Below are 144,179 nucleotides of genomic sequence, written 5' to 3'. Positions count from 1 at the left end.
TTACAAGTTCCTTATTATTCTCAAAAGCCGTGGTTTGAAATTCATAAGTTAGTAACAAGTCACCCAGTTTTATGATCACAAAGTGCTTTATGGCACAATCGGATCGACATACGACCTGTATTCATGCGGCTCCCGTCGCTTGTTATTGAGCAGAATCGTAAATAGATGTCCCAATTTACTGAAACGTGGCCCAATAATAGAGCTGCAGCAGAAGTTGTTCCCCGTCTGTATAACTCGATTAGAGATGCGATTTATTTATAGATTTGCCGATATTGATAGTTTAAGGAAGATTAAATTGTAGTACTCAAACTTTATGGTTTGTTTCAATTAGTTCTCTAAATTGGTCGTAAATGTAATTGTTTATGAATTATGTTCTTTTAAAATAATATTGTCAAAATATTATTAACGCACGTTTGCTTCGTCCATTTAATGCCGATTTATTTGTTTCATTTCATTTTTAATGATAGTCATTTGTGAAAAGTTGCGAAATAATTTGGTCGCAGCTGGCAGAGGCTCGCTTTTCCCGATTGTTTTTGTGCGAGTTATTTCCAAGCTACGAATGAGCTGTTACAGCGAAATGTCATAAATTGTTTTAATAGCTTAAACTCTAATGGCCAACTACATGTTTTGCACATGTATCAGTGAATACAGAACTTTTGACATAAATAATTTAGTGTTTGCCAAAATCTATTTTGTTTTCAAAACTTGGATTAATCTTTTAAGTTTGAAGCCTGGCGTATTCAAATATAATGTACTTATTAGACTTAAACCTACCACCGTATTATGTGAAATTTAGCAATGAAAAGAACATTAATATACTCATTTTATCAGCAACTAAACTGCCAACAGAATTTTTAAATTTCGAATAAGTCCGCCATTTTAAAATAAAGCGATCAACTAAAATGCAAAAGGAAATTGTTATGCTGACAGAGGTTCCAGAATTGAATACTAAAGAAAACTCCAACAAAAGCCGCCGGAGCCACACGATAGAAACAATCAGAAAAGAAACACGCCACGATCGTGAAAAACACGCTGAAGCGAAGTATTTGCGGCACCTTTTGTCTCATTGCGGCCGGGCGTCGCTTCTCTCATTAATCTTTCATTCGGGTGTCTCCGCGGTGCTGTATCAAGAAAGAAAATAATATCGCAGCGCTTAAAATGCTCCTATCGGCATGCGGAACGGAATGCGCGGGATGAATTTATGTTTGTAAAGACGCCACAGAAGTGTAAGTGAGATTTGTACTGAATTCTTAGACGAAAGTTTTAGTTGTTTTGTCTTTACCTATACCAATTCTCATTGATCTTAGAAATTTTACTTTATTATTACAATAATAAGGTACACTTATTCCCGTATAAAGTATTTTTTATTAATTTTCAAAACTGTTCATTTGCATTTATATTTACGTTTTAATATATATATTTTTAGCCTTCGCACGTTATGCCAGTTTTCGTATGCAGAAACCAATATGACAATGCCGACGAGTGCCGTATCCGCATTGCATATGCAATAGACAAAGCGCCATAAAAGTTTAATACTTTGTCTAAAGAATATTGTTGGCAACTAGATTCATGCATTACAAATCGTATAATATTATAAGTTTTGCAAACTCTTTTAAATTTTAGCAAATTCTACGTAATTTTTGAGTATATGAATATTACAACTTTAAAATCAATCTTAATAATATTATTAATTCGAAAAATTGTGAAAGCGTTTGAATATTTCAATTTTCGTAAGAAACAAACAGAAACAGCTGAATGGATTTAGATAAAATTTGGGCTACCTAGCCTAGGATTAACTCAGAGGTTGCTTGTTATGCCGGTCATTCATTACCATAGAAAAAACAAATATCTGATTTTTTAAATAGCGTTGGTATCATATGAGTGGAGCTATTTAACCCTGAAGTGTATTAGAGACTTTTGAAGCAGGAAATAACCTTCATGCAGGCGAAGCCGCAAGCTACACCTAATACGAAATAAATATGCCAGATGAAGATTCAGACACAATTTTAGCATACGACGATTTTTATACAAATTGCGTTATGTCCGTTCGAATGTTTAATTTTTGTGTTAAGCTGAAACGAAAGTAATAATACTATTATTATATAAGCTGAAACGAAAGTGAAAGCTCTGAATTGTAGATTAGCTACAACCAAATAACCTTTAACTTGTCCTGGATAGAAGCTAAACACCGCTTACCGCATCACTAATAATTTAACTTTGTTAATGATGCGCTCAATCAAGCTGTTACAACTGTCGATCATCTGCTTAATTCAACAGGAAATTAGCAGTTATTTCACCGCTATCGAGAAATAATTATTAGCGAAATAATTACTATTTAATTAATGGTTGATTACCTGATGAACGTTACTGTAAAATTATCTGTGATATCATCAGATTCGAGAAATAGTAATTAAATTAGTGAAATAATATCTGTTTGATATTTCATTAATTTAATTTTTTGATGAATGAACTAGGCGATGCTAACAGCTTCGCCGTCGTGAAAATTCTTTTCTGCTACAAAAACCTCAATACAATACAATAATAAACCTCAAACCTGAATCACTCTAATGATCCAAAGCGTCATAAGTATGGAGCCGATATTATCTTTTTAAAATTATATCAAAAGGATTCAAATATTTTCCAATTGAGCAAATTATCGCGATAAAAGTATTCTATATGTTGTACCAAAACATGGTCTATTCATGAGCAAATTTCATCCAAATCTGCTCAGCGGTTTACTTCCAAAAAACATCCAAACATTTTCACAAGTATTCGCATTTATAATATTGTAGTAAAAAAATAAGATTACATTAAAGTCAGAATGCTTTTTTCACCTAATATTCTATCTTATAATGTGTAACTTGTAATATTGTTATCAGAGTTAATGAAGCTTCTTCTGGAGTAATCGAATAAAAAGACAGCTGCATTAATTACAAAAGTATTATTGAGTATCACCAAGGTTTTAGCCGAAGTTTTTCAAAAGTTATTAAACTAAACGAAACCCGAGTATGCACATCAAACACATTTTAGCTCCCCCTAAATCTTGAGAATACATAACGAAGTTGAAAAAGAATAAAAAGGCTCTCACTTTAAGTGGCTGCACTTTTGTTAGAATCCCTTTGAGATGGTACCTGTAAAGTGTTTGTCATAACGTTAACGACAAAGTTGTTCGCAAAAATGAACAAGAAAAATCTGATTCTTTTTTGTTTAAATAAAGGAAGGTGGGTCGCGGGGATAAAATAAACGACGCGTCATTTGGGCGCCACGTTGGATGTCACATTTTAACCAAGGGTGTTTGATCGTGCATGGAATTGCTGTAGTTTAGACTTATATAGTACATATCAGTAGCGATGGGTGAAATTTTTCGAGAAGGAACCCAACACAACATAATATAGGTACCAATATGCATAAACGCGGTCTGCAAATCGTTTTAATGATAATAAGATTTCACATTAGAGACGAAAGGTAAGCCGGCAGGAATCATATGAACCCTTCGTCACAGGTACATATAACTTTTTTCACAGAGTTATATTTATAACAACTACATTAGTCATGAACACTATGTCAACAAAAACTATGTTTGTCAAATATTTCTATAAGTAGAAGCGGATAAATGTTTGTGTTGTAAAACGAAATTTTGCATTTCTTTATAAATCGTCTTTGAAACGACTTTTCAAAGACGAATTATAATACGGGCATCAAACGATAGCTATTAAACTTATAATTGGCTCAATTCGATTCCCATATCTCAAATCACTTTAAAAAGCAGCGATAAGTAAAACTAATCTATTAAAATACCTTAGTTGCTTTGTTCAGGTGATGCTATATGAGCAAGCTTATACACTCTGAAAACAAAAGCCCCAGCAAAGTCAGAATTTTGCTGTACGAACATAATTCTCTATAAGGCATATTATACAGCATCGGCGTATAATAAGATTGGATCTGGAAGCACAAATAAACATTCGAAATAATTTTTATTTATTTGTACATATATTATAACACCATAACAGTTGAAACTAATGCGCTATTATACAGATTTAATTTTAACAATTTATTTTAATACATTTATGAGCCATTTCATAATAGCATCTACAATCACAAACTTGGTTTATAATTGCACGAGGTTCCATGGCTCCATGAAATTAAAACATTCTTCAATGAAACGCACAAGAATCGGACTACGCTGTATTCTAGAAACAGAATTTACGCGAAACTTGCTTTACCCAAAAAAATATATATGGCGTTCCTACGTTATTCACAATAATTTATAAGATAAGCATATCTCTTGTATCTACAGACGATATGAAATGTAGTGAATATAAAAAAATGTTGATATACCACAGTAAAAGCGCCTCAGACAAGACGGATGGTGTTCATCCATCAGAGGCGATATATCCGTCCGCGGTACATGCCCCTAAAATATTCTGCCATTAATTTCACTACACATAAATGCAAAATATTAAAATTGCATTCTATACCTTTTACTGAAATATAAATACACTATTTTTTTATACAGAACACAATAGCTGTAGAATCACATGCATAAAGAATTCAAATAAACAGACAATGGGGCAACCCATTTTTTATCAGTCCTATACTTTAATTTATTCCGAAACTAAATACAACTAAAAAGAAAAATAATATGAAGTACCTAACATATTTTGTAATTTTCCCCTTTTTACATACTTTTGTCTCTTTATAACGCTTTGTTCATATGACTTTATAAAAACAACTCAACCTCATGCCCTCATTTCCAATGAGAAACTGTTTAATGAAATACGTTCCGTACAACATACGTGGAAGTGAAATACAGGAGAGTAAACAAAGGTATTCAATAAAAAAATTACGACGCTCTAGAGAGCGGTGTTAACCCGATCGATGTTTGAACCACTATTGAGAAAGTTTTAAATTAGTTGGCCACTTATACGCTAAGGATGCCCCTCAATCTAGAATTGTTTGTACTACTGTATACTCTATTTCCACGATGTCCAGATTTACAGTTTTGAGAATGCAGTTTACATTTTATACAATATTTATCAAAGGCCTTGGTGGACTTTAGTTTTAGAGAATACTGTGCAAACAACTGGTAAAAATATAGATTAAAATTTATGTTCAATAAATTCGATATCATCGTTTCATAACTGGCAACCCTAAAAAATTGGTATGCACCATGCAGCAAATAAAAATTGCTAAAATTATTTCAGTTTAACGCTATTTTGCAGAGCCGTTCATTAATTCATTTACTAACGTTTGTAAGGGTACTTAAAATGAAATAAAATAATATTATCTAGCAAGATCTTAAATACCTATTTAAGAATTTATATTTATATTATTTATGTAATTAATATGTTAATAAGCATGGAAACAAGTAAAAAAATAATGCTATTAGTGAATAATAGATAACATGTACATTAAATAGACTGCCTCGGTGGCGTAGTTGTATTGCACGTCCGGTACAATAGCGCTCTGAGGTCCTGGGTTCGAATCCCGGGTCGGGCAAAGTGATATTTGGGTTTTTCTGCTCAGTATCAGCCCGGAGTCTGGAATTTGTGCCCGATATGGCGATAGGCTCGCCCCTATCACATCATGGGACGGAACATACTTGGCGAAAAGTGGGTGCCCTAGTTGCGCTTCTCTGCATACCCCCTTCGGGGGATAAAATGCGTGATGTTATGTATGTATGTACATTAAAAACGTTTAAAAGAATATATTACGTACCTTTATACTGATCATAGCGGCAACAAACTTTGTTTTATTGTTCCGATCAAATTCTATAATTACTGAATGAATGAATGAAGTCCTTTAAACAACAACAAAAAATCTTCTCTATATCATGCACTGTAGTCTATACCTCAAACTGAGTTTGGTAAGTGCAACGCCAGATTTTATTTGCCCGTTCTTCTTTGTTAAGAACTACTTTCCAAAAATAGTGGTAACGTTAATATTGACAAAATCTAAATAATGTATAACATTATACAGGTTTAAATAAATTATTTCATATCATATTTACGTGCTTTTATTACTTATACCACTCTATGTTTCGTCATCATAAGCATCAGGCTTGGGAAATGCAAAGCTGAACGTATGCCTTCTCTAAAACTTTCCAGGTCGACCAAATTTCTCTTTATTTATATCCGTACTTAGTGATATCGACAAATAGAATTTCTTCTATTACTGGAATATAAGTCACTAGACAGTAAAAGGCGAACAGCTGATTAAATACTCAAGAAACCTTAGAAATGGACCCATCTAAGTTTCATCCGCAGACCTAAGCAAACAAACTGCGCTCGAAAGTCTTTGCTGATTCTCTCTCGGGTTATCACTTAGGATTGATTTTACAAATGTATTAATTGCGCAATTATTATCTGCTACTGCAAATCGTAACTTTAAAACAGGCCAGCATAATTGTGTCGACCCGCGAGAGTAATGCTCTCGTCATTCGACACTATCTGGATCCCACTTAATTTATTGTCAGGTATTGAGGGGTCACTTTGCCGTGACAATATAAAAATCTGTTGACAAAAGATGGGCTATTTCTGCTTAAAAATAGATTATCTGAAATAGTTGAGTTCGATAAAATTCGCCCGATGTACAATGATTGATGATGTCCTTTGAGGTAGTGACGATCGACGAACTAAGTCTGGCAGAAATTGTGGGTGGAATGGATATGTACGATTACAGCTCGGTAGGGAATGAAAAGTCCATTAGTGTCTCAAGACATAAGTGATGGACAAGTCTTGTAACTTTGTATATTTTTTATTCAAGCATACCGAAGTATTTGCACTGAAGTAACTCGACCTGATAGGAAGTGCAATGAAAGTATCGAAAGGCAACAAATGGCTGTCTCATACCATTCGACACAATCATGCCTGCCTAGTGAGCAGCTTCTTTGCCCTTCCGCGAAAGAACCCAGGATTATAGGAAAGAGGAAAACGCGCGACGGCTAACTATTCCAAAGCGCAATGGTCCGGTCGAGAAAGATTGGTGATCCTGTTGGTTCGGGCTGTGATGGTTTTACTCATCAATCTGTGGCTTTCCCTTCCAGTATGCGTGGCTCTGAACTTAGTATATTCGTTAAAAATCCAAACAGCTTTTTTCATAGTCTTTATAACAAAACAATCAATATATAATTGAGATGTTAGAAAATTATTCTAGAAACCATTTTGTTTTACCGTTTATTTCAGCTAAAATACCTTTTGCAATGGAACTTACTGCTTTTATGTTATTGCTAAGTTTAATGTGGAGCGTACTAAAGTAATCCGGGCTTATCGCCAGACACATGCTCAGATTTACACCTTTGAACTTTATCTTCTAGTAAATGTGTAGATCTGCCAAAACTTCTAACTTCGTGTATTAGGAAAGCGAAGAATGTTTTTAAAAGTATTTTTCTAAGAACCAACATGTATTGCGTTAAACGAAATATTGTTTAAAATGGATATGAATATTTATTTTAAAAACATATAATACTTTTAGAATTACTAAACTTAGGTACTACTCCTAGCAATACTTAGTGGTGCAACGTTCACGATTCCTCTGGCATTTAGAGATCATGAGTCAGGTCCAGCACTTTACTGGCCTTTCTATATTAATTAATTATACGATAATATTCTGCATTTAGAACCTAAATCCGTTGCATCCAGAAATACAATACAAGTAAGTATTCCTTTAAAAAAATCAATAATAATGTCGCATCATAAATTCCAAGAACGTTGTTGTCACCACCATTTGCAAAAAAAAAGATATCCGAAAATTAAAAAGTTAGTAGAGCTACGACCGCACATTGAATGCGGTAGTGGTTTGGCAGCGTTCACCGCGACTATCTTTTCGAATGGCACTCGCCCATTCAAAAGACAGTTCAGCAGAAATTATCGACACTGAGCGTGATTGAACAGCACTATCGATCTTGCTTGCAGCATTGCCATTTTTTTTTCTATTGGTCGAAAACTTGGTACATAGTTGACTGTTTTACAGACAGATTACAAACAGTTGGAAAGATTACTATTGGAGGTTATCTGTGCTTGTATAAACTAATATAGATAAGTATACTTTATCTGTGAAGTTTAGTTTAGTTACTTATCGGAAGATCTAATACGATTACTGTCATTAGTGCGTTTCGATTTTGCCAATTGAAAGCATAAGAAGAACTCGATAACACTTTTTTTAAAACATAAAATTACGAGTACTCAATGCAAAAATAAAACGTTTCAACGGCTGCACCCACTAGAGTTACGGTATATTGTAATAGCAGTAAAAGTTACCGTAACTTTTACTGTAGAATTGAGATAACAAACTCCAGTTAAATGTTAGTGACTTATTAAGAGTGTTCTGATTAGTAAGCAATTATGATTAGTAGCAGCCCTAAACGACGCGAGGTCCACGGCGAAAGAAAGAAAAACTACGCGAGGCCACGGGCGGAGCAAAAAAAGTTTCCTAGTTTTAGCAGGTTCGTCAGTAAGATTGAAAAAAGGTCTTTACGGGTACCGCGTGAGGGCCTTGTTAGCGCGAGGCCCCGAGCGGATGCCCCGTGCGCCTCCCTATATAACCGCCTCTGATTATAATATTGTCACACTTCAGATAATTATTATGTTTTGTGGTTTCCTATTGCAAGCGCTTTATAAAATTTATCAAAATAAATCCTTCGGTTAATCTCTTGATACTAAACAAAATATCATTCCTACAAAGAAATTCTTAGAGCAATATACTTTTTGAAATACCTCGTGAGTACTTGAAAACACGATATGAAAGGTTGAGTGGCTGGCAAAGTTTCGTCCCAACGGCACAAAAACGACCTTTGTGCCTCTATAAAGGCGTTAAAAAAATAGTTACCGCAAACGGCTGCACAGCTCACAAGAAAAATCCAAGACGCGAAGTGGTATAAAGATATAAAATTTTAAAGCTTTCGTTTAATTTTTACCTTTAATAACTACAGCTTCGGTTTTTAGTCATCTTTGAGGTCATGGCAATCGTATTACCTCATATTTTAGCTGATTTTATTTAGGTGTATGGCTTTAATTCGATAGAAACCTTTAAGGCTCACAAATATTAAAAAGCATTATTACTGTAAAATAACTCTTATTTCCAGGCAAAAATGTACTGCCATCCCATTTCTTTTAACAAACTTCAGCATGCCATGCGATATTTTTTGGCAATATTATATGTCTGGCGACAGGAAAGACTTCGCACAGCCGCTTCAAAATTATTATCTCTAAATAAGAATTCATAACGTTATGGCTTCTGACGCAATTTTTTTGTTACATTATTATAATTTATTAAACTTCACATAAAGAATTACTTCGTGTAAAAAAAGATTCACATTGAATTGAGAACCTTCTCCTTTTTTAAGTCTGTTAAAAAATCACCATTGACTAACACACAAAAGAACTCAAATTATTTAACTTTCAAATGTAACTATTGGTTATTTGAAATGAACAATTCTAAAGAAATACAAGTGAACATTGTGAGGTATTGGAGAACAAATTATTAACCTACTGTCGCATGAAGTACACTGTTTGTTCGGACAATCCCGGCCATCAAACTTTAAGCACTATCGAGCTTTCACAGAACTTGCTTTCAATGCAATTGTGTAGACTGGTAAAAACTTGCGTAATAATGCAAGTTCCACACAATCGGCTTTAATCGCGGCCTTTGAAATTTATCTGTCACTGGTCACAATTCTGGCAATTGTCGAATTATTTGTTTGCAAATTGAGTTACTTTGTCAACGATACGTGAATGAAATATTTGGCAACTACGAGTGTTGTATTACCGCTATTTTTCGAATGAAATATCCAGATATTGTACTTGTACACGAATATTGATTTAAAGACTATAGTTATACGGCTTATATTTAATTAAGAAGAAAATACATTAAATATTACAAGCAGTTGAATAGAGTTTATTCAGATACGTTACGTAACCTCTTTTATCGGAGTGTTAGAGACTGCAGATTTACAAAATCCGATTTTACTCAAACTGCGACCGGTTTAGATATAACGTTGAATCTTTGAATCACAACAGTTCCATTAACAGTAACTGATGGTACGATCTAAGAAACGTTGACAGTTTTATTGCTATATTTTTGAATTACGTTTTGTGTAAACGAGGATTTATTTGATACTTTACGTCTTTGAAGCAAATTAACGAGTTATTTTGTCGTTTATTTCTTTTTAATTTATATGAAAAAGCACTGGCCTTTATGCTGTTGTTTGGAAAAATAAACTATTGAATATACGGAATTACTGCGGCTTCAAGCTTTCTTCAATGCATCCTTTAATTTGGATTTTTTTATGAGGCTCTAGTCGCAATAACTCTATTGATACGATGTAAGGTCGAGTCTTCATTACCTTAATTAATTAGTGACTGATCTTACTGAAATTCTTTCGCAATTTCATGGACGATCGCTATAATTATACCGGCTTAATTTATAAAACCAAATATTAATACGAAGCGCCATGTGGAAAATATTTGAATTTTTATCAAGTTATTTTGTAGATGTTGCTGACGTACAGATTTAGTTTGTTTTGTCACGCGTAGGACTTTTTGTACACGGGCAGTATTTGAAATTGGTCCCTTAACTGTATACAATTGAAATGCATAGTATAAATTGTGTAGCCGAAGATAGTTTTCGATAAATGAAAATGAAAATGCTTATAAATTTTTTTTATTCATTTTTTTTTACATCAGACTTATTATAATTTTCCATATCACATTATTATATTTGTTAGTAATTCCGTAAAACTATGTTAGTAACAATATTTATATAGTTTGTGTTTTTGTTTTATCAAGTGAAAGGCTATCATTTACGTTCCTATCCATAGCGGAAACGTGTGAAAAATTATATACTAAAGTTAAAAAAAACATTATAAATCACACATGTTTTTCATAGACGATTTAATGTGATTTATGTGTTCTTACCCTAAGTTACATTTTATCAGTGCAGCCAGTTCAGTAACCCTCATAGTTCAGTGATCGTATATCCAGAAGGGAATTGTAAGGTAGTTAACTAAATCTTTACTTAACACCCCTTATTATTTAGTCTTAGAAGTATATCTCTACTGCTACAACGAAATAGTAAGACGAGTTTACAAGTGTCCATAAGGATTTATTTTTTTTAAATAAATGGTAAATGAAAACAAATTTTTTGCGTGACTTTCGTGAAAAATACTGGCCGGTTTTAAATAAAAGTAGACAATGTGTAGAAGCAGTTAACACTTTGTGTAACTTCATTATCATAGTTTCAACTTAATTACCCCGAATTGTACAATACATACAAACAATTCTATTCAAAACTTCAACATCGTTAAAACTTTAAGTGACCGAAATAAAACAGAACTAACCTCAGCACCCTTGAAATCTAGTTACAGCAGGTGTACAGTAGAGGCCGAGATTAGGAGTAACTTTTTTGACAATAACCAGTAAAGTACTTATTGGTGTATAAAGTTAATACACGTGGAAATAACAGCCCCATGCTATATACTGTCATACTGGTGGACAGGGGCTATCTCTTCTACTGGAAGGGTGTAAATTTAGTGTATTTTTGTAGACTTCACAAACTTTAACGATTCTTAGGCATGAAGGTAGTCTTATAATGATTAGTATTTTGGTGTTTTCGTTCAAGAATAAAACATCAAATAATTTGCCAAGACTATACAAGTAACATGGAAACGTCGAACCTACGACCGTTCGTCGAAATAAGGTTTTAGATTCCTTCCAAATTCAACTGTATGCTTAAAAACCCTCACGTGAAACAAAACCTATCCATTAGGCTACAGGCACAGAATATATGGGTGTAAATGTTTGTCTAGCAGTGTACTGTGTGTTCTGCCTCATATATATTTAACGCCGTGTTGTTTATGGGCGTCTGTGGTAGAGGTGGATCGTACTTCTGAACGTCCAATAAGGTCTGTACTTTAGTAGTATACTAGGCTGCCAGACTGATATATGGTTGGGGTAGTCAGTCGACTAGCTTCACGTCGGGTTAGTGATAATTTTCGTACAATTGTGTGTGCTGCGAGCCTGATAGTGCCAACAGTGTGCCATAATAAATCACTGCACTGCTATGGAGGTGTTAAATCTCTTTATACCTAGTAATGATACAAGCTATTACGTTTTAACTGGAAGAATTTGGAGCTGTTGGATAATAAAGTGTGAACTTAGTCCTAAAACATAAAACTAATGTCGCAAATGTATAATATAAGAAATATAATATCAGCGCTGTATTGTATATTGTCCCACTACTAGGCACAGGTTTTCTCTACTACTGAGAGGGATTACGCCTTAGTCCACCACGCTAGCCTAGTGCGGATTGATAGACATCACATCCAAATTGCTATCGAGAACTTCTCAGGTATGTAGGTTGCCCCTCCCGTTATTTTCTTTCATCATTAAAGCAAGCATAATTCACAAAGAATATACACATAATTTTTAGAAAAGTCAGAGGTGTGTGTCCTTGGGATTTGAACCTGTAAATATGCGTCTCGGCAATTCGTTCTACACCCTACTAGGTTATCACCGCTTTCCGATGTACATCAATCAGTAAATCCTAACTATGTACCAAAATTAAAGATCATTTCAAAAAAAAAATTACCGCTTGACAATACCTGTGTGGCGGCTTAATTATGCAAAAAGTTATTTTATTACTTAATTAAACTCGTCTCTTAACTCTTCGTAATTTTTCCAACATAGTAGAAAGAAATTTGTGTAGAATTATATTTAAAACAGGCGTCATTCATCACAAGTCTCATATCAGGGCAAATAACAAAGTTGTTTTTTATCAGCAACAGCTGCGATCCTCAGACAGGGTTAACGACACGCGCGTTATGAATAGCACCATATGGTGGTCTAGAATTTTCTTAAACAACATGGCGCTAAGTTATTGCTGTTTCATAAAATATTTCCTTGAATAAAGTGTGGATTTAAGAGGAAAAATATAAGACCTAAAGTATGTAAAACACTTTGTCTAGCCTTGAAAATTATCATTCCTTAATAAATTCTCTCGTAATATTAGATCTGCCTCATGCTGTCAGGAAGTCGACATTCATATTTCCATAATTTAATATTAATAAGATGAAGATAATAATCCTCTTATAAGTCAAAACAGATTTCTGCTCGAAGTGAATATTCATTTTAAAACGTATTAAAACATGAAGGGGAATTAAGTAAAGAAATAAAGTATTGAAAGTGGAAAACGGCTAAGTTCTTGGGACTTGTGTATGTTAAGTCAAAGTTGTTGGAGTATTAAGTAGCTTTTATTTGAGAATGTAAGGATATTTATGAACGTCATAATCGACAATATTATGAATAAGATTTAATATGTTTAAATAAATAAGTGTACGGTGAATCAGTTCAGTTATTTTAACTCACGTATTTATAATTTCGATATACAGGGTTAATTTTACATTGCGTTAATAAATTAAACCACATACTCGTATTTACCTTTGCTAATATTGTGCGAAAAATCATTTATTAATAACAAAAGTATATTCGCTAAAAATGTTTTAAGTTTTCCTATTTTTAACCGACTTCAAAAAAAGGAGGAGGTTATAAATTCGACGTGTTTTTTTGTGTGTTTATTACCTCTCTCTCTCTGTCACCTATTTTTTAAACATCGCTTCAGTAGTTTGGTTTAACACCACAGCGCGATAGTTGTACTATGATCGAAATATATCAGTTGTATTTTTGCGTTAGGTTTGCTTGAATCTACGTCTTACATACATATATATAGCATCATACCTTTTCCCCTTTTCAGGGGTAGACAAAGTTGTAAAATTTCAGTGCGATAGTCGTACTGGGAGCGAAACACATTAGTTGTGTTTTTGCGTTGGGTTTAGTTGACTCTACTTCTTACATACATACATATATATAATCACATTGTTTTCGTATATTCGTTAATGTATTTGTCTTCCTTAACTAGCAATTTCAATTAGGCATCCAATATATACCTGTTATGTGAAATATTTTTTTGGTTTTGAGTGGTTTTTGAAGGCGGTTTAATTTTTTGATAAATTTGTAATTAAGTGCGAATATGGAGTATGTTTGTTTTTTAGGCTGACCGTGTATAAAAATATTGGTAGGTACAATTATATAACTTTATAACTTAGTATTTAATTAATTATTTTCTTTATCTCTCAAAAGGAGAAACTTTATTACACTTTTTGCTGCGATTACTTCATCAGGCGTACATTTGGTCGTCTCGTAGTTGCATTACGGTTCGACTGCAATCCTGAGGTCTCGGGTTCGATACCCGGGTTGTGCAAAGTGATATTGTTTTTTCGTCAGTATTAACTCGGAGTCTAAAATTCGTGCCCGATATGGTGATAGAATCGCCCTCTATCACATCATGGAACGGAATGCACTCAGCGGAAACTGGATACACATTTTGCGCCTCAGCCTACCCCCTCGGGAACTGTAACTGTTTGAATATGTGTGTACGTATACCATGGAAGAATATGCCAATAAATATGTTACTAACGAACTTAAAACCTAACACACAGCATAGCTTTAACAATGTAATCTAAAAGCAACATTTTTGCACACAATTCTCTTATATTGCATTGTGCCTCTACTAAGAAAGAGTTTTGTAAATTATGTCAATTAAAACAATGCAAACGAGAAATCTCATCAGCGAGGCTAGTCATAAAACAATATTAATCTGATTAACAACTGAGTTTAAATTGCACGCTGCTTAAAACTTAGACTGAACTAAGCAACTTGAACACTTTATATTGTCCAAGTAATAACAATATCCGTACAATACAGTATTGTAGTGTAACTGAGTTAATCCAAACTGTCTTATTTATAGCAATAGATTGCAAAGTTTGCTGAACGGTTAGTTGGCTGGAAAACTACAATTGTAACCGATTTGCACCTTATTTGAATCTGCATTCAGTGTATAGTTGTTTAAACAGTGCGATATTTTGTCCCTGTATAATATCAGAGTAGGTAAGTTAATGAAGCTGAGAAAAAAATGTATATTATTATAATATATATACTTTCAGAGTAGGTATTAATGAAGCGGAAATAAAGAAAAAACATTTAAATTATACTTTTAACAACGTAGGTACAAAACCTTGTTCTTTACAAATCAATTATTTAAATTAATAAAATCATTCTAAACAAATTGTAATTAGTTAATGAACATAATTATGATACGGCAATTAAATAAATAATTAATTAATAACAAATACAAGAAATGGTGGTTGAATAAGTTGTTACGTGTTCTAATATATCATATTAGTGGAAAAACACGAGTAGAACTATAGATGTCAATCTTATAAAACTCTATAATAAATAGCCTAAAACTATTCGAATTAAATGAAAATATTAATTCAATTGATATATTCGAATTAAAAGGAGGATAAAACAAGGCACTCCCAAGATCTAAAATACAATCATTCAAAAGAAACTGTACAACATCACGTATATCATTCGTAAATAAGTAGTCATAAATATGACAAAAAAATAAAAACGTTGGTCCGTTGAAAGAATTTGCGTAAAACAGATGACATTGGTGAAGATATTTAATAAAGTGATATCAAGGAAACGAGATTGCATATTTCCCTCAGAACATTCGCTCGGGAATGTTGTTTTGGTGTTGTGTTCCAATTTGTTAAAATCTTTTTGGCACTCCCATGGAGTCGGAGACGAAATTCGAGAGCGTTAATTCGGTGAATGGCTGTACCACAAATTTGAAAGTAACCCAAAGAGCTCTTTCGATATGAGTCAAGGACTAAAATTGTATACATTTTGGTTATAGCATGCATACGCCGACTCGACCGTAAGACTACCACTCCAGAAAATGGACGTAAAATGACTGTTTGCTATTCTTTTTTGTATCACATAAGATGTATAAAGGCAAAGAACCGCGCGCGGGTGAAAATTTGCTATAGCGTTTTGTATAAAGAGTCAGATTTCCAGACGATAACGGGCGACGGCCCGAAATAATTTAGCATGAATGAATGATTTCCTCTACCAAGACTAAACACGCTTAAGACCGTGCAAATGCAAACATTTTGCTTACGAAACATGGCAGAATAGTATCCATACTACTAAAGGTAACTATCTCAAACTTTGACATTATTTATTTGACACTTAATCTTACTTCAAAAGCATTTTCATTATGTTTTCCAGATAATACTTATTCACTGTTGACAATAGGCCTCCCTAAAAGTTTCTCAGACCAAATTTAATTATTTGTCCACAAATAGATTTTTAAATTATCTTGCTATGGCTGCGAGAGGTGTATTGCAAATTAAATCCGTGGGTACAATGCGAACATACAAAACAGACCGAACATCAAGTCTTCATGTGAAATTTGCACGACAAATGCCTCGCAAGGGGTTTCCGATGCAAATCATAGCATTGTTTATACTGCCCCGTTCAGTGCACGCGCATAATTAATGCAATTAGAAGCGTACACCCCTATATACGCCGGATAATAGACTTAAGGCCCATCTTAATTTATTAGTATAATATCGCTGAGTATTACAGGAAATTGGAATTGTTGTTGCTTGTTATTTAAAATTAACAACATTGTTAATTATGTTATTGTGTTCGTATTTTTTTATATCTGGTATTCGAAATGTAATATAGCATTTTTAATATAAATAATAATAATATGAAAACTTTACATTGAAACTAATATCGAACGAAACTCTTATAAACATAAAAGGATTGTAAATTATTTTTATTTGCCAGAAATGTGCTTATTTGTTAAATAGGTTCTTACTATGACGCTAAAAATGTTATATCATGAGAAAAAAGTTGAACAAAAAAGAATATTTTCATATGCCATAACTATAAATAAGCACATTATCTAAGATCCTAGAATGCCAGGACAAGAAAATTGGTATAAAGGTAAAATGGGCCTGAGCAAATTGCCCGGCAAAAGTGGTTGGGGACGATAATATAACAAAAAATATTTAGAACATTGTGGGCATAACACGCGTTGCTTCTAAATTAGATTTTATATATTCTCCTTTTATAAGGAAACTTGTTATACTTAAGGCGATACCTCAAGGTCCATTTTCATACATTTTGTTTCACCTTTAATCTGGGTAACTAAACAAGTATTGGCAAGTAAAGAATTTAAATTCACGTCTAGTTAGTGATTAGCAATCATGGATATTTCGGTCTTTAAAATTTCGTCATATTAAATTTTAAAGGCTGAAATATCCATGCATATTAATTATTTTTACGTTTTTCTTTCAACTGCGAGAACTAATCACTAACTAGACGTGAATTTAAATTCTTTACTTGCCAATACTTGTTTAGTTACCCAGATTAAAGGTGAAACAAAATGTATGAAAATGGACCTTGAGGTATCGCCTTAATACAAATTGTTCAGCTGGTCGTGACGTCATAAAATGACCTAAAGCACCAACATACTCAATTTTACAAATGCTCATGAAACGTATTACGCAATTTTAACTTTGGTTGTAAATCGAGTACGACTCGATTCCTGTACGATATTACAGTATAGGAATCGACTTTCATACAGACTATCAGTTTATATATTTATAACAGGCGGAAACAGTTTCAATACTGTTTCAAGATGAACGGTTATTTATTTTTCAATAAAATTGCTTTCAGATTCTCTTACACTGACTTCGGAGAGATTGAAAAATGGTTTTATTATATAATTTAATAGCTTATCTGAAGTTATCGATAATGCTGGTACATTAGTGTATACAAGCAGTATGTCAAACCCATGCCTATAATTGAGTATTTTCTCCTCCTAAGCGAGCAGTAGCTAATCCCTCCAACGGAATATAAGTAACTTAACAATTAATAAATATCTACAAATCTATAACCTTCTTGGTCATTCAGTATTAAAAAATTAACTAAATAATAAGTAAAAATTTCCTCGGCTCATAATATCCGGAGCAAGTATTAACGATCGTTGTTAAGAGCTCTTGCCAGTCGGCTGCAATATTTTAAGCTCCCACTTATGTCATTTTTCCAAATGTATGTCGGCATTTCATTGCAAATATTTTTTCAGAGAGCCTGTTTGGTTAATTTAATCCGTCACTCGAGATTATCCGTTTATTTACATTTTAATTTATGTAAATTAAATCTGTATTTCAATAATAAAAGTTTGTATCATTTTTAATGATGAAAAGCTATTTAGAACATAGGAAAGGTTATCAAATACTACCTGATTACGGCTTTTAGAATGGTAAACGTTGTATGTTTAAATTATGTTAACCTTATAACGTAACGTTATAAATGTTTAAGCAGAAAATAACTATACCATAAATATTTCGCTAGAAGAATATACAATGCTTTTAGCTCTACAAAATGTATTTCTTGGCCCAATTTTTATAACATTAAAGTTTAACAATCAATCTTCGCTCTTGTGAAACTGATGTTTTTCAACGATAATCATTCTTTTAACTTCTTTAATTTTAGAAAGAAGCTATTGTGCGGTGGGCGGAAGTAGAATACTTTTGATTTGTAGCACCATTAGAGTAAGTTTAGTAATTTTACTTTACATAAAGAGTCCGATGTGACGTTAATCACCATACATAAGAGATTTGTTTATTTCACAAGTTTCAATTTTAAAATAAATTTTATTTGACAGGAATCTTATTCAGGTAATGTATATAGTATTTATTTTATTATCATATATTTGGAATTATTATAGAGTATATACAGCATAGATTTGAGTGTGGTTTTTGTATTTAATCACCGTATACGTAGTGAAATAGGTCCATAGACGGTTATAATTTACTTGTAAAAAATTACATTTTTACAATTAGGAAGTCTTATGTTTATGAAAATGAGAAAACCCTCTTTAATTCGTAGGAATAAGACAGATTCTGAAGCCAGTACTGGATGATTTTAATTCACTGCGCGGCAGGTCCTAAAATAGAAATCCTTTGATCAAGATTAGGCATTGCCTATGAGCAGAAAGGTTTGCTACCGAAATGATACATGATACTGTTACCAAAAATATGATTCGAGAAGTTCAGTATAGTGAGGCCCATGTTAGCTACAAATAGGTATAAAAAGAAACCGTAATACGACATATCATAATATAAAAACGATACGAAAGCTACATTTATGATCCTCACAATTACAGTAAAAAATCTCTAAAACAACAACCATAACCGCAAAAATACGACTATATTTGTAAACACGGCAAAAAAGGGCTTAAAAACAATGTGCCGAGTTGAAAGTGTACGCTATTATATTTTATAACCGCCCGTGGGAGCAATAAAGGAGAATTAACGCACGGCATGGCACACTGGCCAAACATTTAGTCCACACGCGTTCCTGGATTAAGCTGGCCCAACTCTATGGATTTAGTGGAAATAGCTTGTGATTACGAGGATACCACATACAGTATTAGGGACGTAGGAATTGGTGCAATATTATTTGTCGACGTTGGGTTAGATTATACTACAGAATATATGCAAGTGGTCAAAGTTTAATTTTAACTAAATTGTATCAAATTAATTTCGTCGTTCACAACAATTCTTAAAATCAAATGTTATGTATTATTTTATTTATTTTACAAATCTTTTGTAGTACATTAGTTATCATAAAAAACATATTATTTTAAATTACAAAAATGTAACATGTAAGCTGACTTCGTACTTTGCTCTCTGTACACGAAGTACAGCAGTCAGATTTAATTAATGAAAATCTAAGTAAATATTTTGAGTAGTCTCCTTGTAGCAGACATGAAGAGGTACTCATGTGCTTACGTTCAGTTGGAAATGAACTAAATAAGAGAAAAATATTTTGTAGAATACTGGAAATGTAGAAGAATTTCTTTTGATTTAATAATACTGATGACATAAGAGTAAATTTTATAAGAGGTAATAGGTACATAATAATATTAAGCAGGATACATATGGGCTCTATCTAAACTAAATTCATATCATGGTAGCATAGTTATTTAAAATAATGATTTCTTATGTTTACTCGAATGTTGGATATTAAAATAAAACTATTTTACGGATTTTATCGCAGATTCCGTCACGCGGCGGACCGCCCAAAGGCTGCAAAGTCGTTGAAACGTCGGGAGAAAATAATAATATAATAACCGCGATAAAATCCGTAAAACAGTTTAATTTAAAAAAAATCAACTATTATTTCGGAACCAAAAATATAACAAACTATTCATGTAAAACTTAGCGAGACCGTTCTTTAACTTGATGTTGTATTTGATTATATACACGTTTCTCAATATATGATCTTTTTGTATGCTCTATTTTTATCTATATTTGTATAGCAATGAATAAAGAGTTATCGCCTCTTCCCTCAAGATTTTTATCTAATACTAAAGTTATTCTGCTCAAAGTCTGTAAAGTGGTTGAGCGGCACTCCATTGTAACCGTTATCTTGACTCTACTCATTTGGAACCCAGCCATGGGTCCTGCGGGACCGATTCCTTAGCCTCTTACGTCACGGACTGAAAAATCTTTGATAGTATTGATTCTTGTTGGAATTTGCTGTTGCCTTTGCTTTTTCACATGTTTATAATCAAATCTAACAGCTCATGTGATAGGGTCCTTTCTTTTAATTTTATCCGTGCTTTATAACTAGCTTATTTAATTGTAAACGCCCCTATCCTTGGAGTTAAAAAGCCTCCTTAGTTAATTATTTTATCTCCCATTTTGTTATGGAGAGAAGTGGAAAATTATTATTTCCAACTCCTCCCTATCTTTCTATTTGATTCATTTCGTTGCGGGATAATGACAAATTCGTTTTCTCTGAGACTCGCTCGACAAGCTTCACCGCTCGGTGTCATAAAATGCGTGCCACTACTGATCCTGGCTTACAGGAGTTGTAGTGGTGGGTGTGAGGGCGAGAAAGCCTCATGTTTATTATAGAAAACGGATTTTTATTATTGACTAGCTTCCGCCCGCAGCTTCGCCCGCGTGGATTTCGGACTTCAAAAATGGAGGAGGTGCTCAATTTGTCGGGATGTTTTTTTAATGTATGGTGGTATGCAGGTGGTCTGATTGTTCGGTCAGGGTCTGATGATGGGATCCTGGTGAAATCGAAGGAACTTTTAACCATTAAGGTTGCACACGCGACGGAAGCTTAAAAAATGGAGTAACTTCTCCCGTTTTCCCAACATTTCCCTTCACTGCTCTGCTCCTATTAATTGTAGCGTGATGGAAAGTATACTATAATCAGCTCAGGAGTATGAAAAATAATTGTACCAAGTTTCGTTAAAATCTGTCGAGTAGTTTTTGTTTCTATAACGGTTATACAGACCGACAGACAGACAGACAGGCAGACAAAAATTTTACTAATTGCATTTTTGGCATCAGTATCGATCCCTATTCACCCCCTGATAGTTATTTTGGAAATATATTTCATGTACAGAATTGACCTCTCTACAGATTTATTATAAGTATAGATAAACTAAAAAATCGTGTGAAACAAACAAATTTACCAAATCTTAATCCGCAAATATCCCCCGCACATACGTAAGCCTTTTAATTAAGCCATTACATTAGTTCCGATATAACAAACGGCATACCATTAAACGTTTTAACTCGCTTTAAAGTAACGTTTGAGCAGCTCCTAGGATTGTGAATAAATAATTAAGCCATTATGCTTTCTGCTGGCTTTTGTCTCGGCCTGGCTGAATTCTCTTCCATTTGTTATTTCGGACGGAAATCTGGTTGGATCGTGTATTTCTAAGCGATAGAAGCTATCCATTTGCATTTTGTATTTTCAGGCTCGTTTTGTTTCCATTGTGTAGTTTATAAAGGGCTCTTTGATTGTTATCGTCTATTGTTCATTTATATTTTAAGCACACATATCTCGTTTCGCGCAGGCGGTAGAACGAAATTAACCTCTCTCCTTAATTTAACCTTAAGGGGCTATAAGAGCCGACGAACGCTTAGTTCGGTGGTCATTATGTTAGAGCATGTTGTATACGTCAATATCAAATAACTGGGTAGCTATGCGAATTCCGTCAGACATACCTATCTATAATATTACATACATCAAACTGTGACTGTACTGTGCCTCGGTGGCGGAGTTGTACTGCGTACGCGGTGTGATAGCGCTTTAAGATTTTGGGTTCGCGTCCCGGATTGGGCAAAGTGATATTTGGGTTTTCGTTTGCTCGGTATCAGCCCGGAGTCTGGAATTTATGTCCTATATGGCGATAGCCTCGCCCCCTGTCACATCATGGGACGGAACACACTTGGCGAAATTGGTTGCTCTGGTTGCACCTCTGCATACCTCTTCGGGAATAAATGCGTGATGTTATGTGGGTGTAATCAAACTTTCCAATATAATATTTATGTAATATTCTTTGTAGTTCCTATGGTATACTTTTGTTTTTCTATACTAAGCCTTGTAAATATTAATTTAGTGAACAGCTAATATATTGTAAGTACTTTATTTAAGACAGTTATTACCTAATGGTGTTTCGAAATAAATAATTAAATACAATACATTTATTTTACCATCTTATTCAAGCTTGCTCGTGCTGCTCTTGCAAAAGTGCTACTTATCTGAAGTGGGCACCTAAATATACTCAACAAAGCTAGATGACAAGCTCTTAGTACTAGTATCTGAATGGCGGGAATGGCGACCACGGACCACCATCCACACGGTATAAAACTAACAATATTGTTTCTAATAAAATATCTATATTTCTCCATGGATATTAAATACAGCGTGAAACCAACCGTGGAAATTGCGACGAATAAAGGTTTCTCGTTCATTATCACCATTGAATTTCAAAAAAGGACTACTTTGCTAAGTTTGGTCGATAACAATTGTGAGTCCAAATTTAGATATGGCGTTAATGTTCAAGGCGCTAAAGAAATGCTATTTTATTATCTTTCGTAACATGAAATACTGCAGAATTTCAAAAAAGGAACGCTTTGCTACTTTTGATTACAAATGAAAAGTCTAAACTCAGATATGGCGTCAATGTTTAAGACGCTAAAGAAGTGCTCTTTTATTATCTATCGTAACACGTAATACTTAGGAAGGCAAATCTTGAAGTTGGTCAGAAAGGAGTATGCTTCGGCGGCACGGCAAGAAATGCTAACAAGCAATGCAAATGCGCGTAATACTCAATGATAAATTTATATATATACTTGAAATAATAAGGTACTTAGTTTAATATTATAATTGAGCCTTTTTTTAATATTATAAATATAAAATAAATTGTTTCAAATTTGAATACAAATTTCTACGAAGAAGTATTAGAAGAACATGTAGTTTATAAGTAGTATAATTAGTTTCCGTACAATTTTTGTTTATATACCTAATTCACTTAAGTATAATCAAATCTAACCCTTATTATTATTGTGTCTTGTAGAGCCGTTTACGCAAATTGATTTCAAATAGGACATAAGTTTAACGAAGGCAATCTAGTCTTAATGTAATTTAGTGCTTAAGTATTGTTAATGATTGTGTTCTGTATTATGCCTTGTTAAATAAAAAAAAACGTGGAATGAAAAAAAAAACAAGCTTGTGTTCCCTATTTTCCCTGTAATATAAATGCCAACTATAATGTATATATCCTTTGCCATTGACATTTTCGACAAAGTTATTTAACAATAAAGAATCGCTTGTATTGGCCCATCATCAATCTTGCCTTCTTTGCCGAAATAAACCGATAAAACGTCAGAAAGATCCAGTTTGCAAAGAAATACCGATACAACACGATAAATTGGATGTTTCTCAGTCCGTAACGTGTAACAAATATGTGAAATATTACTGCTTTGTGTTTTTATAAAACAAACAAGTCAATACTAGTAGCTGTAGAGTTGGGATGTTTATTTGTTTGTTTCAACACGCTAATCGCAGTAACTAGTATACATTTTTTTCAAAATTTCCACTAATAGGAAGCTATATTACTCCTGAGCGCTATGGACTAGTTATCCCGAGAAAATATAAAACAGGATTTTTACTCCGGAACTTTTTCACGCGGACGTAACCGTGTGTAAAACTAGTGTTAATTCTAGATTTGCCAATGATCCTATGTTTGATTCACAGATCGAGGAGACAAAGTTTAGGGATTAAATAAGGTTTCCATGTATCACTAACAAACGGCCTAAACTCCTGACGCTGTATACATAATGATCGCCCTTTCAAAGGCCTGACAAAAGAATCAATGCAATTTCTCGATCGCTAATGCCCCCTGGCAAAACAATGTTAACCTAGCAAGCTTACATGGAGTGGACGACCCAAAATCGAATTCGGCGTTGCCATTAGAGGAAGAATTCTGTTATCCAATAGAATTGAATAAGATAAAAATCTTATCAACATAACCAACTGCTGCGCTCGAGAATGAACGGATATTTACGTATTTAGAACTAAATACTCGATTGCACGAGTTGATATAGGTAAATAAATAAAACAAAATGAAATACACACACTCACATCTTTTATTCTCGACGGGGTAAGCAGAGAGGCAACTAATACTTTCACTTTTCGCTATGTGTATTCCAGCCTACTATTTGATAGAGGCAGGCCTGTCATTTTAATTTTAAATGCTTAGAACAAAATTGATACAACAACTTTAAATAAATCGGTATTAGTACACGAATCTTTAATCACTGGGTGAAAGAAACGTAAACAAGCCATTGAAGTCGCAAAAGAGTTATTTGATTGCCAATGTTAAAGATGAGCCAGTACTCAACCAGTTAAGGAGTAAAAATAGGCGTTATAATAAAATAATTTACTCACATACGACGAAAAAATAAAAATCTCAACTGACAACTAAGAACATAAAAAACATTACATTGACGAATCGAAATTCAAAAATTTAAAACTAAACTATATTTTACCAAAAAGGATTTGCGTCGCCAACACTCCCCACCCCAATGCTGGTACAGCATTCCACATCTAGAGGAATACGAGCGACGCGCGCCGCAGAACGCCGCCAAAATCCCGTCTTGGTTTTGACCTCTACTACCCGTACTCGACCATCCTTTCCTGGAAATAACTTGGTAATAAGACCCTTTGGCCAAACGTTACGCGGTAAATCTTGGTCTACAACCAAAACGAGATCGCCAACTTGCAGGGGTTTCTGCTCTCCACACCATTTTCCTCTTGGTATGAGATCAGGAAGGATCTCCCTTACCCATCTACGCCAGTACATGTCAGCTAACCTTTGAGCTTTACGCCATTGTTGGCGCAGACAGAAATCCGTGTCATTAAAACTTCCTAATATAGGCAGATTTGATGACGTTCCAAGAAGGAAATGGTTTGGCGTGAGTGACTCTACGTCACCTGCCTCGACGCTAACATGCATCAAGGGACGGCTGTTCACAATATTTTCCACCTCTGTCATGAAGGTGTTTAAAACTTCTTCCCTTGGAGCACGTTCTTTTAATATAATTCTCAGTGAAGTTTTGATGGTTCTTATTAATCTTTCCCATGCCCCACCCCAATGGGGACTCGCCGGAGGAATAAAGGTCCAATCAAATCCATTATTAACACCCTCATTTTTTAAAACTCCTGTATCTATTTCTTGAATAGATTTCTGCAGCTCCTTATCGGCACCTCGCATATTTATTCCGTTATCCGAATATATGTGTCGCGGCCAACCGCGCCTCGACGCCATACGTCGCAAGGCCAAAATTAAGGAGTCCGCAGTGAGCGATCCCACTAATTCGATATGTACGGCTCGAACCGTAAAACATGTAAATATCACTCCGTATCTTTTCATTCGTCGCCTTCCCTCTGTAACTTCCAGAGGACCGAATAAGTCTAACCCACAAAAGGTAAATGGACGATTGTGATGGACTACTCGGGCGAAAGGTAAATCTCCCATCCTGGGTACTTGTGGTCTAGCTTTGCGAATCCTGCACAACATACATTGAGACACAACGATTTTTACTGTAGGTCTAAGTTTTAAAAGCCAATATCTTTGTTTCAGCTCATTCACCACGGATTCTTGGTTTCCATGAGCGGCCATTACGTGGAAATGCCGAACAATTAATTTTGCCACAGGGTGTCGTCCGTCTAATATTACAGGATTTTTCGTTTCTAGGTCCACGCCGAGAGCAGAGTTGATCCGCCCATTAACCCTCATTACGCCGTGATTATCCAAAAAGGGTGACAAGGTGAGTAATTTACTATTTTTAGGTACAGGTTTACCTCGTGTCAAAGCGGTTATCTTAATAGGGAATGATTTTGCTTGAGCACTCTTCAACAGTAAGCATTCTGCTCGATCCATCATCTTGCAGTCTAACTGTCCAGGAAGTCTTTTGCATTTATCGACAAATCTTAGCAGTGCAGCTGCAGACCTCTTCAAACGTAGCCAGGAAGAAAACCGTAGAGGATCAGGTACAGGTAAGTGATATAACGTTACTGATGATTCCGATTCCATATGTGTAACCGCTACGTGTTCCAGATTATCATCAACCAATTCATAATTGAGTAGATCCTGAGGCCACTGAGACATGTCATTGTATAAAAAAGCTGGTCCCGTAAACCACTCGCTTTCAAAGACAGAACAATCAAAAGATTCTCGGGTGCCTAAGTCAGCAACGTTTAACTTCGTAGGAACATATTTCCATTCATGTATACGGGTCAAGTTATCTATCTCACCTAGGCGATTAGCTTCAAATGTTTTATACTTCCGTGTATTGTTTCGAATCCAATGGATAACTGTGGTTGAATCACACCAAAAATATCTAACGGTTGGAGTTAATCTATGCTCCCTTATTATATTATTCGCCAATCTAGCTGCCAGGCGAGCTGCTTCAAGTTCAGCTTTCGGGATGGTTATAGGCCTAACAGGTAAGACTCTACACTTACTTGCTATAAATGAGACATAAATTTTTTCATTAATGTTCCAGCGCCAAAATGCAACCGCACACATTGCTTTACTCGATGCGTCGCTAAACACATGCAATTGTAGGTTGTCATAGCCGATATTCATTGACATAACATCTGCGGACTCTGTCAGGGGAGTTTCCCTCACCGGTCGTAGCGAGCGGAGGTGTCGGCGGCATAGTGAGTCCGATGAGTACTGGCGAATCGCAAGGTGTTAGGTTCGTGGCCGGCTGGCTATCTCGCCTTATTGTTAATGGCGCCTGATAGTACCTCGGTATGCGTAAGTCACGAATAGACTTAAGTAAATTAATCCATTTGCACCATTTACCGTAAATATCATCTGATATATATTCGTCCCATCCAATATTAAGACGCCACGTATCCTGTAGCATAATTTTTCCTTGTATAGTAAATGGCGATAGGAAACCTAAAACATCAAAAATAGACATTACTACTCTTAACATTAACCGTTTCGTAGGGCGCTCCTTACCATGAATAATGCTTTCGGGTATCCGTTTCAAAGACACATCAAAACCCCATACGTCATCTTTGGGATACCATATCAGGCCCAAAATACGCTCTCCTTCGAACTGCTGATGAATTTTAAACTTTATGGCTGCAGTGCCTAAGGATGCTTCAGGTATAGAGTTCAACACAGCTTCGCTATTACTAGTCCAGTTTCGAATCTCAAAACCACCTGATAAGTGGATATTAGTTATATTTTTACCATTTTTATTGCTGACTCGTCATCAGGTAAACTATCTATATAGTCATCCATATAGTGTGAATTCGTTATTGCTTTAACAGCGGCCGGTAAGGTTGACACATAGCGCTGTGCATTTTGTTCTTTATAAACTGAGCTATAAAGGGGAACAATTAGCTCCAAAAATTAGTGATGTCATTACATACGTCTTAATATTTTCTTTAGGACTATTTCGCCAAATAAATCTAAATGCGTCTTGGTCTTCGTCATGAATTTTTATGCGTAAGAACATATCTTTGATGTCACCTGTTACTGCTACTTTATTCTCTCTAAAACGTAACATTATACCAAATAGAGATGACAACAAATCGGGGCCCGTGAGTAAGTAATCATTAAGACACGAACCTTTCACCTTCGCCGCAGCATCAAATACCAGACGTAGTTTCTTTTTATTCGGATTGTCCACTCCGAAGTGAGGTAAATACCATGTCCGGGGAGTGGACGCGGAGTCCTCAAGTACTCTAGCAAATCCATTTTCCAGTAGATGTTGAATACGTTCTCTGTACCTGTAAGCAAAACCTAAATCCTTCTCCATTTTATTTTCAATACCTCGGAACCTTCTTACAGCGGCAGTGTAAGAGTCTGGCATCTTACACTCCTTATCCTTCCACGGTAGAGAAACATACCAACGACCGTCCTTGAGAAGGGCAGTACGTTCCAGCTCAGCGATAGCGCGTACGTCATCAGCATTTTGACGCGGCATAGTGGCTGAAATTCCTAGTGAATCTAAGGCAAAGGAACATCTGACTTCCTCATGAAGATGCTGCAAACCGACCTCGTATGACATAGAATCCTCTGCATTCTCAAATACAGTGAGAGCAGTGGCGATTGTCGATTTGCGCTCGTTCTGCGGCACACGTAGACTACCGTGGATGCACCAGCCTAGAGGGGTAAGTGTAGCGGACGGCTCATTTAATTTACCCAACCTTACTTCTAAGGGCAATAGCAAATGGTAATTATCCTGTCCAATTAACATTTCAGGTTTTAAATCAACGGTACATAAATCATTCTTTATATCGCTTAAGTGGCTATAATTATAACATTTAACAAAATCGAATTTTTGCAAAGGCAAGTTTAACTCCTTGATACTACGAGCTCTTATGTTATACACCTTATTGTCTATACCACTAAGGTCCATATTAACAATTGTTGTTTCACAAACCAGTTCGTTATCAGTCCAAGCACCACGCACATGCATTGTTTCCCGGCGCCCGTGTAGTCCTGCACGTTCTGCGAGGCTAGCGCTTATGAACGATACAGTTGCCCCGTCATCTAACAACGCACTCGAATTCACTACACCGAGGGGACCGTGTATACGAACAGGAACCACTTTTAGCAAAACTTTACGATCACTCGCACTAATATAGGTTACATTTTCCGTAGCTGGTGACGGTGACGACTGTGATGCAGGAGAAGTACCTCGCAGCTCAGGCTCGTGACGTGCATCCGTAGCTATTGATATAGATGGTCGATGCGTACGTTGATCGTTTTCTCGATTAACCACGTTCACGGTGTAGTGTAAAAAGGCCATGATGGGGTTGACCGCAATTATTTTTGTCACAGGAAGGCGCTGGGCATGTATTGCGCTCATGGCGAGATAATAGACATTTGTAACAAATTCCGTGACGTTTGACAAATTGCCATCTGACATTACGTAGCGCTTTCTTGAACTCTTTGCATTCGGTTAGTATGTGAACAGACTTTTACAAAATCGGCATTGGGATTCGTTTTCTTGAATTGCGAATGTATGTGATATAGCTCGGGTTGTATTTTCCCTTTGGTATTTTTGGAAGGGACATGCCGAATGTTGGTGATGATGCTCGCGGTTGTTGATAATTTTACGGCCTCTTCTTGTAAAAATTCAGACATTATTATTAGCCGCGGTTTAGTTCCTTCTAATATGAATTTATAGCTATAATCTGACCATTTCGAAATAAGTATTGGAGGCAGCTTGGATAAAATAATAGATACAATATTTACCCCAAATAGGTATTCTTCACGTCCAACAGCTTGAACTGCCTCTACAAAATTCTGAATTTTCACTGCAAATGTCACACAGTCTTTTTGATAGTCCTGGTGCAGCGGCGGGAGTTTTTTAAGGTCGTTTATAATACGGGATATTATGCAGTCAGGGTTCCCATACAGCAGCTCCAATGTCGACATAACCTTCGCAGGTGACGTGGCGCTGATAAACAAAGCACTAACTGATTCCTTCGCCGACCCTTTAAGGCACTTACGTAGCCTCCATAAATTCTCCTTGTCCGTAAAATTACACACCTCAGTGGACTCCTCATACGCCTGCTTAAACTGGAGCCATTCCATTGGATCGCCAGCAAATTCCGGTAAATCTTTTGGTGTTGACATGCGGCTCAGTAAACTGGCATTGGTTTTATTGGCAGTGGCACTTGTGAGGTTTTTTAATTGCCATAGCAAGCATGTCTACAGCATTGCTTGAGCTGTACGTGGGTGGTACAGGGCCTTTTGACGTGGTCGTATGTGTTTTGTTCTTCGTAGCTACAAGTATTGGCGATACCTGGTGCAGTTGACCCGCTGTTTTACCATGATCGGGGGTGAACTGGTCCTTCGGTGGTACCTCGAATGTAGTTTGAAGATTTTTCTATCCAATCTTGTACTTGAAGTTGAGACCTATTAACTTCTTCTTCAATTTGTGGACTGTAATCAATGTAGGTCTCCTCTTCAAGTTCCGCCAGCTTTAACTCTGTTTCCCGATCGATGAGGGCCATTTCGATGCGTGCCTTCCGTTGTTCCGCTTCCAATTGCAATTTCTTTTTATGATGTTTATAGAAGACTTGGATGATACCTGACTTCTGCGTGAAGACATTGCTTTTGCGAGCGGATCTGGAACGTGTCGAGTTGGCTCAGAAGTTGCATCAAGTTCGGGAATACTTGGTTGTACTATTGGCTGCGCACCATTTTCCTTTGAGAGTCCCTCCGTTGTTGCCTGATCCATGTTTGTGGAGACCCTTTTTCAGAGTCAACATTTTTCGGCAATTTCTCTTGTGGGCCACGGCGCGTTTTCCTGGTCATTTTTTGCGGTGTGCGGAACATAATATTCTGCAGATCCGGCTCGAAGGACCACTTGTTAAAGATGAGCCAGTACTCAACCAGTTAAGGAGTAAAAATAGGCGTTATAATAAAATAATTTACTCACATACGACGAAAAAATAAAAATCTCAACTGACAACTAAGAACATAAAAAACATTACATTGACGAATCGAAATTCAAAAATTTAAAACTAAACTATATTTTACCAAAAAGGATTTGCGTCGCCAACAGCCAAATATAAAAGTCCAGTATTAGAGCGAAAACCTCGTCAGCAAGTTAAATGGCTTTTACACAGTCCGCGGTACGGCCAGCGCCTCAACTTGTACTATTCAGGACGTTTTGGGCAATCTTCTCGGATGTGGTTAAACTTGCACCGCCTACAGACTTGCCGTAAATTAGTTCCGAGTTTATTTTTGTTTTTGTCTGAATTTGCTGCATTTGTAGAAAGCAGATGCAAACTGGAAACTGTTTGGTATTTGGAAAAGTAAATTATCAGGTTATATTCTCGTACACGACAGTAATAAGTATTTCCGGTTGTTTAGTTATTTCTACTATATAACCGGAAATACGTGTAGATTAATGATAGATACTGTCGACAATATGACTAGCCATTTCACGAGTACAATCAATGCAATATCTAGCGTACATTACTTTGTTGTCGTAACAATTGCCAATAACAATTTTAAATATTAACTAAATGCATTACATATCAAACAGTTTTATCCATCATTATTACTTTATCTATCTATATATTATATGATTTATATTCTTTATTCTTAATTAACTTTCAGTGTTTTCTCTGACTCGAGCTTTTTTGTTTGGGTTTATTGACCACCCGCCCTATTACCTTCAGGGAAGAGGTGATTTAGTCTCCTTGTTGTTCCCCGTGTACGAAAAACGTGTCCCCTAACACTTATTAATATTATAACTTATTCGTACAAATATTATAAATGCAAAAGTTTGTGAGAATGTTTGTATGTTTCCTAGAAGAAAACTGATTAACGAATAAACGGATTACGATGAAATTTAGCACACGGATAGACCATACCCTGGATTAATACATAAGCTACTTTTTATCCTGGTAATTTGCTTTTATGGGTAATAATATAATTTATTAATCTGATTTATAAAATAGATGGCGCTGGCATCATTTAATGTTTTAGGGACTTTTGTGGCAGGAAATTATTGTCACGCGGGCGAAACCACGAGCAACACCTAGTATTCTTAATATTTTGATACATAATATTTTACGTTCACAAGAAATCATCCGAAAACTTTACGTATGTATAAATTCCAGAACTTCTCGGCATTAGAGCCGAGAGGCATCCCTCGGGGATTGATACTTGGCGAAATAGGAAGAGTCCGATATAAGGGTAAAAACTACGAGCGAAAGTTTCAAAGAAATTGGCTCAACCTTCTTCACATTGTTGTAGGGCGAAATCGATGTGCGGATTTCTTTTTTCTTGAGCAAAAAAATATAAAAATATACTTGGATACTGGGCAATTTAAATCACAGGAAGACATACCATCCGTAGTGTGTATATCCATATATAATTTGATAGCTATAAAATTTATTTATTTATTTCATTTTATATAAATATATTATGTACACCAAACATATAATAATCTAAATATTTACCGACGGTAATAACGGACCTACCTTAGGTTGCCGCCACTGTAGAGGAACACCACCTGTTCTTCTACAGTGGCGGTGGTATGACGTGTGTTCCTCTATGGAAAGGGATGATTTCTTGTCAGGCAGATATTGCACCTGACCGAAGATTCTGCCATCACAAGTCAGAATCGTCTATCGCCATCTAGCGTGATTGTTATACGTAATCACTACAATTATGTCAATACCACATCGATCTTCTCGCAGTTCCTTTGATGTTGACGAGATGGCGGTGTATACACTAATTGTACCTCCACAAATATATTATATTGTATCACTCTTTATTTATATTTCAAAAACATTAAATAATTGACTGAACGTTTAATATATCATATCATTAAAGATGGTAGTCAGTTGTAGACAAATTTCATGCTAGAATCGACCGCCTCGACTAAACAACTGGCACAGCTGTCTCAAGAGCAAAAGGTGGAATAACTTACTGTTGCCATTGGTATGACAATCACTAAGGATCAAACTATGTACCTACTAATTATTTATTTCCTATAAGGCCGCCAGAGCAACCTTAAATTCTGTAAGTCTATAATATTAAGTCAGTCCATAATTCAGGGGCCGGTGGCCAAAATACCTTTTTAAAATCGTTAACGCTTATAGACAATAGAAAATATATGGGAGTGACATACCTATGGATAAGTCTATAGCTAGGACATGTTATTTTCATACAAACGATTGTAGAAAGGCATCCTGGGTATGCGCAGTAAATATCAATCGTTACACTTGGTGATCAGACTTACGTGACGTCAAGAAATGAAGTACAATTAAGTATTATTTTTACGACAGTCATTAACTCAAGACAGCAGTAAGGCTAAGCGTCAGTGCGCTCTAACAGAATGGGTTAATGTGGAAGCAATTAGCCTAACAGCAAATCTAGCATACTGCATACATGGAATAAGCACTCGCTCTAATGGCGCTTTGAGACAATACACAAAAGCATGGCATATTTTATAAAACATATATATTATATTATGATATATTTTTTATTTCGCGTTACCCTTGCATACCAAATATTTTATCTTAAATATGTAGGTATACTATATATATTTTTTACTTCGATAAAAGTAGTAGCACTAACCTGTAAAGATGTAAGATGATAGAGAGCTTTGTTTGTAGAATATTGAAGGAATAAATAATACAAAATACTACACATAAGTACCTACAATGAAAATAATTAGAGATATAAAACATTTAAGAAAAAAATAACTCGAATCTGTATAAGCAAAATGAATTCATAAATTATTTAAACAGATGGATATTCTACTCTCGTGAAATTCAAAATTTTCTCTAAGGTCATGACGGAATTAAATTATGTACGCTGTACAAAAATCTTTACATTAAAAATTGAACTACAAGAATAAAGCTTTAGAGTGCAAAATGATGTACAGAGATCAATTTAACGTTTCTTAAGTGAAAAAAGTACACAAGAAGCTGTTGCTTTAATTTGAAATAACACTATTAGATTTACAAAAAGATGTGTTTTTCGAGAACTTGTTTTCTGATGTCATATGCAATAAAGATATTTTTTTACAGAACACTTTTTTTTATTTTCACATGGCAAAGGGAATAAATACATTACAATTTTTAAAACAATGTAGGGAATATTATCGTATATTAGTCTTGATCAAAGATATTAAGTTGGCTAGAAGTCATTCTGATCCTTAATGAGTTTTATGACCAACAAAATAATAGAATTCAAGTAAGATAGCATAAAAATGTTTTAAGATCTAAAAACAATATTAAATGCGTACCTTATTCGGAAGAAAATTATTAAATATTTAATGAAATAACTTTTTGGAGACGATCACAGTTATGGTACTGTCGCGGTGGTCTATCGTTATAATCTTAATACTTTTTTTGCGAACTTTTAGCTCTTTTTTACCGGTATTACTATGTACTTAGATTATATATTTCCTCTTCATAAATTAGGTACTATTAGTATCTCAATATCATTGTAAGTTGATTTAAAGTATAGTTAATATTCAGAGCACGCGGACTACTGTTATCTCAATAAAATTATGACGGAATATTTTCTAGTCTGAATAAAAATAAATTATATCTTTCAAAATAAATGTAAATAAAATATAATTACTCATTTCCATGAAAGCATTTGTTACAATGTATATTGTACAGCAATTTGTATCCCTATATTAATACACATATATTAACTAACATTAAGTTATTCTATACATTTAAAGCAATATGTAACATTACAGTAAAGTGTACAAAACCGCAAGTTTGAGCATGAGTTCCCTTGGGCAATTAGGGGAATATTAAATTAATACATTTACAGCATTAAAATATTTAACAAAGTGTGACTCCTGTGAAATAGAACTAATAATGCTAAATATGATACAGATATGTAAAAAAGTTAGACGAGAAAAAGCACTAAATACTTTCGTATAGCGTCTAATGTATTAGGACGCAGAATATAAAATAACGTATCAGCACGGTACTTATTTTTTATTATTTTTTACCTACTTTTTCCTGTGGCTCCGCCCGCGTGCAAGAGTTTTTCGAAATAAATATTTACCCAAGATAAAAAGTAGCCTATAGTAATGAGTTATGTAGTTTCCTAGAGTTAAAATTTCAAAATCGGTTTCGCAGTTCTTGAAATAAATCATTCAATTGTCAAACACACTCTTCAGTTTTGTATATAACAATAGATAGATATGTCACACATAACACTTCTAAAGTCGCCACAAAAGGAATCTGCAATAATAATTGTTATATATGTCATCGGTCGGTCGGTCGTCGAGATAAAAATGGGTTTCCATTCAATTTACATCTGTAAGGGAAAAGTAACTAATGTTCTCAGCATAAATAATATAATTCCGGGGATGTCTAATTAATGAATTCAACATCGGTGAACCAGACTCGGCCCCGTCGGCGTCGCTTACAAATTGACGTATTATTATAATGAAACTGTTGCTTTAACATTAGCCGACGAGGAATAATTAAGTATGTTCATTATCGGATATTTTAGATTGGTCTTATCTTCAGTTTAGTGGATTAGGCCGAGGTTACATAAGTATCACGGTTCGTGTACCACGTACGTAACGTAACACATACCCAAAAATATTGTAAATGGGCAACTACACGGTGTCTTATATTCTTCCTTGTCTTTATATGCCGGAAAAAAATACAAAAACATTATTGAAATTGCAAAATTGTTTATAATAATATATAATAATAATATCACCCCTGTATTATATACTTGCCCACTGCTGAGCACGGGCCTCTTCTACTACTGAGAGGGATTAGGCCTTAGTCCACCACGCTGGCCTAGTGCGGGTTGGTAGACTTCACACACCTTCGAAATTCGTATAGAGAACTTCTCAGATGTGCAGGTTTCCTCACGATATTTTCCTTCACAGTTAAAGCGAACGATAAATTTACAAAGAATACACATATGACTTTTAGAAAAGACAGAGGTGTGTGGGCACACACCTCTGACTTTTCTAAAAATCTTGGGATTTGAATCTGCGGACATTCGTCTTGGCAGTCCGTTCCTCACCCAACCAGGCTATCGCCGCTTGTACATTGTTTACTACATCGAAAATTCTAAAACACACAATCCGATTGATTCTGGAAAAAGAAGTGCCGCGATGTTAACATTTCGAAAAAACAAAAGATTGCGTTATTTCTGGCGAGGGAGTAACTTCCGATGTAATGTATCGTCGATGTGTTCAACTATCAGACGGTTTTCATGGATATCGCACGTTCGGGACGTAAAAAGGTAACGATGATTGATGGCTATAGAATAAAACTATCAACATAGAAAAATACGCGAAACTTATAGTGAAGGGAAATGTAGTTAACCAGTTTATTTTTCTAGTATTTAGTACGTATTAAAACACATACCCTTTGTCCCCGAATGGGTAGGCAGGGGCGCAAATATATCCACTTTTCGTCGTGTGTATTCTGTCTCGTGATATGACAGGGAGCGGCGAGCCTATCCTCATATAGGGCATTAATTCCTGATTGTGTAAAGAAAACAATGCCTTTTGTGTTACCCGAGATTTGAACCCGATACTTCTGAACGGAAATAAGTAGTACTGTCAACGATATATGGCTACGCCATTAAGAATCAGGGTACAGGTAATTTCTTAACCTAGAGCAGAGTCTGTCTCGCGGATCACAAAACAAATTAAAATAACAAGAAACTTTTTTTTTTCAAAAGTATAAATATTTAACGGAAAATTTTGTTTACGACTGGCATAAACAGTTAAGTGTTAGATATAATTATTTAAATGACTAAATATTGTAATAATTAAAATATAAATATTATTAAAAAAAACTTTTATTCAAGAAAGAGTCTTTCGTATTAAAATCAAATGTTGTTAATACTATCTTTTTGTATATATCATGTATGGATATCACAATATAGTATTATGTAGGCTAAAACGCTTCTGGTTCATTGCGTTCTATTGAGGATTTTTAATCAACGTCAAATCCGAATAATCTGTCCCCACGTCCCCTCTACGCATTTTAATTGAAATGCCATTGTGATATGCAGATGAGGTGTTGGGCTTAAAGAGGTCGAGATCAGCATGACCTCCTTACAAGGCATATACTTTCCTTTGTAACGTAATAAATAATATTTACAAATCCACCATGATAAGTCGGATTCTCGAACAATAAGACTTAGGTACTCCAATATCATCAAGAAAGTCGTTCTTCATGTTTGGTTTTGTATATTATTTTATATGTAAAATAAAATAATACGAAAAAGAAATTCTTCCGTGTAATCAACATCAAAATTCGCTGGAAAATAAAGTAGTTATTTATATTTGAAATATTGATTTGAGCGAAAGAGGACGCTGTTTCTCCTACACGCAGCTTTATGGCCGGTCATACACTGTGACGACACAATTTGCTATCACTGTTATTCGACAGCTACTACTCCTTTCACGAAATTTGAAACTGTATAACTTATAATTACGTGGATTTTAAAAAATATTTTTCCGTTACATTTTTGATAAATATATTTATAATAAATATTCAACTACCCTATTAAAATTAAACTTTGAATTTCTGTGATTTTATAATTTATGAAACAATAATAGTTATAATAGCAATTGATAAACGTCTCCCAATACGTTTTTAACATTACCTAACTTTAAAAGGCATACAAAATCTGCTTATTATAGGAAAATTCTGTCTTGCGGCATACCTCTTAACTACTATGTACATACTTCAAACTCCTAACCGCACAACCCAGATAAACAAAGTTTTGCTAAGCCATAAACAATCTTTAAACCTCATTAATATTTCAACTTTGGCTAGCCAATAGAACGGGTGTAGGTTAGTTAAAGTCAAGAATGTAGAGTTATTTGCACAAGTTTGCAAAGGGCGGGCAAGCCGCTGCGGTAAGTCGCTACAATTGTTTCCTTAGTCCCGCAGAGCTGCTAAATTGCCTTCATGTTTAACTGAAATGTATACTTATCTTGGCTTTTGTCTATAACAACCGCTGCTTGGTTAGTAACACGACTGTCCTGTGTAGTCGTGAATGACGATTGTGAGTTTTAGTTATCTGATGAACATTAAAAACTGTCTTTATTTTATTTATTTTTTATAGATGATAAAACTATCGTTTGTGCTTGTTATTTTGAAATTATTAAGGAACGATGTCCAGGTAGATACCGTCAGAGAAAAAATCTAGCTCGCATGGATACAGAGAGATTCGAATAAATAAACATAGCATAAATATTCACGCCGCGCCAGTGGTCTGGATAATTCATACATCCGCAAAAACTCCGGCATAATTACGTACCGGTGCTCTCTCACTTATCGCTTCCTCAACCTCAGGAAATTCCACGATCTACACTTCCTACAGGTAATTATTACCTCCGGGTTTATTGTACCCACACAATACACAGAATACAGAAGCCCACAATACCAGTATAAGAAATATAATGCGGTTATTCTCTTTTCACGCCGTAAAACAAATTAATAGCACTATTGTTTTATTTAGAGCGGCGATAACCTAGTTGGGTGTGGAACGGACTGCCGAGACGAATGTTCACAGGTTCAAATCCCAAGAGCATACAACTCTGATTGTTCTAAAATGATGTGTGTATTCTTAATGAAATATTACTCGTTTTAACGATGAAAGAAAATATCGTGAGGAAATCTACACACCTGAGAAGTTCCTTATAGGAATTTTGAGGGTGTGTTAAGTCTACCAATCCGTACTAGGCCAGCGCGATGAACTAAGGCCTAATCCATCTCAGTAGCAGAGGAGGCCTGTGCCCAACAGTAGGACAGTATATAATACAGGGCTGATATTATTATTTATTATATGAATGTTTTATTTAGCTTGTCTTATATTGTCAAACGGATTAAACATAATCAATACCCGTTCCCAGAACTGGGACAAATACATAAAGAAAAATAACATTTTAATTTGTATGTTCGCGGAAAAGCGAATCATCGAAAACCTAGAGTAGTTCGAAAGCAGCACTTACCAAAATTGAACTAGTTCACAACCATTCCACGTAGTGTACACACATCTTGTTATATCTATAAATTAATTTATTTGAATGCAAAGTTTCATCACGCTAACGTGTAGATTACGTAATAGGTAAGTTGAAATGGCATTTCAGTGGCATAGATGACACACGGGAGAAGTACTGGGCGTCACCTATAGTCTCATCAACAAGGTAAATAGATTACATTTTCATTCACTGTTTTTTTATTATTCTTTTAAATGACGAGACGAGCTTGTCGTTCGCCTGATGGTAAGCGATAAGACCGCCCATATACAGTAGAAACACTATCAAATAACTGAAATTGCTAAGGATTGTTTGGTATTCCACTGCGCTCGCCATCCTAAGTAATGAGATGTTAATAATTATTATTTTGTCCAATAGTTATAATGTTTACAATGTCCTACAAACCGGAATACAACAGTGACTACACACTGCTGCTCGGCAGCAGAAAAAGACGTTGCGGTGGTTCCTACCCAGGCGGACTCTCACGTATGAGACCTACCACAAGTTAGGCAACGGTACTGGCAGTAATTTCAGACAACGCAACACTTCAAAGTGCTTGTAGCTAAAGTAAAACTTTTGTTACAGTTAATATAAACAAAGGTTTAATAAACGTATGAGCCATTTGGCAATTTATATTTGGACCGTGTTGTGCAAAATGAACCAAGTTACAAATTAGCAGGTATTGATTTCAAACTATAGAAAAAGACATTACAACTAACCCGATGTAAATGAACCTGAGTAAACTCTTCACTCGATTTCTCAATATTACATAGTTAACACGACGGCAACGTAAAACTACACTTTATAACTCCTTAGTTATATATTCCTAGGGTTGGCAACCGTACTATTAATATATAATATTTTACAATTTTTTTGGGGTCTGCGTATACTATTGAAAAATATAAAATTCCATATTTTTAACATTTAAGTATAGCTATCGAACAAATCCTCTATTTTAAAATATCTTTACATTAACGTTTGAGTGATGGGACAGCGTGTATCCGAATTTTTATAGAAATAAATCAGTAACAATATATATATATTTTTTGGTCCTTTTTCCGTAAAATGCTATAATTTTAAGAAGTGTGCTATATTTTTATAGAAAATACTATATTTCCTCAAAGAAGTGTTGGCAACGCGGCGGCACGAGACGGCGCGGCACGCGACCGTGGTTGTAACAATCGACTTCACATGTCTTCATTAATTCTCCATTATCTTTTTATAGTAATTAAAACAAAAGATTTCTTATAATAAAAAGTGGGTAAGTTTATAGTGCAATGACTTCGAAATCAATGGAATGGAATACGCTTTCTGAACACAACTAAGACCATCATTTGATAGTCAGTCTCTCAGTCCGTATAAAAAAAATCAAGTTTAATATACTTCATGATAAGTATTACAATAATCATCACTTAGTTGCTGCGTCCACACGTTTTAAACAGTGCCATCTGCCGAAATAGTCTCAAACTATTTGAAGTCTTAAACTCAACATAAAGTATTTAATCACACAGTATCCTTATAAAATTATTTTTTATAACATTTTATGGATGTCGCTGTTTAAATATATCTTTTGGTATGATTAATTAAATGAGTATGTATTCTCAGAGTAAATAATGACTCATAGTAGTTTTTTACTTCCTTTATGACACAAAATAAGATTCCTTATCGGTCAGTTAGTGAAGATGCGGTCTCACATAATGACGCAAATTGGGCTTATTAGTTTAGCGGTCATTTTAGTCACGAATTGTTTAGCAGGTAAGAGGTTTATATTCTACTAGTATTGAACATTGTTATCTAGAATATTGAAATAAACTTCAATAATCAAGACAACATTGCACTTTTTGGAAAAAATAAATATCTGGTAATAAGAAAATTTATTGGTATTTATCTGCCCCCGATTAAGTAGTTTTCTTTTTTGTTTGCGTAACCTTTAAAATACACGGATATGACGATGAGATGTATAGTGCGGTCGTTAATTAAATAACTTTTTATGGTATATTAATTATTTTTTATCGCATACACCGGTAACGAGCCAGTGCTCAATCTACCTCCGTCATTATAGATAAATTTATAACGATACTAGCTTTTGCTCGCGGTTTCGCCCGCGTGAAGTTTTCCGCAATATAATTCCCGCTATATATTTTCCCGCGATAAAAATTTACCTATCACCTTCCCAGGGACTTAAACTATTTCCATACCAAATTTAATAAAAATCCGTTCAGTAGATTTGGAGTAAATCGATCACGTGCAGATTTTGGGAACTTGGTTTTATAATATTATGTACTGTAGATTTATGACTTATAAAAATTTGCACAAAAGTATCATGGATCTACTGAAGAAATATAGAACAGGGAAGCCCCCAGACTATTTAGGCATTTAAATGTCACCCACCGTAGAAAACTTAACAGCAAGCTGTCTCTACGTCGGTTTTCTACTAGACTATGATAGACCCCCGGCAGAGTCCGCCCAGTCTTTCTATAGACGAGTTTTTATATCTACTGTTCATTAGCGTCTATAAAGGTTTTATTAACCATTACATAAATCGACCCTGCCTAATTATGATAAAAACAAATATTATGTCTACTGTAGACCATTGTCACAACTAAGTGAAACGTTCTTTTACAGATTTAGATTGTGGACAAAATGAAGTGGCAAAATCATGCGCAGATGGTTGTCATCTGAATGTCTGTCCTAAATCCAGAAATTTTAACGCAAGCTGCTCGGCATTAGGACTCTGCAGTTCCAGCTTATGTGACTGCAGATTTAACTACAAGCGAGCAGAGAACGGAACATGTATTCCTACAAAAGACTGCCGTGGGTTTTATTTAAATAACTAAATTTGATTACTTGAACTAAAAAATATTTTAAATGCCCATGAGAGAAGTGGTTTTCTGATGGTAAACACACCTGACTCAATGGAGTTGTGGATGCTTTGCCAACAATTCATGAATTAATTGATTGTCTGGAAATTTTATTGATTATACGAAATATGGCTGTAAATCTCAAGTAAGCTACTTTTCGTTAGAATATTATGTATAATAAATTCAAGCTCGTTCGTGCCATGCTACACTTAATTAAACTGCATGCAACGCTTTACAACCGATCGTCAGATAAAAAGTTAAAAAGTAACTGCTTATAAAAAGAAGATAGTTTCATATTGTGGTATTTATACGACTTATGAGCAAGGAACGTATAGCATATATTATAAAAGCATGGTTGTCTAATATCTGGTAGATATTGCCCACAAGACCACCATTTGTACTTTTATTTTATTGAAATTGTTTTATAAAAGACTTATAAAATTGTTTTACTTATAAAGAGTGAATAAACAAATATAATTATTTTATGAATAAGCACTGGGCGTATCGACTAGTACCAATATAATATTTAATGTATTAATTTATTGCACCCTTTAAGTTATTTCATTGAAAAAATAATCTCGTATTTTCAGCTAAATTCGACTGCGATGGTGAAAATGAAGAGTATGTGGCGTGTCCACCTTTCTGTCCAAGAGACGACTGTTCACAAGCGACGTCGGATGGGAGATGTCCTAACCGTGGCTACATGCTGTTTGTCGTCGAATGCCAGCCAGCATGCCGATGCATAAAAGGCTACTGGCGAAACAATGGAGTATGCGTGCCTTATCAAGAATGTCCTCAGGTTCATAAAGAATAATATGCACCACGAGATAATGTTGCAATGCCATAAAGTGTATTTTTTTGTTCAATATCGCCTGACTAATTTCTTATGGATAGGATCTTTCCTACCTATGGACCATCGTATTACCATATATGCAATTTTCACATGGTCCGTGCGCCCTAAACTCAGTTCTGGTTGGGTAATTCCGGTGCCCCCTGCAGAGTCTACGCTCTGTGACCAGACGCCGTTGCCGCTGACCTTTTTACGCTGGTATATTTGAATTCAACCAATATATTATCATAACCTATTATAATATGTTTCTAGACATTGTGGTATTTCATTGCAACATAAAATTTCGACATATGGGACATTACCCCAAATTACCCACAATGAACTTTATTGTTTAAATATAATGTTGTTTTATAATATGTGAAATTAGACTTAGCTGCAATGGATTCAGCTTTTCAGTGTCCTTTATGGACGTATACAGTCTTACTTATAAAAAGTTTGCAAAGCTATGCTTAATTCAAATACAAATTTACTCGATCAGTTGTAAGGCAAAACCCGCTATCTTGCCTTTTAATAAGGTTTAAACTAGGAACCGGTGATGTTTTTGACAGCTATTTAAGCAATTCCTAACTACCGCTTAACGCTAAAACATGTTTATAAGTAAGACTGATTATATACTATGCCATATGGCTATGAAAAAAGTTATTGTCAACAAATAATATCTCTCCGCTTTTTAATTATTTCTACTGGATTCAGTCTAATGCAGGTTGACTACTAAGCTGTTTAGCTCGCAAAGCTGAGAAAATTTCACACGGTATATAGCTTAGCTACAAGGGCCTCACCTAGCAAATAAAGAAAAAAACAAACCTCAGCTATGCGAACTAAGCTTAATTTTGAAGTGTAAAACCCGATTTGAAGGGTAATAACAAAGGCATAATTAATAAAAAGAAATATAAAATTTTAAATACATATGAGTAAATATTTTTTTCGTATTAAACGGTACAAGTGCGGCTATAGCCTGTTACGAATCCGTAAATGAATTAATAAAATTTAATTTAATGAAATCACCTTCAGCTGACTAAATATGAACCTTCTTCTTCTGTTGACTTCATTCGCACGAGAATTTTTCGGAATTAAATATGAAAAAAGTATCTAGTCTATTTTTTAGTTAGGACTAAGTCTATATCTAAGTCCTAAATGCCGAAATATATCCAACGATGAATATGTTTTATATATAACATAATTATCAACAACACATAGCTGTAAAATTATTACGACTAGAAATAAATAGATGTATATTTGTTTGTTGTTTAATATATTTTGTTAAAAACACTGTTTGACTAACTTTTATTTGTGCTATATTAACGATGCAAAACGAAGTAGGAAACGAGAAGTCATGCTTATAAACAAACGACTAGTTTAGTTTCTCGTTAGAATATTTAGCTATTCTTGTTGAATACTTAAAAAAATATTAAAAGATAAGACGAACAGAGTTTCATCGATTTTCACCCATACGTAGTGTACGTGTAAAGCTAATCGTAGTTATTGGACTGCATTTATCATATTAGGTTTATTAGTCATCAGGTCAATACTAGAATATAGCACATATTTTAGGAAAATGTGCTTCAAGGAGAGTCCGCGGAAAAAAACTATACAAATTAACAATAAAATATTAATGGAGTCACGGTTCTAAAGTATTCACCTGTTTAAATAGAATATTATATGAAGACTAATAGTCTATGTAAAAACAACTGTTTTGTGTTTGACTAAGCCATTAACACACAAACTACACGATAGTATGGCACGTTTTATATTTGTTTTTATCGCGTTAAGTGCTATTTTGCTGAAAGGGTACTGCCTAGGTGAGACTTTTCTTTGTCAATTATAATTATAAACAGCAGGATATCGTCTCAAACTCCATCAGTTTCTTTGAATAATCCTATCACAATTTATCCACGTCCACAGCAAAAAAAGAACAAAATTAAAAGAGAAATTTAATTAATAATAAAAAAATATAATAGGTATTTCAAATGATGACTAATTAAACTATGACGAGAAATGATCGATACTAGACCAAGCAGGTGGCGGGTTGCTACGTCGGTTCCATGTGTCTTCCGATTGACGTCAATGGTGGTCACGTTCTGCGTCAGTACAGCACGTGTAGCTTCTTGTGTTTCTGGGACGACGCAAGCGAAGCGCTTTTCACATACTAGCTATGCGTAACACCTCCCCCTAAGAACAGCTACTATTGAAGACTGTCGACTGACCCCTGACTGAGCTGGGGGTTGAAAAAGTCAACCCTTCTGTCGGCTGGATACGCGTAAACTCGATAAATGATCGAGTTGTCCTCGTTGAGATGTTTCCATCGAATCCTTTAAATGTTTCATTTGGTTCTTGCGATAAAGTGCTCCTAACCATACATGCTCTTGTCCATGCACTGAATATAACCACTTACACTAGGATTGTAGTGTGGAACAGTTTAAGGGTTTCCATCGTTGTTCAGTTTTGCTGATGACTACAGGGATATTCTTGATGATGCGGTACGTAAATTTATTGATTTCAATTTTTTCTCTGGCATGGCAATCTGAATGGCGGATTTATATTTCGGCAAATCCCTTATAGTTGCTAAACTCAAGTGGCAGTCGGCAGGGAACATAGCTCGCAGATCTGATGGCCGTTGGGGCGGATAAGTTCTGGATTGGCGACCACGAACCGGGAGATGAACTGTAGGCAGGCCCCCCACGAGATAAACAGACGATCTGGTGAGGGTCGCCGGAGTCCGACGAGAGCGGCCCAGAACTGGTCCCTGTGGCGCTCAATGAGGGAGACCTATGTCCAGCAGTGGACGATTCCCTGCTGAAATTAATGAAAAAAAAAATCCCTTGTGTTCAGCAGCAGTCCTCTTAGGCGATTATTGTCATTCGAGATAGTGAATAGTGATCCTTGAAGTGTCTTGTCTTAAGAGTCATGTTCGCAGTTAAGGTACTGTCATGGGTGTGGGGAGAGAGATCGCATAGTGCTTCTAGCCCGGTACCTCATATGCGGAGTTACCTAAAGAATCAGTGATGGAATTATAAGCTAATTCTTTAATGGGCAAATTCGTAGCCTGCGATCCTCTTTGCAAGTAAGCTCGTGCATTTTTTTTTTTGGGAACTACCGCGGTTGTCTTCGGGTGTACTTGCTAACGGTGTCCAAGCGATTCCCCGGCTTGGCAATCACGGCAGTCTCAATGATGATTTGGTTGGCCCTCTCTCGTCTCTCTCTTTTCGTGCATAATTAAAAAAAGCATTTCAGACGAACCTATAAATGTATATAAACGCTCGTGCGAAATATATTTCTAATATAGGGTTCTCATTGGCAAAATGGGCAGTGGCAGTTGTAGAATTGTCTTTGTTGCTGTAATGGTTCCTGAATCAATTAAATTGAGGGACTTTTCAGATGGATTGACTGATATGGATAAAAGTTCTTCATTATTCAATTAAATTAGCGAAATGGCATCGGCGTTGATATTATATTTCTCATGTTTATATGTGACTGTAAAGTCTTATTCACTGAGTTTTAAACGCCAAGGAGTAAGTCGCGAATTAGGCTTTCTTAAATTCATAACCCACTGCAAGGAATTTTCATCGGTAGTGACTTTAAACTTTCTGCTAAATAGGTAAGGTCTAATATATTTATTGCTCACACTATTGCTAAGAGCTCCTTCTACATAGAAAATTATTGAAATTCACTGCAATTCAATGTTCTAGAGGCACAGGCAATGGATTTATCCGAGCCTAGGCCCTGGGAACAACATCGCTTCTATTGCAATGTTAGATGCTTCGGCAGTAAGGGGAATTCTTTCATGAAATCTAGGTATTGTAAAATAAGGTCATTAATTAACAGCGATTTATAGTGTCCAAAAAAATATATGTATTTATCATCGAGTTAAATTATTCAACCCTTCTTTAAATATTGAGTTAATGATTTACTCTCACGTGCAAAATAAGGATTAACTTTTTGTTATAACCAAGTAATCCGAGAAAACGTTTGATTTCCGTAGTTGTTTTAAGTAGTGTTCTATAGATTTAATTTAATTAGGATTAGGTTTTACACCCTCAATAAATATTATGTTCGAGAAATTAAAAGGCCAATTTAAGAAATTTGGATTTGTTCAGATAAACTGTGTAAGCCTGGAATTTGTGCCCTAATATAACACGCCCTCATGCCATCATGGGACGGAACGCACAGGCGAAAATAGATTCCATAGTTATACGTCCGCGGTCCCCCTTCAGGGATATAGCAGAGATCGTTTAAAACAGCTATACTCTAAGTGTGTTCCGCGGAACCCTAGGGTTCCGTGATACCTCTGTCGGGGTTCCGCAAGAATTTAGAAAAAAAAAAATAAAACACCTCTCTCAATAATAATTAGTAACTGTGACATTGTACTTTTATTATGCTGATTAATAAAAAATACACTTATAAAAACAATTGTTTTATTGTAGGGTTCCATCAAGTATTTTGCTTCCCAAAAGGGTTCCGTCATTTAAAAAGTTTGAGAACCACTGGTTTAAAACATTCACACGTATCAATGTGTGAATGTTTTAAACGATGGAAATCACTTATCAGGCGACCCAATTATTTTGCTATACTGAGCAAACAAAATATTGTTGTTATCTGCCCACAGTAAGGTCGCGTGAAACGAATCAAAAATAACTTTAATACGAAGTTGTTCTAAATAAGAAAGGTAGGCAGCGGGTCGGCTATGCCCCTGGTATTGCATAAGTCCATGGGCAGTGGTTCCGCTTACCAACAGGCGGACCAGTTGTTCTTTGGCCTACTTAGACAATAAAAAGTACTTATGAATTATAATTACTTTTAATAGCAGCCGACTGCGATGATTCGGATGAGGAATCGGAGAGCACCACTCAGTCTCCACAAAAATGTGGAGATAATGAGGTACTAGATAAATGTCCAGTGGATTGTCCCTCCGACAATTGTCCGAAAAGCAGATACGATGACCAATCCAGATGTCCCAAACCCAAGAAGTGTCTGCCGCCAGCTTGTAAATGCGGCTTCAACTCAAAAAGAGCTGCGAACGGAACTTGCATTTCCACAAGGGATTGTCGTAAGTAATGTTACAGAAATCTTCTTACTATAATATGCGAAACTCTTTCCAGTGTCTAGATTTGGCTTAATTTTAACAGCCTGCTTGATGGTAACCCTTATTGGGAGCGTTTGCTGGTGGTAATATCGCTATCCGCCTTGATCACGAAACTATATTACCATACGTTACCTATGCAAGGTGCAAAACCCGCCATAGTGGTCTGCGTGAGTGTCTTATCGAGATCAGCGTGTGTGTGTCCGATTTAAAACAAGCCAGCATAATTATTTTTACTGGGTACAGGGTAATATCTCTTATCAGTCAACACTATCTGGACCCTGCTCCACATATCATCACGGACAGTTGAGTCACATTGTCGCACCCGCATAGAAAATACATCTAACAAACATCCAACACCTATACGAACTGTTACAATTTGAGCAGTATTACATGGTCAATAAGTATTTTGTATCTATCACAGCCCCATTCAAGTGTAATGGTATACACGAAGAGTATAACCCTTGCCCTGCATATTGTCCCGGTGAGGACTGCTCTCAAGCCACGCCCGACGGCAAATGTCATATCATTGGACGCATTGGTATTGTAGTTGAATGTAAACCAGCTTGTCGATGCAAGAAGAATTACTGGAGATTAAATGGTATTTGCGTGCCGTATGATTGGTGTCGTAAGTATAACAAGAATAATTAGAGATTATTTTTTTTATTAACAAGTACTAATTTTTATCAGATAAGGTGAGGTTTTCCCGCCAAAAAAAGTCCTTAAAATACTATAGCTATTTCTAGCGCCATCTAAACGACGCCAGCACCATCTATTTAAAAAATCGGATGTAAAATATATTATATCCCGATGGGAGCAAATTACCGGGATACAATGTAGTTTATGTGTTACCAAGATATGGTCTATTTCTGGGCCAATAATAATAATAATAATATCAGCCTATTATATACTTTGCCCACTGCTGAGCACGGGCCTCCTCTACTACTGAGAGAGATTAGGCCTTAGTCCACCACGCTGGCCTAGTGCTGATAGATAGACTTCACACACCTTCGAAATTCCTATGGAGAACTTCTCAGATGTGCAGGTTTCCTCGAGATGTTTTCCTTCACCGTTAAAGCGAACGATAAATTCACAAAGAATACACACATGATTTTAGAAAAGTCAGAGGTGTGTGCCCTTGGGATTTGAATCTGCGGAGATTCGTCTTGGTAGTCCGTTCAACACCCAACTAGGCTATCGCCTCTTATTCTAAGCCAAATTTCATCCAAATCCGTTCAACTGTTTCTTCATTTACTTCTAACAAACATTATCACAAACTTTTGCTTTATATTAGTAAGAACTAAAATAATAAATAAGATGTCTTTCTACATCAAACAAGAACTAAAATTTGCTAATTTAGTTTTTTTCCCTATAGTACTTACAATAATTTAATTTATTTTAGCAAATATCAAAAATACTACTCTTACCCCCTCGAAACCAACAACAAAAACAAAGAAACCAAGACCCACCACAACGACCCCACAAGTAAAGTGTGGTGCCAACGAAGTATTGGATAACTGTCCTACAGATTGTCCCATTGACTATTGTCCAAAGAATAGATATATTAATCAGACGCCATGCCGTAAACCCAAAAGATGTCCTCCACCGAGATGCAAATGCCGTCCCAACTTCCGAAGAGCTAGCAATGGTAGCTGCATACCAACTAGAAACTGTCGTAAGTTATACTTTACTTATACGTACCACGTATACGCATTTCACTTGCTGCCAAAATCTACTCGGAATCTGACAAATTCTGAAGTATATATACTAAGAGTCTTACAAATATGCATTATAACTATTTTATCTTCCTTCAGCTGCTTTTGAATGTAATAGAGAAAATGAAGAATATAATTCATGTCCACCATATTGTCCCGGCGAAAATTGTCGTGATGCGACTCCAGACGGCAAATGTCACGCAAAGGGGAAAATTCTAATTCCGGTCAATTGTAAACCTGCTTGTAGATGCAAAAAGAATTTCTGGAGGCTAAATGGGAATTGTGTGCCTTATAATGAATGTCGTAAGTTATCATTTTGTAGAATTATTCGTTTAATAATTCTAATGTGGTACCTACGAGGTACAGAAAACTCAAGGGTACGAGCGATGTCTTACACTGTGGTTGTACTCATAAATAAAATATTTACCTACATAGCCATTAAAAATTTGTATTTGGAAACCTGAAATTTAATATTTATCTATAAATCTAGCATGCGAGCGCATTGCAGTGTATCCAAAAGCCATGTTGTTGTATGGATAGCGTGGTACTCACCACGAGCAACGCAATTTAATCGTCTCCTCTTATTATTCAGATATGTAACAAACAATATTGTTTGTTAACTATATAGTTATTGACTCAGTAGTCATTAGCTCACGCATGTTAATAGTACCTACACTCATAAATTTGAAACATCAAATAATTGTATTAGCGAATATAAATAAGACAATTGATACAAATGAAAAATACACCTAAAACAACAACAGAAAATGGCAATAACGGCCAATATACGAGTATAAAGCCATACAAGTGTAGTTGTTATAAAAACAATGACTTATTTTGTGACGTTATTCTGTACCTAAAACTTATAAAATTTTAGCAAATGTCGCCACTACTGAAAACCCACCTGAAACAACAGAAATTACAATAGAACCAACTGAAAAACCTACAACAGTTGGACCAAAATTGACTTGTGGTGACGATGAAATTGCGGTGGATTGTCCTGACAACTGCTCTTATGATTATTGCCTCAAAAATAGAAATGATGGAAAGTTACCATGTACTCAAAGCGACAGATGCCCTGCACCCGCTTGTAAATGCAGATTTAACTATCGACGAGCTGATAACGGATCTTGTATACCTGCAAGAGAATGCCGTAAGTTTTTAGCCTTTCAATTTCTATACAAATGTTATATAATTTATTTTTTTTATTATGAAAATACTAGGTGCATGACTGGTTTTCAGTTAGATAATATTGCAATAAACCTCAAAATAACAAAGGTACAATGACCCCCCAAGTCGATAACAGTAATATATGTATCGAATTACACGAATATCTATTCTCTACCTCCAAATTATTTTTAGTGACTTACAATGCCAAGTTTAACATATCAATAGTATTAAAAAAATATTATTTACAGCTCCTTTCCCTTGTGATGGTCCTAACGAAGAATACAATTCTTGTCCTCCGATTTGTCCTGGGGAAGACTGTTCCCAAGCAACTCCCGACGGAAAATGTCCTATTTTCGGAGTGATTGGCATTGTGATTGAATGTAAACCGGCATGTCGGTGCAGGAAAAATTATTGGAGACTTGATGGAAAGTGTGTACCATACAATCAATGTCGTAAGTGTGTTATTGTTCTTTTCGTTTAGGAGTTTTCTATATCAAAATGATGCTACATGGCTGAACAATCACAACTAGATACTACCTAAGTACAAAAACAAACATGACCCAAAGGGTCAAGCCCATCGCTATATTAAGCACAAATTCCACACTTTTACGGAACAGAAAAGTCCAATATCATTGCCCAACAAAGCCAAAACCGGGATCGCAAAGTAGTTTCATACTGCGCAAGCAATTTATACTAATGATATATTATTATACATTATAGCTAACCGGAATGATACGACAGTGACGACTGAAGAACCCTCGACAGAAAAACCTAAACTTAAATGTGGTCCTTCTGAGATTATAGACGATTGTCCAGTGGATTGCCCGATAAACAACTGTCCAAAAAGTGAGGACGCAAGCTTCAAACCCTGTCCCCGGCCAAAGAAATGCCCTCCTCCTGCTTGTAGATGTGAATTAGGCACCCATAGACTTGACAATGGATCCTGCGTACCGATACAGGATTGTCGTAAGTATTTTTCAAATAATTCATTATACAAAATATAGTCTTTGGTTTGTAAGAAGTGGTTTGGATTAGAAAAGACGATGTCTATTGTCCATGTCTGAAATTTTAAGAATATTACAATCTTATCGCAGCAAAACAATTGAGGTTGATTTGTGCATTAACTATTTCATGTAAGTCTTATAAACCGACAAAATAATATATACCTCTAGCTCCATTTGAATGTCCACGCCCAAATGAGGAGTATCGTGCGTGCTACCCCGTATCTCCCGGTGAAAGCTGTTCGGAAGCCGTACCAGATGAATACATTGAACCCACCAAGAAACTCACCTTGAAGTGCAAGCCAGCCTGCAGGTGTAAGGAGAATTACTGGCGATTAAACGGAGTCTGCGTCCCGTATGAGAAATGCAGTAAGTTGGACAGGGTCATTTTGATATTGCGTTATTTAATAAAACCACATACTCCTCTTTAGCTCTATTAAAATTGTGCTAAAAATCATGTATGTATATTGGACAAGGAAAATTTTCGCCAATAATCGCGGTTTCAGATTTTTTTTTAATTTTGTGATCTCTTTGTAGTTTAGTGGGAATATGGTTTGTGCGTGAATCTATCTTTGTTGAAAGCGTGATGTTGCCGCCCCATTGAATTCTCTTAGAGTAATAGTAGTAGAGGCATTGGGCGTATAAATTTAAAATTATTTATATTGACATTTATTTTGTTTCTAACTTGCCCTTTTTATGTTATATCTATAGTTAGAGTAACTTATTGCAAAGTGTTATTTTTAGGAAAACAATTATCTGCTTTGATTTATTATCAATGCAATATCAAAATGATACATAGTGTCTTCTGTTTTGATTGCTATTGATATTGACGATGCTTCAACTTTCGTCGAATAAAATTTGACGAACATAGGTTGTGACTACAAATAAATAATTTTAATTATTGTTAAATAAGAAACGTTAATCTAATATATGACTATAAAACGAACACGAATTTTACATCAAATTTTGACATAAATAATATTGAATCACGAAACTGGTTGTAATGGCAGCTAAAATAATGTTCAATATTATATTATGTAATAAAAATCCAATAAAATATAGTATAGATACCATGCATAAATAAATTTACTAAACAATAATTACCACGTTAGAAGCCAATTGTTATTGTTTAATTGCTTCACTCAAATACTTGGATAGTGAGTCATTTGACAGAATAATTATCGAAGTGTACGAGTGTCGTGCCTTGAAGGTCTTGAAATGTATATAGCTATAGATGTAATAACTTGTGAGAGAGAATTTTATTCTAGTCTACTGGGCATTCAAAATTATCTTTATATAGCGGTAGATTGTACCTATTCCATTTGTTTCTGAATTACTATAATAATATTTTGCACTTTAAGAGATGTTATTAATATATATAAGTAATGTTTTACTCACATCTCTGTCTTAGTTAATGTGCTAGTAGAGCCTGTAGAGCACCCACGGATGAGATGCCTCCTGCTCCTGCAATATTTTACTTACAAACTTTAAGACTTTATTATATTGGCAATGAATTTTCTTTTTATTTCTTTGAATGACGAGACGAGCTTGCCGTACGCCTGATGGTAAACGTTACGACCGCCCATAAACAGTAGAAATACCATCTAAGTCCAACACCTTGAATTACAAATTATTGTTTGGTATTCCACTGCGCTCACCATGATCACCTGAGACAGGAGATGTTAAGTCTCATTATGTCCAGCACTTACACTGGCTACAATGTCTTTTAAACCGAAACACAACAGTGACTACACACTGCTGGTTGGCGCTAGAAATAGACATTGCGGTGGTACCAACACTGGTGTGGTGGTTGGCGGACTCTCGCATATGAGAGACCTACCACTAGTAAAATCCCCCCTGTGAGATTCTTTTCATCAGACTCTAAATCAAGACAAGATGATGCCGTAAACTTTATAGCACCACAAGATTATAATTTTCGGTGCCGCTGTAACTGGACGAGTATTAAATAGTTTTAAGAGTTGATCCAAGAAATGTTCAACTCAACTAGGTATTGTAATCTGGCACTAATTTTATAAGACCGCATCCAGTGGAATTTCCGTCGACACAGCCGAATTCGTTCCTAATGCGGTCGAGCTGGTGTTATGAAACTATTTTGTCTATTCACTGAAATATCCACTATGAGTGTACAAATTTCGGAAAAGAAATGTTTATTTTTAAAGAAATCCCATTTATAATTATAAACCATTCAGACCGTTCAAGGAACGTAACGTTAACGTAGGTGAGGCATAAAAAGGAATTTATCACGAGAGCGTCCGGCCGTTCCATCAAACTGATTAGCTTTATATAAATGCACAGATTTGTCATCAATCACCTAACTTCCGCGAAGTGAATGAAAGCGTTATTTGTATTACATTACCAACACAGTGCTGCAGAGTAAGAAAGGACTTCTCCTAATATCTTAAAAAAATAACTAGACGAAATATGCGTAGTTATTATATGTTGTTTGCAGCTCCACCCACGTGAAAGTCATATCCGGGTAAAAAAGTCGCCTGTATTGGAGTGTCACATTTCATTGAAATATGTTCAGCGTTGATGAAACTAACAATTGCTAAAGCAGTAGCTCATAGTTGACATCGATGTACCTAGTGTTCGTTCTTTGAAATCCTCAATATATAAATAGAAAAATGAAAACTAATTATAGGTACGTAATATTTGCGATTGATTCACAGGAAAATCGCGTTGTCCAGAGCATGAAACCGAAGTGCTATGTAAAAGCGCCTGTTCCGAAAATGAGTGTCCAAGGCGAGAAGGCTCGTCATCATTTGCATGTCCTGCAGTCTGCCTCGGGCCGGGATGTGCTTGCGAGCGTAACTACAGTCGCGCTAGCAACGGCACCTGCATACCTACCATAGAGTGTCGTAAGTGTTTCACACGTTAGAAATTCTTACATCATTAGTCTTATTTACAGGTTTTGATCCAACACGAAAGACTTAGCAGGTCTCCAGTCAGGTACTGGCCAGTAGGTACCAACGTAGTGTATCTTTCTACCGTCAAACATCATTATGAGGGTCATTCCGCCATTTCGTGCAAATTACATTTCCAGCCAAATTAACCCATGAAGAAATACCTGCATTTAACAGAATTATATTCGAATGGGCAACAAATCAAGTACTTAAAAAGGAGTATCATTCAAAAGTTAGAATTTTTAGTTTATTTTCAAATTATTATAGTTTAACTCCCAAAAATCTCATTACACTCTGTGTCCAATCAGTGACAAAGTTGCATTTTACATGTTTATTAATTTTTTGTTGACTAGCTAACTTCCAATTCTTCGATAATCTATTTGTTTAATTCCTTACTAATTCATTAGTAATATTTGTAAAATTATAAACATATTATAAATTATTAAAAAAAGGACTTTAAATTTTGTCACGTAAAAAAAATCATCACCTTCCAGAGTCAAAATCGTTCCATTCTAATGCGCGTTTATAAATCCCTACCCGTGAGTCATGACGCAAACTGTTCGTACTGGTCAGTTAGCCTCGTCAGCAAAGCCAAGTGCACGTGTCTCCCTCGCTTTTGAAATTATATACATTCTTCGTGCCTTCAAGAACCTTTCGTCCAAATATTATTTCATCACATTCCGTCGAATTTGAAAAGGTATGTTGCATTTACAGTTATTATAATTTTTATGAGTTAAGCCTACTTCATAGATTATAATCCCATATAATTCTGAATCAGTTACTAAGTATAAGTAAAAAAGTTATGTAGGTAATTCTTTACAATTCTCATTTATCTCCTTTGCATTTCCATCCGTCCCATCCATTTTTTTCGTGGATGGTAATGAACGATGTTAGAAGTGAATGAATTTTTTTTAATTATTTACTTTTAATAGATACATTGCATTTTTTAGGCTTTGTAATAAAAATAAAATATACATTAGTAAGGCATCTACCTATGAAAATTAACAAGAAAGATTTATATTTTTTTACAGTTCAGCGCAAAATGACGAAGATGGACCGACTTCACGAATCTAAAAATACACACCAATTAAAAGGATCCCTGAACTATATGCCATCCAAAAATAAAAAGAAAGAACAAGATATTTGGCCAGAAAAGCTAATAATAAGATTTGCAGTATTAAGGAAATGACTCCCAGAGCACAAAAGTCAGAGAAAATACAGAAAATTATTTAAAAGGAAATTAGAAAAGAAAAGTATTGAGATGGTACTGGTAGAAAACTCCGCTTCTAGTATGGCTGATTCTATTATACAGAGAGCAGACCCGTTAAAAATAATAGAAGTAACTAAGCAATTAACTAACTCCAAGCAGTCGTAAAGTTCCCCAACAGTCGTGAGCCACAAATGTAATAAGACGAATGCGTTACAACCATCTTAAGATCGATAAGTAACCCTTATCAGCAGTGTTGATCGCCAGCTCTCACGATGGGTAGAACAATATTTGAACTTATTTTCTCGATCCGTGGATATTCAACTAGAAGCAATAGACTCCATACCGATATTGGCTACCTTAAACGAACTCGATGAACCACCTACACACGAATACAAGAATTTCAAAATGCTATTAAACTGCTCAAAAGAATTCCTGCAGAACTCCTAAAAGTGCAGTGCACTCAACCTATTATTTACAAGTTGAGAGTAAAGTATCGGAAGAAAGTATACGTGCCACACTGTAACAATTACCACGGTATATCCTTGTTAAGCATCGTTGGTAAACTTTTTGCTCGTATAATATTAGTAAAGATGTGCCCAAATATCCACTATTGATATAATCTTCACAATCAGTTTCGTTGATCTCAATAAAGCCTTCGACACCGTGAGCAGAGAAGGCCTGTATGCTGTAGAGAAAGTAGGACGCCTGCCTAAGATTCTGTACTTGATCAAAAATTTACACCAAGACATGAAAGGTTCGGTCGTTTTTAACAGTCAGCTTTCATCACCATTCGATATGCGCAGGAGTGTATGACATAGTTGCGTTCTGGCACCTACACTGTTTGGCATTTTCTTCTCGCTTCTGATTAAAGTTGCTTTTGAGGATGCCAAACAGGGAATACATTTGCACACAAGACATGATGGCAAATTATACAATGTTTCTCTGTTCTTATCCAAGTGTCATCGCGAGGATTTGTTAGCAGACTGCCTCTTGTTTGCAGATGATGCAGCTCTTGTCGCTACCTCACAAGAAGAGCTCCAGAACATCATGGACAAGTTTGCTAAGGCATGTGTACTGCTTTCAATGTCTATCAACGCAAAGAAGATCGTTGTAATGAAGCAAGGATGCACAATCACACCAATTATCCTGTTGAGTGGTACACCTTTGGAAAACTTTGGAAGTTTCTGCTACCTTGAATCGACGACTTGCATATTAAGCATACTCTTGTATGGAGTTGAAACCTAGATATCGTAAGTCAAACAGGAGCGAAAATTTAATACGTTTCACATGCGCTATCTTCGGCGCATCTTAGGCATAACATGGAGGGACAAGATCACCAATGAGGCGATACTGAAGTCTGCACAGCTGCCTAGAATAGCTGCACTTTTGAAAAAAAGACGGCTGCGTTGGCTAGGGCACTATGATCACCTTTGATATTAACTGGAAGAGCGGGGAAAGTTTAGCTGAAGATCGCGCCGTCTGGCTAAAAGCTATCTTTGATGGCGTAACCGAACACAATAATTCCTGATTTAAAGACCTATCCGAGAAACACGCAAAATGACACGAAAGCGTTAGAAACCCCTTATCATCCTGGGCAAACTCTGATAGTAACATCTGTACGTCATGTGGCCGGATTTGCCCTTCACGTGTTGAATCTTTACAGCCATCAAAGAAAATGTATCAAAACCTCCAATTGTTGACGCTGTTTAAATCATCTTAATAGATGTAACAGGCCAATAATGATTAATCATAATAATTGTTTAAAACTTATATCCAAAGATTTTTTTTTTTAATTATTTTTATAGTTGATTTATATGGATATTTTGGTGCTGATTTTACTTTCTGACGATTTTGACAATATTGTAAGAGATAATTGCTGTGAGAACTATAATTAATATTGTAAACGTTGAATCTCAATAAATAAAATACTGATTATTACAAAAAAAATACATTTGATTTTTTTTTAAATTAATTTGTATCTGTTTTACATTACCATCTTCCCTATTTTATTACCTTCCTAGGCTATTTCATTACATTCTTTTTAAAGTTTATTACCATCCACTGCAGATTTTTCCAGCGGCGATATCTCCAAATCTAAACACGATAGAAAAGTGCCTTCCTTTGTATACCATTACAGAGGCAGTCTACATTTGATTTTTTGAATAAAATTCTTGATATTTGACATTTTTTTAAAATGCCGCGGATCGATGAAATTTGCACGAAATCACGGAACAACCCATGAAAGCACTACTTTTGTATATTGTAGTAATGTACCGGTTTGAAGGACGATGTACCTAATTTTAGCTCGTGTTTATTTTTTAGTACATGCCGTAGACGTAATCTATGTCTTTTCCCACGTTTAGTAATAATGTTTAATATAAAATTTAAAGATTTGTCCACAGTTTGTTAATCTATCAGTAAATGTAAAAAAATAATTAATTTCAGCGCCATTCGACTGCAGTGCGCGTCCGAATGAGATGTACGTAGCCTGTCCATCTTGTGTCAGCGATAGTTGTGAAGATATCGGCAAAACACGTGATTCCTGCTCAAGATGGGCATTGATCGAGCCTTGTACGCCGGCATGCCGGTGTGCCACAGGATTCAATAGAAACGATGATGGAGTTTGTGTACCTACTGCACAGTGTCGTAAGTAACTGTTTTCCTCATTTGCAAAAACTCAAGGCGGACTAGAGTCGTCGTGCGGTCATCGATAGATTTTATGTAGGTAATGTTTACGATTAGATATACTGCGCTAATCTGTGTTTGTAACATTGTGATTGGAATATTCCAAATAGGTACTTATGAACTTGTGGTAGCTTTCTATAATATTAATCTAGGTATTTAATTAATCCTTTTCCATCTAATTTTAGCTGGTATATGTCCAAAAAATGAAAAATACACAGACTGCGCTCAAAGATTATGTCGACCTCAAAACTGCAGTGATGTTGCCGACGACCAGTTGAGCTTTATTTGCGAACCTGATAAAACTGATGGATGCGATGTAGGGTGTGTTTGTATAGATGGGTTCCTGCGGGCAGATAATGGTAAATGCGTAGCCGAAGAAGAGTGCCCAAGCACAAATCCAGGCAAGTAGTTTTTATGTTTTAAGGAACCGATCTATTCCTTTCCATTTCCTAAATATCAGTGGATTTAGATTAATTTCTTAAAAAATCCAATCTAGTTAGTCCCTAGAAGACTTTATCTAACGTGAATCATGGAAAAAATAGTATTTCTTTATCAGCTTTTTCTAATATAATAATTATTATTAGATACAATCCAAATTTTTAACATCAATGAAATGAAAACTTACATCTTATTCATTGAATAAAATATTTGCCCTGTTTTTTACAGTTAAATGTTCTGACCCCAATGAGGAGTACACGGATTCTAAACAAACGTGTCCAGGGGACACTTGTTCGGCGCTAACGTCTAAGATTAGATGTGAGGATGAAGCGGTCAAGCCCGGCTGCGTCTGTAAATCAGGGTTTAGAAGACAGACAGTTGATGGACCATGTGTGCTACTTTGCGAGTGCAAAGAAATGACTTATGCTCCAGCGTGCCAAGGGAAATTAGATTAAAATGTTATGTAAATCTTAAAATCATTACGCAAAATATTATGCACAAGAAATTCTGGTGCATAACATGATTCACGATGTCCATACTACACAACAATCAAGAATATTGCAACACGCGCTCAGTGGGCGTGTTAAGATATTGCGGTTTTAACGGAAAGTTACTTGGACCGGTTTTAGTAACTTTTGCAACGCAGCTTTATATGATTTGCTCTATGTGTAGCAAAATTATTGTTGCCCAGATACCTGTATAATACATGGTTTTACGTTTATTTATTTGTGAAAAAACTGGTCAAAACTAAACTCTTGTAGAATCGAAAATCACGGGCTCTCCTAAAAACGACTTATTTATTATTGAACTAAAACACCCATTCAAGCTGTAGCGAATGTACTTAGACATTAGTAAAATTTTTGTTGTTTTAGTTGAAATTATATAATATAGGTAAATATTCGATCAACAATACCGTGATTGAACATGTAAATATTAGCTACGTCATTTATGTAAAAAAATACACATATGTACAATATACGCGTTTGACATAAGTTGTAGATATATATGTGATTTTAAATTTATTAAATAATTTGATTGGAATAACGTTGTTTTCTGTGGATCCCTCTCCTCAGAAGTCTTAACAGTACATACCCACTGAATTTTAAAATACTTAGATGAATCATGAGTACCACAAAATCAAAACTTCAAATCGCCTATACGTATTAATTTTGATAGAAATATTTTTTCTTTCTACGAGGTTTTGAAGAGAAAAAAAATGCCGGTAAGAACACATAAGTAAAAATCTGTATACTTAGCAGAACTGCAGTGCTATATAATACTGGTGGTAGGTCTCTCGCGAGAGACCATCTGGATATCCCAATATCTACTGCTAAGCAGCTGTGTGCGTGCGCTGTTGTGTTCCGGCTTGAGACATTGTAACCAGCGCAATTTATTACTGGGCGTTATGAAACTAAACATCTCATATCTTAGCCCTATGGCAAAGGTCGTCATTGGACGCATCGATATTGTGGTTGAATTTAAACCAGCCTGCTGATGCAAGAAGCATCGCTGGAGATTAAATGGTATCTGCGTGTCTTATGATGGTTGGCGTAAGTATAACAAGAGTAATTCGCTTTTTTTTTATTAACAAGTATTCTTTTTTACCAGCCAAGGAGTTCCTAACGGCTTTGCCTGTATGAAAAGTTTTTCCCGCTAAAAAAAAGTCCTTACACTAAAGCAATTTATAGCGCCACTTAAAAGACGCCAGCACCATCTATTTTAAAATTAGATGTAAAATACATAACATCTCATGGGAGCAAAGTACCAGGAAAATGTAGTTTATCTGTTAATCCAGGACATATTCTATTCGTGTGCCAAATTTCATGCAAATCTATTAAACTATATTCGCCGCATAGAAAAAGTCATATGATAAGATAAAATATCTGTTTTATTTTCCTTCAGCTGCTTTTGAATGTAATAAAGAAAATGAAAAATATAATTCATGTCCGCCATATTGTCCCGGCGAAAGTTGTCGCGATGCGATTCCAGACGGCAAATGTCACGCAAAGGGCAAAATTCTAATCTCGGTCAATTGTAAACCTACTTGTAGATGCAAATAGAATTTCTGGAGGTTAAATAGAAATTGTGTGCCTTATAATTAATGTTATAAACTAATTATCACTTTGTAGAATTTTATTTATTTAATAACTCTAATGTGGTACCTTCGCAGTACACAAAACTCAAGGGTATGGGTTACTTGCATATCAAAAATCTAAGCGACCACTAGATTTTTAAATTCATCCATCGTTGGTATAATATTTTTATACATCATAAAAAATATATATTTATGTAGATAAAGATTTTATCTTTTTTTTTAATAACCCGATATTCCGTGTTTATCTAGCATGCGGGCCGCATTGTACTATCTTCTACAGCCATATTATTTGCAGTTAAGTGTGATGTTTCTACGGAATATGGGACTTACAACGATAGATATGTAACTAACAACATAGTTATTGAAATTGAAACATACTACCTCATTGGAGCACGAATGTCAGTAGCACCTAGACTCGTAAATTGGAAACATCAAATACCGAATTTAAATGAGACAATTAATACAGGTGATAAATACACCTAAAACAACAACAGACAATGGCAAAGACGGCCAGACTACGAATATAAAGCTACCCAAGTGTAGTGACTAGGTTTTAAATAATTGTCCTATAGCTTAGTCCACTCGTTTGATCTATGTTTATAGGAATACATCTATATGATATAGATGTATTCCTATAATCGCGTCGCATCTAGTACTACGTACTAAATTTGGCGTTCCGAACGTTCACTGTGTTGAAATGATTTGAACTGGTATCCATTCAAACTGACTTTAGTATGATCAATATTGACAGCTTCTGGTTGTGTACGGAGTGGCGCTCATGATATAAAAACTGGAGTCTAAGTGTAAACCTGGATTTAAATAAAAAATATTAGTCAAATAAGTAAAATTATTTGTTGTTTAAGTAAATATATAGGTTATAACAGTGACGTTTTAGTTGCCATTTTGAACAAATAGTTTATAATATGGACATTCGTGTCAAGAATATGCGTCAATGTAGGAATAAAATTCATATCCGCCATATTGTCTCGGCAAAAATTATCGCTTCCAGACGGCAAATGTTAAACAAACGGGAAATATAATTTGCTTAGATGTAATTAGACATTTCGGACAATAACCAATTACGGTGCTCATACATGGCTAATTGCCATATCGGTAAAGAGCCATCATATTTTCATTTTATACAAATATTAATCAAAAGGAAGACTCTCGACAAGTACTTACATATCTAAAGTTTTTTTTTTAATGAATAATATTTGTATTACTGATGAAAGATTATAATAAATTTATTTCGTCACTAACGTTTGGTCGCGGCTTTACCCGCGTGATAATTTTGGGATAAAAGGCCTGATATATATTTACTCAGAATAGAAAATATCCCATGTCCTCCTCCTTCTACTTCATTCCCAGAATCTGAAACTTTCTACATCATCAGATTCCGTTTGATAGTCTCTGAGTTTCTAGTCACAGGCAGGCAGATTCGGAGGGGGGGGGGGCTGCGTTTTATGATATATTTTGTAGAACCTTTAAAGAGGAATAATTCCGTCATACATAATTATTACGCAATAATCTCACTTTAGCCGTTTACACAGCGTACGTAACGGGAGCTCCCAATGGTTCATTCGGCGTGTTTGTAACATTTTTCATTGATGCTCCACAGCTATTGGTCATAGTTGTGGAGCATCAATGAAAAATGTTATAAAGCGTGGTCATAGCGTGATGATATATAGCCTAAAACCTTCCTCGATAAATGAGCTATCCAGCACTTAAAGAATTATTCAAAATCAACCAGTAGTTGAGATTAGCGTGTTCAAATAAACATACAAACTCTTCAGTTCTATATAATAGTACAGATTAGTTACAAAAATAATGCCTTAATTCGTGGCGTTATTCTACGCTTATTAATTCTAAAATTTAAGCAATCATCGCCACAACTGTAACAACATAGGTTACAACGGAACGAACAGTAAACCCTACAACAGTTGATCCGAAATTGACTTGCGGTAAACAATGAGATTGCGGTAGATTATTCTAAACGAGAACTGATAACTGAACGGAATCTGTGTACCTACCATATGTTGTAAGTAATTGGTATATATGTTCTGAGCTATTTATAAAATTAAGTAAAAAAGATGTGTTATTGACACGAGTGTTTATTTCAGACTAAGTATGTAACTAAGCAAACAACAAAACAAAAACATTCAAATATTTATAAAAATAGAACACAGATATGAAATTTTTTATTTAATTAATAAATTTTCTCCTCTCATATTTGCTTTGTCGGAGACATGGCTTAGTCCCGGCTCTATATTTAGAGTTCCGGGGTTTTCTTGTCTTCGTGATGACATAGATGATGGTCGGGCGGCTTGCGCCCTTCTAGTTAGTAGATCCATTACTTTTACGCAAATCCAAATTTGCCGTCATAATCCTGGTTTTCATATTGTGGCCATTAGATCCATAAATATTACCTATGTTTCAATTTACTTTGCTCACCCTGATGCTCATATATTTTCTGAACTAAATATGCATTCTTCTACTCCTGGTTCATTAATTGTGTTGGGCGATTTTAATTGCCGCCATAGTTTTTGGGGCTCTCATTGTAATGATCCATCTTCATCTTTCTTACTTGACTTTTTAGATGATATTAATCTTTGTGTTTTAAATGATGATTCTGCTACTCGCAGAGGCGCCCCTTACCAAAATGTAAGCATACCTGATCTCTCTTTTGCCTCTCCCTCTTTAGTTTCCATTCTGTCCTGGTCTGTTCTTCCTAATTCATATAGAAGTGACCATTTTCCGATATTAATTACTGCTTCGAATTCTTATTCTCCTGCTCCTTCTCCTTCCACGCTTCAAAAATATCGCCTTATTCAAGCTGATTGGGATACATTTTCTTCTTTTTTAGATGGTACAGTTCAATCTCTCCCCCAAATTAGCTTTGATAATGCCTTATCTCTTTATGATGCTTTTATCGTTTGCCTGTTACAGGCAACTGATTTCAGTATTCCTCAGAAATATTCAGCTCGTAATTTTATTCCTTCTCCGCCTTGGTGAGATGATGAGTGCTCTGAAGGCATTCGTTGCTTACGGCTGAAGCTGAAAAATCTTTCGCAGCTTCTCCAACTATATTTGATTTTTTGGATTTGAAGAAAATTGTTACTTGTTTTGCAAAGACTTCCATGTTTCAGCTGCAGTTTTCGCACATCTAACATGAATTATTGCTGCACCGTCTACTGTTAAGCCGAGCATAACTATAAAAAAGTGTTATGTAATAAGCACGGAAGTATTCAACAGACCGTAAGTGTACGCTGTGTACAATAAGTATTTACACTGTAGAGACATATAAACGACCTCGCGGATTCTGTTGGTCGAATTCGCTTGTGCAGTCGTCACTATGTGGTGGGCATTAAAAGTGTTCGTAGTGCATTTGTACTTATTCGGAATCAGTACAGGTACTTAAAATAAAATATTTCCTATTTCTAGACGTATAAATGTTGAATAGACGTTCATTCAACATTTATACGTTCTTCTTATTAAATGAAAAATACACAGACTGCGCTCAAAGACTGTGTCGACCTCAAAACTGCAGTGATGTTGCCGTCGACCAGTTGAGTTTTATTTGCGAACCTGATAAAACTGATGGATGCGATGTAGGGTGCGTTTGTATAGATGGGTACCTGCGGGCAGATAATGGTACATGCGTACCCGAAGAAGAGTGTCCAAGCACAAATCCAGGTAAGTAGTTCTTATGTTTTAAGGAACCGATTTATTCCTTAATCCTTTCTATTTCCTAAATATCAGATAAAGAATCAAATCTTGGTTAGTCCCTAGAAGTGCTTATTTAACGTGAATCAAGGAAAGAATAATGTTGTCTTTATCAGCTTTTTCTTATCTATATCTATACTGTTATATAAAGCTGAAGAGTTTGTTTGTTTGTTTGTTTGTTTTTTTGAACGCGCTAATCTCAAGGAACTACCGGTCCAAACTGAAAAATTCTTTTTGCGTTGGATAGCCCTTTGTTCGTGGAGTGCTATAGGCTATATATCATCACGCTATACCCAATAGGAGCGGAGCAGTAATGAAACATGTTGCAAAAACGGGGACAATTTATTAGTTTTGAGAGCTTCCGTTGCGTGCACTGTGTAAACGGTTAAAGTTATGCAACAATAATGTATGACGGGATTGTTCCTCTTAAAAAGTTCTAAAAAATATATTATAAAACAAAGTCCCACGCTGCATCTGTCTGCCTGAACGTGTTGAACTCAAAAACTACCCAACGTATTAAGATGAAATTTGGTATGGAGACAGTTTGAGACCCCGGGAAGAACATAGGGTCCCGGGAAACTACTACTTTCATAACGGAAAACTTTATAACGCGGGCGGAGCCACGGGAAAAGCTAGTATCATAATAAGTGCAAACCAAAATTTTAATATCTATGAAATTAATACTCATATATAACATAAAGTATTATTTATTATTACCTAGTATTGTTTTTCAGCAATTATATGTGCTCAAAATGAAGAGTACAGCCTCTGCACCCAAATACTATGCCGACGTCAATTTTGTGACGAAATATATGGATCACCTGTTCACACTTGTTCTCTTGAAGAGTCTGAATCGTGCAATCCAGGATGCGTTTGTAAAGAAGGATATCTAAGGGACGACAAGGACATTTGTGTACTGGAAGATGAATGTAAAAGTAAGTTTACTATTGACGAAATGCCATATAGAAACGGTCATATAAAAAGGTATAAATATGGAATGGGTGTTGCAGACGTGGGGAGTCAATTAATTGCAGAACCGTATTACAATAAAATAAAGATGTACTTTATTTATCACGAAGGCGAACAAAACTGCACTTATGATTCGTCAAAACAGTTTATTAGAATAATTATTATTATTTCGATCATTTATATAACTAATGTGGGATGTGTTTCTGGGCATACCTGCAGTCGCGCTAGCAACGGCACCTGCATACCTACTATAGATTGTCATACGTGTTTCACACATTAGAATTGATTATATTATTTTGCAAGTAGCAAGTTTTGGTCCAAAACAAGAGACTTGGCACTAAATGGCAGGTCTCCAGCCAGGTACCGACCGGTAGATACAATTGCAATCTCTCTTTCTGCCGTCAAGAAGCATTGTGAAAGCACTGCTGTGTAACGGTTTGAAGGACGTTGTATCTAATTTTAGCTCGTGTATAGGTATGTTTTAGGAGGTGCAGTATACATACGTACCTAAACTACTTATGTATATTTTTAATTTTTAAAAGATTTGTTCACAATTTCTTAATATATCAGTAAATGTAAAAAATAACAAAATTTCAGCGCCATTCGACTGCAGCGCGCGTCCGAATGAGATATACGTAGCCTGTCCATCTTGTGTCAGCGATAGTTGTGCAGATATCGGCAAAACACGTGATTCCTGCTCAAGATGGTCATTAATCGAGCCTTGTAAGCCGGCATGCCGGTGTGCCACAGGGTTCAATAGAAACGATGAAGGAGTTTGTGTACCTACTGCACAGTGTCGTAAGTAACTGTTTTTCCCATTTGCAAAAACTTAAAGCGGCCTAAAGTCGTCGTGGGGTCATCGATAATTTTTATGTAGATAATGCTTACCATTAGATATAATGCGCAAATCTATGTTGTAATATTCTAAATAGGTACACATTAACTTGTTATAGATTTCTATACTATTAATCCATTAATTCTATAATATTATTTTAGCTGGTATATGTCCAAAAAATCAAAAATACACAGACTGCGCTCAAAGATTATGTCGACCTCAAAACTGCAGTGATGTTGCCGACGACCAGTTGAGCTTTATTTGCGAACCTGATAAAACTGATGGATGCGATGTAGGGTGCGTTTGTATAGATGGGTTCCTGCGGGCAGATAATGGTACATGCGTACCCGAAGAAGAGTGTCCAAGCATAAACCCAGGTAGGTAGTTCTTATGATTTAAGGAACTGTTAATCCTGTCCATTTCCTAAATATCAGTGGAATTTAGATTACTATTATAAAAAAGTCAATCTTAGTTAGTCCCTAGAAATGCTTATTTAACGTGAATCAAGGAAAGAATCAAGTTGTCTTTATCAGCTTTTTCTTATATCATAATAAGTGCAATCCAACATTTTAATATCAATGAAATTAAACCTCATATCTTATTCACAAAAAAAAACAATCAGTTTTTTACACTTAAATACAGCTCAATAGTAGTTAGTACCTATAGCTGTAAAAAAACTGTTTATACCAAAAAACGTAAAACGTTTTAAACTTAATGTTACCGGTATTAAACCCCAAATAAACCATTTTAATCGGTATAAAACTCACTAACAAAAATAAAAAAATGAGTCTTACATTTCATTTAGGGCAATTTTAGGTAATGTTTCGTATTTATTAGTTTATTGAAAATCAATAGAAAGTACCTATCTACTATACGAAAACTTAAGTATGTAGGTATACTTACTTATACCTATTTATTATATTATATTAAATTAAACACACTAACTAGATGAGAAGACAATGCCACCCGTTGTATCTGCGCACGAGACCTTGTTTTCAAGGTCGCCTCGCCGCCGCCACTTTACAGTGCACGTATATCATTCAATAATGTTTATTTACCGACACAGAGTTTTCCCTTATCAATAGAGTTTTTATAATAATTAAATAATAAGAAAGTAGAGGAAGAAGAATAGAGTTTTGGGCTGAAGCTAGGCTGGGCCGCATTTGGTAAACTATGTCTGTTTTTCTCGTCACTTCTACCACAATGTCTGAAGACGAAGGTTTTCACCCAGTGCGTCCTACCTGTAATGACGTACGGTGCCGAGACGTGGACACTCACAGTACGACTGTTCCACCAATTCAAAGTTGAACAGCGAGCTGTGGAATGTGTTATGCTTGGAGATTCTCTGAAGGATAAACCTCGTAACGCGTCAGCCATCAGAGAAACAAAGTCACCGACATAGCAAACAGGATTAGCAAACTGAAGTGGCAGTGGGCAGGTCATATCTGTCGAAGAACCGGCAACCGTTGAGGTCAACGAGTTCTTGAGTGGAGACCACGTCTCGGCAAGCATTTTGAAGGAAGCCCTCCAGCTAGGTGGAACGACAATCTGCGAAAGGTCTCTGGCAAGAATTGGATGCGACAGGCCGAAAACAGGGTAAATGGCACATATTGGAGGAGGCCTATGTCCAGCAGTGGACAATGATATAGCCTGATTTTTCTAACGTCCTGCTCAACTTCCTTAATTTTTTCTTTCATAAGATCCTTCTCCTGACAATAACAAACACAACAAACAAAAATGTGAATTCGGTACAGCTGTTCACGCGTGATGGCGTGACCAAGAGAAATTGTGATTCATTTTTATAAATATAGATTATAGGTATTATCCGGTCTTGACCCGTATTTTTACGTTACGAAGTAATTTCAAAATGTCTATACTTACAAGGTTTAATTTTTTATCGTCCTCCATAGCTTGTGCCTATGAATAAATATCTACTCATTGATATATAAATATGTACTCATTGATTAAAAATTCTGGAGTTTTAGTTCTCGAAATTTCGACTTTCCGTACAAGCCTCGTGGACGGCCGTAAACCAAAGTAGATAATGGGGAATGAAAGGGTAAGGGTGGAAGCGAATCCATCGCCAACCGCTTCAGATTTAGCTACAGGCTCCAGTGTGAGTGATAAAACTGTTTTAATCCACTTGAAGGAAACCGGTTAAGTAAAAGAGCTTGAAAGGTGGGTACCTCATGAATTGAATGAATCAAACCAATCAACACGCGTTGAATGCTTCGTTACATTGCTCAGCCGACGCAATAATTAAGGAATTTGAAATCGAATCATTACCTGTGATGAAAAGTGAATTCTTTACGATAACCCTGGTGAACCAGCTAAAAAGTACCCCAGTCGAATATTTACACAAAAAAAACTTGTGAGTGTTTTATGGACTAATGCCAGTGTCGTTCACTACAGCTTTCTTAAATCTAGCCAAACGATTACAGCAGATATCTATTGTCAGTGACTGCAAATCATGATAGAGGAACTAGCTGCTAAACAACCAAGGCTGGTCAATGGTTCTAGGCTATTGCTACTTCTGAACAACGCTAGACCTCACACTGCATAACAGACGGACGATAAACTAGAGGAGCTGACATTGTAATGTCTGAGACATCCATCGTACTTCCCGCACCTTGCTCCGACAGATTACCACTTTTTTCCGAATTTGGTTAATTATTAGAAGGAAAAAATTCTTCTTCGGAGGGGCAATGCAAACTGTTTTCGGAGAGTTTATTGATTCTCGTCCCCATGTTTTTTTAGTAAAGGAATCAATGAACTCGATAATTATGGTGCATACTTTGCTTAATTAATAATATTTTTAAAAAAGGAAAAAAAATTACTATGTATTTCTCCCATACAAAACGCCATTTCATGTTATACGTATATCTAGAAGCAGGATATGCATGTGGTGTGGTAGCGAGCGGTTAGTAATAGTGTAATAATATTTAACTGGTCATGCAGGGGCTTTGTAACTACTTTAATACAATACAATAATTTATACTTAATATAAAACATATTTCAATTTAATGCTACTACACGTACAAGCAAGATATTAAGGCATTTTTGGATTTTTACAATCTTTAAAAAAGCTCCTCTTTCAAAATGCAAGTACGCATACATTCTGAATTGTATAGATATTAGTGTTGGATTTATTAGTATTAGCATTAATTGTTAGCATGCTAAATCACATTTAGCATTTCACTAATTAAATACAGTTGCTAAATTTCGTGAAGTGCTAATTAATTCGTGCGTTAGCGCGCTTCGCAATAGCAGCGTATGCGTGCGCGTTCTCCTTAGCGGCTGCAGGAATAATAATAATTTCCATACTAAATGCTAATGCGAATGCTAAAGCGTCGTGTTTTGAGTGGAGGAGTGAGCGAGAAAACAGGCGCGAGGGATGCGTCGCGCGGAGTTACACATTGAATTGTTAATATTTTTGGAAAAATATCGATTATGAGTCCGAATAAAATTACGCACAATAATATCTATTATACCTGATTAGAGAATTAAAAGTAATTTGTATAAAAACTTGTACATTCTATTAGATATAATACCCATTCTATATCTATAATATAAGTACAAATTATTATCATAACACAATTTTAATAAAACGTATAGAAGGTTAATAAAATTTATCTATAAGTTTAGTCCGTTGATTGCCCGCAAATTGCTAATTCTTCATTGTGCATTTTAATTTGCGAAATATACTTATTTGAGACAATTTAAATTCATGTGTCATATAAGCAATTAGCATTATCATGGTTATTTTGCATGCTAATGAAATTAATTCTAAATAGCATTAATTGTCATCATTATTAGATATACCAAGATTAATATACCTATATATTCGATGACATAAAGTATTATTTATTATTACTTAGTATTGTTTTTTAGCAATTATATGTGCTCAAAATGAAGAGTACAGCCTCTGCACCCAAGTACTATGCCGGCCTCAATTTTGTGACGAAATATATGGATCACCTGTTCACAATTGTTCTCTTGAAGAGTCTGAATCGTGCAATCCAGGATGCGTTTGTAAAGAAGGGTATCTAAGGGACGACAATGGCATTTGTGTACTGGAAGAGGAATGTAAAAGTAAGTTTACTATTGATGAAATGCCATATAGGAACGATCATATAAAAAGGTATAAATATGGGTGTTGCAGAGGTGGGAAGTAAATTCATTGCAGAACCGTATTACAATAAAATAAATTATTATTATTACTATCATTATTAAGATAATTTATATAACTAATGTGGGATGTGTTTGCGGGCATAACTACAGTCGCGCGAATTTAGTTCGCACTTGTCCTCTTTTTTTTATAAGAACAGCGTTACCTTTCTTCTGCGATATCTTTCTAGATGTTTGTGTTCTTTTAAGTAATTTTTGTCAATAACGTAGTTGTATTTCGACTTGTGTTAATACTACCTTATGAGACAAGTACCTTAAAACTTCCAACATTATACAATTTATAAAAAAATATCTCTGTAATATAGTTTTCTCTCTAGTTTTAACTATGCTTAAAAAATCACAAACAAATGTTTCATTCACTTGTTTCTTAGTAGGTAGTTTATAATATATTTTCATGTTTCCGCGCAGCTATCTCAGTGCAACATATGTATACCCCAGGGCATTCATCTCATCTGCGGGCATCTCATCATCAGGCATCTGCGGGTTTTGTTTGGTATGCTGTTGTAGGGTAGGGACTTGGTCCAACGCCCGCTCGGATGATGCAATACTCCCGAGAGTCGACATTGGGCCCTAAGACCGGTGAAACAAACATAACCGCAAATTTCATTATAGATGTATTAGGTAAAATACGCCTAGATTCTTTTCGACTCAGATAATTCGAAGCTGAGCATAACTATAAAAAAGTGTTAAGTAATAAGCACCGAAGTATTCAACGGATCATACATTGTACGCTGTGTACAATAAGTATTTACACTGTAGAGACATATAAACGACCTCGCGGATTCTGTTGGTCAAATTCGCTTGTGTAGTCGTCACTATGTGGTGGGCATTAAAATTGTTCGCAGCGCATTTGTGCTTATTCGGAATCAGTACAGGTACTTATAATAAAATATTTCCTATTTCTTAATATTATTGATTTTACAATAGACGTTTATTCAACATTTATACGTTCTTCTTATAAAAAAAATAAGCGGAAGACGGCAAAAAGTTTATTTCAACTGATGATATTTTTTTAAAACGACTAAATGACGAGACGAGCTATCTGCTCGACAGTAAAGACATGACCGCCCATGACTAAAGAATAACAACATGACACGGAATATTAAATAATGTAACTTTGCGTGAGACTACGTTGTGTTTTATCTGCGACGATCATATTATTTAGCCGAAAACCTTATTTGTACGTTACCAAGTAACTTCAGAATGCGTATTTATTACTATCAAGTTTTAATTTTGTTTTTGTATATATATTTTTTATTTTTTTTTTTTGGCACGTAGGTATACCCAAAATGTAAAAAGTATCTTTCCGGGAGTTTTCCGTAATACATAATGTAATCTCGATCAAGCAGGCTCGGTCATTCTGTAGAGACAAGGATATCTCCTGCGGGACTAATTTCCACCACCACTAAATGCAAATCAAGATAATATCGTGCCGTGAACCTAATAACGCTACAAGATTATCATTTTCGGTGCCGCTGTAACTGTGCGAGTAGTAAATAGTCTTAAGAGTTGATCTCAGAAATTAAAGAGAAGAGTGATGGCATAACTGTTGCGTGCGTACAATGACCCCTTAATACCATTCAAGTTCAACTCAACTAGGGACTGTAATCCGGCTATAATTTCATACGGCCGCATCCAGCAGAATGTCCGTCGACACAGCCGAATCCGTTCCCAATCCACTCGAACAATTTTGTCTATACTATGAAAAACATTGAGAAAACAAATTTCACGAAAGAAATGTATTTTCCAGGAAATCACATTTATAAGTTATCTACCTAAATCTATAAATGATTTAATAAGTAACGTTGACGTAGGTGACGTAAAAACAAGGAATTTATCACGAGTCAGTGCGCCTGCACGCACACCGTAATGTCACGTAGAGGTAGACCAAGGCGCGTACTAAGTACGTATTAGGCTGTTAGTTTTATAAAAATGAATTAGAGTTATGCTGCATTAAATAGCCGCAATATTAACGTGACCCACCCAACTATAATCTGAATTAAACAAAAGTTTATAGAGTAAGGAGAATAACTATAAAAGTGCCAAGCCAAGAACTGGTAGATATTTATGGATAATGGAATAGGTGTTGCAGAGCTGAGAAGTAAATTTACTGACGGCAGACCGTATTCTGTGAGGCACTAGTCAGGCTGATCTATTCAAACTATTGACTAAATTGGCTTCAGCGCTGCTCTGTCACTTACAAAAAATTCTCCTCTCTTTTATATAAATTAAACTTAACTGCTTAAACGTTATGCGTTATGCAGATGCTGTCAACTTGGTGCCGAACATTTCTTCACCACTATGAACAGCAACTGCCAGTTTAATATTTGTCAGTAATGTGCCTAATGTTCTTTAAAACTATTCCACCAACCACCTTCTTATATATTATAGGTATATAAGAAGAAAAATATAATCTATAGGTACTTAGATAAAATTGGCAATCCTTTAACAGGAAAGTCGCCTTGCCCTGAGCATGAAACCGAGGTACTTTGTAAAAACGCCTGTTCGGAAAGCGTGTGTCCAAGGGAAGGCTCTGAATCATATGCATGTCTTGACGTCTGCCTCGGGCCGGGATGTGCTTGCGAGCGTAACTACAGTCGCGCTAGCAACGGCACCTGCATACCTACCATAGATTGTCGTAAGTGTTCCACACGTTAGACCAGATTAAATTATTTGCAAGTAGCAAGTTTTAATCCAATACAACAGACTTGGCACTAAATGACAGGTCTCCATCCAGGTACCGACCGGAAGATACCAGTGTACTATCTTACTGCCATCAAGCAGCATTGTGAAAGCACTGCTTTGTAACGGTTAAAAGGACGATGTATTTAATTTGAGCTCGTGTATATGTTTTAGTAGATGCAGTATACATACGTCCTTCGTATTATTCCGTGTTAAGTAACTATGTTATATTATGTTAAATTTCAAAATTTGTAGATTTGTCCACAGATTGTTAATATATCAGTAAATATAAAAAATAAATAAATTTCAGCGCCATTCGACTGCAGTGCGCGTCCGAATGAGATATACGTAGCCTGTCCATCTTGTGTCAGCGATAGTTGTGAAGATATCGGCAAAACTCGTGATTCCTGCTCAAGATGGGCATTAATCGAGCCTTGTACGCCGACATGCCGGTGTGCCCCAGGGTTCAATAGAAACGATGAAGATCTCTGTGTACCTACTACACAGTGTCGTAAGTAACTAATTTCCTCATTTGCAATCCCAATGCGGACTAGATAACCAGTCATCGATAGTTTATCTATGTACCTACCTACATAGCATTACCTAATGCTTACGTTTAGTTATAATGCGCTAATCTGTGTTTATTGGAGGTATTAACAAAATGGTTACTATCTGGACGGATATAAAATATATCCTACCACCAGCAAATTAAATTTTAGTGGAATTTCCATAAATATCAAAAAGAAGCCAAGATCTTTGTTAACCTCTATAAGTGATTATCTAATGTGACTGAAGGAAAATTTTATGTTGTCTTTATCAGATTTCTTCTTATTTCATAACAGGTGCAATCTAAAATTTAAATGTCCATGAAATTTTTATTTACTTACCTCTTATTTCCTAAAAAATATTTGCCCTGTTTTTTATAGTTTAAATCAGGGTATATGGTGATATGAGGAATACTGTTGAAGGACAATTTGCAAGTGCCCAAAAATGGCTTATGCTCCAGCGTGCTAAGAAAAAATAGATTAAACAGTTATGTAGAGATATCTTACAATCACTAGGCAGAAGGTTATACGCATATTATTCTTATGATTGGTCATTCTATACAACATTCAATCATATTTCCGAAATTCATACACCGTTTATTATGATTTAGGTGCTTGAGTGAAATATACTTAACATGCTTTTTGCTAGACATCCTAATATGATTCGTTTTATATGAAATAATTGTTGCCTAGGCACTTATTTGATATTTGATTTCACATTTAATTATTTCTAATAAAAATAGCCTTATCTTACTTAGCCTGTCTTCTGGAATCAAAAATCATAGCTTCATTTTAAAAATATTTATTATTGAACTAAGAAACGGATTTAACCTGTAACGTGCTGGCCGAAAGCAAAATAAAATTTTCGTAATTTTTTGTTGAAATTGTATAATTTATGAACAAGCCTATGTCATTTCTGAACAAGCACGTATTTTGTATATTTGCGTGATTTTAAATTTATTAAATAATTTGATTAGAACATCGTATTTTTCTATCGATCCCTCCGCTCAGAAGTCTTAACAATGCTTACCTACGGAATTTTAAAAACATAGATAAATTATTAAACACCGCTTGCAAGGGTTTTTTGTATTGCACTGCAATCAACATCGGAGGAAATCTGCAAATAAGATACTGGACCCTCCGCTTAGCGACTGCAGGGACCTGGAGGAAAGTTGGGAGGGGATACTTATCTAGGGACAGAAGTGTGGGGAAAGGAGAAGAAACCATCTAAGGACGGGAGCAGGAAAGAAGGCGAGGAAATATTCGCGATCCTTCATAGACCTCAATGTGTGTGGCAACCATGAAGTATACACACTTAATTGTGTGTCGTGATAAATGTCCCCCCGTGCATAGGCGTGCGTTTGGTGTGGAGAGTGGAGACCAAGCGCCAATGGCGAAACGTCTATACAAACCGATTTCTACCGCTTCCCTTTAAGTTTACTTAAGTTTGTCTTTTCTGTAAAATTGGCCGCTATATGTAAGGTAAAGTAAATGCGATGTATTTTATTTTTGGAGAGGTAAAAAAATACGGTAAACACACAAAACTGTATAAGCTATTTGTTCAGCTTTTATGTAGCTGATTGTACATACCTTTAATATAATGTAATGGCCTATATCATCAGTCCGCCACGTGACCATGAAGGCTGCAGTCTTCGAAACGTCGGGAGAAAATAATAATATGAATAACCGCGATAAAAGCCGTAAATGGTTTTATTTCTATGTATTGTTTTTTTCTCGATGACCTTTTGTAAGTCACTGTAATAAGTACTATTTTCGTTTGCAAAAGAAGTCTTCTACATCGAAATCGAATAATACTCCAAATATGTATGTAACATCTACCATATTATGTTGAAAAATCTGACTATATAGGTACAGATAAATCTGTATACCTGGCAGCCCTGGTATGCTATATAATACTGGTGGTAGGTCTCTCGTATGCGAGAGGTCATCCGGATAGACATCCCACCGTAATTTCTACCGACCGCCAAGCAGCTGTGTGCGTGCGCTGTTGTGTTCCGGCTTGAGACATTGTAGCCAGCGTATTTTATTACTGTACATTATGATACTAAAAATCTTGTCTTAGAATAACCAAGGCAGCGGAGTACCACGCTGTACTTTGTTATTAAAAGTTAATGCTAATTGCTCGTCTCGTAATGATGACAATTAATGCTATTTCGAATTCATTTCATTCGCATGCAAATTCTGATGTCTTAGCATACGAAAAAACCATGCTAATGCTAATTGCTAATATGACACATAAATTAAAATTTCGCAAATTAAAATGCACAATGAAGAATTAGCAATTTGTGCGCAATTAACGGGCTAAAATTAAGGCTCAATTTTATTTACCTTCTATACATTTTATTAAAATTATATTATGATAATAATTTGCAGTTATATTTTAAAATATAGAACGAGTATTATACCTAATGTGCAACATTTTCATAAAATTACTTTTAATTCTCTATTTAGGCATAATAGATATTATTGTGTGCAATATCATGCAACCTAATAATCGATAAGTTTCCAAAAATATTAACAATTCAATGTGCCACTCCACGCGACGTATCTCGCGCCTTTTTTCTCGCTCACTCTTCCACTCAAAACAGGCGGCGTTAACATTCGCATTAGCTTTTAGCATGAAATTTATTATTATTCCTGCGAATGCTAAGTAGAGCGCGCACGCATGCGCTGCTATTGCGAAGCGCACTAACGCACAAATTCATTAGCACTTCACGAAATTTAGAAATTGTATTAAATTTGTGAAATTCTAAATGTGATTTAGCATGCTAACAATTAATGCTAATTAATCCAACACTATTGTTTCGACATTCAACTTTACTTTTTTAAGTAAAGAATAGCAAAATTATATGTTGAAGTCTCGATGGAATCTGCCTTTAACATTTATATACACATATATAATATTAATGTACCTGGTCGGTTTAACTTAACTACGAACATGACTTACTAGCCATAGTTGGCGAAACAGCGAGTTCATTTCCAGTTTAACAAGTTCGATATTTTTATTGTTTTTTAATGCAGAAACTACTTAGGTACCTTGGTATGGAAGGGTCTTCCGTGTTTTACTTTTTTATTACAAATTGGACTTGTGTTTTGAAGTCGAGTGCCTTAATGATAGCACCTAACGACACATTAGTATATTACATTTTATTTAGTAAATTATCTATTTTTTTAAACTAAGTCAGGACTAAGATTGAAATTCGGTATGGGTAGGTATATTATAATGATACCTAATCAAATTAACGCTAACCAAGAACAAACGTTGTACTAGTCTATGAGATTAGTTTATTACTACCGGTTTGTCTATTTTTTCATATATTTTGGGGTCATCGGACGGGAAACCCGCGAGTAGTATCCATACTGGAATCCCCGGGCTTAGCGACTGCAGGGTCCTGGAGGAAAATTGGGAGGGGATAGCTGGAAAGGAAATGTAGGGGAAGTATAAAAAAGCCTCTTACGAAGGGGAGTAAACCGATTTACATTTATTTTCCATTAATAGGAAGCCGGATTATTACTGATTGCTATATGCTATTTTCAACCCCGTAAAAATATTTACCCCCGAAAACTGCACGCGGGCAGAGCAGCCGGTAAAAGCTAGTATTTTATCAAAATAAGGTTCTATGGGATAAATATAAATAATTAAATAAAAAGCAATATAAAATTATAATAATATCAGCCCTGTACTTGCCCATTGCTGAGCACGGGCCTCCTCTACTACTGAGAGGGATTAGACCTTAGTCCACCACGCTGGCCTAGTGCGGGTTGGTAGACTTCACACACCTTCGAAATTCCTATAGAGAACTTCTCAGATGTGCATGGTTTCCTCACGATGTTTTCCTTCACCGTTAAAGCGAACGATAAATTCACAAAGAATACACACATGATTTTTTAGAAAAGTCAGAGGTGTGTGCCCTTGGGATTTGAACCTGCGGACATTCGTCTCGGCGGTCCGTTCCACACCCAACTAGGCTATCGCCGCTTGAAAGCAATATAATTTGGAAAATTTTTAATAAAATTTATTTACAAAATTAAGAAAAACAACATAAATATCCACTTAATATTAGGCACTGAATACTAAATCAAAAATTATTGAATTCTTTCTCGTGAATATAACATGAGAGCCAGGAGGTCTTTACTAATAACAATGTAGGTTTACGAATATTTATAATAACTAACCCCCTTATTCATAGACATTATTTATCAAGGGCGGAGCATTGATGATAATAATGATAACAAGTCTGTTTCTCAGCTTTGTTTATCTGACAGCCAAATAGATTCAAGTTGTATCTCAATATTAGCCAATCACAACGGCCCTATGTCTATGCACTGCGAAGGCTGCCATGCCGTCAGTACTGAGAAACAGACTTGTCAGCACAGCAATGCTCCGTCTTTAGATAAATAAAGTCTATGAATAAGGGGGTAGTATATAACTAAAATTTCGTATCACTCTTTATATAACACGGAAATAAACTAAATTGCAGAAAAAAATGCCCTTAAAAGCTATGATTATTATACATGTTACCTAGTAACAATTACCAAAGATAGTGTGTGTGTAATATGCTCCTACAAAATTGATTTGGTACATAATTAAGAGCAGTATGCAGAAATCGAGAATCCGATGGCTCTTGTTCCCAGTTACTGCTACTCGCATTCAATTACAATTTCGTCTAGTTCTAGCGCGAATTCATTCTTATTGTGTTCTAGAACGTAGGTACTGTCTGATAAGATAGGTAGATAATTCGGTAAACGTACCTAAGTTCGTTTGCAAAAATCAATATACCGTAGTCAAAAATAACACTACTGTGTAAAAATCACCCATTTTCACCTTTAGATGTCTACTATGGCTAAAAATGGTGCGGAATCTAAATGTCACATTGCATGTGCTCTAATGTAGCCCTAGGAAGGTATCAACTCCGGGCGGCACTTCGCCGGGCCGTAAGGCAATGGTTACTCCAACGTAGCCGCTCAGTTGCCCTCTAAGAAGGCTGGGCGGTAGTAATAAGGAACTTTCTCTGAGACAAATAAAAATAAAAAAACCGTAGGAAGGCGCTTGGAGAGGCAAATGCCTGAGTCACGTCAACACAAATAAAATTACAAAAGTTCTGTATGTGGTATTTATTACCTGTAGCATCGCGCCGTGTGAAGGCGCCTTCCCGAGCACATGACCTTGAGCAATTCATATGTCATTTTCGCCACAAAATTCATATTCATCATCATTATTCGAGAATTTCTACCTTTATGTATGTAAAGGAGAATAATTGTATTGTTCCATGTTATTTGTTTTTTAACTATAATTAAGTAAATGCCGAAATGAGTAGGTATGGCGTTTGCCCGCCAATAAGCAATACGACCATCTATAAACAGTAGTAGCTCAACTCCATACAGAACTTTATACGAACTAGAATTACAAATGAAGTCCTATTTACTTACTGCGTAGGACTCAACTGCGCAGTAAGTAAATAGGACAGAATTCACCCTGAGACATGAGATGCATGTCTCATTATGACTAACAATCAATGGTTATGCGTAAAATATTGAAGGAAAAAATGTGCACACAAGTCCTATACCAGGAATGGGTTTAAGATTAAGGTATATCCCCTCGCAACGATGTAGGGGTATAAAAGATTTTGTAGCCCTCGTTAACGCTAAAACACGGCCAGCAAGCAAGATGGAAGGAGCTCTTCTCGTTTTGTTTTCGTGCATCGTCGCTTTGTGTGCTTCACAAGGTCCCCGTAAGTACTTATTAATATACTGACGTAATTTTGCTACGGTAACTCGTATGTGATAACAAGTTTCGAACTTATGCATGTCTGGATACAAGATTTTAAACCAGAGAGTTAAGTTATCACAGCTTGAATAATTGATCTTTGAACTATTCATATTTTTATGCTGAAGGCCAAATCGTCTTATTCATTGAACTCAGTTTCTATTTTGTTGCTAATCTTAGTAGTTAACTTGTTTGTGTTATCAACTTTGTATTGTCCAAATATAAATCTAGAGTTCCTATTTCTGTACAAAATCCTTAGACAGCTTTAATTTTTTTTATTATAAACATATTTTAATTAAGGTTTAAAATTTAAATGGCTGGAAGAAACTACTGAAAATTAAAATATCTAAGTGTGTGACATTGTGTAGTCATTTAAAGTTGTTTCTTATAGATAGGTACCTAAATACTTTAAATTATAAATAAGCTATGCTATATCGACCTCAAAAAATAAATAAAACCAGTTCTAACATTAAACAGTAAATATCCAGACACTTAAGTATAAAAATATCGTTTGTCCAGATTTATTTTTAACATAAAATCAGTTGTTAAGGAAACCCGAACCTAGCAACTGAACTCTATATTAGGTATGTTTACTATTTACTTTACATCTCATTAATAATGGATATAACACGTCCGTACCTAGTGCCAGCTACTGATAATATTTATATACGTAAATGCATTTTACTCAACCCGCATAATACTTACTTCGTGTAATTAATGCGGGTATGCATGGTAAAATAATTAAATACAAATAGTTCATCCTAGCCCATACGGAAAAACATTACAAAATAAGTATCAACCTCCGTACAAGCCCATCCTATAGCAATTCGTGTGCTTTCGGTTTTCACACTGAAAGCACGCCCATGCATGGAAGGACATTTGTTGCAGCCCAAGATTCCATTCTTTCCCACTCTCCATTGGAGCCCGGCAGTTGCTAAACCGGAAGGTCACTTGTACCCGACAGCAAGGTAATCATATGATAACTGCAGCGGTACCCAAACCTATATATAATGACAATGCATTATTCATTGTTCAATTCTATCATGGTACTAAATGAAACTTAAATTAAGTACTTATTCAATTAGTAAATACTTACTCAATTAGTAAAACCTGAACGTGATAAAATTACAAACAAAAGTATTATAGGATGTCGTGTCATGCGGTGACACGACAATGGGCATACGAAGGGACTTTACTAAAACCAAGCATAAAATATACACTAGTTTCCCCAACATCTACGTCAATCTTCTGATGAGGAAAATCATTACAAAAACTATAGTCACGACTCAATGGGAATTCCCCTGTTATTAAGTATCTAGCACTGAATGGTTCAATAATTTTATTAATTGACATACCACAGTAAATATAAAAAAGAACATGTCAAGTCTGCGTCGGTTTAACATTCTCCGATTATTTCCTGGCATCTCAGGTCGCGGTAGTTTTGCGCGCCGCCAAAAGAACCAGACACCTATGAAATGACGCACTTGGTAGGGACTACATAGAGACCTTGGTACCTTTCTACGAACAGATCAGTCATTTCGAACCTTTACAGCTTTGATAAAGTTAAGACAGTGTCCAAACCCTTTAATTAATTAAATATATTATTTGGAATGCATAAATTTTATGTTTTCTGCAATCCTTCTCTATAATGAATTTTAACTGTGCTAAATTTCGTTTTCCGTTCGCGTAATTTTCGTAAAAGGGAATACAATTGTTTTGCTTTACGTATACTACTACTACTTTATAAACATAGTTTCTTATTATTTTTCTTTTTTCAAAAAATTGTGTATACGAACCTTGGGAGTGGCTTTCTTGTAAGTAGGTAAAGATAAAACCCCAATCTAATCAACGCAATTGCGGTGTACGAAACCCGGCTCCGAGAATCTATGTATATGCCATATACTCGAACTGTACCGTGTACTGAATCAGAATGGCCGACATCCAAGGCCAATAGATATATTATCTTTTAAAATATAATAGACGCCAAACAACTTGAGCATACTATCACGTAAGAATTATTATATAGTGTTTACTAGGTTTTCCTTGCGGCTCAGACCGCGTGAAAGCCTTTCCCATGAAAAAAAAACAAAGAAACGACACGACGCCAGCGCCATTAATTACAATTTGATTACAATATCAAATTAAAAAAAAACATACTCCCTTCTTAATATTATTAAATAAAAATGCGAATGTGTAAAAATGAATAGATGTTAGAAGTATACGCCGAAACAGATGAAAGGATTTAGATGAAATTTAGCTCACGAGTAAAATATTGTCGTGAATTAACACACAGGCTATTTTTTGTCCCGGTAGTTTGTTCCCATTGGAAATAATGGGAATTTTAATATAGAAAAAAAATGGCGCTGGCGTCTTACAGGCTGCGCTATTGTTTTATGGCAATTTTTTAAGGGGAAAGGCTTACTACGCGGGCGATGGTGCAAGCAATAACTTGTTTCTAATATTAATACGAAGTAAGACTAGTAAGATGTTATGAACAGGTAACCCTAAAATACTTACATAAGTATTTGGCACAGTATGTCACTGCAATCTGGCAATAGAAAGATGACTTAAGAAATCTCTTTTTAAATCATCAATTAATTACTCTTTCACCTTATAACTGGTTATAAGGTGGATAAAATATAAACTGTCATATTTTTCAGTCACTTATACAAGTACAGTTAATATTATTAAAGAGTTCAGAATCAAAATTTAGTATAAGTACAAAATAATAAAAAATAGTTATTTTTTATTTGTTTATTGTTCAGTTCAAAGACATTAAAACTCTTTGGTTCAGTTACATAATGCATAATCAGCAAACTTTAATGGCAATAAAAAATATTTAATTTTAGTATGTATATATGTATGTTGTACTGCAATTAAATTTTAAATTTCGTTTAAGTTCAGTCCCCTGACGTATAACAGTCCTCTGTATAGATTTTTCAATGAATGCTCAATATTTTCTAAATGGAAATATTTTGGTACATCTGTCATATATTAATAAAAAGATGAATATTTATTCCCTGAGTAAGATTTATTAAATAACAATCGAAACATGAGTGAATGCTTATCTCTAAATGAATGAGTTCGAAATTGATCGTAACAAAACATTCTAGTTAAATATCTCCTCTACGATAGATAAGTAATAAAACATTTTTTCATCGTCTGAAATAGGATTAGGGGCTCCTGATAAAGGACCCTTTTCCCAATGTGATTTTGGATATGACATCTCTGATTGATTTGGCATTACATGCTAAGCCAACTAGCCTGTCAAGTGCAAGAGCAATTCCTCCATGTGGAGGACACTCAACCTCAATACATACAAAAAGTCAATACTTTTTGTATTGAATTGAAAGGCAATCCTTTCAATTCTTTTTTCTAATTAAAAACAAAACGCTCTAACAAGAAACCTATTCTTCAATAGATAAATGATAATACCTTTTTTCATCATCCGAAATAAGATTAGGGGCTCCTGATAATGGATCCCTTCCCCCATGTGATTTTGGAAATGCTATGACGTCTCTGATTGATTCGGCATTACATGCTAAGCCAACTAGCCTGTCAAGTCCAAGAGCAATTCCTCCATGTGGAGGACATCCAAACCTCAAAGCATTCAAAAAGTGCTTCAAGCTTTCAGGATCAATATCCAATATCTTCATAACCTTTTTTTGAAGTTCTACATTGTGTATTCTGATTGACCCACCCCCTATTTCATTTCCATTTAATACAATATCATAGGCTAGAGATCGTACTTTTAATGGATCAGTATCCAATAAATGTAAATCATCAGGATGCGGAGATGTAAATGGGTGATGACATGTCTGGAGACCATTTTCTCCTTTCAAAAATAATGGAAAATCAATAACCCACAATGGTTGGATTGTGTCTTCAACTGTCAGTAATCCTTTGGAACTTAACAATTTTGCTAACATTTCTCGAATCTCACCTAAACAAAAGCAAGCGTTTTCATCACTGCCTAATGAAATAATCATAGCATTTGTGGAACCTCCAACATTCTTAATTTTATCAGCCATGTCAATGCCCATCGCTTTTGTTATATTTTCATTTAATATGATTTTTGTATTATACTTCTTTGTCAATTCCCTTATTTGTTCCTTGTACTTGGCAGGTAGTTTTCCTAATTCACTTGGGTAGGGTAATAATAAAGCACAAAAATTAGGATCATTCTGCTTTTCTACAAATAAATGTTGAATATTAATAAACTTTAAGTTGTGAGTTAAATTGGGTTTATCAGAACCATATTGCTGTAAAGCTTCCTTATATGTCATTCTCTTGAAAGGCAGCATCGGTAATGGTTTTGGAAATGTTGCATATAATAATTCTTCAACCATAGTTAGGACTCCAGTACGATTGGTAAATGACAATTCAACGTCTAGTTGTGTGAATTCTGGCTGTCGATCTGGCCTTGTTGTTTCATCTCTGTAACATCTTGCTATTTGGAAATACCGATCCATTGCTCCCGACATCAGCATTTGTTTAAATTGCTGTGGACTTTGTACTAATGAATAAAACAATCCCACATGGTGGGTGGGCACAACAAATTCTCTTGCCCCACCAGGAGTACGACAGAACAATGTTGGTGTTTCAACCTCAACAAAGTTATATTTCTCAACCAGAAACCTTCTCATGTTGTGCAACATGTTAGAACGAAGCCTTAAATTGTGTTGCATCTCACTGGAACGCAAATCTATGTACCTGTGTTGTAGTCTCAACTGTTCTTTTGGCTTCTGATAATCTCTCAAATTGAACGGAACAGGATCGGATTCATTTAAAACTATGATTTTGTCAATAACAACCTCTACTTCTCCTGTTGGCATATTAGGATTTATCATATCTTTAGGCCTTAAAGCAACTGTGCCTTCAACCATCACAACAGATTCCAGTGGTAAACCAGACAGATTTGAACTTATGTCGCCATTTACAGTACATTGTATAAGGCCATAGCCGTCTCTAAGAAGCAAGAATTTAGATAACCGGATATACTGCACCCAACCGCAGAGAGTAACCTTCTGTGCCTCATGCTCCGGACGCAGTTCGCCGCAATTATGTGTTCTATATGTAAAACTACTACATTTCATTGGTTGTAGTACTTTCTGATTGATTTTGTATTTACTTACGTCCACATTTCTTGACAACCTTCTAAAACACGTTTTATTGGTGTTATTATGTATTATTATCACATACTTATTTATTTTAGAAGAAAGTCTTTTTAATATCGCGTTAAGAACCATGTTTCCATTCTAATGAATTCATTAAATTTTTAAATAATGGCTTTATTTTTATCCGCGAAATAATGTAAACACTGAGCACGACGTTAGTTGCTTGTCACAGGTAGAACGGCGATTTTAACTGCAACTCTCAGTTTACAGCCCCGTCGTTGTTGGTCGATGGCAGAGATACGGTATGAAAATTTTAAATAAGATTGCCTTATTTTTTAATTACGCTTCAATCAGTTTTCGAACTAGTATTTCTTGTTTGGAGTCCTTATAAGCTCACAGATCACTATCACTTCGTAGAATTACTCGAGTCACAAAATCCTACGAGTTACATCACTATAATGAAGTATGAACACTGGTGAATGTGCTGTCAGCTGTGTACACTACTTGACGTTTGCTGTCAAAAATGACATCAATGCAGTGTTGCCGGTGGATTTACCACTGATATCGGACTTATACATCCGGAAATTTTGTTTTTAAATACAGAACACTCTGGATCCCGTACAACTTGGCGCTACCTCACATAAAAATTGTTCTTTTATGAGTGAATGATACTTAATTCTCAAATTAATAAAATGAATGACGCCAGCGAATTTTCTGAATTCAGACCCAGAATAATTATTCATTTTGTTTTACTCAATTAGTATTGAAGCGGTATAATATGGCGATACAATTAGTGTATACACCGCCATCTCGTTAATATCACTGGAACTGCAAGATGAATATTGACAATTAAAAAGTAAAGCTCAATAATCATACCAGACGGCGATAGATGATTCTGATTTCACTTTTATAAGAAACAAATCTGAAAGTATATTTTATTATATTTAAGGTGATCCGGAATTTACTTATTTCATCATTTGATTTCGACATATTGGCTATGCTTTTTATTTGCAATAGTATATCAAATCGATAATTTAAATTTTATCTGTGGTATCAATGCTACATAACATAATAAATAATCTATACTTACACTTATAAATGCTAAATTTACTCGTGTCTGTTATGTTATATTTTCGAGGCTGTGCCACTGATGACTGAACCGATTTCGGCGTTTGGTATGGAGATAGTCCTAAAGCCTAAGAAGTACAAAAGCTACTTTTTATCGCGGGAGAATATAAAGCGGGACTTTTGTTCCTTAAACCTTTTTCAGCAAAAGCTAGTTAGAAATATAAACAAAATCAGAACAAGAGCGAGTTGCTCTCGGGCACAGAGTGTTCTGAATAAACTTGTAGGAAAGTATATAAGTCCAAACTTGACAGAATTAAGTTTGCTGTTTGATCACTAGATAAGTTAGTAAGAAATGAATCTAAAATGGCGGGTTGTACTGACGTTGACAGTTAGTACAGTTAGCATATAAATTTTCAAATTCAAGATTTTTATATTCAAATTAATAATATTTAATTGGCATTCAATCATGAATTCAATCAGCACATTCAGGGATATAATATATACCAAACTCTAACAGCATTTATTTATGTATATGTGAGTATTTTATTTATGGCTTAAAATATGTATTATAGTTAGGTATGTACAGTATTTATTTAAGGTATTTGCATGTATCATTATAAAACATTGGACACCAACGACCATATTCATTAAATTAGTTTCTTTCAACCCGAAGATTGTGTGATAGAAATCGCTTTAGGCTACTGACTACCGGCTATCCACACCTACCTCAGTTACCTATTTGGAAGATTTCCCATATATCTATCTACTTATATATATATGAGATACATCTAAACACTGGTAAAACTTAAAGAATATATAATGTTAATTAAAATAAAGGACGAATATTACTTTTTACTAATTTATTACTACTACTGCCTATGATTTCACCGGGATCATCAATTAATAGTAGGGATTCTCTGTCAACATTTATTTATTTTTAACTTAACAAAACTCAATAACAATAACAAACAAGTAACAATGGAAAAATAACAAAATTATTACAAAAATTATTAAGCGCGTCAAGACAACGTCAAAGCAAATCAAGACGTTATTTTTCTGTCTACGGTTGCCGTAAGTGAATATAGATGGCACTAGAGTGCAAGCGAGAACTATGATACGCGCCGCCATTTGAAATTAGATTTTTAATGTTTTTTTTTAATTATTTATTTTTTTGGTTATAAATTCGCTATCCTTATATCCGTAAATTATGTAAAGTTATGCTATTGCTTTGACCTGTGGCCTTGTGGGGGAAGAAACCAAGAAAGAAATGTATACCTGATGAACATAATAATATGTTTATTATATTTATTTGTAGAATGCAACCGTCCTAATGAGAATGTGGAATGTGTGCGAGTCTGCCCTCCAGAGAAGACTTGTAGAAATAGGGGAATATATTTTAGTTGTTTAAATGAAAATAATAAGATATGCCAGCTAAAATGCGTTTGCACTGGAGGTTACGTCAGAAACGACAGTGGAGAATGTATTCCTGAAAAAGAATGCGGTAGGTACCTACTATATAATAATATTATTGTGTAGAAAAAAAACATAATACTAAATATAAGTGGGTACCTATCCAATTCAAGCTTTTCATGTCACTCATTCGGTGTAAATATATATACTTAATTGATAACCTTTACCTATACAAATTCTTACGAAAGATCCCTGAGAATACTTACTCAAAAATATATTATAACGGGAAATTATTTCACACACCTCTGACTTTTCTAAATATTATGTGTGTATTCTTTGTGAATCATCGCTTGCTTTAAGGAAGGAAAACACCATGAGGAAGTTCCCTATAGGAATTTTGAGGTTGTGTAAAGTCTACAAATCCGCACTAGGCCAGCGTGGTGGACTAAGGCCTAACCCCTATCAGTAGTAGAGGAGGCCCGTGCCCAACAGTGGGACAGTATATAATACAGGGCTATTATTATTATTATTTATTTTTATTAATATATTTATCACACATACAAGCCCATAAACGGAAGGATATTTGTCGCAACCCTAGGCACACAGTTCAGTGTGTATACGTCATGGTTGCCAATTCACATTGAGGCCTATAAGGTCTCGCGAACATTTCCTGGCCTTCTCCTCTCTTCCTATCCTAAGAGGTTTCCTTATCCTTCCCCCATATTTCCTTTCCAGCTTCTCTATCCCCTTTAAGTTTCCTCCAGGACCGTGCAGTCGCCATGGCGTCGATTCCAGAATCCCATTTTCAGGATTCCCCCGGAGTTGATCGCGGAGGCCGACAAAAAAAAACATTTATCACAAGCTAAAATATCATTACATATTGTGTACGTACTAAGCTTTTTATTTTAAATTATTATTGTTTATTGGATATTTTTTATTTACAGATGACTCTGTGGGATTACGGTCTAAACGCTACGCCGCAGCAGGTGAATATACCTATATCTTAGCATTCAACTCAGGGTTTCGAATCTCAAACTTTGATTCTGGAGTTGGGTGAAAAGCGGAAGTGTCGCAACAATCTAACATGTAATAAGTACTTACATAAAAAGCTCTGGACAGCGCAAAGCCCCCCATTGGTTCACTCACCCATAGTTAATAATGTTGATTCTCAACGTTATCCATTGTAAGCATTTGCGAACAATTATATATGTATAACGTATGGGAGGGCCATTCGCAACGCAAAGTCTATTTCAATGTGTTTAGGTGCTTACTTCGTATAATGAGACTTACATTTAATGTCTTATCGTGATTAACGCGTTTCATCAATTGTATAAAACCTGAAAGACGACCAGCAGACGCTAAAGCATTTAACATTAATTCGATAATTTGTTTGGATTCACAGTCGAGGGGAACATGAAGATGCCAGAGAAGAAATGTCTTCGTCCACACGAATTCTATGATTGCGGATCGGCGTGCGATAACGTTTGTTCAAACTTGCACTTACAAAACAGAACTAACTGTCCTATAAAGAATATCGTGTGCAACCCAGGATGTTACTGTCGCGATGGATATGCCAGAGACGAGACAGGCAATTGTGTCCCTGTGGATAAATGCAGTAAGTTTGTTGTCATTGAGCTTAAAAAATATGATACGTTCAGTTTAGTTGATGAATACATATTAATGATTATAAAATAATTTGAGAATTTAAACTGGTTGATCACAACAGAACACCACGGGAATCGATTTTGTTTTGTTATAATAGCCACCTATCTTCCTAAAAATTTTTACTCAGCATTATTTTCAATCAGTCAACAATATGTAAATATTTTTTCTGTTTTTACATTCACTCGTTCGCCATTCCTTCAAGTATGGTAAGTGCGTAGTGCCGATGTAACCATGCAGGGTAGATACACCGTGGAATTTTCAAACGTAAACTGGTTTCAATTCTGGACTGCAAAACAGGATATTTGTAAACTATAAGACTTATGGTCACCCTAGTAGTAGAATCAATTACCATCAGATGACCTACCATCGCATTTGCCTATTTTGCTGTAATTACATAATTACACAATATACATATATTTATTTATTTGTTTATTTATTTATTTCATTGTGGTCAGTATCTAGGACTTATACTTAATAGCACTATTTTTCTTTATTATAGATAATCCTGCATTACGAGCGAAACGTGCTACCCAAAAAGGTACGTAGAATATTATCGTGGGTGAATATTCTTATACAGGCTCTATTTATCTTTCTATGCTTTCTTATTCTTCTGCACTAGTTATTCTTTCTTTGCGCTTCTAAGTTTCATATAATCGTCGCTTGTACTATACAATAAATACTTTTTGGAAGTGAAGTATTAGGTATCTTCTTTACCTTGACAATTAAACCACAATCACTATAAATTCGTAAATTTTATAAAAAAGCGTAAGTTGGACGATGGTAATATTAAATATAAAATAATAATAGCCTTTCATAAAAGCGAGCAAGATTTAAATGAGCCCTTTTTATTAATTTGAACACACATGGATAATCAAAGGTAGCACTTACCTACATACAGACCAAAAGTAACGTAACAATGTTTTCTCAGATCTATTTCCAGTGAAAGAGTGTAATGGTCCCAATGAATTTTTCCAATGTGGCCCCGCATGTGATAACGTATGTGCGACACTTGACAAACAAAATAGGACCCATTGTCCCCTGGTGAACGTCATGTGCAACTCCAGATGTTACTGCAATGACGGATACGCGAGGGACGATAGAGGTATCTGCATCCCTGTGGAACAGTGTCGTAAGTATTAATTCCTTTTTTATTTCTTTTTGCTTTCTATTTTATTAAAAGGGTTGTTTCTTTTTTTCTGGGGTTGTTAAATTATACTAATGCCGTCGATCATTAGAAAAGCCGTTGCCAAGATTGAAATTAGTATTTGGTAGTCATTCTCGCGTTTGATACGGGGTGATGAGAGTTCGGAGACTACGTCAGCGTTTTGCAACTATGCATAATTATTTAAATATTTAAATAAACATTTAAATTCACGTTTTTATGTACACAAAATGTCTTTGATGGCTGCCATCTTACTCTTTATTTTTATTTTCAGGCAAACCGGCATCAGACTCAAACAAACCTGAAGGTAATAAATATCGAAAGTAGGCTCTAACTGAACCTTTTTTTAATGCTAATTAATATATTATTATTATGGTGATAAGACTACAACCACGATATAAACAGGCTTGTCTCATTAAATGATTTGGCTCGCGACCATGCATCACAATGGAGAATTTATCTATAGTGGTTTAACTATTGTTTTGAAAGTTAAAGAATCATTACATTGGGTAGAGGAGTTATAAGAGATTAGATCTCGAATTAAGTAATAATTATTATTTTTGTACTTTTCAGGGCATTGTACTGGTCCCAATGAAATTTACACTTGCCAAAAGTCATGCCCGCCAGGGCTTTGCTTCTCTTTGGTGGCAAGATTTAAGTGCGATGCAACGGAAGAGTGCAAACCGCAGTGTGCCTGCAAGCCTGGATACTTGAGGGTGCACGAGAAATCCGCGTGCGTGCCTATATGCGAGTGCCCTGAAATGAGAAACTCACCAGATTGCCATAAAATGTAGACGGTGCTATAACAACTTTTATAAGCGAGGCGCACCTTTATCTTTAGTAGTTTCCTTGTTTTTTTAATATATTTTCTTATAATAAAAAAAGAAACTAATATTACGATTTCTTTTATTGGAATTCCTAAGTAAGCCTTGTTGTATTCGATCTTCCTCTGAAGAGCATTAATGCGCAGACTTAACCGGTTGGTAACTAAAAGTCAAGGCATAAGCGAGATTCTGAAGCTTATAACTCTATTACGCACTCCATCCTACCCCTAACTCAATATCCTTATACGTAGGAAACTTAATTCCACCACTATTATGTCGTAATTAATCACTTACAATGGTTGACAATATTGTAATCCATACAATAAGATAATATTCATTTACTAACATAACGTATAACATAAGTAAAAGACAGTGTATAACTTAGTTCATTAAAGAAACGAATATAAAACGGTGGCACTTACCGTGTTCTTTCGCTTGTACAATAGTGCCAAAAGAATAATCAGTCTTGATTTGTTTTTATGCTGTCTTGATGCGCTCAGTGATTTTTGTTATGAATTCGTTCTTCTAAATTTCTCTTATTCATCCATTGTTACTTGTTTGTTATTGTTGTTGAGTTTTGTTAAGTAAAAAATTAAGAACTGTGGGAAGAGAACCCTTACAATTTGATGAACCCGGTGAAGGACCGTCTCATAGGCAGTATTAATAAATTAGTAAAAAGTAATATTCATGAAAATGACTGAATGCTAATGAAATATTATTAATTTGAAAAAACTCTTGGAATTGAAATTTTATATGCTAACTGTACTATCTGTCAACGTAAGTACAAGCCGCCATTTAAATACGTTTTTTTAATGCATCGGCTTATACCGCCAACACACAGACTAGTTATAATCAGCACAAAATGGTGTGCTGATTAAAACTAATTAGGTATAGCTATTAGGGATTAATAAAAATAAGCTATAAAGTGGCGATAGCCTAGTTGGAATGGAATGTTTCAAAACTCAAAGGCACCACTGATTTTCTTGATTTTATGTGGTGATGGAAACATCGTATGAAAACCTGCAAGTTCACATATATGTACCTATGAATTTTCGAGCAGTTCTCTATGAAGATTTTGAGGGTATGTTAAGTCTGCGAACCCGCATTAGGCCTGCGTGGTAAACTAAGACCTAATCCCTCTCAGTAGCAGAGGAGGCCCGTGACCAGCAATGGAAAAATATATAATACAGAGATGATATTATTATTGATGGTACTTATATATTTCCATAGTGTAATAAGATTTATCATTTTGCGATCTCAAGTGCTTCTTGGAAGGATGTCTGAATTAGTAACGAATTTCAGTTATCAGACTTATATTATTAAATATTATACAATGTTGGATGGTAAATAGAAATGTAATAATTACATACATACATATTGCCTAATGACTATGTTTATGAAAAAAAAAATATGGCTCCGACGCCTGCTTATCTTACTAAAGAAACCTCTAATTACAGAACGGTGCCCTGGACCAAATGAGGAATTTACAACCTGCAAACGAACGTGTCCACCACAGTCTTGCATGTCGATTATTGCATTCTACAGATGTGATCCCGATGAAGTCTGTAAACCAGGTTGTACATGCAAGCCGGGCTATTTGAGATTAACCGATAATTCACCGTGCATACCTACTTGCCAATGTCCTGAAATGGCAAATGGGCCTTACTGTCAGGACAAAATATAGGTGGCGTCAGTGTTTGATGCTGTGAAAGTCCGATATTAGTGTATTTTAGGGCACCGATACAATAAGCAATGTATAAAGGTTGCGAGCCTTTGCCTCCTTTAAAAAAAGATGAGAAAATAAAACAAAAAAATGAGCAATGTATCTAGTACATAATATTTATATATGTAGTAGGTACAACGTCGAATGTCGATAAATGTTCGTTCATTTTGGTATCGGTAATTCACCGGTTTATGTTAGCATACAGAACTCGAATCGTTCATTTATTCACGACTAGAAGGAATTGTAACCTAACCTAAACCAAATCTGTCCGTCATAAAGAGGCGTTTTGTACGTATTTAAATTTAAAACAGTAGATATGCGACTTGCATCCTTTGTCATTACGCATAGACTAATATATTATACTGGAAAGCTTTACGTATTTATAAATCCCTGAAACTACTTGGTGTCATTGCACTGGACGTATAGGCAATTTTACCATGACAAAGTCTAATTTAGTACCTACGTTTATAACCTACCAAAACCTATAGAACTCGAATGACATTTAGGGTGAATTCATGGACCATAATCACACCCCACCGCAGCGGCAAATAGTAGTCAAGCCATCGATATACTCGTATATGTACTACGTCAAGCAGCGGTCATTGGTTACAGGTCAAGGTAGTACTTATTTGGGGTCAAGTGTCGCTGCCGTTTTTCGCAGTTGCGTTGTAGCTACAAAACGGCGATGGGGTTGCAGTCGCTAGTAGTTTTACCGCACGTTCGGCAACGATTCTAGTTAGGTCGTATATTATCGATTGAAGTATATATTTACAGCTTTGTATGCTGGCACGAAGCAGCGACTGGTGGTGTACCTATTTACTTACATTACGGGCTAGACAGATTGATCGACAATGGCTACGATTGTGAAAGTAAATCAAGTTGTACTATCCATTCAATTAGACTCAGTTTAAGTGACAAGCTTTTGAAGAGTTTAAAACGGAGTTTTATTAAACCCTCTATATAAACGGAATCCTCCGTTCTGTAAGACTACTTTACCATGATCGTACGAACGAATGTAGGGGCCTATGCATACGGTGTATTTTTAAAACTCCGATGACGCAAGTTCACGACGTTGCACTGTACCAAAAAGAATTTGTATCGAATCAAACGCGGGTACAAACATACAAACACGCGTGCTAGATCCACGTCCAAACTTGGTCTGTATCGTTTTAGTTTATAAATTGTAGCAGAAGGGCCGGGCGTGTGGGCGGGAGGCTAGTACATTTAGAGTGGTGAAAACGGAGAATTCTATACTTCTGATACATATGCGAGACTGCAGCACGCCTTACATCCCCGTAACAGCACGTTCGCATCAATACAAATGCGCGTTTACGGAGCCACAACATTTTTTAAAGTGTGCAAATACGGTGTGCGTACTGCGTAGGCCATTAACACTCACAGAATCTACGCGTTTGTTCCATCGGTGATTTCCTATTCAAGCAAACCAATGAAACTATGTCTCAAGTAGGCCATCGATGACGTTAACGACTGGGGATATAAAATAAAGGCGTTGAGGTGAAAGGATTACGCAACACTCACAGATATATATCTAACCCATCTAAAGAATTTTTTCTATTAATCTTAGCATTGTCTACTAAGTATTGCATTTGCCTTTTGAAAATGTTCGTTGTTTACCACACTACATGTATAAGTGATTAAAAAGATCATACCTACATTTTGCATTTTTATTCCTAAATAGTCCAGTTGCCATCCTGAAGGTAAAATATTTAATTTCTGTGTTATACTGACGGCCCTGCGCTGCAATCATTGACATAAAATCTCGTATTTTTGAATGGTACATTGGACACGAAAAAATATCTTACCCCATTACAATAATGTTTGAATACTTTTATTGTCTACGGCCTTAAAACACACTTGACCAAAAGCATTATCACTAATCGTATTACTTCTCAAAGATATGAGTCAGGTACTTCCATAGGGCTCATACTAAACATTAGGGATGCTAAGTAGTCTATAATTATAAAATAAATTTCATTGTGTCAATCAAAATATTTATTATCAGTTTACAAAATACAGATTCAGAAGTTTAAGTAGGGTACAATGCATTATCTCTGAATATACTTTGTTATAAACACAAGCAAGCATTGCATAGACACTTCACGAAGTAAAGATTGCCTCAGTCTTAAAACTAACTTATGATAATGGTAATAAAGCTGGATAAAATAATTGCTGAAGTAGTCAAGTGTTATCTATTTGTAAGAATAGGACCATTTTCACCTTTGTTTCACTTATTGTCATAATAAGCAAGAACAAAACAAAATGGGCGTCTACATTTTGCTTACACAGAAATTGTCAAATTATACCAAATATTCACCTACCTACAGCCATCTCATCAATAAAACATGTTCAGTCCATATAACATTAAACCAAATACCACCTTATTATATTAAAATAAAGCAGATATTTGAATGTAGTCAATCCTATAAACTACTGTCCTATGTAGTTTTCAAACACTTCTCCAGATGGCAGGAGCTGCAACTTGCATTGGTGGAGGACTGGGAAAGACAGATGGGTATGGGAAGCTTACACAACTCTGCATTGGCTGAAGCATGGATGGATATACTGGTTGCATGGGTGTTAATGTTGAGCGTTGAATTAGGTCTGTTCTTAGCATCTGAAAATGAAAGCCCTAAATGAGTTATGCAAATTCAAGTCTTCACTCACACCTATTGATGAATTATAATATACCTTAATATAATTTAATGCACTCTCTGCCGCTTCCACTTGTGCTTGTTGCATTGAGTAACATGCAGAAGTCATGAGTGGGCCTATGTGTCTAGGAATAGTAAGCAAGGGTAGCCCAACATATGGCAACTCCACTTTACCAGTCCAAATTTCATTTCCTGATGCATCCAGATTTTTCTGGTATTCATATATTGGTGGAGCCCACATGTATCTGCAATTAAAAAAGACATAAGTTTGATTACCTTCAATTTAAGCTGAAGTTTTGCCGAGCCCCATGCATTTCTATGGCACATGGCAGCGAGAGCCAGTTCTTAGATGGCTCTAACAAATTTTCATATGGAAGTGAAAAACAAATTTTTACAAAAAAAAACTTACCTCTTACACATTGAATCCAGCTTAGCCGGAGCCATAGGATATTGATTTTGCTTTGGATCATATGTGAAAGGCTTCACATCAGTAGAATCGCAGACTGATCCTGCACAAGCAGACCCAATACCTTCGTCTTCTTTCCGCGAGTTCACGTATTCTTTTCTTTCCAGGTGCTGTTTGTAAAGCAATAGGGTCTGAGAAAAATCTAGGTTGTTGAATTTCGCATTGCCTCTGCTCAGCTTTTGTATTCTATACAATTCGCGTACGACCGGCTTTGCCCAACGAATTTCAATATTACTGCCATCTATGTCGGCGTTTTGCAATTTCTGCATAGCTAGCTCTGCGTGTTCGCGCTCGTGGAAATGTATGAAAGCGTAATCGTAAATCTTTTTCACGCGCTGTATTTTGTTGTTTATAGCAGCTTCGAATACAGATTGGATGCATTCTGGCGTAGTTTTTATTAAGAAGTTTCGAACATAGAGCACTTTAACCTGCAAAATAAAGCGGGTTCCGATATGTTGTTACGCTCATAACCAAAATATTTACAAACATGGCGGCGCATAAACAGTAATAAGATAGTGTTGATCAAAAATTAATCCGTCCAGTATATGATATAAAGGGATTGCGAACAACATATTTAGTAACAGGCAGTAAGTAGGTACTCAAATATAAATTCGCCATGCACAATTGAATCCGTGTAAAACTAAATATTCGCTTCTGCAAAAATGAATATAAAGTGGTAGTTAGGTAGGTACTTACAGTTTTCATCTGTTCGTCGTCTACATCTGGTTCTGGCTCTGCCCAGTCAACCATAACATCTTGATCCCACAATTTTATGCAGCCAGGTACAAGAGCTCGCCTAGCCATGGCAGCAGCTCGGTGGGAAGTGAATTCCACAAACGCGAAGCCCCTGTTCAATCTTCGGTCATAAGCATTTTTATACAATATTACGTCGACGATACCAGCTACGCGGTTGGACAACTCTTCCATGACTTCTTCCTTGGTTTTAGACTTAGGAATGTTACCGACGAACAGTCGGCAATTGTCGACAGATTTGACGACCCCAATATGCCTACCCTTCCTTATTTCCAAGCCATTGAGTTCTTTAGTTGCTCTGTAAGCCTCCATCGGCGTAGAGTAGGTAACAAAAGCATAACCACGGTTTGATCCGGAGAAGTCCATCATCAGGCGCATTTCGTAGATCTTGCCGACGCGAGAGAACATTGGCACGAGTTCATCCTCGAAGACTTCTCGTGGAAGCTTTCCTATGAACACTTCACATCCCTTCGGCGGCGGCGGGCCTGTCCAATTCGGTGGAGGGCCGTACTTCCTCTGCCCATTGTGTTGCACCAGCGGGTACCCCGTGTCCTGCATCAGGTCCAGCAGTTTCCTCGTCAGACTCTTACTCGGTTCGAGCATAATCAAGGATTTAAATTTAGAATCAACTTGAATAGATAAACACTGCAAATCAACTGAGCGGCGAAGTGACTCCTTGCCAAAGTGTCGGCACCCTTTATACTTTTGCCGACAAACGAGTGGCGGCAGCGGCGGAAATAAAGATTCGAAATTGGCGGTTGTTCGATATGTTTACGTACTTTTTATTCTTTAATTCAACGTTTCATTAAATAATTCTAGTTTAAAAACCTATTAGATAACTGTAAAATAGAATTTATTTTATTTAAATTATGTATTGATAAATTGTCTTACATAGTTTGTTGTTTAGATAATTTTTAAGAAATTGCGCTGGTGCCAAAAAATCTAATATCTAATATAATTAGTAACATGAAAATTAACTAAAATTAAATAATTGACTGTAAATCACTTTTGCTAATAACTAGGAGTAGAATTATTTTGTCTAATAATTTTAGTAGTTTTACTGACTGGATCCTGGAATTGTCGGTAACAAAAATAGTACGTATGTATTATTTGATTAATAAGTATACCATATGACAATGTAATATGAATATTTTAAAACAAAATTTACGGACATACTATCTTGTATTTTACTCATTATAATTATTATAACAGTTTCTTAACCATTTTTAAAAATTATAATTTTCGTTATAAGCCAATAGATGGCGTTATTTCAAATAATGCATTGTAAAGTTTGGACAAGTATTAATTAGTCTTTTTGAAAGAATACATAAAATATGTTGTATTTGGGGTATACACTAGACAGAGACATAAATATACTATAATGCTGTTTTTTGATCCGTAACCCTCGGTGCCCACACTGTTCTTATATTGTCCCTTCACTTCCCAGGAAATCGAACCCACGATCTTTATAATGACTTACGGTCTGTTTCACAAGTTTGTAGTGAATTTTATTTAACAATTATCTTATTAAACAGCTAATGTAGATAGTACTCATTCTATCACCATTTATTTGGGAGCATAGATTAAAATATGACTTTTGTATTTGGTCGGCTTATAAATTTATGTGACAAAAGTATTAAGTATAATAAGCCTATTTCATTACTTCTGAGTATGTAAATACTCAGAAGTAATGAAATAGGCCACTAAAATGCTTTTCCAAACAGGCCACAAAAAATTGAATATTTTCATAATGCTCTGTAAAATTTGTGATTGCTTTGCGGATAATCTTGATGACTGCTGATTAACCTATTATACCGCCTTAAATTTCCATCATAACCCGAAAGTTACTGTAAGGCCGTGTGCATATTATTTTGATTGGTATCCTTTTATTTTCTGAAGACGATCAGGACAGAGCCTGGGACAAAAGCTAGTGTTAAATTATATATTCATTTACCTTAGCCTTAAATAAAGGTTAAAAAGAAAAAAACAAATATATTTACAATCTATTTTATTTGATCATCTCGTATACATACATTACAAGCAAGTTCATTTACAATGAGCTAAAACTAAAACCTTGACAATTAATATGTTTGATAGTCGCGTGCGCATAGAAATCTCACGACAATTTACTTCATTAATTTGATGATTGCATTTAATCTTACTTTAATACATCCCTGTTAGCAAGGAACTGATATAAAGGAAAAATGATTTAAGAATAACTATCTCCAAATTTCTTAGGCGCGTTAGAGTTGCTTTACCACTTATAATCTTTATGGTCTACGCATTGTCAACCATATGGAACTAATAATATGTCACCCTGTTTTCTCTAACAACCTGTCACTACTGTCACCCTGTTCGTAACCTCCAACGCGACCAGAAAACTTGGGGATTACTTATCATTGAAAATGGCCTTAAATCTAAAATATCACATTGTAACTAATACACATAATATAAGCAGATCTTGTGATTATATTCGGTAACATAAATCATCACGTAGCATGGAATATGAGAATTTCCTTGCAATGTTAGATGTTTGATTTGTAATGTTGTACAATAAAAAAAATACTAATTACAATTTACTATCAAAACTTTGTCAACTCCTTCTTTTCTTTCTTCCTTTCTAACTATAGGCCGTTTTTAATAAACGATCCTAATCTCAATCTTTAATCCGAATTCAAGAACAAACCAATAAAAATAAGTCATTTGTAAGCATGTATAGAAACTTTGTTCTGATCGGTCTATTCTTGCGATAGATCGGAAAAAGATATCGGGAACATTTATTGAAAATGGCAGCTGGTTATACCTTACACGACATACCGTTATAACTAAACTACAAATATTACTAAGCGCGAAAAAGAAATGTCGAAAGAAACGTATAATTACATAAATTCTAATATAATTTTGATAAATATTAAAAAGTACATAAGTTAAATATAATTTTGATAATCAACATGAAATGCCAGAAAATAGTATATCAAAAATATTATTAAAAAAAAATATACATTTTTACAATGTCGTATGTGGAATTGCAAATTTGTACAGCTCTTCTTTGAAAGTAATTGTAGTATGTAATGTAAACTCATTTGAATTTAAATGAAAATAATTTGTGCAATAGTCTGGCACCAAATATTACTTCTGGGATGTCTCCCAACTTTTTATTCAGTCACACTAATCTAACATTACGTTCATATGCATTAGATTAGTCCAAAAATCTTTCTATACATTATGTTTGACATTATAAAAAATGACAATAAAATATTTAAAATGAATAATTTCGTAATTTAATAATATCGTACGTAGTTTAGGGAATGATTCGTACAATTATTTTCAGGTCAAAATATTCTTCTATCTTCCGTAAGCCAATCATTAGCTGTCCTTAAATTTGAAATAATTAAAATGGTTGGAACGATCAAAATCGATTGTATTAATATGTTGCGTAATCGATTGTGACATCGATTTAAATTGCAATTGTCTTTGATACGACGAAAAATGTTTAGCTGCATTCGAGTTATATACAAATAGTAATAAAGTTATAGTCAAGAATTACATAACAGTCAGATATCTTATATTCTAAAGTGATATTTTAATTCCTTTATACATTTTACTTTTATCACACAATATACAATACTATCATAATTGTTGATTGAACATTTTGTATACGAACTCTACATTTTCGCAAAATAGGTGATGTTACATATTTTACCTATTTTATTTTAGATTACATAATATTATTTTGTATGTAATTAGTTTTAATGTATCAATAAACATTCTGACATCACATTAGATTTTGTATGCATGCAATGCATTGTCTAAATAATGATTTGCATTAATCATTTTGGCTATATTCCTTCGCTACCTTTTTGAATCAACAGTCTGCAGAGTTCATCGTGTTTAAATTTTTTAATCTACCTAATGTGGGGTGTAGTATCCAGTTATGAACACTGTTAGGTGTATACATAGACAGAGTACGGCAGTAAAGGGCAGAGTACCTTTATAATATTTACCACTAGAATTACGCAAAATGAATGTGAGACCATAATTTTTTTTTTACATTGCATAGGACCTAACATAGCCAGCGAAATTGAGATGTGATAGACCTCTGCCTACCCCCGAAAATTAAAAGGCTTGACGCTTGAACATTCACTTGATAGTTGTATAGGTACCCATTCTCTATATTACATGTAGATACCTCATTACCAACATGAATAGCACATAGTCCGTTCTCTTTGTCTGCTGACCGTATTAATTTATACAACTCAGATTCGCTCTGAAGTGTGATATTAGGTGATACGCCGTCACTCAGCATCTCAAGAGCGTCGCTATTTAATTAAATGATACCAACATTTCAAATATATCTTAAGTCACAGCAAATGCATTCGACAACTGATCTTTGTTTATTAAATAGCGCCGGCTCTGCTGACAAAACGCCAGCTCAAGTTTTATTAATAAAATGTTTACTTAAGATCTTACTCAAGAGTGAGGTTGGTTAATTAATACGGTCTAGTTCGGTACGGTACGGTACATATACACCTACATTTCTGAGTTGTGATCGAGTGCTTTATTATCGTAACCGCGAGCGGTGGTGACAGAGGCGCCATCTGTGTCGAACGACGCGTCCGAGTCGACGTCCACCACCCACGGCTGTTTCTCCGCCGAGCAGAAGAAGTAGTAAACCACCGCGCCTATCAGATAGATGGCGCTGGATATGAAGAAAACAGTTCGCCACTGCTCCGCTGACTGGAAAAAGTTAATAGACGTGTTAATTTATTGAATTTATTAGATGATTTTAATTTGATTGATTTTATAAAATATTCCAATGGAGGTATATTTACTGATGGCAGCTCTTTTTTATGAGAAAGCAACGTCTATTTTTGCCATCAAGCAACGTTGTGCAAGCGCTTTGTAGCCAGTGGGATTACTTACTGGCTATTATGAGTCTTAACATCTAATTTCACAGGTCGACGAACACAGTAAATTATTGGTGTTACTATATATTTATGGTTAATCGTGTCGCTTACTAACGGGCGAGCAATTTGTTCGTGTCGTCATTCATTTACATATATAAAAAATCGTATCGAATTCGAAGCGGCGGCGCATACTGTGTCTGACTTGAATTATCGCAATCTATATTTTTAAATTTGAATCCATAAAAATATGTCTTAATTTTGCTTTCACGCTACCTTATGTTTACTATGCAATAGATAATTGTATTTATCACTTTAGTATTTGTTTTGCTAGAATAAAAATGGAATATACATACCTGATTAGTGACAATGGAGCCTGCTAATGGTGGACTGATAATTCCAGGTAACGTAGCAATTGTATTTGAAAGACCCATGAGGACGCTGGCGTGCGGTGGTGCGATGTCCAAATGATTTACACTGAAATTATTGTATTAAAATGACTTTACTTCTTATATTCACACTATTTTCGCTGAGATGTAAGCGAAACATTATAGATTATTATTATCTTCGAAAATTGCGATAAAATAAAACATTTTAAAAGTAACATAAAAATGTGTCATACAATTTGAAAATAGCGACATCTAGCGGCACATGTGCGAAATACTATTTCGTTTCGAAACAGTGATATGTGTTTCGTACCAGTTTTTTTTTTTTTTTTTTTATAAATATCCCTAATAAGTTATACTTATCGTCAAATGATACTCTACCTGTGTACTTAGAATGTGAAAAGAAATACACGACACGACTCCGTGTCGTTTTTTTGGATTGGTTGAGAAACTGACACAAGACTGATGCATTGGTCTCTCGATCAATCACAAATATCAAAAATGAAACAACGTCGACTTACAACTTACGGATTGCTGCCGCTTCATTTACCATTAGAGGTAGTTGAGTCATTTGGGCATGCCATTATAAAAACATACTATATATGTATACAAATTGTACTATAAATGGTAAATTACCTAAATCCAGACCAGGCGAATCCGCCGAGGCCGACAGCGATGGTGAGGAACACCACGCACCCCACCACTGTGGATGAATACGCCGCAGCCACCATGAATATTGTCTGTAATTCAAATACATAACACATCAATATTATAGAAAAAAATCATTTACCAAATCTACAGTTATATTTTCTAGGTTTTATTATAGTCTGTCGATATACATGTTATGCATTTACATACATGTATATCGGCAGTGCAAATAAATAAATAAATATAATATCATAAATTTTAAAAGTAAATCAGCGCTTCTATTATTGTGTTTGGTGATCACGGTGGGAGAGGGGGGACTGAGGGGTTGGTCGTTCGAAAATTTAAAGTTACAATATCTAAGTACCTACATTTTACAATTATACAAATGTTTGAATTTTTTACAAAAATAAATAAATAAATAAATACGATGCGATAAAATCCGAGTAGTAGTTTTATTTGAAGGTAATTGGGTTGTCTGAGTACATCACCTGTGACAGGAAGGCTCCGCAGTTGAACAGTTTGCGTATGTTGGTGCGCGAGAGCAGGCCGCGCTGCAGCAGCCAGTCCGCCGCGTGCCCCGCCACCTGCAGCACCACCGCCATCGCCAGGTACGGCACCGCCGACAGCCAGCCCGTCTGCGACGTCTCGAACTTGTACACGTCTGGAAGTACCACAACACTATATTATCTTAATGTCTTACTAATATACTATCTTATAATTATACTATCTTACAAATATACTATCTTAAAACATACTATACCCAGGCCTTTTTTGTCATTTCTTTTTGGAGGCATGCTAATTCTCGAAAGTTGTAAGTCCATAATTGTTTGTGATTTTTATTTTTTGTTTCCTTTACTTTTTAATGCCATTTTTTTTCCATATTTTCGAAATTTCTTTTGGGGGCACTGCGGGACTCAGCGTGAACCCACAAAAAAACCACTGACTATGCCAATATACTATTTTATTCATCTAGTATCTTACTAATATTATACACCGCCTATGGAGAGAAATGGATAATTATCATTACTAGCGTTAGGCCACTAACTTATGCGAGGATCTGTCTGGGTAGATTTCACCGCAATGTACATTTCTACCGCCTAATAACAGTGTCTATGCACTGTTGTTTCGGTTTAAAAGACATTGTAGCCAGTATTATTACTGGACATTATAAGACATAAGGATGTGTTATGACTAGCGCAATGGAGTACTGCGCAGTACTGGAGCTACTGTTTATGGCCGCTTGTATCGCTTACCAATAGGCCAGCGGCGTGGTCATCTCATCATGCAATTATATAAAAAAAACGCAGAAGATGGTTATACAAAAGGGAGGCATATAGGTATAACCTTTCATGAAGGTAGGCAAGAACGTAAGCAGCGTGTAGAAGCCCCAGTTCTCGCTGAAGTGCGCCATCACGATGGCCCACACGGGGCCCGAGGTGAGCATCGCCCACCACGGGTGACGGATCTTGGACCCCTCCACCGCTTGAGTGCCGCGCGAGTCCTGTAATATACAATATTTTATTTGCTGGTGGCAATATCTATATCCGCCCGGGCACCGACCGCCGTACTCAAGCTATAAGACGAGCCATATTGACCCATGTTAGTGTGTTTCATTCCGGGATCACCCTGTATACTATATCTGGCTTCGAACAAGCGTAATTGTATTCCCTGGTACAGTATAATCATGTCTTGTCAGTCGATGCTGTATATGAGGTCGTAGCCTCTTGCCTTACTATAATCGTTAATGTCAATAAAAAACAGAAAAAATTTAGGGGAATGACATATTCTATGGATAATTGTATCGCTAGGATATGTTATTCTCAAAACTTGCCATTATGGTTAACGTTTTTAAAAAGGCATTTCGTTTACGGCCCCTGAACTCCACTCCACTTACTATTCGGTCCAAAGGTGCAAAAATAGCTCATTATAAAAAAAATGCCCCCATGGTTGCATACTCCATGTAAGTCACTACTAATTCCAATATATAAAAATATTCGAAAAGTAACCTTGCTCTCAAGATTGTAAAAATATGACTATAAAGGTTCCACTATTACTATATGTGTGTATTTGGCCGAAAACGAAAAAAAAAACAGTTTTTAATGAATGTCCATATACTAGCTTGAGCTAACAAAACGTTTTCAATCCATACACTGATAGTTTGTGAATCATACAATAGTGAAGACATGTTACTTACCTGTATATATTTGAGTTCTGCGGGCGTGATATGCGGATCTTTCTCCGGGGATTCCTTCACGACTATCCACCATATCGTCGTCCACACTAAACCCATAATCCCTGAAATGAAACGAAATTATGTATTTGAACCTGTAAAACGAATCTGAATAATGTATAAACATGATTTAATTTCCGTCATTACTTCTACGACCAGTTCGGAAAGCATTTCTCACTATAGAACAATATAGTTTCTTGCCCGGGCAAGAAACTATATTGTTGCTCTTTACAAAATCAGTTTAACTAATATTTTTTCTCTGTATTATACAATATATTTTATACAAAACACAGTACATGATGCAGAGAAAAAATATACAAAAAGGTTTTTTGGGCGAAGTAAGTATATTATGAATATTACATTGTTGTACAATAAAAATAATTAAATCAGTTAAAAATGTGCATTAGAGACGGTTTTGGAGTGCCACGAGTAATGAGTATATCTGACACTAAGGGTCTGTTTGATCAGTTCAAAATAAATTTTAATTTACACTTATTGTATTAAGCAACTGATGTAGATATCAGTCATTTTATTAACATTTATTTGGGAGCAAAGATTACAAGTGTGACTGTATTTGGCTGTATATGTTTTATATATGAGCTATGTATGTGTTAAAAAGACGGCTTTTAATCAAACTATTATTTTTAGCTATGTCCATTATTCACATCTCTTATACAGTATTTTACTATTCCTAATTATAATGTTATCTAGTTTATTATCGATAATATTTCTATACTCAAATGTGGAGGCTTGTTATTAGCAATCTGATTTCCTATGTAACCAAACTGAATGACACTAGAATAAAAAAAAAAAAAAAAAAAACAATTTTTTTTTTATAAAAAACGAAAAAATACGAAAAAATAAAAAAAAATGTGATACAGTCCTTAATAGTTCGAATGTGTAGTACCTACACTAAGTAAACACTGTACATACCAAAGACGTAGAATATCCCCGGCCAGCCCGTGTAGTGCGCGAGCAGCGAGCAGATAGGCATCGACACCACCGTGCCCGCGTAGCTCCCGCTGAACGCGAACGTGGCCAGCCGCGCGCGCTCCGGCGCCGGCGCCCAGCGCGACCACACCGCGTGGATGCACGGGTACGTCACGCCCTGACACGAATACATTACACTTCACACTTGGACGCGAGTAACCCTATTGTTGGGTTGCGACGATATTAATGAGGCCAAACTTGGACATATGTTTAAAGATTTTTAGTCCCAGCGAAATAAATCCGCCTACCTTACCATGACATGTCAGGGTTAGATAAACAAACGTGAATTTGATGTTGGGAATAATCAATTAGTTGTAGTATCATTAAATCCACTAAAATACTTGCATAAAAAATATTTACTATTTTCTACCCAGTGGCGTAAAAAGATCCTTGAGTAATCCTGAAACCTGTTTAAATCTTAAACAAAAGGACAAAAAATGTTTTTGATGCTTAAAATACCAACTGAATCTAAGCAATAGCTCGTTCAAATGTTAACTTACCTCAAACAGTCCCTCGATGACTCTAACCGCGATCAGTAGCGCAGTGCTTGTGTGCGCGAGCGGCGGCGTAAACAGCGTCAGCAAGGACGTCGCTCCTATTCCGATCGCGAACACCCTGCCAACCAATAATTCAAAGTTAATACAAATTGGGAAGTTAATACTGACTTGGGAACTTGTTTTTTTATTAGTTGTTGCTATGGTAAAAAACAATATTATTCCAATTTAGCTGGTTCGATAGGAACCAATTGGCTATACAGAAATCGGCATATAGCCCACGCATAGGTCTTTGATCCTGGTATATAACAATAGTCGTTCTACAAACCTATATGTGAGTTGTATAGTACTTTAAAAAGGGCATGACGGATCAATTATTTCTGATTAATCTAACCCCCTCCATATACTTTTCAATGAATTAACTCAAAAACTCTTATATCCTTATTATATGTATTCTAGCAAGTGGAACGAACCTGTTACCTCCTATTTTAGCAGCAAGCCAGCCGCCCGGGAGCTGCGTCACCAGGTAACCGTAGAAGAATGAGCTCAGCACCAACCCTTTGGTCTGCGAACTCCAGTCGAACTCCGGGATCTGTGTGAATGCATTTATATTCAACGTAATTAACTATTGAGCATTATGACACCATTTAAGGCCGTATTGACAAATGCAACTCAGTACTCCCTCGCTCTGAAGTGCGATATCAGTTACGACTCTGTCAAACTAAAGTCGGCATCTTAATATTAGTCGGTATTTAATAAACGCATAATAATATTCCTGCAAATTACATTTAAGCCACAATATTTAACAGATTTTGACAACCGACTTTTGTTTATGTAACAGCGCTGACACAGCTGAGAGCAAACTCTTATATTACAACTTAATTGACTAATTGAATAATAGTTCGATAAATTAAATGTCTGCTTGAAATTTCACTCAAAGGTGAGGTTGCAATGCAATGTAAGACGGAGCCTTATAATTCAATGTTTTGGGCGGTGTTTTAATAGATAATCATCTCGCTAACCATCAGTAGTGCGGGTTGTTCGTATATTGCCATCCTCATTTAATTTAAAAAAATAAAATATGTATTCTTGAGGTCTATGTTTGATAAGACATTATTACTTAAGCTATTCTCAATCAATATTATGTATTGATAATTTTGCTCGTGACTCCCTCATTTATTATGAAAACGAATTCATAGATCAAGGTAATTGTATTTAAAAAATATCTTAGTTTACTTCCTCGAAGCTAATACATTTTATGCCATGGATAATTCATGGGGTGAGCAGTTAATTACATCTCGGCTAATAAAATTTATTGGCGCCATATCTGCCAAGTGTCGCTTCCTTTTATAGCTTGTCGTATAAATAAATTTTCCACGGAGATTAATCAGAGAAAACTATTCCTACGCTCAATGGCTCATTACAAAAACTAGAGCATCCAATTATAAGAATTGATAACGTTATGTTACTTTTTATAGTATATAAGTGGGCCTATTCCGTCTGCGGAGGCATATCCTTGTCTTGCAATTACGGGCGTTTTAGTTTTATAAGGGTTTTTGAGCTGTATCCCAGAGCCCCGTCGAAGCCCCCAATTCCCATTAAAGACACTAAGCCATATTGTACTTGGAGTCTGAAATTGTGTCTGATAATTGCAATATGGGGATTCTGAATTCGATACGTATATTTTTTTTTTATGTTAGACCACGCATAACTTTTTACAGAGTAGACCAATTTTGATAATTATTTTGATATAACACTGCTTACTAAATAAACGTAAGTAAAAGCACGATAGAATACTACATTGTATATAAGGTAGGTATACAGGTATTTATAGGTGTTGTTTGCGGTTGCGCCAGCGTTAAAGCCTTCCCTGTATGAAGACATATCACTGTAGCGATCTGCACCACTATCTCTACGACACTAGAGCTATCTATCTCAAAAATCGGATTTAAAAAATGTTATTTTTCCCACGTGAACAAATTGTCAGGATAAATGTAGCTTATACGTTAATTCAGGACGTCGTTTATCTATATGCATTCATTTCTTCGTCGTTCAAATAGCATTTCTAATATTAGTAAAAAGGGTAAGATAAGATTACTCACAAATACAACAGTGCCGTTGTCCAGTTTAGTCTCCATAGGCTCCGTCATGGCGACCACTGCAACCGACAGGTTCACTCGGAGCGCGTATACGTTGAAAAACCCGAAGAAGGCGAGGAGTGCCACCACGAGCCGCCGCCGCTGCCAGAAACGCCATGTCATCTGATGGTCTTTGGATGGCTCCCTGTGAAGTAAATCAGTTATTGTGGTGTATTCCGTATTAAACAATGTTAGGGTTTATACACAAGACTGTTGCGGCAAGAGTGGTCTGTTCTCTCTCTCTCTCTCTCTCTTGGGGTGATGGTGGTTTGTAAACGTTATGTCGTCGACGATTTTTATTACAAAAGGTAGAGCATCTACGCACAAGGGTATAAAAAAAATTGATAAGCTCTCATTTTAAATTTCCTCTGTGACTGTCGACTTTAAACTACAGTTAATAAGGTTACCGTTTTCAAAAAAACAGGCGAAGCGACTAGAATAATCTATCTTACATATTCCCAACACAAAATTATAAAGAATCAAAGGCTAAAGGTCATGTGTCATTTCCGTCAGATTGCTTCTGACGGTCCCCAAACTTTAAATTTCAAAACTGTATAAAGTTTGCGTAACGGCTGGCAATCGTAAAGTAGAGACTAGTGTCAGGTCGGGTCGGATACAAAGTGATATCAATGTTCTTTAATTCCGAGAAAATTATATATTCAATACAAAAAAATCCTTGTTGTTTTTTTTTTGCATAGGCTTAATGCGTGCGCAATAGTTTTGTCATTCAGAAAGGCAAAATTTGGATACCTAGGTACTCAAATTTCTTAAATATTTTTACTTTGTTACTGACCTTCATGTTTGTTTTATAATAATAATTTTAAACATAAAATTGGTTAATTGGTTATGTAAAAATACCGAATTCGCACAGAATGCTAATTATTAACAGTATTTTGAAGCACACAACTTAATATTATGAACAGAGCTCGTTCTAATAAGGGCATTCTACGTCCATTGCCTGCATTCTTAAATAATAGAAAAGAAAAAATACATTCTCTTAATCTGGACGTGCGTCAACAATATTTTAATCGCCTTTCACAACTCCATAGTACAAATAAGCTGTTATCTTGCGTCTATTTAACTGCTTAAAAGATAAAGCCACAACTTCTGAACAAACAAGTACTTACGAACATTTAGTCTTGTTTTGCCATTTAAAAACAAGCTTATTAGCCGCAATGAACACGACAGGAAACTGACAATGCTAGTGACCTTTAATTCTATTACAATTTATGTGTATAATTTTTTGAGTATGTTTTGGAGGTTTCTCTAGCACAATAATCTTGTTTGTACAGTACGAAATCCAAGTTTTTACGAATTCTATATTTAGCTTAAAATTAAATATGTATTGTTCCGTTTTGGTTTTAGAAGGAATTCAGAATGTTTTTTCACTTAGGTCAGATTTTTTCGCCAGGCGCAGAGTACACGGCTTGAATTAGAAATTACAGTCATTTGGCAACACGTGGGGTTCGATGATTTAACGAGCTCTAAAATCGCGGAGACTAAAGATTAAAAAAGTTGTAGGTAAATTCCTAGCGTGGTCACTGCCCATTCATTCCGAGTTTGCATTATAAGTGAATTTCCTGGTGGTACTTGCTAGGATATATTATATATCGGATAACGACCACCGTACACAATATGTTAAAACCGGCCATACTGGCCAATGTAAGTGTCTCGCGTTCCGGGATCAGCCTCTGCATGTCCAGTTCTAACAGGCCGGCATAATTGTGTTGATTGCCTAGGAGTAATCATATCTTGTTAGTCGACATTCTACTGGACCCCATTCCACTTAACATCAGATGCAGTGGGGTCACTTTAGCGTGCACGCATAACAATCAATTATTTGTTATTAATACTTAATTTACACAGTGTAATTTATTTAGTTTTAGCCCGCATCAGTGTTTTAATTACCCACAAGTCCCATAAGCCACACTTCTTACAGTTAATTGTTAATCGGCCGTTTTCAAATAACGATTCCATCTTAACCTTCAATCGGATCCCATTAATCAACCAATCAAAATACGTCATTTATAAGCATGTAAAAAAATCTTTGTTCTGATTGGTCCATTTTTACGACGGATCGAAATTGCGATCGGAATGGTTTATTAAAAGCGGCGTTAAACAAGAAGTCTTTGTTAGACGATCACACGATCGATACATCGAAGCTATTAACATTCCGCGGGCCACACGCAAAACAGGGTTGAGGTAAAACTTAAAAGCGAAAGTGCGCACTAAAGGTCGCTTTGTTCGTTCTTGTAACATAGAAACGCGTGCGACATTATTTCCGTATATTTTAATTAACTTTTTTGGTAATACTTATGTATTACATGATATAACTGTAATTTCTATTTTATCTATATTAAAATTATAAAGCTATTTGTTTGAACGCGATAATCTCAGGAACTACTAAAAATATTTTGATATATTTTCTCTAATAGAGAGCTACATTTCTCCTGAGTGCTATAGGCTACTTTTTATCCCGGAGGCAGGCAATAACTCTATCGCAACAGAGGCCCTTGTCCTTACAAGCAATTCCAGAACTTGTGTAGTTACATTGTGAAACGCAATATTTGTAATACCTACGGACGTGACAGCCGCAACATTAATTCCAGTATAGCACACAAAGTAGCTACAGTTCTGAGTTAGAGAAGCATAGGTTATATAAATTAATTATTTGAAAAGTATAGTGATGAGATTTCGGGTTCGATTCCCGGGTCGGAAAGAGTGATATTGCGTTTATTTACTTATCTAGTCCGGATTATTAGGTACCTATCTTAGTCCGCAGTTTGGAATTTGTACCTGATATGGCAATAGGCTTTCTTTTTTTGTGTATCGGAACCCGCAGTCTACACCGGGGGAAATCTGTTCGATAGGTTTGCATCCTATCATATCATGGGACAGAACACGCACGGCGAAAAGTGGGTGCACCAGCTGAACCTCAGCTTACCCGTTTGGAGATGAACTGCGAGAAACCTGTGGAGGAACCAGGAAGATCCTGCGCTTCTGGAAGGAGTTGGGCTGGCTAGACCCATAGTCGGCATCCCACGCACAACGGCCTGACCTACTACGGGCTAAGTACGGAAAAACAAGCCCCTTAACATGGAACATAGCTATAATTATATTGCAGAGGTATATGATTCTTATATCTAAATATAAATTTATTTTCCTTTCTACATAAATAAATAAGAATTAAATTTATTGCATCATGACGGGCATGCACCCGTGAAGGCGTTAATGTTATTAAATAATTTAAATTGGCATTATAAAATCAAGGTTGCGTCTATATAGGTGATATTGCGAATTATATAAATTTGAATGACGAGACGAGCAACCAACTCGTCTAATGATAAGCATCGCGATCGTCCATAAACTAGCAAAACAAACCGACCTTTAAATTATAAAACTACGTGGCAGTGCATAGATAGATATTTAAGTCTCATGAGACTGAAAATGCCCTGACATTATGACGTCCAGTGATACTAGGTACCTATAATGTCAAAGCGAGACACAACAGTGGTTGGACACTACTCCTTGGCGGCATAAACAAATAGCGATTGACCCAATGATTAATCAAAAGTATAGATACGTATTTTTTTTATATGGGCAAATGTGACCTGCACCTGATGGTAAGTGGAGTGGGGTCCAAGAGACTGTCGACTGACGTGAGATGATTACCCCTCGGCAGTCAACACAATTATGCAGCCTGTTCGAACCGGATATACACGGGTTGATGCTCGAACGCGGCACACGTGAGATACTATGACGGGTTTTGACACCCTGTGTACGGTGGTCGTTACCCGGGCGGATATAAAATATATCCTACCACCAGATAAATATGCCATTCCCTTACAAATCAAACGACAAAAACGTTCCTTAACATACGTTTTTGATATTGTTGTCAGTACGACAAAAGGCAGCTAATATTTGTCATTTGCGGGTGATGTAGGTATGCAATCGTTCCATTTGCGACATTGCCCATTGCCCACAGGCATATTTATTATATGTATTACCTAAGTCAGTAGGACTTAGGTAATACATATAATTTGCCTGTAATTATATTAAAAATCATTGGGCTGACCTAACTTTTAAACATAATTTATTCGTTTTACGCTATGTAATGTTAGTTTAAATTTAGCACAGTCAATAACAATGAAAAACACATTTCGTTTACTTATAATCTTATAACAAAGCACTAAAATTTAAATGGAATTGCGTCGGTCAGGTGACCGTTACGTCCGCGCCGACCGCCGAGCACTCTTTTTGTGACAGCCAAGGTGTTTCAACGTAATTTGTAATTTAAAATGATTTAATTATAGTTCATTCTCCTTTATTCTTCAGTATTTTCGTATGACTGAATTTTTACTTTTTAATTGGGGTATGTTCGAGCTTTTCGAGATATACTTGATATTGGAGGTAGGTAGTTATTCGTCTCAGTTTGGTAGATCAGAGGATATGTATAATTATAACTACACTTAATTTTAATAATAAATATTATCGGTAGGTTCTTATACAACAAATTAATGTAAGTATCAGACAAAACATTTAAACTTTATAATAGAGCGAACATGATTATTATATTCAGTACAAGGGCAAAACATTTCTAAACAACTATAACTATTTGTTTATAATTTCGGTTCAGTTTGTTCTAGAACAGTCATGTCTCGCTATATTTAATTTACTTCAGTAAATGCACACTCAATATTGCAGATTTTTTAAACATTATTTAGGAAACGAAAGAGTTTAATTTAAGATAAATATTAAAAGAAATAAGTTGAAACACATTATCCGCAAAAGTTTTAAGGTGGTAGCTCAAGGTCCATTTTCATACATTTTGTTTCGGCTTTAATCTGGGTAACTAAACAAGTATTGGCAAGTAAAGAATTTAAATTCACGTCTAGTTAGTGATTAGTTCTCGCAGTTGAAAGAAAAACGTAAAAATAATTAATAATCATGGATATTTCTGCCTTTAAAATTTCGTCATATTAAATTTTAAAGGTGGCATCATGCACAACATAAATATCTACTACCTTATAAATATCTGAAAAAATATCTTTATGTCGTTATGCCTATTATTTAGCAATTTTATTCCAAGCGAATAATAAATCTCCAAATGATACTGTCATTAAACAACAATTATTGGGAATCCCAGGCTGAGACTGACAAGTGACAGCTAAATAGATTTTCAGAAGTATGATAAAATCTTAGTTATAGGCGGTATGTAGGAATGGGAAGACACTTACGATTTTAAATAACTCTTTAAATGTTTAAAAGTAATTAATTATTAACTATAGGACAGCATTCAGAAAATCCTCCGAATTTGATTTTTTTCATGGCCACGACATTACGCGAAGTCCCTGTAGTGGAATTAATTCCACATCACGAAATCGAATCAGTAAGATTCCGAAAATGGTGTCGGCCGACGACACAATTGGGTTGTGACCCAATTGTCAATTTTAAGGCTTTTTAACGGCTATACGTTTTATTTGAACGATTTATATTTGAAGGACATGTTTTTACTGGCCTGTATCACAGGGTCTCACGGTCCCGCCCAAATCAGAAAAGACTCAGATTATATTAGAGATAATATGTTTTTATCTGTTTTGTTTTACAGTTACAGGGGCAGAGAGCCAGCTTGATGCATTTCCTATAATGTATATTTTTACAACGAAGAATTTTAGTTATTTACTCAATTAGTAGTTAATACTATGATCTTTATTAAACATTCCACATAAACTAACTTCGATTTTAGACAATGTTATGATCGACTTACGATAATCACGAAAATAATGAAACACGTTTTAAACAGCTCATATTTTCTTTATCAGTATAATTCTCTACCATACTCCTCTCATATGAAATGTTTAATTTATCCGCTTTTATTATTTATGGCTCGATAATAAAGAATATCTGATGATAGATAAGAATATATTATTCCGATCAATAACAAATATTCAGTTCAGATAAATTTATTAAATACGAAAATAATTATTTTGAAATTCAGAACTTTACCATTCATTGTCACAGATAACCTCAATCAGATTGAAAGCTTATATCTTCATGCACTTTATACGTAACTAAAAAATGGCGTCCATAAAGTAGTCAATTATTTTGTTTTCGATACCTTACATACGCGTACATATGTCAAAAGTTAAATGGTTGGATGGAGTATACACTACACTAAAAGCCATAAGAGGTGCCAATACGCTCAGGATGTTCTATCATCGTATATCTATATCACGGTAAGTGCTTTGAGGAATTATTTACCCTTGTCCCATCCTCATCCTCCCTTAGCAGAACCACGCTTGGTAACTTTCTGAAGCACAGAAGCGTGGTTCTAATTAAAAGGTTTAGTAAGTCATACTCTCGCGGGGTCATTAAGCAGTGGAATAGTTTGCTACCTTTCTCCAGCTTGGGATTGTTCATGCGGAGCGTGTTTGCAATTAGACAGGCCGGCATAACGGTGCTGATTTTCTGGGGATGTATTTATTTGTCGATGGACTTTTTGTTTTCACTTCACTTAAAATCAGGACTCTGGTGCAGTAAAGCCATTGCAGTCTTCAATAAAAAGTGAGACCACAAACTTTAACTCTTTGTAACTTAGATTCTTACTGTCAATGAAACTGATCCACAGATTTTGACAATTCAGTAAAATCTACACAAGATCGGTTTTACGAGATAAAGAACGCATACCTTTTATTAAAATACAAACACAATATTGTATACCGTCTCCTTTCATGGTCGAAGCTGAAAAATATGTCTGGTGGGCACATAAGTCGAGGTAACGTAACGCAAAACACGCTGAGATATGCGGAAATAAAACGGTACATATTCTGTATATAGGCAAGTCATACCATTCCAAGTTTTTAAACAGCAACAAAGGACACATTCTTTGTTTCTTTATAACTAGACAGAGCAGAGGAATGTGTAAGTAAATTTTTTATATATATTTTTGTTATTGTTTTTGATTTAGTTATAGTTTAGACCATAAAAAGCCACGTCTAAATCTTAACCCATAAATCTCGGGTCAATTTCACTATCTTTATATCATTCGGCAAAATATCAAACTTAATCGCTTGCTTTATTAATAAAACTTTTTTATTGATCAAGTGTCACCGTCAAGATCTACAAAAAATCCTGTTTTACTACCGACAACAGTAAACTGAGTGACATCTCGATGGCCCGATTCTTTTTTGAATGTCGTAGCCGTCCACTAGAATTATTGCCGGATTTAAAACCCCTAATAAAATGTATTATGTATTTCCAACAAGAAAAACCTTAGTGCTAGATAAACGTTATTTATTTATATTGCCAATTTCAAGACAAGGATAAGCATTGTATCAAATATGAGAATACTGGTCTTTTAATGAGAGGGCAGTATATAACAAAGAGTCTTTAATTCTGTACAATGCAGTAGCTCTCTAATCGTTATTGTCTGATTCTCCGTCCTGAGCCGAGGTTAGCTACCCGTTAGTAGAGGTTACCTCACCCAAAAGTCCAGTGTGTCTGCATAAGCCTACCGTTGTCGTGCTAACAAACGTAAACCAGGTTAAAAATGCAGTAGCTAAGGTATTCTAAAACCTGCCTCTTGAAGTTATCATAAATAAATAAAAGTAGCAGTATTGTTGAGATAAGTCAAACCGATATCATATATAATATCTACACAATTAAGAGTTACTTTTGTGTATTATCTTGGGAATGGCTCTAAAACGTGTAGTCAGATGAATGGACGCCATTAAGCGTTAATCCATAAATTTGATACAATTCCATTTAAAGTACTTAATCAGATAAAAGTTTTTTGTATTTACAACACCTATTATTATAAATAACCGTTTAGTTTATTGTTATAGTATTGTCTTACATCTTGTAGTTTTTCACTATTGAATAATCAAAATTAATGGTTAGAGTTCCATTTATCGTCTTAAGTGATCAATTTTGTTTATTTTTATCTAAGAAGCGTTGCTTCGGCTTAATTACATAGTATTTTATATTAGACTTTAAAATAAGTTTCTCAATAACTATCTACTAAACATAATACGCAAGTTTCGAATCACAACTTTTGACATATCGCTATTATTTTATAAACATATTTCACTCTTGATATCTACTTTTCGTAACAAATTAGTATCATATCATTTGAGAAGCATGAAAACGTATTTAAATTGGACGTATCTGTTCAACCCTGTTTAAATAATTTATTCGGATAGAATATAAACTAAGAAAACAAGACTGAAATCAGCTGTTCCACGAAGAGGACCAGACAAGTGACAGATGTTTGCGCCTTTAATACTGTCTCGTCTAGCGTAGGTATAATGTCTTAAGTTTAATTTCGTGAATTCTAATACGAATGAATCTATGCACATATCTTAAAGTTATATGGCTATAGTTCAGAATATGAAAGCATTTTTATAATTAGCAATGCTCGAAAAAAGAAAGAGTTAACAATCTTAAAATAATTATAGTTGTCTTAAGGTAATTGGTCCAATTTGAAGAATTTACTCAAAAATCAAAATGAATCAAGGTTCTAAAGATAATACATATTTCACTGCAAAACTGCTGACAATATACTTAGACTGGTGCAAATTTTATCAATAAATGTAAATTGTAGAATTGTTTTCCGGTTTGACTTATGGCTCGTGTGTTAGATATTTTAGTAGCAATAATATCTTTAGACAATTTAAACCAATAATATCTTTATTTGATAGTCACGTAACACCAAACTGGTTTAGATGACATCCACTTAGCGCTGACTTGTGTCGTAATAAAATAGACTCTTATTTTGCCATTTTATTCGGAACATATTTTTCTCTTCGGAACACATTCTGGACATATTGTCGGAAACAGTATTGGCATTTGATATAGAAAAAATAATTATTTTGCTATAAAAATCTTTAGTTGTGAAAACTATTTTAGTCTTCGAAGTTTTATTTATAAAACGTAGTAAAACTTGGATTTAAATTAACGAAGATTAAATCGATGTATCCCAATTCCCAAGTAAACTATCTTATCTGAATAAAAAGCGATGTTCACTTATTTAGCGTTCCGCTGTCTAGGTACTGTTTACTACCAAACCATTAAGATATACTTCATTTATTAACTTTTTTACTAAGGAGCTATCGAAATATCCCAGACAGGTACATTTACTACGAAAGTGAAAGTTCTGACTGCTGTTGTTATGCGAACAAGCTGCAACATCTGAGTAAAAATGTTAATGTGGCTCAGAGTTGGCTACTGTCTTGAATTGATGAGCAGGAACTTTTGCTTTTTTAATAAATGCCGTATCCCTATGTAATCCCTTTTGTATACACCGGGAATTGCTCTATTATTCGCTACATTTGTACAAGTTTTTTTTTTACAATATTAAAAATTTTATACAGAGGTTTAATAATTATATAAGTAATTAAATAATGTGCTCTAATTACCGTAATAACAGACTGTCGTCATAGTTTATATTATTTAATTGTCGTACAATCAACGAGGAAGGTGGGTTTTCCTTCACACATTGTTAGCGAGACAACTGCTAGGCACTTATCACATTTGTCGTCGCATCAACAAATACCCAGACATCTTAGTCACAAAAATGTAGATTTCACCATTAAATTGTAAAAGTGAAAGGCTGATTTAGAACAATTGCTTGCTTAACCAAATATGTCCAATACCACACGTGTATCTTTAAACAGATATAAGGCACGCGGTCTACTATCATGTCGCATCACGAAATAATGAGCATTGACTGATATTAAAGGAATATTATAAATAATTTTATCCACGAAGACGCTCCACTACTTTCTTTAATCGCTTGCAATGTGCATGAGCAGCATGAATGCGCACTTACGCCGATGTACAGCGTCGAGGCTGAAGCTTGGATCAGTCCCCTTACCCCGCAACACCCCCGCTCAAAACGTTGTGGGGCGCGTCTTCGTGGATGAAATTACCTTTAGTCTGTTATCTATTATTACCTTTCAAATCTTAGGATATGATCAGCTTCTTTTATTCAATTTATCAACGGTCCAATACAGTAATAATAAATAATTGTTAGCTGATGTTCTAGTCTTGAATTGGCATTATAATCTGATCAATAAAACATTCGCATCGGTTTGAGTTTTTGCTATGAACTGTGGTAATTAAGGACAAAACAATCTGTGGCGTCGAACTGGCTCATTATTTTCTCATAAACAGACAATAAGTATCTAACGAATTAGATCGCGACGTTACATCTAGGTTGTAGTGAATCAAACATTAAATTTATATTTTTTGGTTTCAGATATGCCGCGTCACTCAGCATGATGAGATGATTTTTGGAAATAGCTTGTATAGCTTTTAAAGTTTTTGCACATAAAATTAAATAACACAGATAAAATTAATAGAAAGAGAAAGCCAGATAGAGTCCACCATTAGATAACTACGGAGAAAAAGTTTACCTATACACAGTGAAGTTAAGAAATAAATAATATCCAATAAATAAATGTGATTAAAAATGTTACAAATTATCTTAATTAAGTCAGAACTACTCGCTTGATTTAGTATTATTTAACATTTGATTACATAAAAAAATTGCTATAATTTTTCTCAACTTTCTTTAATTAATATGCAAACCGTTTATAATAATAGCGAACGTCGTGCCGTCTCTCTAATCTCTGAAATTACAAAACTGGAAAATTAGAAATTATTATGATTGATATTCGGAAATCGACTACGTTTTTTTAAAAGAAAATTACTTTACTTTCAGTCTTAAATCTTTTTTCATTTAACGTTAATTAATATCAAAAAGATAGAAGTTTAAAGAATTTTATTTTTAATTATCAGATAAAGTTATCCATCAACTGAATCTAAATACCAATAAATACAAAAGTCAGACAAATAAAAAAATATTATTCATTAAACAGACAATTTTAATTTGTTCATGTTGTATTTTATACGAGGAATATTTTTTAGGTCATGATTGATAATTCACCCCTTTTTTTTTGTTTTCGCGGAGAAAGAAGCCGGCTCAGAAGCCCCTGCGCACCGAAGGACGCCCTCGGCGTCTACGGCAGCGTGAGGCCAACTACACACTGCCGTCCATCCCGGGGTCAACCGACAAATGTGCAAAAATGCACAGAAATGCACTAGGGCGGGCAGCCCCCTGCTGCCCGCCGACGACCCCCTTCGTGGCCCCTATTAGTCGCCTCTTACGACAGGCAGGGGATACCGTGGTGGAATTCTCCAAACGCCCCCATTCCACAGGGCGGGAGACGCCGATCAGTCGTCCACCCGGCGCCTCCTACGTCTCCTCTGACGGCGGGAGGGATCGGCCCGTTCCCGATCCCTCTCGGCACTCTCCTTCTGCGTGAGGACCACCTCGCAGAAGTGGGCCACCGCACGCCAGGCCTCCGGGCTGCCGACCATGGAAGCGACCACGGCCGGCAGCGAGAGGTCTCCTCCGACGACTGAAAGAGAGCGTTGCGCTCATCGTCCCAGGCTGGACAGGACTCCAACATATGTTGGGCCGTATCCCGCGGGCAGTTGTCACAATGGTGACACACGGCGCTTTCCTCTGTTCCTACTATCTGACACAGGTACTCCCCGAAGCACCCATGCCCGGTGAGCACCTGTGTCAGGCGAAATGTCGCCGCGCCGTGGCGCCTGTCCAGCCACTGTGCAAAGACAGGACGCACTGCCGCGACGGCCCGAAGCCCCGTTGTGGGGGCCTCCAGCCTGAGACGCCACTCCTCCACGGCGGCTCGCCGTAAGGAGGCCTTTTGGCCTCCACCTCCTTCGGGGCCGGACGCTGCCCGTTCCTGAACGCCTCCTCCCTCCAGTGAAAAGTGTCGGAGAGAGATTTGGCGTCCAGATCCCAGTGCAGGAATCCGGCCAAAACACAAGCCGCCTCGTACGAGACCGTGCGGTACGCCCGTATGGCCCGCTGCGCAACGACCCGCTGCGGGCCCCGCAGGAGGGCGACAGAACGCCGCCCCAGGGCGTCAGCCCAGACCGGGCTGCCGTACAGTGCCATGGACCGCACGACCCCGTGGTACAACCTTCGGCAAGGGATACCAGGACCTTCCAGGTTGGGCAGCAGGCTGGAAAGAGCGCCCGCCGCCCTGGACAATTTTGTCTTCAACTTCTCAAAGTGGGCGCGGAATGCCCACCGGCTATTCAAGATTAAACCCAGATATTTCATATTTTTGCCGATGGGAATCCGCACCCCCTCCACTACGATGTGGGCACCGGCTGGCGGCCCTCTCCGAGGCCCATGAAAGCAAATGGCCTCGGTCTTCTCGAGGGCCACCTTCAAACCTAGCCGCCGGATTCGACTCACTACATTGCCGGTAGTTTACTGCCGATAATTCACCCCTAAATGTTATTATATTTTTAGGTACAAATATGTTCAGATATTTGTCAGTAAATGTTTAACGGTTAATCTGTTACGGTTTACGTTTTAGTTCAAGTAGTTTTTATATTACTGATTAACGGAACAATGCGTCATCACAGATCTGAAACATCAACATGAATACAAAAGTTCTACACGCCATAAATCGCGATAGTCATCCTCCTAAATCTCATACTGAAAAACAAGACGAATGTTTAACTAGATAGAGTTTATTTTGGATAACCAAATATTTAATGGTGGAATCAACAAATAGTATAAATTATTGATATAATACTATTTTACGGATTTTATAGCGGTTTTCTATATTATAATTTTCTCTCGGCATTTTAAAGACTGCAGCCTTCATGGTCGCGGGGGGGACTGAGGTGTTAATTGTCCGAAAAGTCAGTTACAGTATCTAAGTACCTACATTTAAAAATTAAACATAAGTAATCAGTATAACTTAGTATATACATAATACATGAACAATAGACAAGTACATAACCATTTGTGAAATATTGTAACCGCAATCAGCCCCAGGTCTGTAGTATATGCATATTACCAACCTACCTGTTATTCTAGTGGTACACAGTTCAATAAATATTATCTACTTCAAGTGGCAAGTTTAAACACTGAAGAAAAAGAAAACAAAAGTATATAATACATACATAGACAACTAGATGCAATTTAATAATTTACGGCACTTATCTAAGCCCACCCATAATTCTACTCAGAAAAACCGAGCTCTCGTTTATAGGGAACCCGACTGTAAAAACACTTGAGTTCCATCAATAGCATTGCAAATAATAGGGAGTACCAAAAACATGTGATATTTGTTCAGGTTTCACATGTTTGACCAAGTATCATCTTAGATTCTTCCATATTTATCATTCCTAGTATTTTTTGTTGTCATTCTAGTATGATGTCATGGTCAACATTTTTTTCAGTTTAGTTCAGCTAGAAGTAAACATAATATTGGATTATACATTATATTATAAGCCTCATAAAGTATTATATTCAGTAATAGCAACATAATTATATTCACATCAACGAATTCTGTGACGGTAAACTCATCGGAGCGCAAAAACCACATCGAAACAACCAGAAGTTATAAACTCATGAGCTATCGATATGTCAGTAATAAATATGTGAGACGAAGTAGAATTTATCGTTTTAACATTAGACTGACATTAAAATGATTACAACCTAATTGAGATTTTCTCTTTGTTTAAGTTATATACATCATATTGTGGTCCGATACAACGCTGCTTACCCCTGAGAAGGAAAAGGGCGCAATGCTATACATGTATATTAAGTATCTTTTAGTTATATTTGAAAACAACAAAATAAAAAGCCAAATAAAATAAATTACGCAAAGAACTTAGTGCTAAATGAGTTACGTGTTAATTGGGGCAAGTGACCCAAAGCCGCGGCGTTCTTTTCTCTGAAGCCATTTGAATTAAAAGTATATTACGAAGACCCCATAAATAAAGCGCGGGGATAAACAAGGTCCTTTGGGAACGCAAGGACTAACTTACCGCCCTGAACGCTATTACGGTTTGATGGAAAAGTAATTGAGGCAATCGTGGATAAAACGAGACGCCATGAACTGTTTTTCTACGCTACCGTAAGACTGTTATTTCACAATACTGTAACTGGCATGGTATTGGCCATTTAGATCCATTTAGGTACGTTATTATTTTTAATACTAGCTTTTGCTCGCGGCTTCGCCCACGTGAAGGAGTTTTCCGGGATAAAAGTCCCGCTATAGCTTTTCCCGGGATAGAAAGCCTATATTCATTATAAATGTTATCTCTAATTTAAGATGTTCATAGTATTTAGAAATAATAATAATTATACATTGTTTTGACGTATCATAAGCGAACTTTGTTCGCCTACGTGATAAATAAAGTATTTTATTTATTTTATACCTTCCCAGGGTCTTAAACTATCTCCATATAAAATTTCATTAAATCCGTTTATTAGATTTTGAGAAAATCGATAACATACACACAGACGGAAAAGGGTATTTTGTTTTATAATATGTATATTAATCGCGGGAAAGAGAGGCCCACTGCCTAAAGGTCATAAATGTGGACACAAGATATGTGACCATAACGCATAAAAGAAAGGACTAGGTTCAGGGCTGCTATCCGTCCAGATTGCCCCGGATTTGTCCTAGTTTGAAGGTCGTCCGGGGGCCGTGTGGCAGGGGTTTTTAAAAAGTGTCCTTTGTTGTCATAAAAATTCATTCCTAAATACCCGTATGTTAAATGAATAAAAATGTAATAATTATAATGGTGTTTTTATTTTTGTTACAAAAAATATTTTTTCTGAGGTTTCCAGGGAAAAGCCCATATTTCGCCCAAATGTCCAGGATTTTTGCCGTGTTTATCCGTCGTCGGCAATTTAGGTGATGGCAGTCCTATGTGTAAATTTCATAAATAAATTTTGTTAATTTTAGACGTATTCTACTTATTTATTTAGTCTTATGTACAAAACTTTGTTATAACCAAATATTAATATATATTTTGTAAGCTGTTCTAGATATCAAAAATTATATAAAATATTCTGTGGATGCTTATATAATCCGATATCAAACAAGATGTTACTCAATTAGTTGTAATCTGTTTAAATTTATTTGTAAGTTGTAACATATTGTGAAAATATAATGTACTTTTTTATGTTCCAATTTATAGCAATTTACGTCATCACTTAACTCATTATTGCCAAGAAATAAACGTTTTAAGTTTGCAATGTTGTACAAAGTTAAATATTATGCTCGAGTATTTTGTTGATGACAAGTAGGAAAACATTCATCAGTTAACAGACGCGATAAGATGGTAAACAGGTTAACTGTATGTTCAAACGATCACATTTTTGACGTGAGCAGAATATAATATAGATATCACACAGAAGCCAGTGGCAAAGGGTTACATTTTCCAAAAGGGAACCCGACCCGATATATAGGTACTAATATGCATCAATACAATCTTAAAAATTTCTAATCAGATTCCACATAAATTTTACATAAAAGGAAGCCGGCAGGAATCTGGTTATATGGATCCTTCGCCACTGATAGGCTATACAAAGCTACATAACATACAGCTATAATATACACACGAATATCAGTCTGATTTCATTTGAAGTATACAGATCGGTAATAATATTCTTACCCAACATATAATAATATCTTTTGAAATGAATGCAAAATTTTCCACAACTGTTGCATTTGAAAGGACTTTGTCTAATTGGAGATATGATAACCTTCAGATTTGGTCACAGGTTTAATATTGTATGGCTATGATTAAGTGGTACTTACGTTGAGAATAAGAAATCTCAAAACCAATAATTTGCTCCTATTTAAATAGGTATTCTAGGTGTTTGTATTCAACAGAGATCACTTTACCTTATTTGTTTCATTTGTTCCATTTGTATGGATCCATTTGTTCGTTGGCCAAAATATACTAAAAACAAATTCACTCATAGATATATCTAGATATGTCTCATAGATATATCTATATAATAGTGATCTCTATTGAACACAAACACCTAGAATACAAGAAGATCATAATACGATTTCAGTCTTAAAGGAAAGAAATAAAGATCAGGTCAAGATGTTTGAACCTTAGAAAATCTTACTCAACGTACCTACGGAACGTATTAGCATAGATTATTTATAAAAAAAGCTATATTACTGTTTATAATGTGATTATTGTGTAAGTTATTGTAAACAAATGCATTAAGGTAACTAAAATAGAAATTGTAAACATTTGTCTGAAATGGCGGTAGTGCTTAAATGTTTTGACGTTCGAAGTGATATAAATACCGGCCACTTGGTTGATACGGGGCATTTCATCGTGAGCCGTCGAGCAGAGCAATACTAAGAGACTGACAAGTTAAGTAAATATACTTTATTTTCTTTTAGTTTCTTTCACAATTAAATATTATTTATTAATAAAATATATAATATGATGATTATACATTTAATAATTTGTGAGTCGTACCTATGTTAGGGTGTATACCCTAACATAGGTATATATTGTATAATATATAATATATAAAAGATATAATAGATATATAACTGGTGCTATAGTAATGTCTAATGCCTAATGTTAATGAAACATTATATCACTGGCCATATTTATTGATGTATATCAATATAATATATGTAATAAATATATTGTATAACGAATACAGTGGTCCTCGTTTCCTTGAAAACGCATCCGCCCTTCCCTACTTGATTACTGACGTAACGTATTTATCACTGATGTCCTGATGGTATAAAATGATTGATACATATGTTCGTTTGCTTATATAAGTGATCTGTGTATAAAAATACACAATTATTTTAAAACGTCTCTACTAAAAAATCTAACAAACGCAACAGCAAGCTGTTACAACTGTATGACGTTAGTTATTTAATAGCAGTTTTTAATAAACGACCCAAATCTTCATCTTCGATCCGATCCTGAGAATAAACCAATCAAAATAAGTAAATTGTAAGCCTGTCAAAAATGGATTGTTCTGATTGGTTAATATTATTGATAGACTGAAAAAAGCGATATGCGTAGTTTATTGAAAACGGAGGTGAGACACCGTACTACACTGAATGACCAACCTATGACGAACTACAGCCATGTTATGAAGTATATAGCTTGGCGTAGACAAATATATCTATAGCATGGCTTAACCAATTTGAGTTCGATGCTTCTGTTAAAGTTTGTAATAATATAAAAGTATTGGCTTCAAAAATGCCTGTGTACGAAACCAAAACAAATCAACTTATTTCATTAGAAGAAAAAAGAAACATTATCAATACTCCTCGCCATCGGAATTAGAGGTGCGAATTGAACATAGCAAAGAAATTCTAATTCAGCTGAATTTATTTATATTACCTATAATCTATACATAGTAGGATACTTAGGTACTAAATTGAAACCTGCTTCTTAAATAATTTGTACTCAAAAAACATAATGTCTGACATAACATATACACAATTTAATATTATTCATATAATTGATAGTAATAGTCAACATTTCAAAAGGCTATGTGAACTATCACAATAAGCAGGAAATGCGAAGGTCATTGAGAGACTATAATTCTACATTTGAAATTTTAATGAGGCTGTACACACGCGGTCGTCGATTGTAAAAACGTGATTGAGAAGAAAAATTATTGTACTGGTCATAAACAATAATTGGCATAATAAACATCGCTCTGTCAAAGTAGTATGCGATGTAAGGAATGAGAATGTATCGATAAAATATTAAGCATTTTATAAAGTCCTTTTTGCTAATACACCTAAAACTCTTTGTAGTAATGGAAAACTAAACATTCATTTCAGGCCTAGTCTAGGACATTGTATTGAGGCAATGTTATACAATATTTAGTTTATACAAAAAATTACAAACCTTTTGCGAACATGTAACGGCGGTGAAGTTCTAAGAAGGCAAAATTCTAAAATTGAACACTAAAGGAATCGTTTTACTTGAACATTAATGCAATAAATTCTGTAGATTTAATTGACCAATTTTCTTTGAAACTTTTCCTTTTAATTTTCCGTGAAATCTGATATAAACCTATTATATTGCCTTTTCCACTTAAGACGTGTTTTGCCCGAGTCCCTTTAAAATCGTCTTAGACGGGTTTTACTCTAATTTAATTTCCAACTACCCTTTATTGATTTGGCTGGCAGATCAGTAAACTTGGGGGTCAATTGATGATACAGAAACAAAGATCAACACCACCCATAATAATAAAGAATTAAAGATATGCTTCTAACCTTAAAAGAAATAAATAAGGATTGCAAAGAGCAATGCGGTTGTTTGGAAACCTCCGGAATCTCACTCACCAGTCATCAATCACTATACAAAACCAAGAGGCAAAATAGCCATTTCAACACGGTTTATGTTGGTTGTTCGCACCTAATTTGTTCTGGTCGGCCACTCATACTATAAAATAATATACAGATATAGCGTGGCTTTAACATTTAAACTTTGATACATCCTGACGATTAACCTAAATAACTACAATAAAGATAATAAAAAAGTGGATAGAATTTTGCTTAAATAATTAAATATATTTTTTCTTTATTAGTATATTTTTACCTATCAACCTACTTATTACCTATAAATAGATATGTAGATTAAATTAAATACAAAGAATTTAAATTATTCAAGTCAAGTAAAAGTAGTCAAGTTCAAGTAGTAAAACTTTTAGTACGTTAAAATGTCTTTATTGTTATAATTTTTTTTTTTTAATAATAATTAAATAAATTTTGTTGACATAATCACTGTTCATTCTCCCCATCCCCATGTTATCGAAAATAAGAAAAGCACAGTCCCGTCACTCCCTTTGGGGCTGACATAGTACTTGACTGGTCAAATAGCTGTTTATAATTAAGGTGGTAGCTCAAGGTCCATTTTCATACATTTTGTTTCGGCTTTAATCTGGGTAGTAGTTAGTAGTTCGCAGTTGAAAAAATGATTATAATCATGGATATTTCGGCCTTTAAAATTTAATATGACGAAATTTTAAAGGCAGAAATATCCATGATTATTAATTATTTTACATTTTTCTTTCAACTGCGAGAACTAATCACTAACTAGACGTGAATTTAAATTCTTTACTTGCCAATACTTGTTTAGTTACCCAGATTAAAGCCGAAACAAAATGTATGAAAATAGACCTTGAGCTACCACCTTAATGTACATATATGTTATTATACTATCAGCTATCATCACAATGTTTTATTAACGTGTTTTCCTTTTATTAAAACGTCTACACAATATAGCGTCATTAACTTGTAAATCTAAAAAACTTTGTACCTCTTTTCAAACATATTGCGCGCAGGAGTGTGACATTTAGCATAATTGAGTTTATATTGAAGAGTGTAAAAAAATAAAATTTATAAATTGCGGTCGAAATTAGATTACTGGGCAACCACTAATAAAAATAGTTGTAAGTAAATTACGAGACGGAAGATCACACAAAAATATGTGAACGGTCTGAATTATATACGTAAACAACATCAAAAATGTTTCAATTAGCGACTAAGTACTAAACAAATATCAATTTCTAGGTAATCGGACTTTCTAAAAACTACCCACATTTATAACTATTTGCTACAACTTTCAATCAAGCATGAATCGTATGCAATACGTGTTAGGAAACGTGATATTTTATGGTTTATGAACATGCACAAAATGATGCACAGATAATTACTTCTTTCAGCAACACAGTACGTGTAGTAAATTTCCATGAACACACTACTGAATTGCTCGATTGAATTAAATGAAATGGGAACAGGCTCGCCCATATTACAGCATCATAAGGTGGTAATATAATCAGAGCACTGCAAATACTAACCCCCGAGCAAAACTGTGATAACATAGGGCCGTTGTGATTGGCTAATATTGTTGTATCTCAATAGTATCCAATCACAACGGCCCTATGTCTACGCACTGCGAAGGCTGCCATGCCTTCAGTACTGAGAAACAGCCTTGTTATCACAGCTTTGCTCCGTCCTTACATAAAAAACGTCTATGAATAAGGGGATAGTAAATCTCCCACTTCGCGATTACAGATTGTTTCATTCAGGCACGACTAAATGACTTCAAATTACAGCGAAGTGAAGCCCAATGAAAATATTGAAAGCTTGAGTAAATATTATAATGTGTCTAGACAGTTCTGAGAACACTACTTTCATAATATACTTCCAGATTTAAAGGTAACATTACCTAATATCTTATATTACAGCAGGTTAGGTCAGGCAGTCCTATGAAGCGAAATGGCGCCAAAGGATCCCGATTCGGATTTCGAGACGTCACACAAATTGCGTCATTGCGGTATTATATTTGCCTCTGACGTCATTGATAAACGTGATAGGCATAATGTTTTGTACACAAATAGAAAACACACCAATCCAATGCTTAGTACGTTTAACAACGGACAAGATTTGAAACGATAAATGTGTCTAACTCATGTTCTTTCGTCAAGTCCAACCTTTATGTTGATGACCTTTAATGGGAATATCGGTGCCTTGTGTGGAAGTCGACATCAGCACTAATAAGTATAAGTCATTTCATTCACGAGGACACGCTTCACCACTTGTTAGCGGAGGAGTTTCGGGGTGTCGCGGGGTAATGGGACCGATCCAAGTCTCAGCCTCGACGATATCTATCTTAGTGTGGGTGTGCATTCATGCTGCTCACGCACACTGTGAGATTATGGCAGCTAGTGGGGCGCGTCTTCGTTGATGAAATATCTATAATATGGTAGTTTAAAGTTTATAGAATTGCATAAGCCAGAATGTATGCAAGTAGGCTTTAGGTACTGGAGGTCGGAAGAGTGTTTGGGTCTCTGGAAATTTCCTTCAGCGTGCGCTACAACAGTAAGGGATTCCTTCAGGTTAGTTTTCTGTAAGGCAGTATTACTCAAGGGTCATAATAGCGTAGACGAGCAAGTCTATACATTCTGTAGACAAATATTTCAACAGTTCTGTGTCCTCTATATTGTGACCCCAAAGTGCACAACGTGTAGTTGTGGAATGAATTTTATGAAACTAGATTCTTGATATAATTTATGCTGTATAAATTAATATAGTGGCGCCTTTTGCACACTAATACCTTTTGATAGATCTTATATTGATATGTACTATCACAACTAGAAAGAAGGCAATCTAATCCGTTATTTTTACTTTCTATCCAGGATAGGAACGATCCCATCGATACAATAATTAATGGCAAGTATTATACTTAGGGTACAGTTTATACAAGTATAGTAGGTTAGCATTATCTACCAGTGTTAGTTGACGTCATCTAAGGAATTTGTTAATTTGTTATGTTTGCATAATATGGGGGAATGTAACTTAAAATGTCTACCTATCTGTCTACCAATTAAAACCTTATGCTATAGATTTAAGGATTTAAATAGCGACAATATAATTAAATGCAACGGTTACTAATTGAAACAATGTTCCGAATTTGAAAGGCATGTCAGTTCGCATAATTAAATAATAATTAAGCAAGTTAATAGACGAGACGATTGCGATTTGTTTTATTTTTTCGGTTGAATGGCAAATATTGTGCACCAGCTGGTGGATTCTTTCCTATTATTTATACTGATGAAGTCAGTTAACTCTACAAAAAGGCTGATATTTGTGTTAACGTTAGGTTCAAATTGAAAACCGGGGTACATTTTGCGCATACAAACTAAACTAAACAACAATGTTTTGTGTTAATCTCGACCTTAGTGTCTTTATATAAAGAACTGCACGATTTTCGTCGAACGCAAAACAAACGAAGACCGCAAGAATTCAACACTACATCCGCTGATGTTTAAACAATCCAAATTCGCGCAAACAAACCTCTGCGTTGTGTTGTAAAACATTGCCGCTTGCCGCTTCATATCCTCGGCAACTGAATTTTCTTCATTCATTTTGCACTACACTGGTGTTCACAATGGGGTCACTGGCTGCGGTTGTTTCGACACACCATAAAAAATCACTACACGCCTAAATGATACTCTACTGCGAGGTGATAAGGTTTAAAATGGTATGCAAATGAGTTCAAAGGTAAAGTTTTCGAGGCCGGCAAGTCGATGCACGACGCCCGCGCCTCTCACTTTTCTGTGCGAACTGACTCGACTCGGCAGTCGGCTCACTCACCATACGAATTAGATCGCCCACTCGCGCGGTCTCTCGCACCCCCCACTTGTTATTAAATATGTGTGCATTGTTATGAACGGTACGATAACTTATGAGAACATTGCCGATGAGAATCAACTTACACGGCGCGATACAGACGTCATAGCTACAGCCTACGCGCCAGATAACGGTGAATGCTCTATTGGAATATTGGTTCCAAATATACTGGAACAAATTTGATGCTATTATTACATTGATTAGAATTAAAGATAAACTAAGGTATGTACCTATATATTTTTACAGAAGGCCCTTGGAATACTGCAATTGAGCATTTGCTAGATCTGATGAAAATCATGTTTTCTGATTCCTTGACGTGAAAAGTTATTGCGGCATTTCAGTATGATTTACTAGACTATGAAAAGGCGGTGGGCACAATCGTGATGGTACAATGGTCCTATATAAAATCGACGTGGTGACAGCTTCGTTGTTGCGTTCCTTTGTACGAATGACGAGGCTATGTACGAGTAAGACTTAATATCCTCTTCCATCTCTTTTTTTCCATAAATGTGCCCACGATTATAGTACACTTGTTTATGGGTTGTGACTGATGATGATACCTTAACATCAGTCAAGGTTTTTGCTGTAAGATTAACGCTAGTTTATTGGCTTTTTACCACCCAATGGATTTTAGAGGTATGGTATTTTGCAAAGATAATGATGAATTTTCTTTCACATCACTGTGAAATCAGCTTTTGCTTGCAGTTTTTTTGGATCGTTAGGATTTGTTGACATTTAATAAAATAGCTTGTTACTAGAAGCCTGGTAAAGTTACTATGCTTTATAAATACCTTTACTATTATGGGTGTTTATTGGCGGCACTGATCACTTACCATAGGGTTGCTCATTTTCATTCTCACTAGGTATAAAAGATCAGATCGCACATATTTCTGGCAGTGCATTATATGAGCTGTTTATCGTTAATTGACTGCATTTACCTTATCCTATTAAAAATGCAAGGTAAAATACATATACATAAATAAAACATCATATTACATTTTCGAATTTGCTTGCCTTCATGGTCGACAATGACACTACCACGCTAATTAATATTAACCATTGCATTTGAAGGAATGCTGCTGACATATTTATCTGGACTGATTCAATCGGGGTGGTCTGATGTTTTATACAAAAACGTGAAATAATAGTTTCCTGTTGCGTTTCGTATGGTGAAACAGGACTCTAATCTCCCTAATTCCTATTTCCATTTGGTCTGGTAACACATCTATGAGTTTTTCGCTATTAATAATAATAATAATATCAGCCCTGTATTATATACTTTTGCCCACTGCTGAGCACGGGCCTCCTCTACTACTGAGAGGGATTAGGCCTTAGTCCACCACGCTGGCCTAATGCGGATTGGTAGACTTCACACTCCTTCGAATTTCCTCACGATGTTTTCCTTCACCGTTAAAGCGAACGATAAATTCACAAAGAATACACACATGATTTTTTTTAGAAAAGTCAGAGGTGTGTGCCCTTGGGATTTGAACCTGCGGACATTCGTCTCGGCCGTCCGTTCCACACCCAACTAGGCTATCGCCGCTTTTTTTTTTTTTTTTTCGCTATTATCGGTGTGCTTTTATACAGTTACAAATAATACAACCTTCGAAGCCAGAAATCAATATAGTTATATTCTAAAAAGCTATACCTATAGGAGGAGGGGTCAATATACAAAATACTTGAATTGGAAACATGGAGCTCAAGTAATTATTTTTCGGTCATAGACCTATTTTTAAATTAAAACTTGTGACATTCGATTAAATTGATATTCCATTAATCAAAGAAAGATTCGTGCTGTCGTAACGTAAGACACTTCCCTCCGCGCGCGCGCACGGTGCGGTGACGTACTTACGCACTGATTATTAAAATTGTGCAATTCTCGGTAGTTCCTATACCCAGAGTGGGAATGATACGTCAAAATAATTTATAAGAATAATTATATTATTACTAGCTGACCCGACAGACGTTGTCCTGTCAACTATGAATTTGCAGCGCGCATTCTGTCAATCGCTGAAATTAACTTTTCTTAATTTTTTTAACGTTCCGCTCAACTTCCTTAATTTTTTCTTTCATGAGAACCTTCTCCTGACAATAACAAACACAACAAAAAAAATATTTGTGAAATCGGTCCAGCCGTTCACGCGTGATGGCGTGACCGAGGGAAATAGGGATTCATATTTATAATATGTATAGATTTCTAAGTAACATTAAGGCTGGCTTGTACAACTCTTAATGTATGACAATGACAGCACGACAGCACGAATCTTCCCTCTAAGCAGTAACGACAACTTGTGAGTGAGGGTACTTGGCCGGTTGCCGTAAAGGTAATAAGTATTTCTATTCCGTGTATTTGCCATTTAACTTAGTATTTTTAATAGCGTTTAATTCAATTTAACATGCCAAATAATAACGACGACCCGCCTGATCGGGGTCCAAACCCTTTTCGTAAAAGCGGAATAATATCGAGATCGCCTTCTTCCGCAAAACCCAAGCGACTTTTTAGTGAAAATTCGCCGTCAATCAATGCTTCACCGGAAATAAATCGATCCGCATCTCAAAATACGGTTTCGCCTAGGTCCGACGATAACATTGAAAAAGAGGATAATTATTGCGATTTGGTTTCTGAGGCCGCGAATTATTTGTCCAAAATAAATGAACTCGTGAATGATCAGGGTTCACGTATGAACGTCGCGAATAAGTCTGCGATAATGGACTTTACTCAGCGCATCACAGCAATCGTTTCGGTGTTGGCCCTAAAGTCATCGTGCAACGAAACCAAGTTAGCCAATGCGCAACGGGAGCTAGAAGGTATCAAGAATTGTCCCCGTCCTACTCCACCCAAAGCGGACGGCAAAATGACCTACGCGAGTTCCGTTAAGCTCCGTCTGCCAAAACAAGCCCCGGCAATGGAGCCTCGCGCGCCTCTCCCGTGCGTAGTGGCTTACCCGACTAGCGAGCGGACAGCTGATCTCACGTCATCGTCTGCCACGAAACAGGCGCTGTTTAATGCAATTAAACCTAGCGACGACGGGTTTCAAATCGTAGGCGTTAAAAAAAAACCGCGAAAGCTGGCGTTGTACTTCGCGTTGCCAACGAACGTCAGATTCACAAACTCCAGTCGGTGGATGCATTAAAATCAGCTGGTTTACGTTTAGAGAAACCAAAAGGTCGACGTCCGCGAATTTTAATTAAAGATGTCCCATCCTCAATGGAAGACAAACCGTTTTTAACAGCTTTGTATCGGCAAAAATATTAAGGGATGAAATGCCAATTAAGGAGGACGATTTCATTAAATCCGTAAAAAATCGTTCGGCGACGTAGTTTGGAACACGGACGTAAATGGATAGGCGTGGAAATTGATTCGGAAGTGAGAAAACATCTAGTTGCGACCAAAGACAAACTATTTATAGATTGGGCAACTTGCAGGTTTATTGATGACGTGGAGATAGTCCGCTGCCTCAATTGCCAACAATACGGGCATGTGCATAAGTTCTGCACCATTAAAACACCAACTTGTGCCGTTTGTGCCGAGGCACATGAAACCAAGGCTTGTCCACATAAGGACAATCGTGATTTTAAGCCCGTATGCGCAACTTGCAAACGTTTTAAGAAACCCCACGACCATCGCTGTGGGTCTCAGGAATGTCCGTCATACAAACATAAATTAGAAACCCTCATTTTGTCAACTAATTATTAAATAAATTTAATATGGATAACTTTATTATCGGACAATTAAATCTCCACAACGATAGGGTGGCGACGTCGGAATTAGATACGTTAGTTCGGGATTATAAACTCGACGTTGTACTTGTACAGGAACAATATCAACACGCTCGACTGCGTAGCAGAGTCGTACAGCTTGATAGCAGCTCACGAGCTGGCATTTATGTAGCGAACTCTAATTTCACTGTAACTTCAGTGCGTAATCTCATGACGTCACACTGTGCAGTCGCGGAGGTTTCAAATCCGAGCTGTAAGGTTTTCATAGTGAGTTGTTACTTTCAATACTCGGACCCGGTAGGACCACATATACACCATCTCCGCCAGGTTTTACGATCACTTGCAGGTCGTAAAGTAATTATAGGCGCTGACGTTAATGCGTCATCTACTCTTTGGTATGGCAAATATCGATCCACCGATACCGATCGGCGTTGCGCCGTCGAAGATTTCATCGCAGAGATGAATCTTGGTATTCACAATACCCCGATGCACCACCAACTTACTGTAGCCCTACGGGCGAGTCTTCTATTGACGTCACACTTTCTAGTGGAGACGTTCGACTTGATAGGTGGCGTGTCCTGCCGGATGCGTCATGTAGTGACCATCGCCTGATTGTGTACGAATTCTTGCCTAGATTGACACAAGGTTTTATTCATAACAACTATGATTTTAGATATAAAACTAAAGGGGCTAACTGGGACTTTTTTAGCTCTTTATTTGCTAGACATGCCAGAGATTTTACTCGCAATGATCTCTCACCTGAAACATGTGCTGAACTTATGTCGGCCACGTTCACATACTGTGCAGATGTTGCTATCGGTCGAGGTTCAATTACAAATACTCGTAGATGTGATTGGTGGAACGAAAATCTAGTCCACCTACGCCGAATCTTTCGTAGGGCGCGCAGGAGGTTTAACAGGCTTAAAAAGCGTTGTGTCACAGGTGACACTTTTACATCTGCTTTTAATGAACTTAAAATTGCCAGGTCGCACTATAGAGCAGCAGTACAAAAATCGAAAGGTAATTTATTGCGTAAAATCGCCGCGCGGTTAGATAAGGAGGGCCCTTGGTCTCCCTTTATACCAAGAGTTTAAAGCAAATAGACCAATTAATTTATCTTACATCGATAATATTAAATTTAATAATAGCTATACGACTGGTATTGAGGAGACTACGGAAACACTGTTGCATTCACTTATACCCGATGATATTATTAATGACAACAATTATCACAACCAAATTAGAATGTGGGCCGCGGAATTGCCAAACTCTCCAGTCTCAAACCTTGCGACATTAGATGAATTTATTGCCATTGTTGCATCTCTGCCGTTAAACAAAGCCTCCGGCGAGGATAAAATGTCTAACAAGATGATTAAAGAAGCGTGTAAATCAGCCGGAGATTCGTTACTATCTGTCTTTAACCGATGTATTGCTGAAGGTATATTTCCGCGAATATGGCGCTCCGGTTTCATTCGAATAATACCTAAAAGTGGCGACAAGGCTCCCGATGATCCCAAGTCATATAGACCTATTACGTTGTTACCATCTTTAGGTAAACTTCTAGAACGCCTCATTGTCCCTCGTCTGCTACCGGGCGGACCAGTATTTCACAAAAATCAATTCGGATTTACCATAGGTAGGTCGACTACAGACGCGGCAATATCGGTTAGAAGAACAGTAAGTATATCGGAACATAAATATGTACTCGGTATCTTCTTAGACATCTCCGGTGCCTTCGACAATGCTTGGTGGCCTATGATACTTCTTAAGTTAAAAATACGAGGCTGCTATAGGAATATATATTCCCTAATTTACTCATACTTCTCGTACGGAACATCCAAACTGAAACTCGGCCACCATGCCGTGTCGAAGTCGCTGAGTATGGGATGTCCACAAGGCTCAGTTGTAGGTCCTTATTTATGGAATTTGAGCTTCGATGATTTTCTTTCAATTCCCTTACCTGTAGGATGCACTTTAACCGGATATGCGGATGACGGCCTCTTACTAATAGAATCTAATAGTAGATCGGGGCTTGAAAGTTTGGCGGATACGTGTTTACAATTAATATCTGAATGGGGTGAAAGAAATCGCCTTACATTCGCACCTCACAAAACGTTCCAACTGCTTTTAAAAGGTATATTAAAATCACCGCCGCGAATAAAATTTAATAATATTGTTGTAAAAAGGAAAGAATCGGTTTGTTATTTAGGATTGATTTTAGAACGAAATTTTTCCTTTCTAGAGCATATAAAAACGTCGGGGAAAAATCAAAACGTAACTTTTACGCCTTGACAAGGATATCGACCTCTACGTGGGGACTGTCTTTCACTACGCTCAAAATCATCTATGGAGCGACTTACTTAGCTTGCATTACATACGGATCACCTGTATGGGCCGATAGGGCAACTATCGGTGCTGTGCGCAGGAAACTGCTCCAGAGTCAACGATTGGCGTTGATATTCTTGTGCAAGGCGTATAGAACTGTTAGTACAGAAGCTTTGCCTGTCCTCGCGGGTGTACTCCCTGTCGATTTGAGGTACAGCGTCGCGCCGCTATGTATTACTCAACCAGAGAGGATAAAAAGTTTCTTACGTCTCGCGAGCTCTTAAGAATCGATAGACTATTTAAAACGCACACTGATGTACACAACGAGTTATTAAATGAATGGCAATGTAGGTGGGACTCGTCTTCGAAAGGGCGTCATTTATATAAATACTTTCCGTACGTTCGCGATCGCCTAATTAAAACTTGGCTAGAAATAGATTACTGTGTATCGCAATTTCTTACCGGCCATGGTAATTTTAAGGGTAAACTGTTCTCATTTAGGCTGGTTGATTCCCTGCGTGCCCATGCTCTACACCTGGTTACGAGGTTGAACAATCTGCTCATCACGTACTTTGGGAGTGTGGTCTCTGGCATGAAGAGCGCAACATCATGTTAAACAGTATGCAAATAACATCTGGGGTTGTATACTACATGGACCTTGTTGAGACTAGACGGAATTTCCGTGCTTTCCGGCGTTTTTGCCATGCCTATTGTAATCAAATCTAACAGCTCATGTGATAGGACCCTTTCATTTAATTTTATCCGTGGTGCTTTATAACTAGCTTATCTAGTTGTAAACGTCCCTATCCTTGAGGTTAAATCGCCTCCTTACATCATGATTTTGTCACCCGCATTGCTCTGGAGGGAAGTGGACAATTAATATTTCCAACTCCTCCCTATTTTTTCTATTTGATTAATTTCGTTGCGGGATAATGACATATTAGTTTTCCCTGAGACTCGCCGAGCTTCACTGCTCGGTGTCACAAAATGCGTGCCACTGCTGATCCTGGCTTACAGGAGTTGTAGTGGTGGGTGTGAGGGCGGGAAAGTCTCTAATCAAAGAAAGATTTTTATTCAATTAAAAATAACTTTATTGAAATGACGCATAGCTTAAGTTGTTTGATTTATTTACTAGTGTATGTGCGCGGTTTGCTTTAGATACATCATACAACTTAGTTTTATGTTTGTATCTATGTATCTGATATCAGGGTCGGGATCTCGCGTCATTTTCCAGTCGTGCTGATGCGGGAACATCGGCGCGGGATCGCGTGAGATGGCATATGACAGACAGATTGAGGGCATGTTATATTTTTTCGAAAGCATTTTCAATCGAATGCTGACCATAGTAAAGTTTTAAGATCTCGCCAATGCCAGAATCTCGCGAGATTGAAAATTTTTGGTCCAACCATTAACAAGATTAAAGAGAGGCAGCTTGATTGGTCTCCCTAGTATTCAGCAAAGATTAAACTTGAAAGCAGCCAAATCTATCATAACTTTACTGTACGAAAACAGTTTTTCCATATTGTTTTATCAATTAAATAATATCTATGACGACGAAAATTTTTAGTAAACATGCATTTTTTTTGTTGGCATGTATTCTCCAATCTTTTTCGCCACTAACGGCGCGGCGTGACAACTTTTGTTTTTATTGAATGGTGTAAAAAGGCGTATGAGGACAATGGAAGTATCGATTTTTTTTTAATATACAATTTGAACAACTTATCGAAAGTTAGTTGTCAGTCAGAAGGGCGCGTAGAAAGCATTAAAGGTATTTTGTTTATTTTTCTTAATTTCTATTATTAAAAAGTAATTTTAATTTTTTGTTGGATTGCAAAACACAAACAACGACAACAATTTATGTATGCCAGTGCGTGAAGCGTAGAGCCAACCAGTATTAAACATAGGGTAATGTGTAAATTGTTGTAAATACTAATCAGTTTGCAACTAAATAGTCTTAAAAAATAAATTGATAAGTACTTTTAGAAATTGACAAAGTTCTGAGCAAGTACGTTTGGCAGACAGTTGTTGCCATGGTTACCGATACTTAAAAATGTGATATCATCAAATCGTTCTAAATGGTTTGTGGTTACCCACATTATAAAAATGGCGATAGACTCGCCCCTTATCTCATCATGGGACGAAACATACTTGGCGAAAAGTGGGTGCCCTGGTTGCGCCTCTGCATACCCTTTTCAGGATAAATGCGTGATGAATGTGTGTGCGACACTATAAAAATGACATATCTATATAACCACTACATAACTATACTGTTGTCTTTAGATATCACCAACTTTGGCCTATGTATGTTGAATAATTAATAAAATCTTTCCAAATTTTTCCAAAACCAACTGTGCATACATATCGTTTAATTGGTCAATAATGATAGCTGGCCATTGTTTAATGAACAAGTTATTAAGCCTAAACACATACTGTGAGATTGGTGTATTAAATTAGGTTATTATGTACGCAAAGAAATATGTGTAAAGATAAATTTACTCTTAACTTGTTTTACTTCCTCTTTTCAGAATAACTCCATGGTTGCGGCACTCTTGCACTATGAACTGCGAGGTTTTCGATCGATTACCACATGAGCAAATGTTCGTTTAACAATATTATAAAACAATGCATACCTAGTTTATGCCTTCATAAAATGCATTAACTATGCATTGCATATATTATGGAAAACACATTAATAAAAGAAACATTGTGGTTTATCAGTAATGACCCAAAGTAATAATATCATTAAAACAAAAGCAATGTAATCTTTCTAATTCATGTTTTTGATGATGATATTTGATGATGGCAAATAACAATATTTTTAATATGAGAGTATGTTGACAATGTACTAAACCCAACACAAAGGAATCATCAAAATCCTATTCGATTTTGAAGAGTCTCCATCTCCATCTTCGAAATACATGTTCTTATAGCAAGGAAATTAAAATGGGACCATTATCTCTTTTGAAGGCTTTTAATAATAGATATTACACATCTCAGAATTATCAAGACAAGCTTTATCTATCTAGCAGAATATTACAACAACTAATTGTAAATAGTGAATCATCTGAAATTAAACTAATTTTCCGGATTCTATCGCGGTTTTTTGTTTTTTATTTTTCTCCCGACGTTTCGAAGATTTTGCAGCCTTCATGGTCACGGGGGGGACTGAGGTGTTGTTCATCCGCAAAGTCAAAGTTACAATATCTATCTACATTTTACAATTATACAACTTTTTTAAAATTTTAGCTGTTGGTGGTCCGATCTACGCAGAATGAGCACAGTGTCTTGAAGTGGCTATTGAAATTAAAAAACATCCTAATTTCAATAGGAAAGATGGTTGGAAGCTTGCACAAGCCTGGGATCCAGTTCTACATTTAATTAAATCGGAACCCAAAAGACCGGCTGCCAGACTTCAAGACACTGTGAGCTCATTCTGTGTAGATCGGACCACCAACAGCTAAAATTTTAAAAAAGTTGTATAATTGTAAAATGTAGGTAGATATTGTAACTTTGACTTTGTGGATGAACAACACCTCAGTCCCCCCCGTGACCATGAAGGCTGCAAAGTCTTTGAAACGTCGGGTGAAAAATAAAAAACAAAAAACCGCGATAGAATCCGGAAAATTAGTTTAATTTCAATGTCTAACATTCGCGTAAATATAAGAAATCATTAGTGAATCATCTATTCTTAAAACATATCTTTGACTAGCTGAATTGTGATAATGTATATCTGTTAATTATTTACTAAATAATATTATAACAGTTAGGTAGTGGAACCTGGTTGGTCGTATCAGCTTTCAGCATTTGGATTGGAAGTTAAACTAATTGCAAATACTATTGTCACTTTTCCTACTAAAAGATGAGTAAATCAAAGAGATATTTAAATATAGACACACAGAATTTTCATCATTCAGTTGTCTAAACAATTTTATAAAATTCTTTATTCAAATGTACATATACAGTAATATTATATACAGTAATCATAGCTCAGTATATAATTTTTATTAACATTTTCTAATTTCAAAATGTGTTCTCATGGAACAAATCAAAGTATCTAGGGTATGCTTTATATTGCCCATATAGGCTTAACTTAGTTATAAGATACAGCTAAAATATTCATGCAAAAACTAGCTAATGTCACCCACTACTATGACACTTTTTAAACATCACACTTTCAGTCAGAATAACATTCACACACACACCATATTCCTACTAAAGCACAAAAATTATAAAAAAAAATGAAAATTAAAAGTGGGATTTCTGGTGAAGTATTTGTTATTCATGGATGATTTTTGGCACAATGTTAACAGAGGTTACGATGAGTGGTTTCATTTATTTATGCAATATCAAAATGAATAAACAGGCCTGGTATTATTATAGCTGGGGACAGAGTGTTATTACATCAATATATAGCAACAATGGTTTTCAGATATTTAAGGGCACTCGAAGGATTAATGTGAAACAACGTCTGCAATAACAATCTTAATGCTGACAAATATATTGAGAATAGATTTAAATTGGGTGAGGCACCAGCTTAGCCATGTGATGCTTATCCTGCTATATAAAATAATTCATAATTAATAATTTTGATTCTATAAATATTAATAATGACTACTAACACTAGGATCCGTAAAACAGATTACGATTGATACTTTATCAGTTTTGTAGTTGTTATACAATACCTATTCTAAAATAAACAGTAGAAAATGTAAAAACTAGGTAAATTGTACTTTTTGAAAGAATCCTCTTTCAATTTATTTTAATAATAAACAGATATCATTTAAGGCTTTGTTATCAGTTTAATAAGCAGTCGTTAGTGGGAGTCTCGTTTTATAAATTCTTAACAAAAATGTAAGAAATAAACAAGAATGTAATAAGTAAGCAATAAAATTTTACAACTTACGTAGAAAATATCGGCGAATAGCTATAGTTGTATTCATTTTTTTTAACCATGCTTCACTCTAAATTTTGAAGATTAACTATAACTTTTTAAGTTTAGAACAAAAATATGTTTTCAAAACATAAACAAATATTGACATTGACGTAGTCCACTAAGAACCGTATTTTTTCACGAGAATTGACAGTTGACACTTTTACTCTTAGTGCTGCCATGTAAATTTTTGTAAAAATATATAAAAAAAATTATATAAAACTATGAACACAACTTAGATAATCTAAGAATAAACATAATCTATATATTTTTAAAAGATATTTCTTCTTATTGAACGTGAATATATTTATATAAATAGTGCCATCTGTGTGTTATTTTTGGATATCAGTGGTTTGAGGTTGGTTGTCTTCATTGCTCATTCTATAGTTTAGGCGTAAAAATGAATGCGTTTTCCAAAGTCTAATGACTAGCTATACATTGAATACAGAGAAGTGGGAAAGAAATAAGACTATTGTTCGGCCCATAAACTTATAGAATGTGGGGTATCCGTAGTAGAATTTTATAATAAAGTTATACATAGACTCTTACTTCTCTACTCAGAATATAAAAGTAGATACTTATGTTGCTCTCAATAAGATTTTTGTAAAAAGAGTGTTGGGTAACTGGGTATTTACTTATTTTAGTTTGTGTATCGGACCCCGCAGTCTATACCGGAGGAAACCTGCGAGTGAAGAACCTGTGAGTTCTTTTATGAAGGTTTTCTGAGGAGCACCTCATTATAAGTTCCATGTCTATGTAAAAATGCGAGGAAGTATAATTTTTGGGCGAAGCAATTTTATAGCCACAACCCCGTGATTCTAGCTATTAGAAAAGGTAAAGTGATTATGTTTGTACGTAGATAATATATGTACCGTTATTTAAATTTAGGACCGATAGCTATACGTAGTCTACACCCAAGCTACCCATTGTCATCACATTTAAATAGAAAAAATGTCGATATGTTTTAAGTGTCATACAAAGATTTCGAGATTGGAATTATTATTTAGCTGTATTTAAATAATAAATGACACAGTTCAGTTTTTCTTTGAAGTTCCGCAGTTGATGATTAGTTTTTCTTTCTTATTAGGTACTAGTCTAGTGTCTACAATACATGTAAGTATGTATATTATTTTATATTATTAAATATACATTGTAGTAAGTGGGTATAACTACTGAAAACTGCGATAAATTATAAATAACTTAAAAACAGGCAACTCGGCAATCCCCATTCAGTGTGAAATGGCAAAGCGTGGGTTGATAAAATAATATTGTTAGAAGAAAAAAAATGTAAAATCGCCAATGTAACCCATACGTGCCGGCAGCTTAAGCCGTCGGTATGTGGGTGACCTAATTTTTTCATAAGTTATTACTCAAGTTATTATGGGGAGTCATGGCGTTGCGGTCTATGGGGATTTACTCGGTCCAACGGGGTAGAGGACTCTTTGTTAGAAACTTTTCTAAATACGAATCATTAGTTCATATTCAATTTCCTTTTTTCGTTCCCTATAATTTGTGCAATTGTTTTTTGGCTGGAGTTGTTTGCGCCTTTAACTCTTCTTCTTCGAATAGAAGGATGTTTGAAAATATATTGATCGTAGTATAGATGTAGTGTATTCATTTACTAATAAAACAACCATAACCATTTCAGAAATCAACCATAACTTTTATCAATAACACTTTCCCTCCTTTAGGTACTACGTAGGTGAACAGGTAAGTACTTTAAATACCTTTCATAAGTAAGTAAATCCCAAAATGGCGTACTCTCAATACATCTGTAGGATGTACTTGAGTTCGATTGCCAGGTCCAGCAACATTTTGTATGGGAATTTCAAGCACGACTGGTGTAGGTCAGATAACATATCTCAGAGAGGGTGGACGTCAAACCGACAGCCATTTTAGAGGGATACCTAAATTCGGTGGGGGAAAAAGATTTTATGTCTTGTGACTGTCATGAGATTGTCACGTGTTTACTGCACTATTTATTAGTAAGAAAATGTAAAATTAAATACACAATATTAAAATATAAATATTAAGTACCTTTACCAAATATTAAACTGAGTTCATAAAGGTCATACTTGGCTTTAGGTACTTTAATTAATTCGGTCGATGAAAATTTTATCTATCATAAACAGAGGTGCCAAAACTAAAATAAAGTTTAACAATGTGTTTGTCAAATGTTTATATGCATTAATGGAATGTATAAAGAATAAATGAATTAATTAAAACGAAAGGTTTAGTCATGAGACAAATTAATTTGGCTCTTATGCGCGTCTGAGTATCCAAGGTATTCGTTGTGAAACCTCTATTATAAATATTAGGTATATTTAAGTGTTAAAAAAATTGTGCTGTTATTAATTTAGTAAATAATAATATAGAGTGTTGCATTTTTCTATTATTATATAATTGGCAACATTATATTCTTGTTATAGAAGCTTTATTAGTTTTGTGCACATCATAAATAACTTGCGATGCAGATTCGATCCGTCTCCGGGATATTTATTTCTATGTACCTACATATTTAGTAATATTATAAGATAATATGAGCGAAAAAAGCCTGGTTCCTAACATGTCCCACCATCCATATTTTCGTTTTTATTGTGTTCTAATGTAAAATCAGATTATGTTTTATGTTGTTTTTTTATTACTAAAATTTATGATGTGTCACAATTTAATCAAATGTTTTTTTATTTCCTCATGAAACGATTTTTTAAAGATTCTAATATTAATTGGGCCATTAATGATTCAGTTACCTTACTATATATAGTATAAAATATATACTATTAGTGCACTTAGTAATCAGAACAATAATTCTTAGTACATTAACCGATCTGTGGAATTCGCTGTTCGTCAAATTTGCTCCGACGGATATTGACATTTTTCCTGCAATGAGTTTTGACATGAACAGAAGAAATAAGTTTTGGGATTGTATTTATCCTTGCTTTTTTATTCAGATATTTT

The 144,179-nt window shown here is 35.5% G+C and overlaps 6 protein-coding genes and 1 pseudogene across 11 annotated transcripts; 3 read left to right on the top strand and 4 right to left on the bottom strand.

The window, feature by feature from the left end:
* Nucleotides 1–26,863: 26,863 nt before the first annotated feature.
* LOC119190700 lies at nucleotides 26,864–29,050 on the bottom strand (annotated as a pseudogene).
* Nucleotides 29,051–40,389: 11,339 nt separating this feature from the next.
* On the top strand, nucleotides 40,390–43,770 carry LOC115445679 (inducible metalloproteinase inhibitor protein). The gene is made up of 3 exons (XM_030172046.2): nucleotides 40,390–40,540; nucleotides 41,411–41,599; nucleotides 42,237–43,770. Exons 1-3 carry the CDS (start codon nucleotides 40,468–40,470, stop codon nucleotides 42,458–42,460), a joined length of 486 nt encoding a protein of 161 aa, XP_030027906.1. The 5' UTR covers nucleotides 40,390–40,467; the 3' UTR covers nucleotides 42,461–43,770.
* A 388-nt stretch (nucleotides 43,771–44,158) lies between these two features.
* LOC115445678 (zonadhesin) lies at nucleotides 44,159–59,757 on the top strand. 2 transcript variants are annotated; one of them, XM_030172045.2, is made up of 13 exons: nucleotides 44,159–44,295; nucleotides 47,301–47,540; nucleotides 47,998–48,201; nucleotides 48,976–49,248; nucleotides 49,388–49,591; nucleotides 50,166–50,441; nucleotides 50,707–50,910; nucleotides 51,179–51,424; nucleotides 51,631–51,828; nucleotides 54,150–54,338; nucleotides 58,039–58,239; nucleotides 58,464–58,679; nucleotides 58,945–59,757. In XM_030172045.2, the coding sequence occupies exons 1-13, from the start codon at nucleotides 44,232–44,234 to the stop codon at nucleotides 59,169–59,171; spliced, it is 2,742 nt and encodes a 913-aa protein (XP_030027905.1). In that variant the 5' UTR covers nucleotides 44,159–44,231; the 3' UTR covers nucleotides 59,172–59,757. The 2 variants fall into 2 exon arrangements, with proteins under 2 accessions (XP_030027905.1, XP_030027904.1); XM_030172044.2 differs by having other exon boundaries at nucleotides 44,160–44,295; nucleotides 47,298–47,540.
* Nucleotides 59,758–64,101: 4,344 nt separating this feature from the next.
* LOC115445680 (zonadhesin) lies at nucleotides 64,102–94,185 on the top strand. Of its 4 annotated transcripts, XM_030172048.2 has the most exons (15): nucleotides 64,102–64,221; nucleotides 64,322–64,504; nucleotides 65,269–65,469; nucleotides 66,101–66,301; nucleotides 66,500–66,715; nucleotides 70,230–70,430; nucleotides 72,979–73,164; nucleotides 73,519–73,719; nucleotides 87,042–87,227; nucleotides 88,081–88,122; nucleotides 88,539–88,751; nucleotides 89,301–89,339; nucleotides 89,730–89,930; nucleotides 90,238–90,270; nucleotides 90,537–90,860. In XM_030172048.2, the coding sequence occupies exons 1-15, from the start codon at nucleotides 64,164–64,166 to the stop codon at nucleotides 90,755–90,757; spliced, it is 2,382 nt and encodes a 793-aa protein (XP_030027908.1). In that variant the 5' UTR covers nucleotides 64,102–64,163; the 3' UTR covers nucleotides 90,758–90,860. The 4 variants fall into 4 exon arrangements, with proteins under 4 accessions (XP_030027908.1, XP_037299546.1, XP_037299544.1 ...); XM_037443647.1 differs by having other exon boundaries at nucleotides 64,144–64,504; XM_037443648.1 differs by lacking the exon at nucleotides 87,042–87,227 and having other exon boundaries at nucleotides 64,145–64,504.
* Nucleotides 82,281–85,163, bottom strand: LOC115445681 (aspartate--tRNA ligase, mitochondrial). Its single transcript, XM_030172051.2, has one exon. The coding sequence runs from the start codon at nucleotides 84,788–84,790 to the stop codon at nucleotides 82,949–82,951; it is 1,842 nt and encodes a 613-aa protein (XP_030027911.1). The 5' UTR covers nucleotides 84,791–85,163; the 3' UTR covers nucleotides 82,281–82,948.
* A 324-nt stretch (nucleotides 94,186–94,509) lies between the features above and the next one.
* Nucleotides 94,510–97,063, bottom strand: LOC115445669 (probable RNA-binding protein 46). Its single transcript, XM_030172033.2, has 4 exons — nucleotides 96,345–97,063; nucleotides 95,592–96,076; nucleotides 95,220–95,427; nucleotides 94,510–95,145 (listed from the first exon to the last, which is right to left on the bottom strand). The coding sequence occupies exons 1-4, from the start codon at nucleotides 97,002–97,004 to the stop codon at nucleotides 94,978–94,980; spliced, it is 1,521 nt and encodes a 506-aa protein (XP_030027893.1). The 5' UTR covers nucleotides 97,005–97,063; the 3' UTR covers nucleotides 94,510–94,977.
* Nucleotides 97,064–98,392: 1,329 nt separating this feature from the next.
* LOC115445668 (sialin) lies at nucleotides 98,393–141,352 on the bottom strand. Of its 2 annotated transcripts, none has more exons than XM_037443396.1 (11): nucleotides 141,195–141,352; nucleotides 108,156–108,336; nucleotides 106,527–106,645; nucleotides 106,060–106,174; nucleotides 105,503–105,677; nucleotides 104,534–104,634; nucleotides 103,684–103,840; nucleotides 102,828–103,000; nucleotides 102,328–102,431; nucleotides 101,662–101,782; nucleotides 98,393–101,138 (listed from the first exon to the last, which is right to left on the bottom strand). In XM_037443396.1, exons 1-11 carry the CDS (start codon nucleotides 141,242–141,244, stop codon nucleotides 100,932–100,934), a joined length of 1,503 nt encoding a protein of 500 aa, XP_037299293.1. In that variant the 5' UTR covers nucleotides 141,245–141,352; the 3' UTR covers nucleotides 98,393–100,931. The 2 variants fall into 2 exon arrangements, with proteins under 2 accessions (XP_037299293.1, XP_030027892.1); XM_030172032.2 differs by lacking the exon at nucleotides 141,195–141,352 and adding an exon at nucleotides 129,908–130,292.
* Nucleotides 141,353–144,179: the final 2,827 nt, after the last annotated feature.

This window comes from Manduca sexta, chromosome 26, assembly GCF_014839805.1.
Source record: "Manduca sexta isolate Smith_Timp_Sample1 chromosome 26, JHU_Msex_v1.0, whole genome shotgun sequence".
NCBI lineage: Eukaryota > Metazoa > Arthropoda > Insecta > Lepidoptera > Sphingidae > Manduca > Manduca sexta.
This window is presented reverse-complemented; position numbering and strand designations above follow the sequence as displayed.

What these genes read in the sequence shown, in the direction of transcription:
- LOC115445678 (XM_030172044.2), top strand. Translation starts at nt 44,232, where the DNA reads ATGGCACGTTTTATATTTGTTTTTATCGCGTTAAGTGCTATTTTGCTG. An exon ending in TATACCTGCAAGAGAATGCC is followed by an intron (nt 50,442 to 50,706) that starts GTAAGTTTTTAG and finishes TATTATTTACAG; the next exon opens with CTCCTTTCCCTTGTGATGGT. An exon ending in CGTACCGATACAGGATTGTC is followed by an intron (nt 51,425 to 51,630) that starts GTAAGTATTTTT and finishes ATATACCTCTAG; the next exon opens with CTCCATTTGAATGTCCACGC.
- LOC115445668 (XM_030172032.2), bottom strand. Translation starts at nt 129,978, where the DNA reads ATGAATGAAGAAAATTCAGTTGCCGAGGATATGAAGCGGCAAGCGGCA. An exon ending in CAGAACTCAAATATATACAG is followed by an intron (nt 103,841 to 104,533) that starts GTAAGTAACATG and finishes TGTATATTACAG; the next exon opens with GACTCGCGCGGCACTCAAGC. An exon ending in GCTCCATTGTCACTAATCAG is followed by an intron (nt 101,139 to 101,661) that starts GTATGTATATTC and finishes AACTTTTTCCAG; the next exon opens with TCAGCGGAGCAGTGGCGAAC.
- LOC115445679 (XM_030172046.2), top strand. Translation starts at nt 40,468, where the DNA reads ATGCGGTCTCACATAATGACGCAAATTGGGCTTATTAGTTTAGCGGTC. An exon ending in AGTCACGAATTGTTTAGCAG is followed by an intron (nt 40,541 to 41,410) that starts GTAAGAGGTTTA and finishes GTTCTTTTACAG; the next exon opens with ATTTAGATTGTGGACAAAAT. An exon ending in TATTCCTACAAAAGACTGCC is followed by an intron (nt 41,600 to 42,236) that starts GTGGGTTTTATT and finishes TCGTATTTTCAG; the next exon opens with CTAAATTCGACTGCGATGGT.
- LOC115445680 (XM_037443647.1), top strand. Translation starts at nt 64,261, where the DNA reads ATGTTGAATAGACGTTCATTCAACATTTATACGTTCTTCTTATTAAAT. An exon ending in TGTACCTACTGCACAGTGTC is followed by an intron (nt 66,302 to 66,499) that starts GTAAGTAACTGT and finishes ATATTATTTTAG; the next exon opens with CTGGTATATGTCCAAAAAAT. An exon ending in AGACTCAAACAAACCTGAAG is followed by an intron (nt 90,271 to 90,536) that starts GTAATAAATATC and finishes TGTACTTTTCAG; the next exon opens with GGCATTGTACTGGTCCCAAT.
- LOC115445669 (XM_030172033.2), bottom strand. Translation starts at nt 97,004, where the DNA reads ATGCTCGAACCGAGTAAGAGTCTGACGAGGAAACTGCTGGACCTGATG. An exon ending in ACGACGAACAGATGAAAACT is followed by an intron (nt 96,077 to 96,344) that starts GTAAGTACCTAC and finishes TTTATTTTGCAG; the next exon opens with GTTAAAGTGCTCTATGTTCG. An exon ending in GTGCATTAAATTATATTAAG is followed by an intron (nt 95,146 to 95,219) that starts GTATATTATAAT and finishes TTTCATTTTCAG; the next exon opens with ATGCTAAGAACAGACCTAAT.
- LOC115445681 (XM_030172051.2), bottom strand. Translation starts at nt 84,790, where the DNA reads ATGGTTCTTAACGCGATATTAAAAAGACTTTCTTCTAAAATAAATAAG.